Genomic DNA, 141,207 nt, shown 5'->3' with positions numbered 1-141,207 from the left:
GCGGAGGCCCCCGCTACCGGAGCGAAGGCCGTCGCCGGGGCGCCGATGGCCCCCGCAGGTGCTGACATTGCCGGGGTACCGGCGAGCACCCCGGGGCCGGTTCCCGCCGCGGAGTTGGCGGCCACCGGCAAGACAGGGGCCGCCGCCGAGGCAATCGCGGCCCCTATTGCCGCGGATGCCGTCGTGGTACCAACGGGCGCCCCAGGAGCGGCGGCCGCCGCCAGGTTGGGGTGCCGCTGCCGGGGTGGACGTCGCTGTTGAGGAAGTGGCTGCGGCCGCCGCGAACGCCCTCGACCTTCTAAAGATCAGGGGCGCGCTGTCGCTGCTTTCCTCGTCGTCGTCCTCCACGGCGACGACTTCCGGGGACGCAGCCACCTGGCCCGCCTCGTCGGCCAGCGACCGGAGGAAGGGCCAGCTGGGCTCGGACCCGCCCTCGCTCTCCTCGAGCACCTGCTTCCCGCAGGGTGCTTGTGGGGGAGCGTGCGGGACGCGGGTGGGGGTGTCGTCCATCAGCCCCACTCGTTGCAGGGCGAGAAGGCGCCGACGATGTCGCTGAGCGCCTTGACGCCGGCATGGAGAGCGGAGACCCCCGGCGGGAACTCTATCGACTGGAAGACCTCGCCGGAGATCCCCTTCACCCACGTCTTGAGGGACTCCAAGTCCATGCCGTCCGCCTGGAGTCGTGTCCTGTCCCCGGAGCCCGTGTACATCCACCCGGGGTACCACCGCTGCGCGACGTGTGGCCCCCTCCCTCAGGTTCCCGGGAAGGTCTCATCCCGGGGAGCGCCGACGAGCTTCCCGGCAAGCTACCGGCCCGAAAGGGGCTAGCGGGGCTTCCGGGAATATTCCCGCTTAGGCACCTCCCGGGAAGCTGCTTCTCGGGAGGAGGTTCCCGGGTGCGCTGGGCCCGGGTGCTTCGCGGGCCGACTTGCGGGGACTGGGGGTTCCCGGACGCGTGCCCCCGCCTCGGGTCGTGGGGCCCACTGGAGAGCGCCGCGCGGGCGCGTGACGGGCGCGGAACGCGCGGTCCCACCGACGCAAGGAGTAAGGCGCGCGGCTCAGTAAACGAGCCGACCGACGGGTAGTTACCCGTCCGATCCAGGGAACAGTGGTTGTCCAATCCTACCCTAGGGTCCTAGGCCCCTAGCAGCGGAGGTGGCACCCATGCATGCCACCAGCTCACCAGGGAGAGTTGCATGCCTCCCCGTTGGACACTTGTAGTACATGCACCTTGGCACATGTGGCTTCCCCTTGTGTATAAAAGGAGGACCCATGCCAACGGTCTAGGGGGTTAGAGGGTTGACGGGTCAGACAGTTCGGAGGTTAGTCAGTTGGCCAGTTAGTTGGTTTGGACGAAGCTCACTCGATAGATGCTTACTGGCTCCAGTAGGCAGCCAACGGTGAGCGGTGAGGAGCGCCTAGCCATTGAGAGAAAGCTCGGGAGCTTGCCCGGCAACCTGTAAACCTTTGATCCGTAATCAATATCAGTTCAGACAGGCAGGACGTAGGGGTTTACGCCTCCGGGTGGCCCGAACCTGGGGAAAAAACGTGCCTGCATCTGTTCTTGGGCTAGCGCGTACCCCGAGCTCTTCGTCTCGCCGGCCCTGTAGGGCCTCATCGCCCGTGCCGGCGCTCACCGGGTCTCTGCCCCAGACGCCCCTACCGAACCTAAAAGGGGGACGTGGCCGCACGCCCCCGGTGTCGGAGCACCGAGCGACGACAGATATCAAAGAAATGAGAAAAACAGAAAAAGAAAAGGTCTAAAAGAAAAAAACAAGAAAGGCTAAACCGGACCGGCCCGGCCATTTTGGGCCGAACCAGCCCCGTCCGACCGCGCGCGACCGGCCGCCCGCGCGCACCTGCACCTGCTGACAGGTGGGGCCCACCTGTCAGGGGCATCTTCCCCAGAAGGAAAGCGGCCGCGCCGCCGCCGCGATTTCTGGCCGCCGTCCCCGCGCGCCCGCTGCCGCAATCTCCTCCTCCGGCCTTTCTTTTTCACACCCGAGCACGTCTTTATAATCCCCGCGACCCCCTCTCCTTTTCCCCCCTGTTTGCCCTCGCTCGCACGCCGCCGGGCCACCGGAATCCCTCGCCGGAGCCGCCCCGCACCGCCGCGTCTTCTTCGACCTAGGCGACGACCCGCGCCGCCCGAGCCCACGCCGACCGCGCCCCCGTCTCCGCCGTGCCGCACCGCACCGTTCCCGGCCACCCCCGCGTCGCCCGCCCCGCCGGAGCACCCACGCCCCACCGCCCGTGCCCGCGCCGCCGTCTCCTCCAACTCCAGCAGCCCGCGCCGCCCGGTAAAAAAAAACCCTAGCCCCTCGTCCGTCCAATCGTTGATCAACGCTGTAGATTAGATCATCCTTATTCACTTAAACCGAACCGGCACCAACGAATAGGAACGCGCCACGTGGCATCTATTTTCATAAAATAAAAATCTAATTTTAATCCCCCGGATTAATTAAAAGACCCTTTTGCAGATAGGCCCCTGTAACTTCAAATGATCATAACTTTAAATCTGTTTGGCCAAATTTAATGATCCACACATTTTTGGAATCCTTAGGAAGTGTGCACTGTCCAAATTCAAATTTGAATATTTGAATCACATTCAAATTACAGATTAGGGTTTTATACCATTTAAATAATAACTAATTATTTAGAAGTCCTATTTGAATGAAACCAGTGCCCAAAATTTTGTTTTAATGTCCACTGTCCAATGGGACAGAGAAATAAATATTTTGAATTAATCTATTTGGCTGATGCCAATAAAACCTCATTTAGGATTTAAACCCTAGCCATTGCAATTTATTTAAAAACCGTAATTGCATGTGCTTAATTATCAATGCCTTGGACCAGTAGATCACCCAAATAAAACCAACCCACTCATGTCACATGTTTTGCATCGCATCATGGCATACATATTCTTTTGTCATGTTTGTATTGTGTGTTTCTGTGTGTGTATATGTTTGTTGTTTGTAGAGTATTCTCGGAGAGCGAACTTTGCGATTGTGACGAGCGAACTTTGTCAACATGTCCACTTGAGGTGGGTGGTGCTGCTGGTTGTTGTTGGGGTTCTGCTGGTTGTTGTTGTTGGCCAATTGTTGGGTGATCATCTGGAAGAATTGGGTCTGGGCGGCCAATAACTGTTGCATGGTGGCAGCATTCCCTTCTGCATTGGCATTGTTATCCTCGGCGTTGTTGGCGGGGTTCCGGCGTCTCGGAGGCATCTGTTTAGGGTAGTATAGATGAGGAAACAGATAGAATAGAGCTAAGGATAACTAAACCCCCAAACAAGATATTACTCAAGCATATATCAATCATACACTCATCAATCATGAAAGGTTTTGGAAATCATAGCAAAACACACTTGTTTATGGTGGGGCATTGCCCATAAGGAAAAGAGTACGAAGAAAAAGCAATCGACCTACATTGCCTTACACATAGATTGTATGGTCAATGACTAACTCGCAAAGCTGATAACGATAAAAACTAATATAAGCTGGTAGGCATCAATAGATCTAAGGGAGTGTGGCTGTCGGTGTGGTCCCGTTCGCCTTCATCTTGGAGCGGGTGTTTGTAGCAGGGGTGTCCATCTCGTGGACCTCCTGGGGCTCCTCCTCCTCAGTCAGCTCCTCCTCCTGAGCCTCCATCTCCTGATCCTGTGGTGGAGGTGGGACCTGGTCTGGCGCCGGTGCTGCTGCGGCTGCTGCTGCGATGAACGCCTGGAACTGCTCGCAGTAGTAGCGAGCCTGGTCCCTCTCGTACTGCAGCTGCTCGATGGCGTCTCCCATATTGAGGACAGTGTTCTCCAACACGGCCTTGTCCTCCAGCCACTGGGTCTTCTCTCCCATCAGGTTACCAACCTGCTCCTCGGCGAGGTCGGCCCTGGTCATCTCGTGCTCGAGACAAGACTCCAAGTCCACGGTGTTTATCTCCAAGTTCTCGAAGTGGGTCGTCACTGGGGTCGCATTCTGAACCTGTAAGGAAAGTCTCACTCATTCAAATTTCCTAATAAAATGAATGGTTTGAACTCGGTAGGAGCATTAAGGAAAGTCTCACTCATTATCTCCAAGTTCTCGACATCGGAGCTGTAAGGAAAGTCTCACTCATTCAAATTTCCTAATAAAATGAATGGTTTGAACTCGGTAGGAGCATTCATGTTTCTACTCAATGTGCCTAGGTTAATAGGAGCATGGGTGTTTCTACCCCGTGTCCAATAGAATTCAAAACTATTTGTCTAAAAATGATAGGATTTGAATAATGATGCTTTTATGCAAAATAGCCAAACCCCACTTAGCCAAACTATGCATGTACTTGGTAGGTCCTTTATAACTCTAGTGAGCTTGCCAATACATTCAAATGTATTGATCCCGTAGTGGCTGCAATTAACAATGCAGGTGGATCCGACGATGAGTGAGGTTCGTCGTTTTGTCATGGGTCATGTGCTTACATTCCAACATGCTCTCACCTTGGAGTAGTGTGGCCCTTATGTTCTACCCTTTTCCGCTGCAGTATTTTGAAATATTGTTTTATGATGTTGAAACACTATTTGTTTTATGCTGGCCCCAGAGGTCATGTGAGGTTGTAAGTACTATTAAATTCTGGATGATGCGATGTAATAAAGTAATTTGACCTTTGCTTCTGTATATTTCATCTTGAAACTGTGTGTGCTAGTGAGTCGATCCAGGGACTAGCACAGTAAGCACAGAGATCAAACCCTAGTAAAGGGGAGGATCGCTTCAGATTTCTTGTGGGTAAAGTGTACCACCTCTCGAGAGTGTCAAACTAAGTACTTAGCCGTGTCCCCGGTTACGGACAATTATGAGCAACTAGATATTGGGGCTGTAAGGAAGGTCTCACTCATTCCAATTTTCCTAATAAAATGAATGGATTGAACTGGGTAGGAGCATTGATGTTTCTACTCAATGTGCCTAGGTTAATAGGAGCATGGGTGTTTCTACCTCGTGTCCAAGAGAATTTAAAACTATTTGTTTAAAAATGATAGGATTGAACTATGATGCTTTTATGCAAACAGCCAAACCCCACATAGCCAAATTATGCATGTACTTGGTAGGTCCCTTTATAACTCTGGTGAACTTGCCAATACATTCAAATGTATTGACCACGTAGTGGCTGCAATTAACAATGCAGGTGGATCCGACGATGAGTGAGGTTCGTCGTTATGTTGTGGGTCATGTGCTTACATTCCAACATGCTCTCACCTTGGAGTAGTGTGGCCCTTATGTTCTACCCTTTCCTCTGCAGTATTTTGAAACATTGTTTTATGATGTTGAAACAGTATTTGTTTTATGCTGGCCCAAGAGGTCATGCGAAGTTGTAAGTACTATTTAAATTATGGATGATGCGATGTAATAAAGTACTTTTGACTTTTGTTTCTGTATATTTCATCATGAAACTGTGTGTGGTAGTGAGTCGATCCAGGGACTAGCACGGTAAGCACACAGATCGAACCCTAGTAAGGGGGAGGATCGCTTCATTCCTCTTCTCGCCAGTGATAATCAGTGACTCGGCCAAAGCAGATCCCCCTGCTGCGCATTGCATCGAACGCTTGTAGTTGCCAGTAATGGTTATGGTACCATTTGGTCCCGGCATCTTCATCTTCAGATAGCCAATGTGAGTGGTTGCCATGAATTTGGCGAATGCCGGTCTGCCGAGCAGCGCATGGTACAGACTGTTGAGGTCCACCACCTCGAACACCAAGTTCTCGGTTCGACAGTTCTCCCTGGTGTCGAATAAGACATCAACTCAGATCTTGCCTACCGGGGCACAAGACACTCCCGGCACAATACCATGAAAGGTAGTCCGGCTAGGCTCAAGCATGTTATCAGTAATGCCGAGCTTGAGCATCGTATCTCGGTACATGATGTTTATGCTGCTCTCATTATCAATGAGAACCTGAGTAAACTTGACATTGATTGTTAGGTTCGTTGCATAGGAAACAAAAATTTCCTACGAGAAGTGCGGAAGAAACCCAAGAATATATATACTAAATGTATGTAACGAGAGGGATCATGAACACCATACCCTCGTAGACCGCTAAGCGTTACGATCACGAGATCGTTGTTGGTGTAGTGGAACTTTCAATGAGATCAATCTCAGTGCCGAACGGACAGCACCTCCTTGGTATCCACACGTTCAGCTTCACGTTGTCTCCTCCTTCCTCGATCCAGCAAGCGAGAGGGAGAGGTAGACGAGATCCCGGCAGCACGACGGCGTGGTGACTATGGTGAATATTCTCACGGGCAGGGCTACGCCGTGCGTGTGAGAAGAGGAGGAGAGGAGGGCTCAGGGGAGAGAGATCCAACTGAAAGCTTTTGGGGTGTCTCTCTCCCTTGACCCCCCTTCTATTTATATAGGGGTAGAGGAGGCGTGGCCGGCCAGGACTATCCCGTGGCCAGGACTCTCCGGCGGCCAGGACTCTCATGCGGCCAGGACTCTCCCGCGGCCAGGACTCTCCTCCTGGCCGCATGGGCCTTGTGGGCTAGCCCCTCGGCCCATTAAGGCCAGGGTGCTCCCTCACAGGCCCATTTAGCCCAGGGATAGATGGGCCTCAAGGTGGAACCCTCCGGATCCCTCCGAAACATTCTAGAAGCTTCCCGGTCAAAACCGGGAAATATTCCAAACTTTCCAGAACCCTGAAAACAACTTTCCATATATAAATCTTTATCTCCGGAACATTCCGGAGCTCCTCGTTGCGTCTAGGATCCCATCCAAGACTCCAAATCATAATTCGATATCATCATCATTTATCTCATCTAACCCAAGCAACATGAAACGTTAAGTGTGTGACCCTACGGGTTCGAGAACATGTGGACATGATCAAATATCAATAACCAATAGCGGGACCTGGATGTCCATAATAGTTCCCACATATTTCACGAAGATCTCATCGGTTGAACCACTATGTCGAGGATTCAATTAATCCAGTATCCAATTCTCTTTGTCTCGCGATATATTACTTGCCCGAGATTTGATCGTCGGTATCGCCATACCTAGTTTAATCTCGTTACCGGCAAGTTCTCTTTACTCGTTCCGTAATATAATAACCCCGCAACTAAACACATTAGTCGCATGCTTGCAAGCTCATTAGGATGTTATATTACCGAGAGGGCCCAGAGATATCTTTCCGTCACAAGGAGTGACAAATCCCAGTCTTGATCCATACAACCCAACAAGCACCTTCTGGGATACCTGAAAAACACCTTTATGATCACCCAGTTACGAGATGACGGTTGATGCCCACAAAGTATTCTTCCGGTACTAGGGAGTGGCATGATCTCATGGTCTAAAGAAATAATACTTGACATAATAAAACATAAGCAACTTAAACTTAAGTGACACGATCAAAAGCTATGTTTAGGTTTGGGTCTGTCCATCACATCATTCTCCTAATGATATGATCTCGTTATTAAATGACAACACATGTCTATGGTTAGGAAACCTTAACCATCTTTAATCAACAAGCTAATCTAGTAGAGGCGTATTAGGGACACGGTATTTGTTTATTTATCCACACATGTATTTGAGTTTCCAATCAATACAATTATAGCATGGGCAATAAACATTTATCAAGAACAATGAAATATGATAATAACAAATTTATTATTGCCTCTAGGGCATATTTCCAACAGTCTCCCACTTGCACTAGAGTCAATAATCTAGTTTACATTGTAATAAATCTAACACCCATGGAGTCTTGGTGTTGATCATGTTTTGCTCGTGGAAGAGGTTTAGTCAACGGGTCTGCGACATTCAGATCCGTATGTACTTTGCAAATCTTTATGTCACCATCCTTGACATATTCACGAATAGTGTGAAACCGGCGTTTAATATGCTTGGAATTCTTGTGAGACCTCGGCTCCTTGGCGTTGGCTATGGCACCAGTGTTGTCACAATAGATGTCCATGGGATCCAACGCACTCGGAACCACACCAAGGTCAGATATGAACTCCTTCATCCAAACTCCTTCCTGTGCCGCTTCTGAAGCAGCCACATATTCCGCTTCAGTTGTTGATGCTGCCACAACGCTCTGCTTGGAACTCCTCCAGCTAACTGCACCACCATTCAAAATAAATACGTATCCGGATTGAGACTTAGAGTCATCCGGATCAGTGTCAAAACTAGCATCGACGTAACCCTTTACGACGAGCTGTTCGTCACCTCCATAAACGAGAAACATTTCTTTAGTCCTTTTTAGGTACTTAAGGATATTCTTAACTGCTGTCCAGTGTTCCACTCCTGGATCACTTTGGTACCTGCTAGTCAAACTAACAGCATGACACACGTCTGGTCTAGTACACAGCATGGCATACATAATAGAGCCTATGGCTGAGGCATAGGGGATACTATTCATCTTTTCTCTATCTTCTGCCGAAGCTGGACACTGAGTCTTACTCAATATCTTACCTTGCAACATGGGCAAGAACCCTTTCTTTGCTTGATCCATTTTGAACCTTTTCAAAACTTTGTCAAGGTATGTACTTTGTGTAAGTCCTATCAGGCGTCTTGATCTATCTCTATAAATCTTGATGCCTAATATGTAAGCTGCTTCACCAAGGTCTTTCATTGAAAAACTTTTATTCAAATAGTCTTTAACACTTTTAAGAAGTTCTATATCATTCCCAATCAGCAATATGTCATCCACATACAGTATTAGAAATGCTACAGAGCTCCCACTCACTTTCTTGTAAATACAAGCTTCTCCGTGAGTTTGGACAAATCCAAACCCTTTGATCACCTTATCAAAACGGAGATTCCAACTCCGAGATGCTTGCTTCAGCCCATAAATGGAACGCTGAAGTTTGCATACCTTATTAGCATCCTTAGGATTGACAAAACCTTTGGGCTGAACCATGTATAACTCTTCCTCAATGTGACCATTAAGGAACGCGGTTTTGACATCCATCTGCCAGATTTCGTAATCGAAAAATGCAGCAATTGCTAACATAATCCGAACAGACTTTAGCATCGCTACGGGTGAGAAAGTCTCATCGTAGTCAACTCCTTGAATTTGTCGAAAACCTTTTGCGACAAGTCGAGCTTTATAGACGGTAACATTTCCATCAGCATCTGTTTTCTTCTTGAAAATCCATTTGTTCTCAACGGCCTTTCGGTCATTCGGTAAGTCTACCAAAGTCCATACTTGGTTTTCATACATGGATCCCATTTCGGATTTCATGGCTTCTAACCATTTTTCGGAGTCTGGGCTCATCATCGCTTCCTCATAATTCGCAGGTTCATTGTTGTCCAACAACATGACATTCATGACACGAACATTGTACCACTCAGGAGTATTACGTGTTCTTGTCGACTTGCGAAGTTCAGTAGTTGTCTCATTCAAAACTTCATGATCATTATCATTAGCTTCCTCTCTAGCTGATGCAGGATGCACGGGAACAGTTTCTGGTGCTGCGATACACTCAAATTCGAGAGAAGGTTCAATAACCTCATCGAGCTCTACCTTCCTCCCACTCACTTCTTTCGAGAGAAACTCCTTCTCTAGAAAAGACCCGTTCTTAGCGACAAACACTTTTCCTTCGGATCTGTGATAGAAGGTGTACCCAATTGTTTCTTTAGGGTATCCTATGAAGACGCATTTTTCCGACTTGGGTTCAAGCTTATCAGGTTGTAGCCTTTTTACATAAGCTTCGCATCCCCAAACTTTAAGAAAGGACAGCTTAGGTTTCTTGCCAAACCATAATTCATACGGTGTCGTTTCAACGGATTTAGATGGTGCCCTATTTAAAGTGAATGCGGCTGTCTCTAATGCATAACCCCAAAACGACAGTGGCAAATCAGTAAGAGACATCATAGACCGTACCATATCCAATAAAGTACGATTACGACGTTCGGACACACCATTGCGTTGTGGTGTTCCAGGCGGCGTAAGTTGTGAAACAATTCCACATTGTCTTAAATGCGTGCCAAACTCGTAACTCAAATATTCACCTCCACGATCCGATCGTAGAAATTTAATTTTCTTGTTACGATGATTCTCCACTTCATTCTGAAATTCCTTGAATTTTTCAAATGTCTCAGACTTGTTTTTCATTAAGTAAATATACCCATATCTACTCAAGTCATCTGTGAAGGTTAGGAAGTAACGATATCCACCGCACGTTGTAACACTCATTGGTCCGCACACATCAGTATGTATGATCTCCAACAAGTCACTGGCCCGTTCCATTATGCCTGAAAACGGGGTTCTAGTCATCTTACCCATGAGGCATGGTTCACATGTATCAAATGATTCAAAATCAAGTGATTCAAGTAGTCCATCAGAATGGAGTTTCTTCATACGTTTTATACCAATATGACCTAGACGGCAGTGCCACAAATATGTTGAACTATCATTATCCACTTTGCACCTTTTGGCATTAACATTATGAATATGTGTGTCACTACTATCGAGACTTAATAGAAATAAACCATTCACAAGTGGTGCATGACCATAAAAGATATTACTCATATAAATCGAACAACCATTATTCTCTGATTTAAATGAATAACCGTCTTGCATTAAACAAGATCTTGATATAATGTTCATGCTCAACGCAGGCACCAAATAACAATTACTAAGGTTTAAAACTAATCCCGAAGATAAATGTAGAGGGAGCGTGCCGACGGCGATCACATCAACTTTTGATCCATTCCCGACGCGCATAGTCACCTCATCTCTTGCTAGTCTTCGTTTATTCTGTAGCTCCTGTTTCGAGTTACAAATGTGAGCAACTGAACCAGTATCAAATACCCAGGTGCTACTACGAGTACTAGTAAGGTACACATCAATAACATGTATATCAAATATACCTTTGACGTTGCCAGCCTTCTTATCTGCCAAGTACTTGGGGCAGTTACGCTTCCAGTGGCCAGTCCCCTTGCAGTAGAAGCACTCAGTATCCGGCTTAGATCCAGATTTGGGCTTCTTCGCGGGAGTGGCAACAGTTTTGCCACCCTTCTTGAAATTTCCCTTCTTACCCTTTGCCTTCTTGAAACTGGTGGTCTTATTGACCATCAACACTTGATGCTCCTTTTTGATTTCCACCTCCGCGGTTTTTAACATCGCGAGGAGCTGAGGAAGTGTCCTATCCATCCCTTGCATATTGTAGTTCACCACAAAACTTTTATAGCTAGGTGGTAGTGACTGAAGAACCCGGTCAATGCCTAATTCATTAGGAATCTCAATTCCCAGTTGTCTCAGGCGGTCGGCGTACCCAGACATTCTGAGCACGTGCTCGCTAACGGAGCTGTTCTCCTCCATCTTGCAGTTAAAGAACCTTTCGGAGGCATCATACCTCTCCGCACGGGCTTGGGTCTGAAATAAAGTATTCAGTTCCCCAATCATAGCATATGCCGAGTGGTGCTCAAAACGCTTTTGGAGCTCAGGTTCCATACCAAGCAAGAGGCCGCACCTAACTACATTGTGGTCCTCAGATTGAGTCAGCCAAACGTTCCTAACGTCAGCAGACTCAGTTGCTGCGGGTTCTGCACCAAGCGCTGCATCAAAAACATAAGCCTTTTTGGCAGCTTCGAGGATAATCCTCACATTCCGGAACCAGTCCGTAAAGTTACTTCCATTGGACTTTAGTTTATCTTTCTCTAGGAGAGTATTCATATTGAACGTAGTACGAGCCATTGATCTACAGCATATTTGCAAAGGCAATTAGACTAAGTTCATGATAATAAGTTCAAGCTAATCAAATTACTAATGAACTCCCACTAAAAACAACATCCCTCGGGTTGTTTAGTGACACATGATCCAAATCCACTACACCAAGTCCGATCATCACGTGAGATGGAGTAGCTTCAATGGTAAACATCAGCATGTTGATCACATCATTCATATGACTCATGTTTAACCTTTTGGTTCCTTGTGTCCCGAGGCCATGTCTGTACATGCTAGGCTCGTCAAGTTAACCAAAGTATTCCTGCATGTGTAAAACTGGCTTACACCCGTTGTATGCGAACGTAGAGTTTATAACACCCGATCATCACGTGGTGCTTCAAAACGACGAACTTTTGCAACGGTGCATACTAAGGGAGAACACATTATTATCTTGATATTAACAATGAGGGATCATCTTATAATGCTACCGTCAACTAAGCAAAATAAGATGCATAAAAGGGATAAACATCACATGCATAAATAATGTGACATGATATGGTCTTCTCTTCGTGTGCCTTTGATCTCCATCTCCAAAGCATGGGCACGATCTCCATCATCACCAGCATGGCGCCTAGGTCCTCGGGCGTCATGTATAGTTGCCTCCACCAACTATTGCTACTACGACTATTGCTACTACTAGCGATAAAGTAAAGCAATTACATGGCGATTAAATCATTGATACGAAGGTCATACAATAATTAATGAGACAACCATACGGCTCCTGCCGGGTGCCAAACTCATCGACATGCAAGTCGTGAAATATTACAAAACATGATCATCTCATACATCAAATATATTATATCATATCTTGGGGCATACCACATCACATGCCCCTGCAAAAACAAGTTAGACGCTTCTACTTTGTTGTTACATGTTTTACGTGGCTTTAGGGGCTGCACTAAAAGAACCGTTCTTACTTACGCAAAAGCCACAACGGTGATACACAAATTGCTTATTAACCATATAGGCCTCCCATTGCAAATCAGATTTCAACTATAGTGGGAGAGACAGACACCCGCCAGCCGCCTTATGCAATACAATGTGCATGTTAATTGCGGAACCGGTCTCTTGTGCGAAGACAAGTAAGGTTGGTCCGAGCCGCTTCATCCCACTATCCCGCAAAATCCGATAGTGCACAAAGGAGGTAGCAATATGAACATCAACGCCCACAACTAAATTGTGTTCTACTCGTACAAAACATCTACGCATAGATCTAGCTCTGATACCACTGTTAGGTTCGTTGCATAGGAAACAAAAATTTCCTCCGAGAAGTGCGGAAGAAAACCCAAGAATATATATACTAGATGTATGTAACGAGAGGGATCATGAACACCATACCCTCGTAGACCGCTAAGCGTTACGATCACGAGATCGTTGTTGGTGTAGTGGAACTTTCAATGAGATCAATCTCAGTGCCGAACGGACAGCACCTCCTTGGTATCCACACGTTCAGCTTCACGTTGTCTCCTCCTTCCTCGATCCAGCAAGCGAGAGGGAGAGGTAGACGAGATCCCGGCAGCACGACGGCGTGGTGACTATGGCGAATATTCTCACGGGCAGGGCTACACCGTGCGTGTGAGAAGAGGAGGAGAGGAGGGCTCAGGGGAGAGAGATCCAACTGAAAGCTTTTGGGGTGTCTCTCTCCCTTGCCCCCCCTTCTATTTATATAGGGGTAGAGGAGGCGTGGCCGGCCAGGACTATCCCGTGGCCAGGACTCTCCGGCGGCCAGGACTCTCATGCGGCCAGGACTCTCCTCCTGGCCGCATGGGCCTTGTGGGCTAGCCCCTCGGCCCATTAAGGCCAGGGTGCTCCCTCACAGGCCCATTTAGCCCAGGGATAGATGGGCCTCAAGGTGGAACCCTTCGGATCCCTCCGGAACCTTCTAGAAGCTTTCCGGTCAAAACCGGGAAATATTCCAAACTTTCCAAAACCCTGAAAACAACTTTCCATATATAAATCTTTATCTCCGGAACATTCCGGAGCTCCTCGTTGCGTCTAGGATCCCATCCAAGACTCCGAATCATAATTCGATATCATCATCATTTATCTCATCTAACCCAAGCAACATGAAATGTTAAGTGTGTGACCCTACGGGTTCAAGAACATGTGGACATGATCAAATATCAATAACCAATAGCGGGACCTGGATGTCCATAATAGTTCCCACATATTCCACGAAGATCTCATCGGTTGAACCACTATGTCGAGGATTCAATTAATCCAGTATCCAATTCTCTTTGTCTCGCGATATATTACTTGCCCGAGATTTGATCGTCGGTATCGCCATACCTAGTTTAATCTCGTTACCGGCAAGTTCTCTTTACTCGTTCCGTAATATAATAACCCCGCAACTAAACACATTAGTCGCATGCTTGCAAGCTCATTAGGATGTTATATTACCGAGAGGGCCCAGAGATATCTCTCCGTCACAAGGAGTGACAAATCCCAGTCTTGATCCATACAACCCAACAAGCACCTTCTGGGATACCTGAAAAACACCTTTATGATCACCCAGTTACGAGATGACGGTTGATGCCCACAAAGTATTCTTCCGGTACTAGGGAGTGGCATGATCTCATGGTCTAAAGAAATAATACTTGACATAATAAAACATAAGCAACTTAAACTTAAGTGACACGATCAAAAGCTATGTTTAGGTTTGGGTCTGTCCATCACATCATTCTCCTAATGATATGATCTCGTTATTAAATGACAACACATGTCTATGGTTAGGAAACCTTAACCATCTTTAATCAACGAGCTAATCCAGTAGAGGCGTATTAGGGACACGGTATTTGTTTATTTATCCACACATGTATTTGAGTTTCCAATCAATACAATTATAGCATGGGCAATAAACATTTATCAAGAACAATGAAATATGATAATAACAAATTTATTATTGCCTCTAGGGCATATTTCCAACATTGATGTCAGGCCCAATGAGCGTCGGGTCGACCACCAGAGCATAACCACCAGGATTCGACATGACCTTAGGATGATCTGCCCGGTTCCAACAGAGCTCATGTTCTGACCAGTACATGAATTTCGGTACTGCCGGCATAACAACGTTGACTTCCATCTCACGCCTGTGCTGGCTCTGCTTGTCGTTCGGCTCCGTGATAAAGATCATGTAGCGCTGGTGATGCTCCTTGTACTCGTTTCTTCCGGCATATTCCGGGATGCCTTGGTCTTCCACCTGATTGACAGCATTGTTCGCCGGAGGGGGTCCCTGAATCTGTGCATTGGCGCCTGTGAGCGGCGGAGGAGGAGGCAGCCGACTTGCCTCACCCTTCTCGGCCCGCTGCATCCAGCTGCATTGTCGGGTTGTATGATTCGCCGGTTTGCTAGGATTGGTCATGTAGAAACGACAAGGCTGATCCAGCATCATCTCGAACGTATACTTCTTCTTATCTTGTCAGGGCTTCTTCTGCTCTCCTTTCTTGGCCCACTGCTGATTTCCAGTCTTCTGACACTGGCCAGGACCGGCATCAGGTTGATCTTGAATAGCCGCGACATGGACTGGCCCATACCGGTAATCCGGCCTGTCGTCCCTTCTCTTGTTCCGATGATCTTGATGATCATTCCTCCGGAATGCCCTGGCAGGGTTGTATGTCGGCTGCTCTCTTTGCGGCTCTGTGGGCATCAGCGATGGCTGAGTCGGATCACCCAATGCATACATGTCGGCAATCTTGATCATCTCGGACAAAGTGGCTGGCATTTCCCTCTGCAGCTTCTGCCACAACATGCTGCCATGCCGGCACCCTTGGGCAAACCATGCTATTGTGTGTGACTCCACTATCCCTTCACAGGAGTTGCGGAGGTTGTTCCATCTTGTGAGGTAATCTCGGTCGGTCTCATTGTCCCTTTGCTTGCACATGGACAGCTGCTAAGGGCGTTTAGGCCTCTTGTAGGTGCTGGTGAAATTGCTGAGAAAAACTTCTTCAAAGTCTATCCAGCAATTGATGCTGCCTTCCGGCAGATTGTTCAGCCAGATCCTGGCTGGCCCTACCAGCATCTTGGGTACATAACGTACAACCCATCTGCGATTGCCGCCTGCCACATGCACTGCAGTGACATAGTCTTCCAACCAATCTTCCGGCTTTGTGCTGCCGTCATACGTTCTCGTAGCCCTGGGTAGCTGGAAACCCTGGGTTGGTGTCTCTCTCATGATCCGGTGAACGAAACAACACAGTCCCGGAGGGCCTTGCTCTTCCAGAAGTTCCGACAGATAGATTCTGTCGAGCCGATGTCGGGCATCTAGCGGCAACACTTGCCTGTTTTCCACTCGGGCTCCAAGTGGGCCGACATTGTCACATTCTCGCCTGAGATAACCTTCATCTCCCATGGCCGAGTATCCCTCATCGTAATGGTCTTGCCTGCGATCTTCACCTTGATACAGGGGGTTCTGCCCGGCACCCTGCTGACCTGCAGCAGTATTGGGCGCCGGACCCCAAGGTTGGCGTCCATGACCAGCCAAATGACGCTCTTGTGGGTCTCGGCGATTGTTGCCAAGACGCAGACCACTTTGGCCGTCATCGACTCTCCTAACCATTTGCTTCTCAGCCAATGCCGGATCATGACGCTCTAGCCGCTTGTCTCAGCCTGAATTGACACTCTTGTCTCATCTGCCACCAGGTGAAAAAGCTTGCTTGTCGGCCCGGCCGTCAGCGCCCACGGCCGAGTGAATGATCTGGGATGCACCGGGCTTGCCGTGCAACCTCATGTACGCCTAGTGTTGCTCGTTAGCCGTGCGGAGCAACTCCTTCACACGCAACTACTGCAGTCGGAGCGCCTCTCCCGTGAGATTCGGCAACTCTTCTGCTGCAGCCTCGGCTGCCCTGAGGTTCTTAACAGGGGTGATATATTTCGGCTTTAGTGCCGATGCAAAACTTGCCGACATAGCGGGTATTGCCCTGCCATCCCTAGCTATCTCGGCGTTCAGGTTTCTGCCACGATTATGCACTTCTCCAACTCGGCTGGGGTTAAGCACTGCAGTGGAATTGAGGCCATGAGCTTTGTTATATTCACGGAGCGAAATCTCGAGCTCTTGCCGAGCGCGAGCCACGTCGACAGCTTCCTGCAACAGTTTCTGGCGTTCCAACTCCAGCTCAGTCTACAGCTTGGCCGAGTTGGCGTTTGGTGCTACCGGCAAGGTTAGCCTTTCGATGGTGGCCTGGAGCTGAGTCGGCTTTGCCGGCACAGTGGACGTGCCGGCTTGAGCAGCGATGTTCTCCGGCTTCTCAATTGGAAACTTCGTCGTTTTGCCAGATTTGCTTAGGAGTGCGGCGCTCTCTGCCGCGCCCTTGCCAGCGGCGCCGCCATGAGCGGTCACCATGATTTCCACATGGTCGGCGGGGTAGTTGACATGCCAGCCGCGGACCGTGCAGACAGCTGGAGGATCTTCGGCTACCACAACCTGCTCGGGATACCTGCAAGGATTGTCAGTGGCGACATAGTCCTCATGCATGCCGAAGTTGATGAAACGGCCTGTGCAGGGAAGCGGCGCGTTGTTGAAGCAACCTGTGTTGTTGTTGACGAAGCCTAGAGAGCCGAATCTCTGGACCAAACCAAAGACGACCCGCTCTCCGATGACGAGGAAGCTTCCCGTCCGGATGAAAACTCCAGCCAGCACCGCTGCTGGCCCCACGGTGGGCGCCAACTGTCGTGGTGGTGTCACGGCAGATGCCATGGGATGGCCTAAGATGGGGCCGATGGACGAAGGAGGAACCGGAGGAGGGAGGACGGGATTTGAACCACGCACAGTATAAGAACACGCAGTGTTTAACCAGTTTCGGAGCCCTCTAGACGAGGTAAAGCTCATACTCCTGCTTTGTTGTATTACCCGAGATACAAAGGGCTACAATGGTGCTCCTTGATCTGTTTTTTGAGGAGGAAGAAGAAGAAAGAAAAGCTCTAGATGGCTACGTGAAGGAACCCCTCACACAGGAGGAGTGGTGCTTCTATTTATAGGCCGCTGGTGTCACGCTGACATGTTGTTAGCTTAATCTTGATCTTTGTATCAGCATGTTTAGTTTTTTGTTCATGCATGTAGTTAGGTGTTCAGCGAGCATCGTGCGATGCATGCGAGCTGAGTCCGGCGAAGTTTTCAGCTAGAAGAACGTGAAGGTGAGATGCCCAGAGGTGTTGTGCGATGCAACACGGAGGCGAGATGCCGTCGAGCCGTGGGATGCGGTCAGGCGCGTGAAGCTGCTGAACAAGTAGTCACTGGTGCTGCGGTAGGCCGAGCGACTTGGCCGGATAAGTAGCTAGTCGTTGCATGCTACTAGTACTTAGTTATGCCTTGCCGAGTGATTTGGTCAGGTTAGCTAACTAGTTTTACATGCATGCATTAGAATTAGTGATGGACCTAGTTAGCCGGTGAGTGGGTACGCAGGAGACGTGGGCAGGTTGTTGCCTACATGCATGCTACTAGGTGGCTATTTAAGGCGTGTAATCGAGATGAAAAAAGAGAAGAAAAGAACTGGCTGCGTGAGGCAGCTGGTGGCAAAAAAAAGAAAACTACTTGTCTCTTGTGTTCTTTTGTGCATACTACTTGTGAGCTGTGAGAGGCAACCCAAGGTAGAAGAAGGGAGCTCACAAGTGCTGTTCCAACAATTGGACCAAAAGCAAACCGTACCTACCATCGGGCCCGCTGGGTACGCCCCATGGTCCCCTCCAGATTGTCCAGGAGGGGACAATGAAGTTTTGTGCTTTTCGTACTGCCAGGCGGCGCACACTGTAGCCACGTCCCAGCCTTCGTCATCAGTCCTTCTACGGCGCGTCATTGTGCAGTCGCTTGGCACAGTGACGTGAGCAATGACTGCTTTTCCATCATAAAGGGAGCGCTGCTTTACTTTGCACCATGTGCCCAGGATAAGACCGTTGGCGCATCCCGGCCTTAGCCGACATCAGGTAGCTCATGTTTATCCTGCAATCATATAAGAAAAGATAGATATGCCGGCATAATTTTGTTATGCTGGCCTGTTATTAAGTGGGCTCAAAGATGCCGGCGTCTTTGCTTACACCGGCTTTGCTCTTGTTATCCCGACTAATATATGTCGTCATGACCCTACGTGGAGTCATCCCTCGACAATATGTTATCTTGACTGGTTGTGTTTAGCTCGATCAAGGGTAGAACTTGTGGATTGATTGATCCCGTGACGTGCCTCCACTTGCCAGGAGATCTATTACCATGTCGTCACACCAGCTCGGCCAGCTAAACACTAGTCGAGGCTGCGCGGCCACCTTGTATTGGTCAAAAGCCCCGAACTTGGTTTCTGGAGTAGTCATGCCTAAATTGAGACGAGCGGAGCTGCACAAGCAAAATGGCCACGCGCACGGAACAACCCGGTGATCGTCCACTCTCGCAACATGGGTTTCTGTTTTTCAATTCTTGCGTTCTAGAGTGATCTGGCAGTGTACCTAGCATTATCAAACGTGAAAACCACACCGGAAGGTCCCGGGCCTAATAATATGAGCGCTTAGCCGTTCTCTGCCACTGTTCTTGACTTCTTGTTTCAAGCTAGTCTTCTTTAGCAGACGTGCTGCAGCTTCTTGTGGTTCCTCCGGATCGCCCGGCCACCTTGTAGTTCCAGCGTTGCTGCACATAAACTGAGAGCGCGAGCACTGCTGCGACGAGCGGTTCCACCACGCAAGCAACATCAGAGTAGAATTCCATGACATCGTCTTGAGGCACGTCAAGGACACGCGGGTACATGTTGGCCGCGGAAGGCCGGAGGATTAGGAAGCCATAGACATGCAGCAGAAGCCACATGACCGTGACCCCCGCGTAGTACCCCTCCCTCAGAGGCTTGCAATTGACGCGCCACATGGCATTGCCAATATGACCTGCGGCAGCAGGAACCATTCCTCACGCCGACGCACCGCTCCACAACGGCAGCGGCGCCCCACGCGCGTGAGGGTGGGGTATACGGTTCCGCCCGGGCTTCGTAGTAAATGGTCTGCGGGTCCGCCGTGGTCGTCGACATGCCGGGGGTGTCCAGACAGTGCACGGCGAGGACAAACAGGAGAACGCCCAAGTGCGCACACAAGAGCGGCACCCAGTCGCACGGGACGCGCCCCGGCTCCAGCGGCGGTGACTGTGCCCGCGCCCGCCGCGCCTTCCGCGCGATGCGCAGCGTGATGAGGAGCGTGGCGAGGGCGAGAGCTCTAACACAACCGTCCACAATGTCCCAGCTATGCTGCAGACCGTGGATGTCCGTTCGGTAGCCGTCGTACGTCGGCCGCCAACGCCAAGCTGCAGCAGCAGCTGGCATCATCATCTTCTTGGCGTCAGCCGTGACCAGCGCCACGCCGTGTCCGAGCGCCTGGGCGCCGAGCATGGCGAGAGAGATGTACGGCACGACATCAGGGTCGGACTTCATGTGCCGCAGCTGGCTGAGGGCAGCGACGATGTTGGTCGACAGCATGGCGATGAAGAGGGCCCCTCCATGTTGTCGTGCTCCACGAATGCGCTTGAGCTCGACATGTTGAAGTGTAAAGTGGATTGCGTAGCTTTTTCCATCAGATCGGTTTTTTGGTTGCGTTGGCTATCGCAAGAAGCTTGACATGGTATCACAGCCAAAGGTCTCCGGTTCAAGCCCTGTTACCCCCTCCATCCCTGATTGGCCTCTTGAGTCACTATACCTCTGAGTTTATACGTGCTGGAGGGTGTTGAAATGTATAAGTGGCTGCCTCGCCCTTTACATCAGATCAGTCTTTTGGTTGCGTTGGCTAGTTGACGAGAGACAGTAGAGAAAACCAAAATAAAATAAAAGTAAAAGTCAGCTCTCTTAAGATCAACAAGTTGCAAGATACATCAACGGTCTCAATGACACTATTAAGGATCGTTTGATGATGCAACAGGTTTGGTCCATTGACCAAGCACAAGCTCTAGCCTTAAAGGCCGAGAGGTTGGTGAAGACAAGAAAGGCAAGTAAGCCTCCATATTCACATACGGAAGGCCCGTCTTGGAGTCACTCCATAGAGTGGAAGAGAAGAACACCCAACCAAAGGCAAAGAAACCTGCCCCGAAGCAAGCTGGAGGTAAGAGTAGGGCAAAGCCTGTGGTAAAATGCTATAAATGTGGGGGAGAGAGACATGTATCTAGCAACTGCCCATTGAGGAAATTCGTCAACACAAGAATTCATGATTACGAAGATGATAAGGAATATGAATCTGAAGATGTTGAAGGGGAAGATGTTTGTGAAGAAGAGGGTGAAAAGTTGGTATGCGTGATTCAGCGTATGCTCAACGCCACAGGCCGACAACACACAACGGAAGAAGAAAATATTTGAGAGCAAATGCACGGTGAATGGCAAGGTATGCAAATTAGTGATTGATAGTTGCAGTTGTGAGAATCTTATCTCACAGAATTTGGTGAACCATTTAAAGCTTGAGACACATGATCATCCAAATCCCTACAATATCGGATGGATCAAAAAAGGGGTGAATATGAGGGTCACCAAACAATGCAACCTGCCACTCTCTTTGGGAAAGTACTACCGCTCAAATGTGTTATGTGATGTTGTCATTATAAATGCCAGCCATGTTCTTCTTGGGAGACCTTGGCAGTTTGATGTGGATACTACACACAGAGAGAAGGAAAATTCTTACTCTTTCACTTGGAATAAGAGAAAGATCATCATCCTACCAAACCAATCAAATGGTAATACCTCTAAGGAGGAGGGGAAAAATATGTTAACCATTTTCCACACCTCTAATGAGTTTATGGAAGACTTGAAGGAGGCAAATATGTGTGCTGCACTTATTGTTAAAGGCGAAGAGCAACCATCAGTTGAGATTTCAGCAAAGGTACATGGCCTACTAGCTGAATTTCAAGGCATACTTGGATAACCACAAGGCCAACCACCATTGAGAGGAATTCAACATCGAATTGACTTAATTCGAGGAGCATGTGTACGGATAGTAGAGCGATCAACAAAATTACCATATGGTATAGATTTCCTATTCCCCGTTTGGATGATATGTTAGATCAACTTAGTGGTGCAAGAGTGTTCACAAAGCTAGACTTAAAGAGTGGATATCATCAAATTCGCATTAGATCCGGGGATGAATGGAAAACAGCTTTCAAGACAAAGGAAGGGTTGTTTGAGTGGTTGGTCATGCCATTTGGACTCTCAAATGCACCAAGTACCTTTATGCACTTGATGAACCAGGTACTTCGACCCTTCTGATCCCACTTTGTTGTGGTTTATTTTGATGACATCCTCATATACAGTAAGGATGAAGATGAACACTTGGATCATATTCGTAAAGAACTCGTAAAGATTATAGATTTGTATTTGAGGGTGCTATGGGCACTTCAGGAAAACGAACTCTATGTCAACTTGAAGAAATGTGTCTTCCTTCAAACACGACTTCTTTTCTTGGGGTTTGTCATAACAAGTGAGGGCATTCATGTTGATGACTCTAAAGTTGAAGCAATCAGAGAATGGCCAACTCCCAAGACTATCTCAAGAGGTAAGAAGTTTTCATGGTCTTGCAACTTTCTATAGGCGGTTTGTGAAAAATTTCAGTACCATCATGGCACCGATCACTGAATGCCTAAAGAAAGGAATGTTTCAGTGGAATGAATCTGCTGAAGCTAGTTTCAAAGAGATAAAAGCAAAGCTCTCACAAGCTCCTGTCTTGGCACTACCTGATTTACTAAGACTTTTGAGTTAGAGTGCGATGCAAGTGGAGTAGGCGTTGGGGCAGTTCTATCTCAAGAACGAAAACCCATTGCTTTCTTTAGTAAGAAGCTAAGCGAGGCAAGACAGAAGTGGAGTACCTATCAGCAAGAATTGTTGTAACATCCCAAACTTTCAAACCTTTACATGTGCATTGCATCCATGAGCATCATGCCACAACTGCATGTTTGAATTCAAATTTGAATCACAAAAGGCTTTAAAAGATTTTGTTTACACCTATTTGAGTTTTGGATCTTCAAACCATTAAAGTTTATATATATAAAAGGGGTTTATTGCACATATGAGCTACCCCATAATTTTTGGATAATTATTTGGAGTTGAAAACGTATTTTATTTTAAATAGATATATGGCCCTAAAGGCATTTATAGGGAAAATGTATTTTTACATATTTTATTTTGAGGGAAAACTACTCCCAAAAGTTGAATCATTGTGGAATATGATTTTAGAAATTTTCTGGGATTTATTTGGACCAATTTGGAGTTCAAACTCAAAAGATATCAAAGAAATGAGAAAAACAGAAAAAGAAAAGGTCAAAAAAAAAAGAAGGGTAAACCGGACCGGCCCGGCCACTTTGGGCCAAACCGGCCCAGTCCGACCGCACGCGCGCCGGCCCAGCCAGCCCGGCGCCCCACGCGCGCGCCCGCACCCGCTGACAGGTGGGGCCCACCTTTCAGGGGCTTCTTCCCCGGAAGGAAAGCGGCCGCGCCGCCGCCGCGATTCCCGGCCGCCGTCCCCGCGCGCTAGCCGCCGCAATCTCCTCCTCCGGCCTTCCATTTTCATGCCCGAGCACGCCTTTATAACCCCCGCGACCCCCTCTCCTTTTCCCCCCCATTTTCCCTCGCTCGCACGCCGCCAGGCCGCCGGAATCCCTCGCCAGAGCCGCACCCGCGCCGCCGCGTCTTCTTCGACCTAGGCGACGACCCGCGCCCCCGTCTCCGCCATGCCGCGCCGCGCCTCCCCGTCGCGCCCACGTCGCCGGAGCACCCCGCGCCGCCACGCCCGTGCCCGCGCCGCCGTCTCCTCCGTCTCCGGTGACCGCCGCCGCCGCCCGGTAAGAAACCCTAGCCCCTCGTCCGTCCGATCTAGATCGATGGCTAGGATTAGATCACTTATAAAACGAACCGGTACGCACTGTGGAGCGTCCGATCTTTATAAGTTAGATCTAACGGCTCGGATTTATTTATAAACCGAACCGGTACCGTCCAATAATAATGCGCCACGCGGCACTCGGTTCTATAAAATAGAAATGTAATTTTAATCCCCCGGAATTAATAAAAGGCACTTTTGCAGATAGGCCCCTGTAACTTCAAATGATCATAACTTTAAATCTGTTTGGCCAAATTTAGTGATCCACACCTTTTTGGAGTCCTTAGGAAGTGTAGAATCATTTGGCACTGTCTAATTTCAAATTTGAATATTTGAATCAAATTCAAATTACAGATTAGGGTTTTATGCCATTTAAATCATAACTAATTATTTAGAAGTCCTTTTTGAATGAAACCAGTGCCCAAAATTTTATTTTAATGTCCTCTGTCCAATGGAGCAGAGAAATAAATATTTTGAATTAAGTTGTTTTGCAGATGCAAATAAAACCTCATTTTAGGATTTAAACCCTAGCTTTTGCTTTTGCTTAAAAACCCTAATTACATGTGTTTAATTCTCAAGGCATTGGATCAGCAGATCACCCAAATAAAATAAACCAAACTCATGTCACATGTTTTGCATTGCATCATGACATACATATTCTTTTGCTTGTATGGTGTGTTTATGTATGTGTATGTTTGCCTGATTGTATAGTTTTCTCGGAGAGCGAACTGTGTGACTGTGAAGAGTGTCTGAATACCAACTACTATCAAGGCAAGTTCACTTTGACCATCATCCCATTATTTTATTATGCACTAGTTTTCATTAGTTGCATTGTTAGGATTAATATTGTATCTATGCTAGCTATGATCTGTCCTAGGAGTATAGGATCCCCTTTGCCATTTCCTCACCACCAATTACCATCGTAGTAGTGATACGCTATGCTATGATAATATACGAGGGCAGTATTATTACAATGTGATACTATTGAATTACAAATATAGTTTTCCTAGTGTATGGCAAAACAAGTAATTCAATGAACCGTCCTGGGTGGGCTGCTTTGAGGAAGTGGAGATGTATGCGCCGTCAGGTCCATTTCTATGGGTCCATTTCTATGAGTCGTCTCGCCATTTCTATGGGAGCGCCTGCGTTGCAACCGAGGAATGCCACCCGGGGTAACCAGAGGCTGGACTAGTTTCCTGTTTAGTAGCTTCCAGTACAACCACATGGTATTATGGGCTCTGCCAGGATGGATGTAAGAAATATGAACCCGAATCCGAGGTGACATCGGTATGTAGCAGTGTAGGTGGGGGCGCGTCCCTCAGGTGGTCTGGGGGATTATGTTCTGAAAATTCCTGTAGTCGATGCCGTTGCTACTCTACCCTGAGGACAGCAAGGGATTAACACGTCGATTTCTTGTGGGTAAAGTGTACCACCTCTCGAGAGTGTCAAACTAAGTACTTAGCCGTGTCCCCGGTTACGGACAATTATGAGCAACTAGATATGGGAGCTGTAAGGAAGGTCTCACTCATTCAAATTTCCTAATAAAATGAATGGATTGAACTGGGTAGGAGCATTGATGTTTTTACTCAATGTGCCTAGGTTAATAGGAGCATGGGTGTTTCTACCCCGTGTCCAATAGAATTAAAACTATTTGTCTAAAAATGGTAGGATTTGAATAATGATACTTTTATGCAAAATGGCCAAACCCCACTTCCTCAAAGCAGCCCACCCAGGACGGTTCATTGAATTACTTGTTTTGCCATACACTAGGAAAACCATATTGTAATTCAATGGTATCACATTGTAATAATACCACCCTCGTATATTATCATAGCATAGCATTTTACTACTACGATGGCAATTGGTGGTGAGGACATATCAAAATCGATATCAAAATCAAAAAGAGGCAAGGGTATCTTATACTACTAGGAGAGATCATAGCTAGCATAGTTACAATAATAATCCTAACAATGCAACTAATAAAATCTAGTGCATAATAAAATAATGGGATGATGGTCAAAGTGAACTTGCCTGATTAGTGTCTTTGTATTCTTCTTCTTTTCGATACTCATAATTACCGCACTCCGTATAATCTATCGCGAAGAACGAAAAGCAATAATAAATAACCATTCAACAACTCCTAACTGATGTGTGGGAAACTGCTGAAGGTACTGTTTTGCAACGAAGATGCACTAGTGTGGATGAACTTGTAAAGGTTTTAAAAGAAATCTAGGATTTATATTTGGATTTAATCTTGACATGACAGAAAGAATCATCTAATTTGGAGTAATGGCTCAAAAGATATAGGCTCCGGAAGACACCTAACTGATGTGACAGTGTTAACAGACACGACTTTTGATTGAAGATGCACTTAAGTAGATGAATCCTAACTTGTGCAACAAGCACACTAATGTGTAGAACATGATCTAATTAATGATCTACAGAAGGTTTGGAACCAAAAGGATCAATGGAACAACCTACATGAATTTCGAAAGGTGGCTAATCCAGAAGCAGCATACTGTGAATAGTCAATTCCAACGAAGATGCCGTACTGAAGATCATGGAGACGGGGTATACAATCTGGTCTGGTCTAGAGAGGTGGACGTGCTCTAACTAAAACAGAAAGATTTGGACAAAAATGATACACAGATCAAAAGATATGAGCTTCTAAACATTGCTAATCAAAACTGTTGTGGCCGAAAAGTTGCTCACCGGAAAAGACACGGAGTTCGCCGGAGTTGAAGGAGGACGGTGATGATGTCGACGTAGGGTTCGATGGGTCCATGGAAGACGTCGAGGCGGACATCGTGACGCGGCTTGCGCGGTCGAGGGCGTCTCCGGACGGCGACGGGCGGAGCTCCGGGCGCGGCTTTGGCATGGGGTCGGGGACGGCACGGCCAACGATGGAGATGGATCGCATAACCTTGTCACGGAGGTAGGAGATGGTCACGTGAGTGCACCGGTGAAAGGAATCGAAGAACGGAGGTTCGGGGCCATCTCACCGTGAACAATGGCGACGGTGACCGGCGGAGAAAGACGTCGACGTACCCGGCTGTACAGAGGTTTTGGGGCCAGCAAAGGCTCAAAGTGACGCGCGTGGAATCCTTTTATAGTGGCCGAGGAGGGAGATCGGGTGTGAGATGTCTATGGCCGGCATTCGGGGCGTCTCTTTTGGAAACTGCGATTATGAGAGGAAACTTCAAATTGGTTGCCTGAATGGGTTCCCGGGATGGTGAGGATTGATGGGGTGGTTTCGTTTCGGAGAGAGACGCGCGGGAAGGAAAGAAATCGAAGAAAACATGGAAGGAGGGGATTCCTTACGTGCAGAGGAGGAGGAACCAGCACGAGCTGGTGCTCGTGGCTGGGGCGCTCGGCCAGGTGAGTTGGGCCGGCCCAGTTGGGTCGGTCCATTCTCTCTCTTTTTTCCTTTTCTTTTTTTCCATTTCTGTTTTTATTAATAACTTTTGATTCCTAACTCCAAATAAGTCCAAATAAACTCCAGTAAATTTGTAAATTCAAATCCTCCAAAGTGTGAACTTTTGGGACTTGAATCCTTTCAAAATAAAATAAGTAAAAATATTTTTGCTTATATAAATGTCATTAGGGCTTTATAAGTAATACATAAAATAGGTTTTGAAATCTATTATGAAATCTTTGTTTCATAAATTAGTTTAAACTCCAACAAAATATTGGGTTGGCATACTTTGCACTAAAACCCTTTCTTACTTAAATACCCCATTGGGTTGAACTCCAAATAAAATCTCATAATAATTATATGGTTCAATAAATTCCCAAATAGCTTTATAACACCAAATCACTCATTTTGAAATCATAGCAAATGTTTCCAACCATATATATAATTTGGGAAGTCACGTTATCCCATCTCAACGACGGAATAAATGTTGGAATAACATTTGCACACGAGGATGTCAAGTTATCCTCTTCTCGAATATTTGATAGTTTTCTCTTGGAAACAAAATGAACACGACAAAGCAAATATCGAGAAAAACATAGGCGAATCATTAAATATGTTTTCCAACCATATACTTGGGAAAGTCATATTATTCCCTTTCTTTAACATTTAAATAAATGTCAGAAATTATTTCTAATTGATTCAAATATTCCAACGATGCTCTCAAATGGTCATGGCATCCAAATTGGAAACTTAGTGTGCTTATAAATCCTTCAAAAAGAAAATAGGACTTACTAAGATGCGAATAATAGTCCGGATGGAAACATAATATGCAAATGGTTCCAACTGAAATACTTTGAACTTATATAAATCTCCCAACCATGTTGTATAATTTGGATAGTCATATTAATCCACTCTTTTGTTGAATATTCAAACATGGTGTGGAATAAGTCCTAAAAATTTCAAATCCTTCAGAAATTCACAACCAAAATATTTCCAAAGGCAATATTTTTATTTAAAATAATTATTTTATTTAACATTCCAGAATTGGAAAATTCTGGGATGTTACATTAGGTGATGGCTATTTGGTACAAGATGGTTATCTCTTCAAGAATGATCGTTTGTGCATCCTAAGAAGTTCTCTACGTGACAAGTTAATTAGAGAAATCCATTCAAGTGATCTCAGTGGTCATGTTTGACGTGACAAAACTATCGCTAACTTGGAGACTCGATACTTTTGGCCACAATTAAAAAGAGATGCAGCCAAGTTTGTTCAGCGGTGCCCCGTATGCTAAACCTTCAAGGGTCAAGTCCAGCACACAGGGTTATACATGCTCTTGCCTATCCCTGATGCCCTGTAGGAGGATATCTCTATGGACTTTGTCTTGGGTTTACCAAGAACAAGACACGGGAACGATGCAATATTTGTGGTTGTGGACAGGTTCTCTCAAATGGCCCTTTTCATTCCGTGTCGCAAGACAACAGATGCTCATCATGTGGCAAATCTATTCTTTCGAGAAGTGGTCAGGCTACATGGAGTTCCAAGGTCCATCGTCTCAGACCGTGATAGCAAGTTTCTTGCTGCCTTTTGGCTAACTTTGTGGAAGCAATTCAACACCGAGTTAAAATTTTCTAGTACAGCTCATCCACAAACAGATGATCAGACGGAAGTGGTGAAAAAGTTTTTGGGTAATCTGATCCGTTGCATTTGTGGAGATAGGAAGGGACAATGGGATTTGGCTTTATCACTTGCTGAATTCGCATATAACAACTCCAAGCATAGATCAACGGGAAGGAGTCCTTTTTTCTATTGTCTACACTAAAATTCCAACACATGTGGTGGATCTGGTGAAGCTACCAACGAAGGGGAACTCAAAATCAGCATTGTCCTTTGCTGATAACTACACTGAATTACTTGAAGAAATACAAAGTGTCTTAGAGGCACAAAATCAGAAGTACAAACAATTGGCTGATTGCAAACAAAGGCTGAAATCATTCCAAGTTGGTGATAAGGTCATGGTATACCTCCGAAAAGAAAGGCTGCCTTTAGGCATCAAAGGGAAGCTCAGGCAACGGAAATATGGACATTTCTCTATCCTAAGGAAGATAAATGATAATGCCTACGTGATAGATCTTCCACCTGAGATGGGAATATCTAACACATTCAATGTAGCAGACTTGGCCCTCTATCATCCGTAACAAGCACTCTACGAGGATAACTCGAGGTCGAGTTCCAAACAACCAGGGGAGGATGACGAGGGACAGTAGAGAAAACCAAAATAAAATAAAAGTAGAAGTCAGATCTCTCAAGACTTCTATACACTTCTACTATATTCTAAGTAACTTGTCTTTTAGTCATAAGTGTTGTGGTAGTTTATACAGTGTTTTACTATAAGTTGTAACTAGGATATTTTCCTGGTTTTGAGTAGTGTTCCCTAGAAGTTTCTAGTTATAAGTAGAGCTAAGTAGTGCAGACTCATGAGGCCTATAAATAGAGGTTCACACCTCTATCTTCGGGCAGACTATGTACCACTGCCTATTAATAAAGAACACTTTATGTTCTTTGTCTTAGATCTTGAATTAGATATTGTGTGTTAAGAGTTTGGATTAAACTCTTGGCAGTTCCCCGTTCCTAGAGCGATATCTAGCACAGCACGTTGAAGTGGTTGCTTCAACGTTTGATGTCAGGGAGACAGAAGACGGGCAGCGACTGGAGCTCGGTCACGTTGAAGTGCAGCGGGTCGTCATCAGCGGGCCTTGTGCTTGACATGTGGAACTTAGCCGCCGCGGGGCTGAACAGCCACCGCATCTCCGTTGGCGGGTATTCCACTTTGACCTCGATGGAGCAGTCCATCATCCCGCTTTCGAGATCTCTCATCTTGGAAATGACTCGCCACGGGTCCTCCACATCTCAGCAGCCGATCAGGTGCATCTTCCCGTCCTCCGGGTTATACACGCCCTCCAACGAAATCAGTACCGGACCAGGACCAGAGAACTCTTCGGATGCCGTTAACGCGGCTGACATGTTGAGTATTTCCATATCATTGTTTGCTACTACTGGCGTGCTTGTCGCCGGTTTGCTGGATTGGAACATTCCAACGAGCGGCCTGATCGAGATTATCTGCTGCTGAAATGATTTCCCCATGAACCGTTCAGGCACGAACTGCAGTTTGGGCACGAGGAGGAATTGAGGCCGAGGTCTTCGGAGAGGTCGGAGAGGCTCATCATTTCATCGTCGCCGGTGCCGCTGACGTGTTCCTTATTAGGATAGCTCAATAGCAACGACTTGGCCTTGGCGACCAAATTGCTGGATGTTTTGCTCCTTCGGAGGAGCTCCATGGCCTGCTCGACCTTGGTGTAGCTGTACACCATGCGCAGCCACTCCTCGGAGTGGCAGCGGCCAACCTTATTCCACGACTGCCTGGGATGCAATGCTCGTTGGAATGACAACGGGAAGTTGCCGCCATCCAGGGAGGTTATCTGCCCCACGATGATGCTGCGACGGGTTAGAGAGAACATGGTTGGGACGTGCAGGGACACGCGGTGCTGGCAGCAAGCCTTGCAGGTGCCGGTGCCAAGACAGCCCGTCATGCAAAGCTGCCCCGTTGACGCCCTCCACACGCCCTCGGCCGACAGAGTCATCCCGCTCAGCCCGGTCCGCCTCACCGCCGTCTCCAGGCCCTCCCACGGCGGCACGGCACGGAAGACCGCCGACACGAGCGCGGCACCCTTGCCGTCCAGTCCGGTCGTCTGCTCGCACCGGAGGCCCTGCATCATGAGCACAAAATCCTTGAGAAACGCCCTGTCCAGGGAGGACATGACGTTGTCCCCGGCCGTGAACGGTCCTAACTGCCCGCAGAAGAACTCATCCGTTGAGTCGCATTCCCAGTTTGGGACGACACTGAGCGCAGTATTTTCATTGTCGCGAAGGATGTCGCAGATAGGGACGTCTTCAGACACATCGTCCAAGGAGGAACGAGTGCCGCACCCGACAGTGGCCGCGAGCTCTTCTTCCTCTTCTTCTGGCCGGAATTGGTAGCTCCCGGAGAAATGGTCCAGTTGTGAAGCCAGCCAGACAGTGTCGAAATACACGTTGTCCGACTTATCGGCACGCGTGCTCATCATCTTGCCACGCACCGCTCGGCTTGTCAACGTTTGCTCCTTCGGGTACCGCAGCACGAGCAGCATGTTGTTGCAGTCGTCAATGACCGGCGGCGGCTGGAAGCTGTCGCTGACGACATTCTTTTCCGCGTCGTCGCACGGGCAGGTGATATTGCCCCCGCGCATAGGGAAAGCTTTCCCGACCATGCACAGAACCCTCTCGCCGCCGCCGCCATAGCCGCCGTTGGCAGTCTTCGTGTACAGGCCTTCCAGCGGTATATCGAGCCTGGCAACACCCAGCGGGGCATGCCGGTGCTGTGGATCCGACGCAGGCGAGCAGCAGCAGATGCTCCTGACGGTCAGGCTGAGGACCCCGCTGGCGTCGAGGGCGAGCCGATGCCGATGCGCCGTGCCAACGTGGGTGAGCGTGAAGGTTGCAAGGCGGCTGGTGTCTTGAAGAACACGAGTAGAGGCACAGCCGTCACTGCCAGCAGTCCCAGGAAATATCAACAATGGTGCATGGCCGGCTTCCTGGTACCAGTCGCCATTGGAAAATGGAAGCTCATGTGCCAGAACGTCGGCGTTAGCTGTTTTTTTTTAGAGTAACAGGAGGCGCCACGCGCCCCCGGTTCCATGCACTGAAACCAGAGTTGTTCACAGTTTTACAGCATCAAGTCTTTAACAAGAAAGGTCGTTAAGGACCATCACAATAACAGAAAAACAGGAACTAAAACTGCAAACAGACTAGAGCAGCTTCAGGTTGAAAAGGACTCCACAACTTTCTGGACTTTGGAACGTAGGCGTGTAGCGGCCAGCGGGTCTCCAGCTAGCTTCAGGTTCACCGGAACAGGGGAGATCGACAGCCTGGAACAGCAGCCTGCCAGGACGTCGGAGGGATCAGGTGTTCCAAGAGCTAGTCTTGGGGTTGTTCCAGCCGGTGTGGAGACGCCAAAAGAGCCGAAGCTTGAGAGCAAAAGTGGTCCACCTGCTCCAACATTCGCTCTTTGAACAGCAGCTTCCAGTTTTTGACTGATTTCAAGATCAGCCACCAAAGATGCTTAACATCAGACCAAACATGATGATTAAAGATCATGTTATTACGAATTTTCCATAAACTCTACATGACAGCAGCGCATATGGAGTTTATAGTGGCTAGTTTCTTTCCAGCCACCCAACAGCTTGAGATGGATAGCAAATCACTGCCAAGTTGTTTACCTAGAAAACTAGAGATAGTTCCCCAGATTTTCCTAGCAACAACACAATCAAATAACAAGTGGTGGACTGTTTCTGATTCAGTACAGAACACACAGTCCTCAGGTTTGATTATGTTTCTTTTCTTCAGGTTATCTCTAGTCATAATTTTATTTTGTGAGACCAGCCATAAGAAAACTTGTACCCTAGGGGGGGCCACAACCGACCAAACAGCAGGGATGAAGGTTGGGACAATCCCCCTAAAGTTGATAATATGATAAAGGGAGCTAGTGGAATATATCCCAGAGGAATTATATTTCCAGATAAAAGAATCAGGTTCATCTAAATAGGTTACATTCTGGGCAATTTGTTCCAATTCATACCATCTTTCCATTAGGGAGTCAGAAAAGTTCCTTCTAAAGGTGAGTTTCAGTTCAGATCCATCCCAGATAGAAGCTAGAGTGGCACATTGTTCATTGCACAAAATGTAAATCTCCCAAAATAGTACAGAAAGATGGGAGATGCCAAACCAAGTATCTTCCCAAAATATGATACTAGTACCATTACCAACAGACCATCTATAACCAAAATGGATAGTTTGGACTGCCCACATGACACCTTTCCAAAATCTAGAGACACCCACCACTTTACTAGTGAAGATGCTGGGTTTGTTGGTGGCATATTTGGAGTCCACAATTGTTCTCCAAATTTTATTTTTATCTAGGTTATATCTTTTTAACCAAGAGCCTAGTAAGCATAGATTTACATCTTGGAGACAAGGGATTCCAAGTCCCCCAAACTCTTTTTTCATGGAGACAAGATGCCAATTAGCTAAATGGATTTTCCTATTTCCATCAGAAGAGTTCCACAAACAGTGAGCCATATGGCTGTTAATTAGCTCAAGGGCCCATTTTGGGAATTTGAAGAAGGAAAGGAGATTAACAGGTATACTAGCAAGGCAGGTTTTAATTAGAAGGAGTTTTCCACTATAAGATAGGAGTTTTCCCCTCCATCCAGCAATTCTTTTGAGGATCTTATCCACTAAAGGTTGGATGTCCTCCCTCTTAAGCTTCTCATAATGCAAAGGGATGCCAAGGTACTTTATTGGGAATTTTCCAACAGTACAACCAAAGATGTTAGTAAAAGGATCCGTCTCAGTAGGATCCATGTTAATTGGGATAAGTTCACTTTTATTGTAGTTAATCCTCATCCCAGATACTTGTTCAAAACATGTTAAAATCCATTTCAAGTTAACAGCAAGAGAAGGATTATTAGCCACAAAGATTTCTTCCTGAGGAAGAGAGGGATCCGTCAGCTGTTAGGGCGGTGGCTGAGCTGAGGAAGTACTGGCACTGCCGCGTCAAGTCTTCCTGAGGGATGCCTGGATGGAACGGATGGGCAGGGGACGCCGTGACGCCCAGACATAGCAGCAAGAACACACAGAGAATCTGCTGCGTGTTGTCGCTCTGATCCATTGATTGGCGGCTTGGCGCTCTGATCAGCACTACACCTGAAAAATGATACGGCACGACACGAGTAAAAATCAAATGCGCATATGCACAGCAAATAAATGGAGAGAGATCATACTGCAATAAGGTCTGGTTAACATTAAAATGCGCGCAGATCACTCTTCCCGTCGCCTTGATAGCGGAAGAAGAAAGCCAGCAGACCAGAGCGTGTTTGAGTGTTTTGACTTTTCGGGAGGGGAAGTGACCAATGGCTACTGCCGAAGATGGAGGTGTCGGAAACCTGGAGTTGAAAATGCACTTTTGTGACCGGAAGCCCAGTCGCCGGCATGTGCTTGCGCTGCTAGAATCATGGTTATAATCGATCCCGACTGCTATCTCACGATCCAATAAAACGCAAATAATAAGGGCTAGATCGAGATAAGGAGCGCTTTTAAAAACTCATTTCTGTGTAATTTGGGATAATAGATACTGCTTATACTAACAGAAGACAAATTATATCACAACATACTCTGATGGAACATACAGACAACGGACACTAGTAAAATAACATAGATCACAAAGCCAACGTTTTTCTTGCTTATTGATAAAGAGCCGTGGCACAAATAACATGGCAGAGAGCATAAACAGGTTTCTTCCGGCTTATATACTTGAAGTAGCTCAAGTGTTTGTCTTGGTGACTTGAACAGGTTCTGATGGATAACTGTTCCATACTTGGCCTGTTGGGTCCGATCCGTCACAAGTGTCTCAGATTTGTAGTACAACTTCGCTAAAAAATAAGTTTGTAGTACAACTTTGTATTAACTTTTTACCAAATCTTCTTCAAAAAAAAGTTTACTAAATCCGAAACAATTATTATGGATCGGAGTAAGTAAGTCAAATTTGTAAGTGTAATAAGGGAACACTTGATAATACTCATTTTACACGGATGTGCTGTCCATCTCCAAAGTGTGAGGTTAAAAGAACTGACATTCCTAATCCGTCAAAAAAGATATCTGCTGAGATAGCCAAGAATCTTGTTGGGGTTGCCTTGCATCTCTAAGGTTGTGTGGTTAAGAATCCAGTTAGGAATAGTAGTATGTCCGCTCTCTGGCAAACTGTGCACAAGATATCTGCTGAGAAAACCAAGAATCTTGTTGGGGTTGCTTTGCATCTCTAAGGTTGTGTGGTTAAGAATCCGGTTAGGAATAGTAATAGGTCCGCTCTCCGGCAAAATGTGCATGTAACTAACTAAAATGAGTAATAGGATTTATTTATTTTGAAAAGGAGGAAAAACCTCGGGCTCTGCATCGATCGATGCACAGGCATAAATGAGTAATAAGATATACTACTCATTTTAGGATGTGTACCTCCTCCAGAGAATGGTCCTCGGACTGGGCGGTGGCGGCATTGGCACTGACAGCATCATGCTCCTACTTGGGGGAACCGTTTCGGGGAACGCTAGATCTGCGGGCGAGGGGGTCTTCGTCGGAGGGTGACTGTTGGACGCATGATGGTCGGTGATTCTGGCTTCCATCGTCGTTGCTAGGCTGACAAGATGCATTGTCCTGAAAATGGTGGTGGCAGTTTCTGTAGTGTGAGCAGACGGCGCACGGTATGGAATTGCTAGAACCGTTGTGCTCATGTGTGGCCTCCAGATTTTGATGTTGGGGGGTGGTGTGCGGTCAGGACATTCGGTCCTGACAATGGCCACCCCTTTCATCTGGCTTGTAGGCATATATTTGTGGTTTTGGGTTTGTATTGATGTATTTATCTTGTCAGACTTGCCAATAATAAAATATGGTTGGGTGCATCATGTTGATGCAGAGGCCGGGGGATTTCAACCCCCTTTTCGAAAATAAAACTGCGTACACGGCTCTCCAGGAGAGTAGACCTCCGGAACCTTGACCTTTGACATCCGGCCCAGAGGACGAACGATAACATTTTTGGGAGCATTTGCGCGTGATTCCTCGCTTCGCGTCGTCGGTTTTTTTATCATCAATGGTCGACAACCAAATCTGTTTTATTTTCATGTTGGGGATTACTGGAATTAGACTTGTTAGACAGCTTTGTGTTACTGTTTATCATGTCTTATTTGCATGATACAGTCGGTTTAGTTTTCAAAACTATGATTTTCAGGATCAAATATTTACTGAGAATAGCTAATTATTCGACAATTCAGCAACCTTGTATGTGTAGGCAATTTTCAGTTAATTACTCAATATGCAATTTTCAGTTAATTACTCAATATGCAATTTTCAGTTAATTACTCGATATGCTGCATGCTTCAAACCACTTATGTTCAATGGTCCACTTTAATAGGTGGCGGACTAAACTGTATAATTGGCTCACGTCTATGGGCCAAACAGTACAACCGCAATCTTTATACCATGATATATGTACTAATCAATTGCTTGATGCCTTGATACATAGACTCGCTATGTTAGATCACTTCTGTTTTGTATCCACACTCTCTGATATGTGATTGTATGACTTATGTTTTATGACATTGCAATAAATTAAAATGGATATGCGCATTGATTGATGAAGAGGCCAGGGTCCTTCTCTTTTTCCAAAAAGAAAAAGGTTTGTGTTGTGGTCGTCGATGCGATCATTAGCATGTTGGAAAATAATCTATTTGATATTTATCTGCACCTTCGTAATACCAAAGAAACGTGGGATGCGCTAGAAGCGAAGTTCGACGCTTCTGGTTCCGCATGCAACGCCTCCACCTAATGTGCTACCCTACTGTCGAGTCTGGTTCCGCATGCAACGCCTCCACCTGATGTGCTACCCTACTGTCGAGTCTTGAAGACTTGCCGTCGACATAGAGTCTGGGAGAGCATTTGCTGTCGAGTCGGTGAGACTTGTCGCAGATGCCTAAACTACTCCCTTTGTATCTTTGGCGCTTTTGAACTTCGCTGAAGCGGTTGCAACACCATAGTTGGCCGTCGAATCAGGACCCGACATGCATGAAGACCTTTCTTTTGTTAGATTGACATAAACACTAACATCATGCTTTCGTTGTAAAATACCATTTTATTATATGTCTGGCATTCATCTTATTAGTTAGTTGTTATGTGGTAAAACAGTTTTAAAAAAATAATATTATCAACTAAACATTAGACAGCCGAATTTAGAGGCATTACAAACTTTTCGTACTTTTGTAACAAACAATAAGCTACATTTTCAAAAACTGAAAAGAATGAATCAAGATTCTTCTCAGACTTCCTGGGTCAGCAGCTTGCCAAAAAATTGAGTAGAAGCTACTATCTTCTAGAGAAACTGCGTCCGAAAAGAAAAGGGTATAAATGTGCATGCGGAGTTACAGTGATTAACATGGTTTAATTTATACCCGGAGTACAAGTACTCACACGTTACTCTTACTTACGACGCTGCGTGTTCATCTTAAGGAAGTCGGCTTCTTTAGTATCTTTGCATAGCGTTTCTCAGTTCCACCGTTTGTTCAAATATACAGTACTAATTTTCTATTTTCATGACTGTTTAAGCTAACCACTACTATAAAGTTTTCAACTTTAAACTGAGACAGAGTTCTTGATATTGTTTTGCTCGGCCCTATGCTCCGGTAAAACCAGCATGGTTTCCTTTCTGTCTCTTTAGCTTTCTTTCATAACATGCTTCCCACAAGAAAAAATTGGCATAGAAAAACAAACGGATCTGGTTAAAAATTGAAACTAGAAACCGGAGAAAACAAAAACAAAAAAAACTATCTGTTGACAGTGGGATTTGAACCCACGCCCTTTCGGACCAGAGCCTTAATCTGGCGCCTTAGACCAACTCGGCCATATCAACTTGTATGCTTCTTCTGAGTCCATAAATTACTTAACTCTTCATCAGTTGATCACACATATATCATGCGTTCGTTCATACTTTAGTCACCCGTATCGTGCGTGTGCGTGCGCGGAAACGCAACACCAGCACACACCAAAATTGCAAGTCCGGCGACATACGCCACGCTCTCCTGCTCTGCTATATAAACCACCCCAACCACAGTCGATTTCTCAGCAGCTCCACCACTACACGTCCGAGCTAGCTAGCCAGGCCGCAAAGAGCCGCCGGCACCAGGCAGCATGGCAAGCACCAGCAGGTCCTTCTTCCTCCTCGCCCTCGTGGCCCTGTCCGGCGTCGCCGACCTGGCCGCCGCCGTGCGGCCGCCTATCGACACGGCAGAAATCCACGGGCCGGGGAAGAACCTCCCAGTGACATACACTGGCGTCGACGACCACGCCGTCGAAGCGGCGGAAGAACAGATCTCCGCGGCGGTGAAGCGCGCGGCGGCATCCGCGTCCGCGGCCCAGCTGGACGGGCTGTTCAACTGCATGATCGGGTGCATCACGACGGTGATGAACTGCGCGTTCGGGTGCATGGCCAAGGGCCCCGACCTGCCGCTCTGCGTCATCAGCTGCAACCAGAAGAGCATCGTCTGCATGATCCGCTGCGCCATGACGCCCTCGCCTCCCGGGCCCAAGCCGCCAGCACCCAAGCCGTCGCCACCCAAGCCGCCCCCGCCGGCTTACGCCGCACACGGCACCGAGACCTCCACCTAGAAGACACCGCCGATCGATGACGATTCTTAATTCCACGTATTCAGATATACAACCAGTTATCGACCATGCGGTCATGCATGATACTACCAGCAGGCAGCAGTATAAGATAAGAATGAACTAAAAAGAAGACACGCCTTATATATCATGGAGGTATCCAGATATATATTTGTAGCCAAAACTATAAGTTATAACTTCATTAATTCCCATTTCTCATCTAGATTTATGCCAGCTGAAAAGAAATTGTATGTCATATGGTTTATGACTCATAGTGAGTGTACTTATAATGTTTGAGCAATATATGTACATTGGCCTGAGACTATAAAATGTAATGCTAGCTCCTTCCTTATATGTATTAAATCCATGGTCTCAAGGTGTGTTAGAACATATATTCCGTGCTAACATCTACTCTTTTATCTAGAGTAAATTATACCGTCAATGGTTTTGTTACAAATGTCACGTTAAGCTGGATTTTCAAGACAATTCATCACACTGCGCTGGATTTCACACAGAGATTTGATCGGGCTCAAACTGTTAGTTAATATTTGTGCGTCCGACTCTGATCGCTTCAATGCTCCTTGAGTGTCTAATCAGGCTGAGGCATCCAGAAATTAATGTGTTACTTGGTTGACTTAGAAACAACTATTTCCCGGATGGAAAAGAACTAGCTAGCAAATCCAGGAAATAAGCAATGAGGTTGGCGGACAATCGTTTAAAAGACAAAGGAGCGAATAGATCATAGTCCCGATCGATAGATTTTTCTGTCTTTTCGTTTTTAACATAAGCCAAGATCTTATCAAATCAACAGGGGCTTGCAATCAGCACTGAAAGGATGCAACACGAAGGCTGAGCCAGGAGGAGATCTCCTCCCGGCAGTCCGGCTTGAACTCGAGCTAATGTATGAGCAACCCTAGTCTGATGATCTGATCTCACGTAGAGTGGACAATTGTGATGATCTGGTCACCCTTCGCAGAGCAATATTATACAAAGTTTTCGATAATTGATATTGTTCCTGCAACTACTAGGTCCATAGTATTCGTCCTAATATGCCAGCCTCGGAATGGCCTCCCGGGTTTGAGGCAAACGTCACCACCGGTTACCTCCAGGATTTCTTGTATGTCTGAACTTCAGAAGATAAAGCAGTTTACGTGCACTGTGCAGTACTGAAACGTAACTTAGAAAAAATAAAAGCCTAGCGAAGAGCCAGAATTGCATCTGTGTCTTCTCTTTGCTGCAGTCACTTGCCACAGTATAGATTATAGTATGGATATGACAACCTGGGATTCAGTACCACAAGTCACGGAAATTGCTAGCCAGTAAGACTAACTTCGATTCACAACATGACAAGAGAACTCATTTCATTTCTTTAATTCTTTTCTTTATACTCCACAATTTACAAAGTTACAAATCCGTTCCATAGAATCAGCATTAATTTGAGATCTGTGACGTCAAACTATGGATCTTGGAACATGTAAGACAAAAAAAATATTTATAAGATTCTCAACTCCAAGTCTTGCAAGGAAGCTTCATGTTACCAAGGCTTCAGGTCTCCAACAGGTCCAGCTGTCCAGTTGACATGCTTCTCACCCGGCTGTAAATATACACTCTCTGGGTGTGGGAGCTTGCGAGCAAGGCCGTTTAGAATCTGATGAAATGCATCTCTAGGTTGCGCTGGCTGTGGGAACAACATGGCCTTCTTCATTGATGGGTTGGCAAGCAATCTTTGCTTCCTTAGGATATCATCGATTGGAATGGACGTGAGGATTGAATCTAGCTTAGGAACATCCTCCTCATCAACAAAAACACCGATTTCGTCCCAAGGGATTGCATCAGCAAAAGGCAGCACAATATCATCAGCTATGATGACTGGAATGCAGCCGAAAACCACAGCCTCCACCAACCTAGGGCTCCATGGTGCCCATCCCAACGGACACAAACAGAAGACTGAACGTTGCATATCTTCATAATAGGTGGCAGGGTGTTCTGTGGAGATGTCAAAGAGAGGATTGTTCTTGAAATTCTCCCACAATGAAGCTCGCGCACCTCTATATAACATACTCAAAACAGTTAGTAATAGGATCAAGTATCATGAGAAACATACATGTCATTTCTGTGACTAGTCTTACCTTGCATAATATCCACCCTCAGGGTCATTCCCATTGTCATAGAACAGACCCCTGAAGTAAACAAAGATTGAACGGGGAGTATCAGGCGGAATTAAGTGAGCCTGCATTTTCTGTGGTGGTGCATATGGTGGTATCGTGATAGAGCCATCTTTCAAGCAGACATGGTTCTTCTGTCCAAATGTTTGGACCAATGTAGCATGGCGGAGCAACGGAAGAATTCCACGCGCAATAGCATTCTCTTCCTGTAAAGATAAATGAACATTCCACATACAACTTCAGTAAATGGCTGCTTGGCAGGATGTGTCCTGAGTCACCTATCTGTGTTGAAAGTTCCACTGTTTGTGGAACTAAGACTGTGACCAACTGTAGCGGTGACAAGGATATGGAAGGTACGAAGACAGGTAATTCAATACGTATATCCTTACCTGATAGTGAAAGCATGCTGCGAAATCATGTGGAACGACAAAGAAGTGGTCTCCTCCGTCAGTTCTGTTCCAGAAAGGCCACTTGTTTGAAATAAACTGGATTGCGCTTCTCATCATCCTTGGAGACTTAAATGGTAACGGAAGTCCAGCACGAGTTAGATCACAAGTAGTGTAAACAGGAGTGTAGAACCAATCGGCCTCTTCAGGGTTAACCGTCCGCACTGCACTAGAGAACAAGAAACGGTGCATGAATATCTCGGCAGCAAACATGTGACTCAGGCATCGGGGATCCTTGGTGACAATCATCTTGTTGTACTTGCTTGGCAAGTCATAGACGAAAACCTTCAACTTCCCAACAGGATTGTCTTCTAGCACATCACCAGCACTTCCTGCAGATCAATGATCTTGGTTGAGTAGACGCACAGAATAATCTCCAAATTAAGCTGACAAACAGATATAAATATTAAGGTGGGAATAGAACTACTTCCTCAAGATTTCACTGCATATATCAACGAAATTCAAGTTCAGGGAGGTCCATTTTCATTTAAGCATTTATTGGCAAACATAATTGACTAAAACTAAATTTATGGCCACTGCTTAATCTCAACTCATGATGCATCATTTATGGAAGGATATAATCGTCGGGGCTTTTTTTTGGCACATATCAAATTTATGGTCCAACTGCCTATCCTACAACTGCTCAATTAATTGGACACACAGTCGAATAGGCACCAAGCACAATTAATTTGCATACCTCAGTGTCACGAGTCACTGACTCATGGTAGCTGCATAGACGTTGTCAATGATATCGCTCTACAATTTCCATTGCAGGTCGTGCAGGAAGATGTGGAAAGCTAAACTACCAGCCGTATGCCACTTATAGAAAAAGGAAAAGAAGTAGAGTATCCTGATGGCAATTCCCTATTTTAAGAAAAGTAGTTTGTGATGTCTGCAATCACCTGTGAACCTGTGTAATTAGGAGACAGTACAAGGTTTGAAGCAACTGTCACCGGAGCCCATTCCTTACAAGATCGTGAAAAAGAACAACGCAGTTTTCAGAAGAACATGTGAAGTTAACTATCAGGTAGCAGATCTCCCAATAATTGTGACTATGAAATAACAACCCCACATACTGAAGAATGCTAACTGAAGGTTGAAACATTACAAGAGGAAAAATCCAACTGAAGAACTGAATGCTAGCGGAAATTCCACAACTTAACACCAGATCACCTGATCATATCGAGCCCCTAGGGTTCGAGATATCGGGCCCCTAACCTAGCAACAGCATTCCAACTTGAACAAAAAGTAGAGAAGAAAAAAAGGTAATTTTTCTCATACTCATAACAGAACAATCAGAAATCAGCACCAGGGTCAGAGCAAGGGGAGGTCACCTGATATGCGCTCAGTGTTTCGCTGAGCGTCCCTCCCGTCCACCTCGGCGGCGGCGGCCGCCGGTGGTAACAAGAGAGGGTAGAAACAGGTGGCCACAAGGAGGGTCGCCATAGGGAGCCACCCGTGCCTTGCGCCCGCCATGGGCGCCACCTTGCCCAGCTGGGGAGCACCAGAGCAGGGCAAGAGAACCCGGGGAAGCTTCTGGAAGACGCGAGAGTTTAATCAGGGGGGAGAAGACTGCTGGGAAGCAGGAAGAGGAGAGGGAAAAGCCGGAGGCGGAGAGTGGGTTTTGTTGCTTGCGAGAACAAAATTCCCAAATTCAAGAGAGGGAAGGGAATGGGTCAAGGACTCAAGGCGAGGGTGGGTGAGGAGAAACGCGTCTGACCACGACAAATGGACAATCGAGACTGAGCCCTAACTAGAAGACAAATTCCACTGCTCGTTGCAAACTCACAAAATCGGTGACCAAACTTAGACACCAAAGTTGTACTACCTCTTTATATTTATCTCAAGTGGCTTTTTAGTACATATATCTGGACGTATTTAAATATATAGACATGTTCATATTTAAATAAATTGGAGTCATATAATATGAAACGGAGAGAGTACTTAGTACTAGTAATCAACGACATGTATTATAGGTCGAAAAGAGAATTATTTATCTGGCTTGTTACAATAGGATACGTAATTTGTATTTTAAATTAAAGTTGTGGTTGTATATCAGTTGTCTGATTTTTCTTTTTAAGATTTAAATCTCAATTGACGCATCACAGACATTGGATCAAGATCTGAGCGTTATCTTAACTTCATCTTCTTCCACGTGTTGTCGCTTGATCAAGATCTAACAGACAAACACATCGACTTATCTCTAACTAAAATCAGGTGTCTTTTAAATACCAAATATGTTAAATTAATCATATTGAATCTTTTAATATAAGAAAGTCATGATCTTTATTTATGCAAAAATGTAGAATTACTGATAAACAAGGATTTTAAAAATTATCAGGTTAGGGCGTGTGACGCGTGTCCCACCCAAACACTTGGCTATTCAGTATTCATATTTTATCCATTTCGGGTATATGTCCTCTTAGGCTACAAAGCCTACAAGAGTTATGATGACCCATAAGAAAGGAGAGTTAAATAATGGGTGTGGCGAGGGAGAGTTATGATGACCCATAAGAAAGGAGAGGTAAATAATGGGTGTGGGGAGGGGGGACACGCTCGCAGTGAAGGAAAAGGACATAAAATCAGCCGTCGATGAAGCAGTGAGCTAGAGCAATTCAGTCAGCAAACTCCATGCTCGCTTAGAGCAACTCTAGTAGTTGCCGAATACGACTGATCCGAACTGCGTTTTTAGTTTTGGGCCAAAAACAGGCTAGACCAGATACTGAATACGGCCCGAGAACTCAAAACCTAATTCAGGTCACCTAATCGGCTCATTTTTGTGCCCTATATGTAGCGTTCGATGGGGGCAGTTCGGATCCAACTCCGAACTTCCCTCCGCCGCAATCCCCGCCGCCTCCGCCGCCACCCACTCCATTTTCGGCAAGCCGCGCATCGAAAATGCGACCTCCGATCTCCTTCGCCGCACGTCGAGCCGGCTTGGCCACCATTCCCCGTGGCCACGGAAACCCTAGTCCGCGCGCCGCTATTGACGAGGAAGAAGCCCGGTGGCACCGGGCAGAGGGTGCCCGCAAAGCGGGGAGCCCGCAAGCAGCAAAAGTGGGCCGGCCTTAGCCCCCGCACGGCCGAGCTCCATCGCCGCTACATCGCCTCCGGGGAGGGTAGCTCGACCAGCGTCCAACGGATGCAACGAGGGAGGAGTGGCTGCGTTTGGCTCTGCCATCCTCTTCTTCCTCATCGGAGTCTTCGGTGGAGGTAGTCGGTGGCGCGGCGGAGGGGGCAGAGGAGGAGGGGTTCGACCCCGAGGACGGCGACGGCGAGGCGGAGGACACGGGGTTCGACCCCGAGGAGATCGAGCGTGCGAAGGAGGCGTCGAAGCTCTCCATCGCGGAAGACGACGTGCCAGCTCTCCACGGAGGCGAGGATGTTGGCGGAGGCCATCAACCGCTCCTCGGCCGCTTCGTCGTCTCCAGTGAGGGCCGGCCCCCCGGTCATCGTCCTCTCGGACGATGACGAGTAAGCAAGATTTTGGCGAGGGGACCGGAAGCCGGCGGGGTCGGCGAGAAGCATTTTGTTTTTGGGTGGTTGCTCTTCTATATTAGCTAACTTTAATTTATAGTGAATGTGGAACTAGTATATCTAGTAGAACTCCATATCTAGACGAATGACAAACTGCAATGATGGAATGCGAAGAACCATCCCCCTATTTATGAATTTCGCGCGAAGTTTTGAATTTCTCTTTTGTTCGGTTTTGATTTTTAGTATCCGTTCTGTCGGAAGCCAGCCGGTAACGAATTATATAATCTAGTTGATCCGAACTTGGCTAGTTCAGATTAGCCAGGTTCGGGATCTGCTAGAGTTTCTCTTACGAGAAACCTCTGTGGGTAGTTCTTTGTTAAGCCTTGCGTATGGCGTTAGCAAAGTGTTCCTTCCGGATAGAACTGCGTGGGAAAATGATAATAAAGCACCCTATGCAAATTTGACTTATCAACTCCTGAAGGAGTATACCCAAATATACGGTGAGTACTCAGTACGAATATTACACCAGTGTGCACACGAATCGGTCGCCTTGTCGCCCTCACCAGCCCCCAAAGATCCTTAAAAAAATACATGCTCTCTCTTTTTCAGAAAGGTTGGCGTATTGTTTTCATTAAGACAAGACTTTAACCAAAATACTTTATTAATATGTATTCGTTAAGACATGAATTTTGTATCAGTAGATTTGTCTCCATATGTTCTAGCTGATAATTGTCGTCCCATATCATATAAATTAATACTAGTGAAGTTATTATCATTGGTCAAATCTTGTCTTGACGGAACCAAATACGTCGATCTTTGTGAAAAGGAGGAAGTAAATCATAATATCAAAATATTTAAATAATCTATTAAATAACTTTTAATATGGTTTCTAGTTTCATATGTGATATCCAGATAAATATTCAATATGTGGTTGTTGTATCAGCTCACTCTGTTCTCCATATTGGCAAAGAAAAATCTGCAAAACTCTCAGTCCAAAAGGGGAACGATTTCTCGTCCTGACAGAACGCCACGTCAACAGGTGTCCATTGGTTTTGCGCTTTCTCAAAAGTGCGGCTGGGTCGTCCGGCCTGCCCGTCAGTCACCTGTGTTCGGTTGGGCCCCTGGCACGTGGTTTACCCGCTTTTTGGTAGCCGGGGGAACCCTGGGTCCTTCCGATCTCCTTCTGATCTTTCCGTGTTCTTTATGTTCCCCTTTACACTTGTCATGTTATTTTCTGGTCGGTCTTGCGTGCTCGTCTTTGCTTGTTTGCGTTTACCATCTCCTGTCTCGGTCGTTCCTCCGGTCTATATAAAGGGTGGTTTGCACTGTTGGCTGTCGTGAGGTTCTGCATTTCCGTGGCGGTGGTTCCTGCGTTGCTGGTTGTCCTGTTGCAGGGTTCTCCTCGGTGACTATTCGGTTGGCCTGTTGTGGCTCGTGTTGCTGCCACGTCGTAGCTGGTTTGTCTCTCCCGCCATGTTTCTTTGTTTTATTGTTATATTTTTGTTGGTCGGGGCTTGTCGCCTGTGGATGTTCTTGTTTTTCGTCCGGTTGTAGTTCGCCGTGGTGGTTGGCTTGGTGAAGTCAGGTGGTTATCTTGTGCGTCGGTGTATATGTTTGTCTCGTGCGTGATTTCGTTCCTTTAGGCCCGGTGCAGGTGTTGTGTCGTGAGGGGTGTCTCTGGTTTCGTCGAGTTGTTATTCATAACCAACACTATCCTCAATTATGATTATTTAGTCTTATACTCCCAAAAAATTATGATTATTTAGTCTTATACTCCCTCCGATCCATAATTGTGATTGATAGATGGCTTACGGGGTTGGGCAACTCACTCAAATCGCTTATTGGGGTTAGTACATGCTTTGTTATTCGATTTAGAATTGCAGGAATGGTCTAGTTTTTAACAAGAAGAAAACTTTCAATCTGTTTTGCAGATTATTCTTCAGGCCATGCACCAGATCCGTACTTAGTCTCTATTGCGTCAGATGGATGCGCATGAATCTTTGGAGTTTGGGACGTTTGGGTTTAACTGCTTGGAAAAGCTCACACAAAAATTCTTCAACCCGTTTGGGTGGTGCGCCAACAATAGGATTGGAGATGTGTGACGTGTTTTCTAACTTGTTGTTTTGTTGAGTTGTAATAACCGTGATTTGGATTCTTGCAAGGTTATGTGAATTGATGGATGCGTAGCCCGGAGACATATCTCTTTTTCGAAGAAAAAATTTAGACATAAGATCATACTCCCTGTGATACATAAAAAGTGTCGCATACTTAGTACAAAATTTGTACTAATTTAGTACAGAATGGACGACCATTTTTTATGAATTGGAGATAGTATATGTCCAATGGATCTCTATAAACAAAGACTTCTCTTAAAATAGACGTCCCATCTCATTCTCGATCTAAGTGACATATAAAGCGGCTCAAATCTCTGTCAATCACCTCATTCTCGATCTAAGTGACATATAAAGCGGCTCAAATCTCTGTCAATCACCAACCTTCCTTGAGCAAGACTCTTTGTCTATTCGCCATATTTTCTGGGCTGAATATGAAGAACGTTGAAATTTGGCATCGGTGGATCCATCCAGTGGTAGACATAGGTGGCGAGAATGCCTTTTCTTTCTGGGAAACGTTGTCAAAACCGCAGGGTGCATTCCGGAAGCCGACCACACTACGTACGCCACATGTACATCACTATGAAATGACGGGTCGGTCTGATTTCAACATGTGCTTTCAAGTACGGTTGGAGCTATGGTAGTATGGTGTCGCAGGGCAACGTGGCGGCAGCGATGTCTCGCGAATGGCAGTTTTGATGTCCTGTGTTCTCTAACAAGAAGCAAGTTTTCCCTTCTTAAAAGCAGCTTGTCATCATAAACAGAGTTGCACCCGCAGATCAACACTGTAATTTGTCATCGTCCATGCGCACGCTGGGAAACTTCTCGGGAGGTCGATCATCCCAATATTACTTTTTACAAAACACGCTTAACCGAGAGGTTCTATCGAGACGAGCTTTCGGTAAAAAAAAAAGATGTAGTGTATTAGTAAATGTAGTTTATCAACTTTATGAAATTTGGGCTAGGATGTCACAATTAATTAATTGTCCTTGACACCTTGGTTGGATGGATGTTTGGCGTAGGTCAGGTGGACTTAGTGTGGCTACCTTGGTGAGTGTTTCATTGGTGGCCATCTACAACGAATCTGGAGTGTCGTGGCGACACCACCACCTTTGAGAAACCTCGATGATGATCTTCTCCTCTGCGTTTGTGCAGAGGCCAAGCGGTGGTGCCATGAATGTTGTCATATTCCATGACGACACTACGGGGGTTTGTAATAGTTTTTACATGGTTTTTCATTATAGTTGTTCAATGATATTCTTAATTAATTGACCGAAGCCCTTAGTTCAACAAATAAACAAATGCATAACAGTTGGTACAAGAAAAGGAAAAATTCAGCGTGAGATAGATGTGTCTCATGGCACATAGCAAAGAGACATGTTTTCAGTGGTCTTGTGTACCTAACTTATGTAATTGGAATATTGTGGAGATGAACCCCGCGCGTTATTGGTAATATCTCTCTCCTCCCACTCCCTCTCTCTATCCAAGCGACGCAAGTGGTGACCCTTACCACATCACACCGCCGCCATGAAGAAGAGGAGATCGGAACGAACATGGGGCTGCATCGAATCGTCCTCCTCGATGACGTCGTGGCAAGGTTGAGAGAGGTAGCACTAGTGGCGGACCGGATCTTGGACTAGTGAAGAAGAGTTCGACAGCGTAGGTGGCAAAAGAAGATGATAGGAGGAAGAGGTGGAGGGGTAGGGGTAGGCCGACATGGCATTAGTAGGGCGTTCTAGGAGAGAGAAGAAGACATGGTATCATGGTTGGTGAGGAGCATGGAAGGGGGAGATAGCAGAGAGCATCACGGTTGGTAGAGAGCATGAGAGGAGGAAGATGGGTGAGCATCGCGAAGGCCATGATAATCGAAACGCACACATAGCCAATCGTGGGTCCTAGACCGTACCAAGGCGACATCACTAGCGGCACCAACAAAGCAAGCTGAAGGAGGCGGGGACACCATGGGACAAAGAGGCATCATGGCAGAGAAGAAACCAGCATAGTCAAAAGAGGGGGAGAATGAAGGTGCACTCGCTGGCATCGTTTGAGGCGGTGTGTACAAGGAGAATTCCAAACGCAGTGGCCCCCCCGCGGTGAGGCGGTGTGTACAAGAAGAATTCCGAACGCAGTGGCGCATGAGGGGTGAAAACGGGATGAATCCCTATTCCCTCAAGCCGTGCGCGCGCGAGAGAGATACATCAGCCAAAAACGATTTTGACTGTGGTTGACCACATGTCTGCAGTCAAGGACCAAATTTACCTGATATCAGTAATTGAGAGTAATGCTCTTCCGCACGAGAACAATAGTCATGGACGACCATGGGGCAACATGATGTGCCTGTTTTGCACTGTGCACCTTCAAAGATGGCGCCCCTGGAAAGATAATCTAGCAATGCACCATGCAATGCCAAAGACACCAAGGCAAGGGCACTCAACCATGTGATCGACTGATCGTAACGAGTGTGGTAACTGGCTCAGTTTACGACGGAATCAACTATCTCCAGTTTGTCATGATCTCAGATGATTCGTCTTTGAAATACAACAGCGTGCAAAGTACCACTTCAGATCAACATGTGAGAGATGAAAAACCGTTTTGTGTAGGTGCCACACCAAATGAACCTTGTATAGATGGTAAAAGGTACACTTCCCAAGTCTACAAAAGCCTATGAAGTACAGCCACAACAGTTTAACAGGAGCACGTTTTCGTTGATAAACTAGCATAAACAACACATCGTAAAAAGTGCATCAAGTTCATCTTACATCCAAACAGACAAATAATAGTAAATCACAGACTGAGGTAAAGAGATATAAAACAATCACATATAAGCTTCACTTTGCCAGCTAAGATATTACAATTTCATCATCCCTACCGAGCTCAGGAAACAGAAACAGACAGCCAGACTCGGAAATTAATTGACAGTACCAAAGTAGCAGCAGATTATTCTTTACTATCGGGTGCTAGGAAGAGCACTGCACTCAGATAGAATAGTCCGTAAAAAATATACCGAAGCACCAAAAAGGTAAATTGTCAAACCGACTCAAAATATCAGCACAGCACCATAGGATTAATCCTGTGGTCACTACTCTTAGCCGATAAGCATTTTGTTTTCCTCCAAGAAACTGTAGGTTGGGACCTCCAGGTTGTAAGGTGCTGGGCCCTTCCTGATTCTACCTGAGATGTCATAGTGTGAGCCATGGCACGGGCAGAACCAGCCGCCAAAGTCTCCAGAGTTGGGGAGGGGAATGCAGCCCAAGTGAGTGCAGACACCAATGACAACAAGCCATTCAGGGTTCTTGACACGCACTGCATCCTCCTGTGGATCACGGAGGGATGCAACATCAACACTATTGGCCAGCTTAACATCAGCCTCTGTCCTGCGCCTGATGAAAACTGGCTTGCCCCGCCACTTCACAGTCACAGTGGTCCCAGGCTCAATACTTGACAGGTCAACCTCAAGGGAAGCGAGGGCAAGCACGTCCTTACTTGCTGACATACTCAAGACGAACTTTAAGACGAGCAAACGCAACAAGGAGGCATAGACAAATCTCCCACCACTCAACACGAAGTAGGCAAAGGCACGCTTGCTGGGATCGCCAGGTGGGTACCTCTCGTGGTTATACTCGTCGTAGACAATTTTTGCACTGGGATTCTTCAGAGCTGCTGTAGTTGCTGGGAGCTCAGCCAAGCCTACGTCCTGGTTCCTTGGAACAAGTGTTTCAGCTGAAAAACCTGCACAAGAAAACAAACAGATTAGATAAAATATTGAAATACCAATAGAACAGGATGAGAATAGCAGAAGCATTGTATGTCTTCATGTAACGTGTTGTTATGTTAGAAAGAGCACAGACAAGACCGGACTAAACAGCACAAAAGCTATACTCCTCCTTTCTCAATACATGGCATATTCGGTTTTGTTAAGACAAGACTTTGAACAAGAATTACTTCATGAATATGTAATTTATATGATAGGAAAACACAATTATCAGCCATGGTTTTCATGTCGCCGAGTCGAGCTCGAGGAGTGGAGTCAACATGTCGCCCGCTATGGCGATAACTGGGCGTTGGGCGTAATAATAATAAATACTGTACTCCATCCGTCCCATATTAAGTGTCTCAAATTTGCCAAATATGGATGTATCTATGCCTAAAAAACGTCTAGATACATGTAATATTTCGACACTTAATTTGGGACGGAGGAAGTATAATTTAACAGGATATATAGATTTATACCTCATATGCAGCAAATTAGGGGATCTAATAACAAATAACAACTATCATTAGCATAAGCTCACAAGTCTACAAGTTGCTCAAAATAACAATTTAACCCACATAGTTTCAACACAACTTAGGAGATATAGCACTCAGGACAACAAATTAACCAAGTCTCCATTCCCAATAACTAGTTTCAAACAGCCAAGGCCAAGCACTCAATCAAATAACCTAGGCGATTCAATTGCTTGGTTAGCAACAAAACCACAGGCCAATAAAAGGATCAACTGTTGCTTGATTAGCAACACAGCCCCAGGAGAAGCAAGAAGAGGGGAGAGCATAACAGAGCCAGCACAGGGCATAAGACACAGCAGCAAACAGGGCAAGCAGGAGCATAGCACCGGCACAGGCTCACAGCAAGCAGCGCAAAAGGGCTTGAGGTGTCAGGCAGAAGGGGCGGCGCGTGAGGGGGAGCACAGGGCGGCACGAGAGGGAGAAGGGGAGGGATGCGGAGAAAGAAGCAGAGGAAGGAGGCTTATCGGAGGCGGAGCAGAGGAAGCTTCATGGCAGTGGCAGTGCACCTTCGCCTCCCTATCTCTCCCTCTCCCGCCAGATTCTCTTCTGTCATGATCAATTCCCTCTACCTCCCGCCCCATTCTCTTCTGCAGTGGTCAATTCCCTCTCCCTCTCCCTCTCACCCACCCGATTCTCTTCTCCAGTAGTCGATTTCATCAGTCTCCCGCCTGATTTCGTTTACCCCTGTGCCAATTTCCCCCAATTCCACCCGATTCACCACAAGACTCATGCCAATCCATCCTGGGCGAGCGACCCCCAGCATGCCTGGACGCCATAGCGTCGTTTAGGCGAGGTTTAGGCGACGACATGGAAACCATGTTATCAGCAAGAACTTTTGAAGATGAATCGTGATAAAATTTCATGTCATAGGAACCACATATAAACAAAATAATTATTGGTCAAAGCCTGTCTTAACGAAACCTAATACACCATGTATTGAGAAAAGGAGGGAGTACATGCCCACCTACCACACAATAAAAGTTGCACTTCAGAATTATCAGAACAGATTACTGAAAGATACGCTTCCATTATATTTCGATGGTTAATCCAACATATTCTAGTGGCAAGTTTTCACCATATGTGGTTACCATGCATTTGCTTTTGTTCTCATCAATCTGTGGCATGACAAACAGAAAACCGAAATTTTATACCTTCTATCCATGTTATATTAGCACAAGTAGTACATCCAAACACAACTGCAGTTTGCCAGAACTGAACAGCAATGCACAAAGTAGAATAAATAATATTACTTATAGCCACAGCACAAGCAAATATGACACCACATATTATCAGTTGTGAAATATCTCCCTAATTGTTAATTGCATACAGTACAAAGGTAATGACAGAAGTTATTCTGAACTCCATACTACAAAAAAAAGTTATAATAAATTGTACTCCCTCCGTTCCATAATTCTTGTCGAAATATTACATGTATCTAGACGCTTTTTAGGAATAGGTACATCCATTTTGGGGCAAATTTGAGACAAGAATTGTGGAACGGAAGGAGTAACATTTAAGGAGCTTGCAGCATATTCAATTATTCAGGCAATAAGAATTAAGCCATTTGCTGTATGTAGAAAACTAAGATAGATAGCATCATTAGCGACATAACTAACGAAGTTTTAGGCCCTATTCGGTTGCAGGATTCCCTGCAGCTGCAGGGATCGAGAGGGATTAGGGGGAAAGTGAACTAAAATTGCAGCAATCCCTGTCAATACCGGTGGGGATGGGCATAACCGAACTAGCCCTTATTGGGTATGTAAGGATAGCATCCTCAGGAAAAAAAACTTGTTAAAATTATCAATTTCATTACATAAACTAAGATATCTAAGATGGAGTCCAAATATTGACAATTCCTAAGCAAAATAAACAGGATTCCGGTGGTTTGAGAAATACCCCTCCGATCCTAAATTCTTGTCGTGGTTTTAGTTCAAATTTGTACTAAAACCACGACAATAATTTAGGATCGGAGGGAGTACATGCTAGTTAACATTGGAAGGGCAAAAATCAACAAACAAAAAACAGAGACCTGGCCCTATCTTTCTAGTGAGGAACTATTAAGGGAAAAAAATGTCCAGGACCATTACAACGATATGATGCATGTGGCCATAGAAAAATTAAAGGACAAAGCAGTGTCCTATTAAAACATTCTAAAAGACTCTGGTGGCAGCATTAGTTACATGAGCAGATAGACAGTATCAACTGGCAATGACAAGTTGCTTCATTTGGAGTAATTTTGCACTGCCAAACAACAACTACCAGGAGCATTTGCTGAACCGTCCACATAAGCATTCAGGAAGGTCCACATAATTTTATATCGGAAGTCAAATTGGAGATATTAGGAAAAATTATGGCACAAAAATACCTGTATTAAACCAATTAGAAAGAGTCAGGCATAGTCCATCATAGCTAACCACCAGTCATAAAAAAGAACAGATGGAACTTCTAAGGACACCAACAAGAGACCACAACAATCTAGCGCCAGGAGCATCTAAACAAGGAACTTATAAGGTACAAAACTAACAACACATCGCAGATGGGAGGAGTAACACTAGGAGATCGACGAGCACCTGTAGCATCTAAATAGTCCTTCTAACATCGCAGATCAGAGATCAGGCCGCAAAATGAAACGGCTGCATGGAGCTCTGGCCGGAACCCTAGGAGAAGGAGCGGGATCCCCACGACCCGAATCTACCTACGAGGCCGCAGATCGGAGGGGTAAATGGATGGAGAGAGAGCGGGGAACCGGAAAGCATACCTCTGGCGGCGGCGTAGAAGGGGGAGTCGATGGCGAAGCGCGGCTTCTGGTCGCGAGAGTCGTCGCCTGGGAGGCCGCCAGCGAGGGGGCTCCTGCCGGCGGAGGCGGCCGCGGCGGGGCGCCATGCAAGGTGGGAGGAGATGCGTCGACCTGCGACCCTGAGCATGGTGACGGTGAGCGTAGCCGCGTCGCCTCGCTCTTCTCCTCTCCGGCTCTCCGGGGGATCGGGTGGTCGGGTCTGGTGGGCGAGATCGATTCGAGCCAAGAGACGAGAAGAGGAGAAAGAGGGAGAGGAAGCGTAGAGGCTATCGCTGACGAGAATAGGGGGAGGAGGATAGACAAAAGCAAGTGGCGTAGGGAATTTGGCCTAGTGTTCTTGCTGGGCTTTAGCTTCGTTGGCCCAGTACTGCTCGGTGACATTCAATTTTCAATTTCCTTTCTCCGCACACATTCCATTACCTTACAAAAACTGACATGCTTTCTTTCGGGAAAACACGGGATGACTAGGGAAAAAACAAAATATTTGCCAAGCTTTGGGCATGGAGGAGAAAGATACCTGCAGATCTGACAACTCCTAGATAGGGATGACACCTACCGCAACAGCACGCCCATGAGCACGCCAAAAGTCTATTGTAGTATTATTTTTTTACTTTTTTGAGAATCTCAAAAGTCTAATTTAAGTATAGGCATGTATGAAACAAAATATGTTAGAATTTGGTGCGCCTGATCAGACCAAGCGAAAGTTTTAATAAATTCTAAAAATCTCAAAGGTTCATTCATGAAGTGGGATGAGGAAAGTGGAAATGTGAATAATCCCACCTTACTAGTTTAGAATAAGTGACACCAACATACAAGAGATGTTGCTTCTCATCCAATAAGCAAGTGATCAAATGAAATCCCCACGCGCGCTCCTACTCCTCGCCGCGTTTCGTGGATCGAGGCCGAGCGGGGCCGGACTTTTTATATTTTTGTCACGCGCGAGGTATTTTTGGAAACTGTTACGGACGCGTGCGGATTTTGTAGAGTCGGTTCATGTTTCATAAACCGAACCGACCTACACCTGCGTGACTATATATAGCCGCCCCATCCCTCCGATCGGTACGCAACACAACCGAGTTAGGGTTTCGCCTGTCTCTCGCTTTTGCGCCGTCGTCGTAGTCTACTCCATCCCGAGCGTCGACGTGCACCAGCGATCGGGAGAGCAGGTCTCCGGAACTTTTCGCCTTTGCGATCTTGTACGGGAGAGGGCGAATAAGGTTTTTGAGAAGCGCTCCTCGCGACTACTTGCTTCCCGGCAACCACGGGTCGTCTACCTCCTCGAACCGGCGGGTGCGCGACGCGTCGCCGTCTTCTTCGTCAACAACTTCATCAAGCGAATGCAATAGCAACGGCTTCCTCTCCACCGCAACAGTACGTACATCGTGTTTCGATCTACTGTTTACTTATGATCAGCGAGATTATACTATTGTTGATTGTGCTGTTGAATACCTCTAGTATATTCGAGATGCATGTGCTAGTTGGTACCGTCGTCATGATCTATACTATGGAATTAATCATTAATTTTTTATTCTCGAAATTGTTTAATTTTCCAACAATCCAAAAACCTTATTGTAGGCAATTTCCTGATTTAACTATGGGTTTAGCCGATGCATTGAAGCCGGATAAATTTTTCGGGATGTACTTCAAGAGATGGCAATTAAAGTCCATGCTCTGATTGCAGACTCTGAAAGTATTCTGGGTGACAGACGCCAAACCTGAGGGAGATTTATCTGAGGAAGCTCAGAAAAATTTTCAGGATGCCAATGTTGCCTTTAAAGGATGCATTATGAGTGTACTTTCTAACCGTCTTTGTGATGTGTATATGCACATAAAAGACGGGAAGGAGCTGTGGGATGCACGGGATGCTAAATTCGGTGCAACCGATGCAGGTACTGAATTGTATACCATGGAATCGCTGAACGACTACAAGATGATGGATAACCGTTCTGTAGTTGAACAGGCGCATGAGATACAGATCATTGTGAGAGAGCTCAAACTTCTCAACTATGAATTGCCCGACAAGTACGTGGCTGGGTGCATTATTGCAAAGTACCTCCTGCATGCAGAAGCTTTGCCACATCTCTGAAACACAAGAGACAGGAGATATCAGTTGAACAACTGATAGCGTCCCTTGATGTTGAAGAGAAAGTTCGGGCTAAGGACACCACTGAGAAGGCTGCTGATTTTCCATCTAACGCCAATATGGTACAGAGGAACTTTCGCGGCAACGGAAAGAACAAAGGAAGATCGTGCGGCTAAGGAACATGATGCATGTACCCTCCATGAACAAGAATCTCGTTAGCGGTTCCCTTTTATGCAGAGATGGTTTTAAGGTAGTTTTAGAGTCTAATAAAGTAGTTGTGTCCAAACATGGATAATTTATTGGTAAACGCTATGAGTGCGGAGGCTTGTTCCGTTTTTCCTTTTCTGATTTTAGTGACATGTCAATGAACCACATTTGTGGCAGTGCTAATGATGATGCATGTGTTTGGAACTCTCATTTATGTCATATTAATTTTGATTTAATGTCTCGGCTATCCACTATGAGTTTAATTCCTACTTTCACCATTGCCAAAGGTTCTAAGTGCCATAGTCGTGTGCAATTAAAGCAACCTCGAAAACCCCACACGGCGGCCGAGGAGAGAAATCTGGCACCTCTAGAACTCATACATTCTGATCTTTATGAGATAAATGGTGTGTTGACAAAAGGTGGAAAGAGATATTTCATGACGTTAATTAATGATGCTACTAGATTCTGCTATGTTTATTTGTTGCGAACTAAAGATGAGGCTTTAGACTACTTTAAAATATATAATGCTGAAGTTGAAAATCAAATTGGAGAGAAAGATCAAACGTTTTAAGTCGGACCGTGGTGACGAGTATTTCTCCAATGTATTTGATGAGTTTTGTGCGAAACATGGTAATATTCATGAGAGGACGCCTTCCTATCCTCCCCAATCAAACGGGGTCGCCGAGAAGAAAAACCGCACGTTGACTGACTTGGTGAATTCCATGTTAGCCACTGCCGGTTTATCTAAGGCATGGTGGGGGGAGGCGCTACTGACTTCATGTCATGTACTGAATAAAATTCCAAACAAAAATAAAGCAAAGACTCCCTATGAGGAGTGGATTGGAAAAAAGCCATCACTTTCATAAACCGAACCGACCTACACCTGCGTGACTATATATGTAGCCGTCCCGTTCCTCCGATTGGTACACAACACAACCGAGCTAGGGTTTCGCCTGTCTCTCGCTTTTGCGCCGTCGTCGTAGTCTACTCCATCCCGAGCGCCGGCGTGCACCAGCGATCGGGAGAGCAGGTCTCCAGAACCTTTCGCCTTTGCGATCCTGTACGGGAGAGGGCGAATAAGGTTTTTGGGAAGCGCTCCGCGCGACTGCTCGCTTCCCGGCAACCACGGGTCGTCTACCTCCTCGAACCGGCGGGAGCGCGACGCGCCGCCGTCTTCTTCGTCAACAACTTCGTCAAGCGAACGCAATAGTAACGGCATCTTCTCCACCGCAACGGTACGTACATCGTGTTTCGATCTACTGTTTAGTTATGATCTACGAGATTATACTATTGTTGATTGTGCTGTTGAATACCTCTAATATATTCGAGATGCATGTGTTAGTTGATACTGTTGTCATGATCTATATTATGAAATTAATCATTAATTTGTTATTCTCGAAATTGCTTAGTTTTCCAACAAAATACACATATGCCACAAGTCTTCATTCTTTGTAGCAAAACACCTAGAGAAATGTCATAACATATGGAGCATAAAACCCATTGTTCATGAAAACAACAAAACAATTTTTTGCATCAGAAGAACGAAGAAAACAATCTCTCAAGTGTTTTGAGGACCAATGTTCCAACAATGTTGCAAATGTTCGAGGAAAATTGTACATACGGATACGTCGTCAGACGAGATTTGGCTGTTAGAATATCGAACAATAGGAAGGTGACGGATGAGGTGTACAAAATACACGACCTACGCCTAGCATCTTTACACTTAAACGATCATCACTTGATTGCAACCCAATGTACTATCTCCGTCCAACAAAAAATGTCTCAAGTTTGTCAAAATTTGGATGTATCTAGACATGACTTGGTGTATAGATGCATTCAAATTTAGTCAAAGTTAAAACATTTTTTGTTGGACGGAGGGAGTAGTACATTTATGTATCATGATCTTTTGATTGGTCTCGTGAATACTTTGGAAATGATTATTTCTTAAATAAGTATTTTCAGAATTATAGTATAAATTAGAAAACACGATCAATAACTCATACATGTAATTGCAAGGATGTACCATTTTGCTATTCTAGCAACTTCAACAAGGTCACATGATTATACCGACCTTGCAAAAAGGAACTACCCCGTACGTGTTTTGAAATATTAAAAAGTAAATTTTCTGTTTAAAAAATATATGGATGTGTCTTACTTCACTGTAGCATAACCTGCCAACCACTTTGGAGCCAAACAAATACATCTCCATCTCTGGAACAATTGTTTGTGTACATTAATTTGCTATGCTAAACTCTCTTCCATATTTTCATGCAAATTGATACGTGTTTTACTCAAATTGTATTGCATACCAAATAAGCATATATACGACCGTTTCTTAAATATAAGATGTCAAAAAAAGAAGTCAAGTTTAACCAAGTTTATAGAAAACTGTATTGATCTTTACAATATCAAGAAGTATACAACGAAACATATGTAATAAAACTAATTTAGAGTTATAACCATTAATAGATTTTTCTATAACCCTTGGTCAAATAGAGAATATACTATATTTAGGAATGAAGGGATTACCATTTCATTTTTTCTTGATTTTTCCTAAACTTGCAAAAAAAGTCTCAACTACATTTTTTCTCTTTTTTCTCAAAGTCTTATCAACTTTCATGGGTAAAAAAAATATCACTTCCACGGTAAAACTCATTGACGTTTGACTGAAATACATTACAACAGCTTGTAATGGTATTCTGCAATATATTCACAGCAACATCGTTATACACTTGCCAGCTGCCAACGGAAGTTTCATCCGATGTTGGTATTCATGGTTTATCGTTAATACTAGAAAAAATAGCTATGGAAAACCCCAGCCAAATACCAGAACACACATGAGAAAACGTTTGTCGAGTAAGAAAGGGTAATACAGCCATACAGGGCACAAGCCCTAATAACACATCACTACTTTTGGAATGGATTTGGAATGGAGGGAGTATATTACAGGGAGGCCGAAACTGATATGAACACGTTTAACTACAAAATCACAGCCTGAGAGCTGATAACCAGAATGAAGCACAATGAAATTAACATGGAATTACATCTGAAAAGCATGTTTGAGCCTTTACACCGATCATACACAATTCAAACAGGCCTTCGGAAACAACAACCTTCAAGCTGCAGCCTATTGCAGTTCTTGCCCGGATACAACCGCCCTGCACCACATGGTGGATTGGACAAGCAACAACACCAGCATGAAAAAAGCCATTGATATTTTTGAACCAGGCTATGATCTACAGGAGATCAATCTCTTTTTTCCTAACAAATCCAGTGCATCTTGCTTTTTTCACATCCACGGCATAAAATTTGCACGATGATGCGGCTAAATTGCCAAAATCATAGTAACAAAGAACACTAGAAGGCTATCTTCTAAAACTTACCAACAGATGTCATCATATATTAACTAATTGCTTGAGTTTCTCTTGTTCTCATGTAAGTCATGAACTGTCCTGGTATCTCAGCAAGAAGCGACTGAACTATGGATATCCCAGCGCCTACAAACACAAATGGATGGAATAACACATTGCTTAATTTTCCAAGTGAAGGCCAAGAAAGCAAGATCATATGTACAAGGAAACAGCAAGCAACCAAAAAAATATACAGGTAGCAAGATAAGCGAAAAGAGTTGTTTTTGTCTTCTAATGTGGCAAAAAGAATTCCATAGATACAGTTCTACTCAACACATACCATGCACATCCTTCATTGGGGCGAACTGTATCACATCCCTTGATGCAACTCTCCCAGTTGAGCTTTCCAGTCTCTCCCCTTTATTTGGATCCAAAAACTGTACACCGAAACTCTAAGATCAAACTAGGCTCATACAAATTTGTATCATGCTAAGGAATCAGAAATGACAGTATCATTGCTAGTCAGACTGGCAACAATAGCTAGATAAAAACTAGAACTAAAGATGAGAACTAAATGAAGACGGGGAGCAGCAGCTCCAAACCGAACGCCGTTAGATGGAAAAGCAAACAACTTGGGTGTGTGCAAAGATGTTGGTATCAAAGCCAACTATGTCAGGCTATGGTTAGTGCCAAGCACATCAGCCGTGTGCCAGCTGTCCCCAACTTTTCCATGGAAAATCCTGTTTCTATCTCTTAAGATCGAACAATCTCTACAACGCCACGGTCCCACGGAGATAGATGCCATACTCACATTACGAGGGAGACAACATTGGAGGGGGGGGGGGTCAGGATTTCGCATGCTCAATACAGAGTGAATGGTGTTCACTCAAAAAAAAAAGAAATAGATCATCTAACAAAAAAAAAACTGATCTGAGCATGGCGAGGTCCGGCCAAGATCCACAGCAGGCAAGCGTGGGGATGCTGGCGTTGTGGGCCACTCGCAGAGCTCGCCTAATGGTGGAGGGTGCGGCTTGCTCTCAACACGGCATTAGCGCGGTACTCGCTGTCTTCGTCAGGCATGGAGCGGCGTTGTTGTTGATCGTCGGCAGTACAGGGGCAAGAAGAAGGGCTGAGGAAGGCTGCTCCTGACGCACAGCAGCAAACATGTCGGTGATACACATCACCATATTGGTCTAACAGAATCTTGTATGTGTATTAGCATTAGCTGTCGAAATGACCGTGCATAGCTTTTTTTTGGCACATATCTCGAGGTGGGATCTGACAGCAGATCGGAATGGAACCATGGCTCATTGGTTCCCCCAAAGTTATCCAAAAGTCAATGGCTTTGTTCTGTTGTCCTAAGCCCTAAGGCAGTATACTAAAACCACGACAAGTATTTAGAAACGGAGGGAGTAATTTGGAATGAAGGTAGTGCATAGTACTAGTTAAGCATTTCAAATTTATCTCAAGAAGGAAAAGTACAAATGAGTCTACATGAATAAAACCGTGAAAACTTATGCAGTCCTATTACCTCCATTTCTTTGAAGTCAGCCCCACCAACTCCAACGACAACGATTGACAAAGGAAAATCAGATGCCTTTATGATCGCATCAATAGTCTCCTGAAAATCAGTCACCACACCATCCTGGACAAAGGATTGACAGCTAAGGAAAACATGGTGCAATCTTTAAAGATGGATCTGGAATTATACATACCGTGACTATTAACAGAATAAAGTACTTCTGTTGATTGCTGATAAGTGACTGGCTTGCTATTGCTGTAGCGGTGCTAATTAACGGGCCAAAGAGTGTAGGACCAGCCAATGATACATTCCGTAGCGCACTGATGTAAGCTGACATAATTCCTTGTATTCCCTCCACCTGAGGACATTTATATGGGTAGAATATGAATAAACTGAAGTCAGTAGTTCTAACAAGCTAGCATAACGACTTATGTTTTGCCCATGCATAAAAGAGATAGAAGGAGTTCATACCACTAGAGAAAAGAATCAAAACTGGAACTGGTGCAAACTTGATGTGAGGTGGATAATTATGAACCAGCCACATTGTGGATGGCCTTAAGAAGCTACCCCAAAACAAGAGGAAAATTTGGTACTCCCTCCCTTTCAGATTGTAAGGCCTATCTCCTAATTCATAATAAAACTAAGAAGTGCCTAGTTAAGGTACTAGACTAATAATTAATAAACCATATATGCACACATGCCCTCTTCAACAATTGGTTGATTTCACATTGGGAACCAAAGTTTGCTTGCTCCCAGCACAAATGGGCTTACACATACTAACAAATTGAGATTTTTGAGACGGGCCTTACAAACTGAAAGGGAGGGAGTACAAGATCATTTATTTCGCAAGAATCAAATAAGTAACTTAAAAATAAATAAAATGGAAGAGGAATCAGATTTCCAGATAGCTTTCCAGACTTGGCAGTCAGAAATTTTTCTGTAGCAGCCAGTACTCTTAAATGTTAAAAGAATGTAGACTACCTCGGGCTGATAAGCGCTGCCATTTAAGTTGAAACAGTGAGAAACAGGACCGTCAATAGGTCTAGCTCCGTAGCCCCAAGAGGGGAAACGCTTAGCTGGGTCATAGTACTGTAGTATATCTCCAAATTCCAGTATTACCTACCATAAAAACAGCAATAAAACTTCAATCAATGTCTGCTCAGAGTTTATGAGAGCACAAAACTAACAAATATCAGCTGCTCACTCTCTGATATGCATTTGGCCGTCCATTGGGGTCAATATAATGCAAGGAATCTGGAAGTCGCGGATTTCCATTTGAAGCTATAAAGCACAAAATGTAGATAGTGATAAGTTAGGAAACATGATGTTACAAGCTACAGAAATAGAAATCGTGAAAGGCCAGCTTGCACTAGTACATCCGTGCACACCTGTGTAGTCTATGGCTACCATCAAGTTCAATTGACACCCAGCAGAAATATAATCTAGAAAAGTATGTCTATTGTTCTCAAAATATTTCTCCACATATACCTGACTCTTCAATACCTGCATATCGTGATAAAACTCAGTTAATAGGTATAACAGTTGTAGAGGTTCTACAGAAATAAATATTACCTCCTTACTATGACAATCATGTGCGGTGTTGGCAGGAACAAAGAAATTTTCACCATTCTGACTATGGTACATGTTTTCCAATTCGGCGACTGATTTTACTATCTTGCTGTTGAATTACAAAGGGTATCTAATCAGAAAAGAAATTGGAATTTAAGAATTAATGGCCCAGGCTCTAAGACACCATTGAACATACTTCTAACTAAGCAACGACCAAAATGGCAACAAACTGGGCAAAACAGCATAAAATTTACAGAATGAGATAATTACCCAACTAGATCGTGTTTGCCATTGCTACTGAAGTTGAAGCACTCTATAACGAGGGGGTTCTCCTGAAACATAATACAGCCATGGGAAAAGAAACACACAGTGATTAGATGCATACAAACTTTGGCCATTAGCCAATAAAAATAGTGAATTCATTGTTTTTCATTTTGGAAGAACCGCCTTTCTCTTGGAGAGTCAGCTAGTGGTTTGAATAAGCAAACACATAATGAAAGGCCATGAATAAGTTCTGACTTATGATAATAGAAAGTTCTGATTGCAGCATGAACAGAAGAACACAAGAAAGTAGGAAGAGGAAAGATCTCATGCCTTACTTCCAATCTGTTGGAGGTTCAAAATCACTGGCTTCCACTTAGGATTGAGATCATTCTTCCTTACTTCTGTCTTGCAAATTGGAACAGGCATTCCGTTCTCTGATATTCTAGATATTAGCAAGAAAGGATCCTGTAACAACCATGCTTAGAGAAGTGAAAAACTAGTTTAGACTGCCAGACCCAGCAGTCCACATGTGCAAGAGACAGATAGGCATGGCCAAACTGCAAGTGCAACAACATGAACAAGTGCTCCCTCCGTCCGGTATTAAGTGTCGCAACTTTGCCTAGATACGCATGTACCCTACATGCGTATCTAGGCAAAGTTGCGACACTTAATACCGGACGGAAGGAGTATACTAAACAAAAACATAAGCTTACACTTTTTGAAAGAAGATCCTTGATTTCGAGATCTGAACAGCGGAATACCATCTCCATTAATGCTTTTGAACCCGCACTTTCATCGGCCTGAACAGTTAACTCACCAAATTTACTAGGATTTGGTAAGTTGTGCTCAGAAACACCAAGCTTTATGTTCAACAGTCTGTTTTGTTTGGTGACAACCTACAAAATCAGCCCTGATCTCAAGAAACAAAATATGCATCTACGATATCAATATGTATCTTCAAACTCACTGAACATTACGTTCGTGATGAACCTAGAATAATATCTAGCAGAGCTGGAGCTACGGACAAGTCCAAAGTTGAAAATCCTGATGACAACGTAAACTTGGTCACCGAGTTTTATCAACTGCGGCATGGAGCCATAGTCTCATAGATCACAATGAAGTTTGCCTTCACAGCTTTATGCTAACTTTCAGTCATTAAAAAATAACACCAGACTCACACTACTAAATTGTATATGCAGCCACACATGATAATTTGAAAAGTTGGAACTAATTAGCGCATGTATTGTTTTTTTTGTCTTTTCCTCCCTTCACCCTTTATGCTATTAAGTTATACTGCACAGTTCCACCTATTCATGGCTGCTTCGACACAAAGTATATTTTGTGCACTGAAGTAGGTATTATACAAGGAAAGAATCAATTGCCAAGAAAATATCAACTCTTTTAGTCAAAGCAAACATACATCGGACAAAAGACAGATGGCTTCTCCAAGAAACTGTTGTTCTTCCAGCTTAAGCATCTGCATTTCAGAGCAGATTAACATAAAATTTTAGCAATGACAGAAGAGTGTACCCACTACATCATATTTGCTAGTGGTATTTTTTACAAAACTAATGTGTGGACTCCAATATAGTTTATTAACATCAGCAATAATAAATGGCAGAAAAAGGAATAAAGTGAAGGTACAAATAAACGCATGAACTGGAAATTATCAGAACAAAGTAAGGATATATTTATTTATACCTAGAAGAATCCCCATTTTCAGATATTTTGAGGTTCTAGAAAATTTCTGTAATCAATTGATTAAAAGATGCAGACCAACTATATCTTTATCTCTACTTTTTTTTATAATTTGGAGTTGGTGATGGTGGTGTCACACCTCCATTTGCCCAATTAGCCCCCTCCCCCAGTCAACTCCTCACTCTTTTCTTCTTTCACAACTAGCATGTAAATTGCATTAACCTACTGTTATGCCACAACTAACTAATGGCGGAATGCTTACTTGTTAACCTCATTCTTCATGTTAATGTGTAACAGATGGGCATGCATGCAATATATTCTCTTCTTTTTCGTGTTAACTGCTTTAATTTAGCCAATCAATTTTCTCTTAGTTACCAGCATATACATGATTTGTTAGTTGTCTGCAACATTGCATGTACATGTAGTCAAGACAGTCATGTATTCATCTCACGTGCTACATCATCTCAGCCATTAAGGAACATGCTGGTGTAACAGGTACCCTTGTCGAAGGGCGCCAATGTTTACTCTCCTTTAATCACGGGGGTAGCAGCAGATGCCACAAACTGAGGTCGCCACTACTTCTTTGGTGAGGACCCTTCCTTCTGACAATGGCACCACCCTCTGGGCACACCATTAAGACCCTCTCCCTTGGCAGGTAATCGTGGATTTTCAAAAGTAGAAGGCAAGCATGATCCTTGCATAGGTGAGGACTACCATACAGTGTAGGCAAGGACAGATCAGCAGGTACTACAGTCATGGTCTATCGTGAGAGAGCAGCCAATCACAAAATGCTAGCACATCATTTTTGACACATATGTTCGCAAAATAGATAACTCTTTGGTAAGTGCCTCTACATACTTTTAATGTTCCTTGGTGCATGGGCCACATAGCTAGTTTTTTTTATAGTTTACACCATTACATATAAAAAGTAGTTTAACTTACTGCTACATAATAATCCAAGCTAAAACAGTAGTTCAAAAAAGTATAGCGGTCATGAAACTTGGGACTTCCCCATTTAAGTGATTTATCTTTAGCACAGAATTAATTGGTAAAGAAGATTGAGAAGGAAAAAGAAAACAATAATCAGGTATTATTACCTTTTCACTGACATCATGAAATTGTGGATCAATGTCATAAATCTGAAACCTGTGAGGAAATATATCTGTTATAAGCCAAACATGGTTAAGAGGTAACATCCACTGTTCAGAATGTTACTACGAGATACAAATAGGTGAGGGGAATTGAGTAAACTACAACAGAATCTTACACCAATTGCTGAAGAACTTCAAACTGGTATTGCAAATTGATCTTTGCATTCCAAGATGGGTTCAATGAATTTAGAATTACTTCAGTACGCCCAATCTCTTCAAGTGCTCCATCATTCTTTTTAGAATACACAACTACCATGGGATTGCTCTGGAAAAGAGAGGGGGATTGAGAAAAAATGGGAGGCAAGGTTGGATGACACAGCATGACAGAAAGATTAGACATTGTTTCCTGGATTTGTTTTGAAGTCAACACGTACTTCATGAAAAGATTAGATATTCAGAGGAATTGCACTGAAGCCTGGAGAAGTGAGTCAATGATAGGTACTAGACAGGGAAATGCTATTCAGGGCATGGGTACATATGAACCCGGGTTTTTTAAACTTTGCAAAAAATCACATTTTAAAGTTTTGAAAAATGTGAACAATTTCAGCAAATCAACAAATAGAAACTTGCCCTTGTGAATTCCCGTAAAAAGAAGTGACCATTTGCAACCTGTTTGAACGTCACAAAATGTATTTGTGCACAATATACGTAATTGGTAACATAGCCTTCTGTACAGTAACTCATTTTCGATTTTTGCACACCTCACAAATAATCATATTTCTTAACAAAATTTACAAGCACAAGTATCTACTCAAACGTATATGTGATATTTTTTTCATAATTTTTTTAACTTAAAGATGTTTTTTTACTTAAGTTTCAACAAAGGGTTGATAAGTAATGTACCAATGTTCCGATAATTCGCTTCATACTATATACTAGACAGGGCATCCAAAACAAGTTGTGGTCAGCCTAGCTCGTTTCGTAACCTTTCTGGTTCACTACTTAAGTCAACTCAAAGTTATAACTAATTGAATTGAATTCAGATATGTAAATATTATTTTTACAAAAACATCTACATTTCTGGACATTGTAGAAACCGTACAAACGAACCATTGCATGCAACTGTTCATATTCATGTTCAAGTATGTGCCTACTAACAAAGTAGAAACATCCAAACAAGTCAACATGAAAGGTGGTCAGAGCAGAGTGACTTGCATATACCATGTACTCCCTCCGATCCATAGTGTCGCCGTACTAACTTAGTACAAAATGGGCGACACTTTTTATGGATCGGAGGGAGTACTACATATTACATTATAAATTACTCATGTTATTTATCCATAGTCAAAAGTATGTTCTTAATAATGTTCTGAGCCTGCATTCGCAAGAGTCTAAGTACAGTGCTAACGCCAGGTGTGCCAGCTGCGGGGGATTAGGTATTTGTGTACATATAAGTTGGGAGAAGAGAACACTGGGAGATAGTATGATGTTTGCTTGCATTAAAGTTAGATATATGCCATCCATATATAATAGATGCTTAGGCCCTTAACCTTTCCTAATACATTGGAATTATCAGACATTCCATTGTTTGATTGTTAAGACTTGTAGATACATAGCCATGTAATATCCCCATTGTATAAGGGGTTTTCTGCAAATTTGCCACACCTGTACGTGTATATAATACTGGACTTTGGTCTCCTGGAAATACAAGTTGCTATTTTCGGGTTTTCCTAACATTCATAACACAATCAGGCTCCGTAATACAGTCCAAATCTTCCTCTTCTTCCCTGACCAACTCATATAACTGTTCTTTTATGTCCTGGATCCTGCTGCTGTCACTGCCATGATACAATGGAGCACGTCCACAACAAATAAACATCGATAAAAATACTTTTATTAACATTAAGTTACGACCGAGGCACCATGCCTCTTTATCTAGATGTATAAGAACTGATGAAACACACATCATGAGAAATATAATGATCGTCTATGGCAAGAAGCACCACAACTGCCACTAGGTCTCTTTCCAAGGTACAATTTAATTGCAATGGTTAAATTACAATACCAAACATTCGCAGTGGCACATATGAAAATTTTCCACTTAGTAACCAACCAGAGACGACATACACGTGTTACTAGTGAATCATATCAAGTTTTCAGCATGTGATTGCCATAGCAACAAATGTAAATGCCAGTTAAGATAGTTTTCAGACAGGGTAAAACCACAACTGCAAGAAGGGAAAAAGAGGAGCATACCTTGGAGAAATATTCTTGATCGCCCAAATTTGATGCAGCGAGAGATAACTGTTTCAACATGTTACATAGAGCCAAACTTAAAAATACGACACAACTAAACAGGTCCGATCAATTCAATAGGTAAACAGTTGGACTTCTGCGGTTACAATTGACAGATTTAAGCAATAAACTTAACCAACACATAAAACTAAACATACATCTCCACAGTGCTCGGATGAAGCAAAAACACATTGCAGTTTGCAAACAACCTTGGGATTTAATACCAAATATCATTGCATGACTAAAACAAAAATATCTATTGCTTAGCCGCACAACTAAAAGAATCCCAATCCAGAGCGCAAGAACAATGTAGCAAACGGTTATCACTGGCAACACTCGTGTGAAGCAATAACAACATCCAATATAGTTTTTAAATTGGTAAAGCCATAAATAGGGCATCAGAAAATTTCATGGTGCAGGTACAATTATGTATTTTATCATAATGACCCTTTACACTGGGTGCTCAATTACAAGTGCGAAGAAGTTAATTGCTGCGCAGTGTAAGTGCAGATTATTCGTAAATCATAATCATCTTATACACTAGGTGCTCAATAACAAGTGGGAAGATCAGCATATTTAAGAGACTAGGTGTTGCGTTTAACTAAGAGAAACGAGATCAAGTCCATAACACATTGAGACATGATCAGTCTGGCCCCGGGTCACCAAAACAATTTATATGATATTCCAACCACAGGATTTTTGGTCTCACAAGTATCGATTTGAGTTGCATAAAATCAAATGGTATTATGGTAACAGCTCAACACAAAGCAAGTCCCCGAAGTTCACATGTTTTTGAATAACGCAAATGTGTTGTACTTGTAAACATACAGACGAATACGGTGCTATTAGAACCACCGTATGATTGTCAGGGCCAAGATGCTCAAGTAAAACATCCATGCTAACAAACAAATATAACACACCAGTGTCCAATACAGAAGCACAAGCTGCTCAATTGCAAGAACACAGCGCCCATAGCCCCAGCTATCAGAATCATCGGTTCAGAAAAGAACTAGAGACAACGCGATCAAATTATGTAGCTCCTAATCAACATAACGTACTATGGCGGAATCTCTGATAGGAGTACATGGTTTTCCCCAAGGGCTGCTTGGAGATTGCATGAAGAACCATGGTAACATCTCAATTCACAGAAATACCCCCACCTAAGAAACAATGCTAATACACCCACCCAAGACAGGCCCGAATTCCGATCACGCGAACCATAAACCACCACAGACCCTCATCCCCAAGCACGAGCACCGAGGTACCAAACCACGCGCGCGCAATGCCACGACCCCACAACCCACCGTACGAGGTAGAACCGCGGAGCTGTAGCAGTGCCTAGGGCTCCATACCTCGATCTGCGTGGACGCGCCGGCGCCGCGGGAGCGGAGGAAGCGGTCGGCCGCGGCGGAGGCAGCCTCGACGGCGGAGGCGGCGGGGCCGACGGAGTGGCGGCCGGCACCGTGACCAATCTCGTCGGAGCAGCAGTTCCCCATGGCGCCCGCCTACTCCCCGCGTTAGCCGGTGCGGCGAGATCTATCCGCCAATCGATCTCCGAATGGAGGGAGAGGAGCGCAGTAAACTGGTAATGGGATTGGAGGGAGCAGGAGCAGCAACTGCAGCAAGTGGAGTCGTGGAGACGACACGGTGACTTGGACCCAGCAAGGAACAAGGGGGCGGCGAATGGTGCGGAATTTACGGCTTTGTCCCTGTTCCGCCGCGTGTTGGGGCCGGGTGGTGGACGGCACACGGCAGAGTAGGAGGTCAAGTTTGACTTTGACTGACGTGCGGCCTTTTCAGGGCTGCTAGAGCTCGGTATCTCAGTCCGAATTTTCGTGACGATGAGTGATTCATTTATCATGGAAGTCTTTTAGCCTTTTTTTAGATTATTATGATTAGTCGACCAATTTACTTTTCTTAGCATGCTCATTTGTCACATCAGCAGATAGCTACTAGTATACCTCTTGAAGTTAACTACTTCTTTCAATCCGTATTAATTGTCTTAAATTTGTTTAAATATGAATGTATCTATGTCTAAAAAACATTTAGATACATGTAATATTTCGACGATTAATATGGATCGGAGGGGGTAAGAGAGAGATGGTTCTTTGGTGGTAAAAAAAATTTGCGCGTATTGGTGGTTAAATTTCATACAGAAGAGCTTGTGCGAGATTGATATGTTCTTACTCCGTATTAGATTTGTTTTGTCTATAACACTAAGCCCGGCCCATACAAATTGGTTGGAAATCACTTTCCTAATTTAACAAAATGAGCGCACGCAAGGATTACTACGTTTAATAAAGCAATACAACTAACATAATCTGATGGCCATTTCGAGACGATAAATAGGGGTTGCAAAGTGGACCAAATGGGGCTCGGATAGATGAAAATGTTGACATTTTTGTTACAAGCATCAAGGATGGATCCAAGGGGAGGCGCTGGGGGCTCTGTCCCCCTAAGAAATTGCATTTTAGTTAATTGTTACTAATCAGCTCATCAAACATCACTTTAAAATAGGTGAAGTCTCTAATTTCGCCCCCCTATCCTAAGTCGCCCCCTCATGTCAAATTTCTGACTCCGTCCCTGACAAGCATGTACCCTTAGCAAGAGACCGGCTCAATTTAAGGCCTTTGGGTCCACTTTTCTTGTGCGTGTGATTGCATAGCGGGCAGCCGTCATCAACGGTCTTGTTCATGCACATGTTCACTGGAGAAACGAGATTGACGGAAATTATGTTAAATACCTTACTATCGATGGTACATCGTTCACGGGCGAAAGAATAACTGTGTTACATGATATGAAAGATGTGAAACCGGTAATTTGGTCCCAAACAGGGTAGAATCCCGCACTAAAATCTAATAAAAATATAGGGCCGCGCGAGAAGCAAGCCACTTCGTCCAAACCATAAAGATTCAAAGAACAAAACCATCCCTAGCCTCTTTTCTACTCTCTCCGTTTTTAATAAATAATGTACTCCCTCCGATCGGTATTATTTGTCTCAAATTCGCCCAAATACAGATGTATCTATGTGTAAAAAACGTGTAGATATATGCAATATTTCGACAAGTAATTTCGGTCGGAGGGAGCAAGATGTTCTAGATTTGCCTGAGTCAAACTTATTTTTCAAACAACAAAATCAAAGAAGTCAACATTTACACCTCTAAACTAGTGTTATCAAAGTTGTCATGATATATATCTTCGTAGTTTACTTATTTGATATTGTAGGTATTAGTGTATTTTTATACGAATTTAACAAATTTAGAAGTTGGATTTAGAATAAATCTAGAACATTTTATATTTAGAAATGAAAATAATAAATGCGTTATAAATAACTGCCAACCTTTTCTCCTAATGGATAACCACACGTCACACCCTTCAAGAACATTTCTTCTCCACGCCCTCGCATTAGCGGAACTGCCAAACAAGTCCTTGCCGCTCAATCCGCCAAGTTTTCCCGCCGCTGCAATGGAATCCGGTCCAGGGAAAGAAGACCGGGACGCCCGCATCAAAATACCGGCCCATTGGCACAGGCCCGGGCAACGCGACTACTCAAACGCCCACGCCTCCACTGGGGCGCAGAGCGCTGTGCCAGCCGATGGCTCCCCGCCGCCGCCGCGACCTGCTTCGCTCGTCGGTCCTCCCAAAGAGCGGGTCCATGAGCAGGCTGGAGGCGGAAGCCGCGGCACAAAGGGATCGAGCTCCGCGGCGGCGGGTGTCCACCAAAGGAACAAGAAGGTCGGCGGCGGCATTCCTTCTCCGGCACTTTACCCTCCAAGCTCCGTGCGCAGGAGCCCCTCCAACCCGTTGGCTGACGACGATGCGGCCTATGGACCCGGAGCCGGGTTGTCAAGCCCGGCGGTGGGCAGCGACAAGGGGAAGGGGGTAGCGTGGAGGCATCCGATTGTGACGGAGACGATGACGGCACCGCAGGAGGTGAGGCCGCCGCCCGACCCGTTCGACTGCAAACTGGTGTTCGAAGAGTTGTTTCAAGAGCAAGCGAAGATCAATCGGGTGAGTAGGCGATGGGCCGAGCAGGAGGAGACGCAGAAGCAGGTGATGGCGCGAATGTTGCGTTTGCGATGACGACACGCATTGTGTTTTTTTTGGAGTCTTTGGAGTGTGTTCTTGATCATTTCTTGGTTTCTCTTGAATAGGTGAAACCGACAGACGTCAAGGAGACGCTCTTCAGAAAGTTAAAAAACTATTTCACCCGCAAGAAAGAGGTATAACCTGAATCTTGTCTTTCTCGTGCCAACCTTTTTGTTTGGGGTGTGGAATTGTTTCCTCGAAGTTCGCTGAAATCAAGGGGATGATTTAGGTAACAGAGGTGGAGTCAGTGGGCGAATGTTAGGGCCATTTGACTCTGTGTTACGCCTGGATTAAATATTTCCTGATTATTACTCGGAGACAAGTGAGGATCTGTTGTGAATTGTGATTGCTCGAAATTGCTCAAGAGTTAGGTGTTCAAGCTTGTGCTGATGATTCTTTTATTTAGTGTGATAGCATTTTTTGTTGCAGTGTAAAGTGTGGGGAGATATGAGAATCATGTCTTTACTCTTGACCAGTGGTTGCTGTTATATTTTGGCAAGATATCTTGAAGCTCAATGCATCAGTTTTCAGTTTAAATGAATGGTGTTATAGGGGAAGTTAATGTGAATGCTTAACTGGCTGCACTTTATCTAAGCCGTTGGCAACTTATATCCAAAATCATTACCTGAAAGGCGGAGGTTAGATTGGACTTTGGAAGCCTCAAAACTCAATTATAATTGGCAAGAGCAGAGAGGATTTTGATTCCCCAATTTTCTCGATCTTATTAGTCCTTTCACCTTGCTAGTATGAAATGTGCGATCTTGATACTAATTCTTTGGAGTAGGAGAAACCAGGACAATTCATTGTGAGAACCCAGCCTAAAAGAGGGAAATTGTTCTGGAGTCAGGTCAAGAAGGTACAGCCTGAATCTTGACCGTTTTGCGCTTGTGAGTCTTGGCTGGTATGAGCATTCTTGTACCTACCTATCTTTGTATGTTGAATGTGGAATTGGGATTGTGGTTATGTTGATTTCTTTTGGTTCATGTTAATTCTTGGACCAGTTAGTGTAATCAAGGCAAAAGAATATCCTGTTGTGATATTTTCCATCGCAATCTGGTGTTGTATTTTGAAACAAAAGAATATCCTGTTATGATTTATAATTTATAGTCTGTAAAATGCGGGGGAATCTTTGGGTCATGTCCTGATTACTTCGATATTTTGGTAACAGAGCCTCAAGTAAAATGCATGCTTTTAATATAAAAGAATGTTGTTATAGGAAAACTTAATCTTGATGCTTATTTGGGCTAGCATAACTGGACATAATTTCAATAAATCATAGGGCATTTAATTGCAAAATCGCTGATCACTTCCTCTCGCGTTTCCATTTGGATGTTTGGTATCTGGAACTCACTCAGAAGCCTCAGAATATGATTCATGTAAGTAGTTGGTAGGAATAATGAAGTTTTGGATGCCCATGTTTTGTGGTTTTGCTCATTCTTTGTTTATAAATTCCATAAGTTTCACATTGCCTTGTTTCTTATTTTTGAAATGTGTGTTCTTCACTTCAATTCTGTACAACTGTAAGTCTGGCAAGATATCTGAATTTTAACCCATTCTCTCCGTCAAATAGATTTTTGATAGAGGAGGAAGGCAATCATATGAGGAACATGTGTGTTACCAGGTTTGATCCCACTTTTCCTTTTAAAATGTTCAAAATTGAAGTGCATGAAATATCAGGATCAGCTCCTCGATGACATGATACTGTGGTTCATGGTTCCCTGTACGATTAAATGATCAGAGGGAATGAATATGTTCTCTGATATGGATACTAAATTGTATCATAACTCTTGATTGTGATAGATCCTAAATCATCCTTTTACAGTTGTTGAGTTTATCAGACGTTATAGATTTTCTTCTTTTCTTACTGAACAATGACCAATCAATATCAATTAAGGGATTATACATGTTAGTGGTTTCGAACATTTTACTAGAACATGGAAACCTGAAATTCTATTCAGTATAATTTGAATTCCCTTATTTGTGTGTGCGGTGCAGACAATTCCCATCAGGGAGGTCTGGAATTATTATCCTCGTCTCCATCATAGGGCCATGGGGCTTACCCCTTGCAGGCCGAGTCATATGGCCGTGGACCAAGCAGTAGTTCCTTTTAACGTGACGAGCCTTGATGCATATTCAGAATTTAGGCGGGTGCTTGGAGATGGGGAGTGTTTCTACAGGAGCTTCATATTTTCGTACCTTGTAATCGTCCTCCTCTCTGTTCCTTAGCTTAGGACTCATGTTCCATGATCTAACTATCTTTGTTTATGCCAATGTACAACAGGAGCAAGTTCTTGATTGGCAAGACATAAATGAGGAAGACCGTCTTCTTGCTGTTGTTAATAGAGTGGCTACACAACATGCAAATCTTGGATGGACCTCTGAGTTTACCAGGAGCCAAAAAGTAAGCTTTTGCCTTCTCCATTTTGTATTTCTGAGATAAGCATGCTTGTAAGGGATGATTCTCTTCAGTTTACAAGTATCTTCCGGCTGGATCTGGCATCTCACTATTTTTGTCTTGTCATTTACAGGAGATGCACAATTCTTTAACAGTAGTGGCATACTGTCACAGTTTTATACGCTGTGACATTCAAATTTGTAAACTTAACAACCCGTTAGCAACAGCAGTGTACCTTAAGGGAAATTTCCTTGCAAAGAAACACCACGGACGACACAATATATCAGAGAAGAACAAAATTGTATGCTTATTTAAACACTAAAATACGGTGTACTTGCTGCTTCTTTTGGTAGCCATCTCATTGTTTTGCTATCAAATATTTACTTCCTTAACTAATATGTTAATATGATTAATGACTGATGCTTCTCAATATCCTTAGCTATGTTTGTTCATATCTTGTTATCGATTATCAATATCCTGCATTATGGTAACCTATGGAACATAATGATTATCGAATGTGTTTTATTGAGTGGCTGATGCTTTCAGGCATTTCAGAACCTGATAAAGAAAGTAATACGATGGAAGACACAAGACACACAAGGCAGCTTTGCAACAACTGGCAGGTTTTTTATTCGCTTGGTTTTCTGCAATTCCATCATAACTCCATCTCACTGACATAACATGTGCCTTTTTTACTTTTTAGCTGCCGTAAATAGAAACTTCTCAAGTTCTTCAACACCTATGATACAACGGAAGACAGTGAGAAACACACCCTTGAACTTATCTTTCTTCCAGTTCATCCTAAATCATTGTTTGTGACACATTTTGTTGGTTAGTTTTTGTTTTCCTCAGATTACTGGCAGCTATCTGGATATGCTCGCACAGTGAGGAGTATGAGCCGCTTATACCTGGGGTCAGAGGAAATTACGATTTGAAAAATGTCGGTATCAGCATCACTTCCCTTGTATTACCTCGTGCTGAATTTCCAATGCATATACATGATGTTCGTTTTAACTGACAAGTTGCTCTACAAACAGTGGTGCACTCAGAACCTTGTATTATCTCGTCAGTTTACGGACCATGTTCAGATGAGAGCCTTGGCCAGCGCGCTTGAGATACCCCTCAAAGTGGAGCAACTCAGGGGTGTACCTGCTCAAGATATCTACACTGCTCCTGGAGTTTCTCGTGTGAGTGTGACCTTGCTGTATACGGCCATTCACTACGACATCATCTATCCACGACCTCCTGATGGTCAGCACAGTCCCCGGTGACAAAATCCTGCTGACAAGGGTTCGACTGCTGCCTATAAATATCAGCATTTTCGAGATTGGTGGTACAGAATTAGATATACTCTTCGGATGCACAAACTGCTGGTGGCCTGGTGCCATTGCACTGATCAATGGCTGCTCCCTTGTCTGAAGAGTGTGATAGGGAAGAACAAGTCGTGTTGTTTGAATTGTAGGGCTGTGTGCAATGATTCTTTTGTGATCACATTCATCTGTGCTAACATTCTGCAATTATGGCAAAAATTTATTTCCTCTACAAGTGTCATTAGCAATCCAATGTTGAAAAAACATTCACTTACAAACAGTTGATCCCGCAGCATCCTGATAGTGTCCTTGGTGGCATGATCATATCGATTTTTAATAGGTCCATTGATTTGTTCTCCACTTCTTCGGTCACTCCTGCTCCTTCCCACTGTTTATTTTACTGTGTTGTACTTTTTCTGTGGCAGCAAATACATAAATTAGAAGCCCTGTTTGCATCATTTGAGTTGTATTTTACCATTGTTGGAATTTTGTTCATGAGTTCTCAAAGGTTCTCCAAATTTTTATAGAAAAGCACATGATACGTATCTTGAAAAGTTCCTTCTCAGATTGTTGAAAGTCCGTTCTTCAAAATTGTATGGGGGTTGGCATCATGACTTCTGGACGTTCATTTGAAGTTTCTGAAAGTTGATATTGTGATTCAGAAAAAAAATTTGCATTACCATGAAATTTAATTCCTTCTTTTTGGAAAGTTCAAACTTAGTTTTTTGAAAGTTCTCTTCGTTTCTAAATATAACAAGTCTTAATTTTGTTCTAAGTCAAAAAATTCAAGTGTATAAAAAAGTGAAAGGAGAGAACATCTTTGTGTGGCTCTCACAAACTCGCCCAATATATCCGTAGAGAGTTGTGTAGTGATGTGTTGCATGGATTTGTTCCTCCCTGCGTGGAGGTGGATATTCATGCGTGATTGTAACCAGATTTTAATCGAGTCTTAATACATAACTATCCTTAAAAAAATGGAAAATACTTTTGGTCAAAATCAACCGCCAATTAGTCGTACCCAAAAGATGAGTCCCTGACCTGTTAATAAAGGTCGTTTGATTCCTAATATCAGAAGATACTGACACCTCAGTCCACACAAGACATGGTGGTGGCCTTCACAATTAGTTCAAAATCAATTGTGATACAGATTAAAATAAATCTCTTTTATGTGTTTAGCCATGAATCCTACATTACTCGACAACGACCAAGTCAACAAAACCCTCGGCTTAATTTTCCAGCCAAAGTCCTTTCTAGGTGCAAAATGGCAGCTGTATGCAATGTTTACCAAATAAGAATTAACACAATACCACTAGTCAAAACCAAACCAAGAGTTCTAAAATAGCATCAGATAAACCAGACTTGCCAAAATACAACTACCGTTAAGGTTTTTGATGCTAGATTGCCACTGCCGTTAGTTGTCAAAGGATCAACATTAATTAAAGTTGTCAGTTTTTCTCGGGATGCCAAAACTACCCTCATCTAAACCTATACGTCACGAGGCCGTCTCTTTCCACTTCCGTCCGCTTCTCCCGACCAAGCATGGCGACGGACCAGCCGGCACGGCGATGGCTCGTCGCAGCAGCTGCCTTCACTCCCCTCCGAATCCCTCCCACGCCTGACCTCTCCGGCTCTTCCTTCATTCCTCGCGCGGCCCTTCGTCGCCGCCGAGTCCGTCGCGGCCAGGCCCGACACGGGCTCTCTCCGCCGCTCACGAGTGACGCGGCCATCGCGGCCTAGCCCGACCTGGGGCTCCCTTCGCCGCCCACGAGCCCGTCGCGGCCATGCCCGACGCGGGGCACCGGTCTGCTCCATCCTCTCCCCTGCTCGCGAGCTCCCTGCCCGCCCCGCTCGCCCTCTCCGCTTCTGCTCTGTCGTCACTCCGTTGATCCGCTCCTTGGCTCTGAAATTCTACTGAAAATTGCTGCTGATTGCTCTCTGCTGCTGAATAGCTATCAGATTTTTTTTCCTATCGGCTGCTGAATCTGTCAAATGCCGCTTGGCAGTGGATCTTTTTGCTGAAATCTTGTTTAGAAGATGTTTTTTTGACGAACCTAGCAGTTGTGCTGCCTTTTCAAATAGAAGGAGAACAAGAAACAAATTCACCCAGTACAAACTACAGAGATTGAGAAAAAGCTCCAGGGAAAAATATCAACTTGACCAGCAAGTTGACAACACAAACACTCAGACTACCACTCTATAGAAGATGTTGAACTGATTGGAAATGAGAGAGTTGCGTTCAGATTCAGAGGGGTAAGGGCATGCATATCTTCTTGTGTGGGTGTTAGTCTCAGTTAGTGCCGGATGGTATTTTGGCATAAAAAACCAAAACTACAATGATATTGTGGCAAGTTCAGTTTTTCGAGTGCTATTTTGGAACTCTCGGTTTTGACTAATGGTATTATGGTTATTCATACATTTCATTTTCTGCAATTCCAGTAAAGTGTTGCGGCCGAATGCTTCCACCTCTCTTACTTAGCATGCCTCATTTTCAGCTACCGTAAGCAGAAATTTCTCAAGTTCTTCAGCAAGAATGGAAGACAGTGAGAAAACCACCTTCAATTTATCTTTCCCTCGCTTCATCCTAATTCATGTTTCTGACACATTCTGATGGTCAGTTTTGACACCATCTATTCACGGGCAACCATTATGACATCATCTACCGGCGTCCGTATCAGAGTTAAAGCCAATGGATCCCCATGAATGCAGACAGCAGATTTTGCTAGGTTAATGTTGAGTTGGGCTCTGCTGCCTACGGATGTAAACGTTGCAGAGTTAGGTGGTAGAGAATTAGGCATACACTGATGAAGCAGGTAGGTCTGTATACTTGTACAAACCCATTACTCGGTGGCCTGGTGCCAATGGATTGATCAATAGTTGCCCCCTTGTCTGAAAAGTGCGACAATGTCGAGTGCTATCGTTGTTTGAAATGCTGTCTGATTCTCTAGTGATCATATTCATGTGTGCTGAACTTTTGTTGACACTTTACGCAGAGTGCAGGTGCCAATTGATTGGTTGATCAGTTGGCATACAAGGAGTCAAGGATGAAAACATTCGATGTTTAGTTTCTGTGATTGGACATTTCTGATAAAAATTATACCGTCTATTACTCAATGATATCGTTTCACTTACACGAGCAGATTTTTTTTTTGCAGAAATCAATGTCTAGAAGAAGAAAAATAAATGAAACAAGGGTATCATCCATCCATCAGCTTAGCACATGCACGCGCAGGCCTCCTTGATCGATCAGCGGATTGGCTTGAGGCAACTCAAGCAGTGCGTCGATGTGCTTGCCCTCGTTCATGGCGACGAACAACTTGTCCACCTCCTCGCCGGGCGACCGCCGGTCAAGTACGCCGTCCTTGCCCCTTGGCGACCACCGAGGTCTCCACGTCACGCTCTTGACGTTCTCCTCCAGGTGCCGCAGGTCGATGGCGACCAGGAACGACGAGGACATAAGCTTCAGTATGTCGATGGCCTCGGCGGGTCTTCCTCGCCGAGAGGAGGCCGAGGGAGTTCACGTCCTGGTTGTGCTGCTCCGCGCTCTGGACATGGTAGGTGACCGGGTTCCCCAGGAACTACTGGAGCTCCGAGAAGTAGGACGCCATGGCGATCTCGGCGCCCTTGAAGCCGTAGTCCAGGCTCGGGTTGCGCCCGCCGGAGGGGTTGGACGGCAGGCCGTTGCTGTAGCAGTCGTTCACCACCTCCGAGAACTGCGCGAACATGAGCTAATTGCCGATCGCCGCGACGCCGAGCCTCGTGTTGTCCATGGACACGCCGATGGGGCTTGTGCCCTGGAAGTTGCCGCCGTGGACCGCCTTGCCGCGGGAAACGTCGTTGATCGCGCGCTCGATGGACTTTGTGGCGGCGCGGATCCGATGACCTCGATCTGCCGGCCGAGCCAGAGCCGGACAGCCGTGATGATGCCCCGATGTAGGAGAGAGGGACGAGATCGCCGGACGCCGTGATGATGCCCCGGAGGCCGGAGCGGCAGGCAGAGAGTCACGTTAGCGTTGAGCAGCGCAGCGATCGTCTCCAAGTGGATGCCGGACAGCCGGAGTAGCCCTGGTCCCCTGGCGCAGCGTGTTGACCGCCCGCGTCGTGGACACGGGAAGCACGTGGCCGTCTCTGCCGGTGCCGAATGCTCCGGCGTTGAGGAACCGGATGAGCTCGTATGCCAGCATTTATGGATTGATGCATTTAGATAGCAGAGCAGATCACGTCCGTCTGTACATTTTTTTCATATTAATATATTTGCAGTAGTCATTTTGCCTTACTGTCTTCCCTAAAAAAAAGCACGTTGACATACCGTGGTGATCAGGGCATAAACAGAGCACACAAACTTATACTATATGGAGGGTGAAGATGTACATATGAACTTAGCAAAGACGGTGAGAAGTTACAAGACCAGCAGGATTGGGGCACAAGTGCCCTGTCCGGTGACAAAATCGAACTTCTCCGCACACAACTTAAGAGGAGCCCTCAACTCAAAATGGAACACAGAAGACACCAGAAGAGGTTACAAAAGAAATTGCAGACCAGGCTTCCGCTCCACACATCACCACTAAAAACTGATGTAAATGTCTCCTTTGCTCTCTCCCCTCAGCACGGTTACTGCTGTACAACTTGGGGTTAATAGATTCTTACAGTGACCAAAATCTGGAAGCTCGCCCTGCGCCTCTTTCTTTACCTTTCTGAGCCTTCAGTTAATATGCATACTGGTAGGTACAAAGGAAACTGGAACCACCCTCTCTCTGTGTGTCTCCATGCTTCCCATCAGGGACAAAATTTTGCAGCAATCTAGCAAAAATCTTTGGTGGCCCGCATCATCAAAGTTAATAAATACAGATCAGGGGGCATACCAAAGAAACCAAAACGAAAAAGGGAAAAGGGAACTGGGAACTGGAAATGGGGTTGCAGAAGTTATAGTCTTGGGTCTTATGGTTAGCGATCAAGTGCGAAGCAATTGGATTACTCGGTGTCCTTGGTGGGGCCTGAAGTGTCAGCTCCGTTGGAAGAAGTGTCACAACTGGCCAAGGTTGATGAGATTTCTTGGTGGTTTTCTTCGCCAGAGGAAGTCCGAGCTCTCCCTGACCTGGCTCGGATGTTTGCACCCATAGGGAATGGTTCCTGGAAGACATGACAAGAAGATAAAATGTTAATCCTGTTTAGAAGCATTGCTATTTGCTAGCAACATCTTAGAATGACAAGTAACCTTTTTGGGAAAAGGATACAAGTTCTAGAACTTATGCGTAGCAATGTCTTGCCTTTCTCCTTTGAGCAGGACTAATGTGTGTGTTTAACTACCATAAAGCTTAAAGAAAAGAAAAGTTTGCTGTGGACCGGGGCAACTAAATCCATCAAAATGACATAAAAGGTAAAGTAAATTAAAGAAGGCAGACCTGATCCCCTGCATTAGGGCCATTTGAATGGAAGAGGATGGGGCGGCAGCGCTTGTCCTCATTCATCAAACTGGAGTTCTGGAAATGAGCAATCAGAGCTAGTTTCCCTTGAATTCTGGCATAAGCAAGTGATGCTACCTTCTCACTGTTAAATTTTTCCCACTTTTTACCATTGAAAGTCTGCAAATGGAACAGAAGCATCAAGGTATGTTGCTGATATTTCACATTTGATATGAACTGATGTTAAAGTTAATATGCATGTAGAACCATAAGATAAAATTAATCATTATTGCCTTGATGTGACAATCATTTCACAATCTGATATTATCACCCACTGTCTCACCTGATAAAACGGAACGATGTGCTGAGGATTGGTCATATTGATAAAAGCATAGCCAACATTGCATTTATTCTGGAAAAGTGAAAAGTAGTCATACAGTTAGGATAGACTCCAGGAATATTAGGCATTTTTTGCAGAAAAATAAAATAAACTTAGATCACCTTGAAGTCAATAGGCAGGTAAATAAAATCATAAGTTCCTTTATGATTTTCATCAATAGCAGTTAAAAGCATCTTTGAGGTGTACCTGGAATCCCAAGGCAAGCAGAAAGTAAAAAAAAAGACAATAAAAGAACATAAAAAGGGATTTCATAAACAAACGGTAGCTATAAATCAGTAGGTTTTGTAGACATACTTGTTTGGGATATTCTTTATCATCAGTGTAGTCCGAGAGTCTTCACCACGCAGAATACAGTCAACATCAAGCTCATATTGCCTTTTATTATCGGACTGATTAGCACTTGTGTCATTTCTTCGGTTCCTCATCCGCTCACCAGGTGAATCAAACAATGGATGTGGTACCATAGGGTTCCTTCCATGGAACATACCCCTCTGCTGAGGAGAAGGTGCGCCTATCTGTGCAGGAGACACAGCTGGATCCATACAACTTCCTCCATTTGGGGAAAATATGTTATTAAGCTCCACTGAGTGAAGCTGAGGACTACCAGGAAACCCTATGCTCCCAACACTACCAGGATGGAAACTTTGTGCTTCTGTCAAATCTCCTGCATACCCATGCCGCCTATCCCAAACTGACGGATTGATTGCTGGTGCAGATCCAACATGGTGATGATGCATGGGAGGGGCATTCTCAAGCATGTGTGCTGGTGCTCTTGGTAATCCATGCATTTGTGCAGGCGGTCGAGATGGAACATTATTTACAAATGATGCCGGGTTTGGGTTTGGCCACAGCACAGGAGAATTGGGGTGATGATGGAAGTTATTTGAATTGTTCCACATTAAATGTTGACCACGGAGAGGGAGGCTTCCACTTCTTGAAAACCCAGGAGCTGTAAATGAAATAATGCCAGAAAAGCAATTATAAATTAAATAACAGATATTACTTGGTCTAGATTCAGAATGCTTCATACTTGCAATCTTTTTCACAATTCTAATAAACCTAACAGTATTGCTATCTTTATCAAATCATATCTGTACTCATTAGCTGGAACTAAGAGAGATGAATGATATGGACTGGACAAGAACAGAATTAACAAACAAGGCAGATTATGATATCCAAATTTACCTCCTTCAGCACGATCAAATGGATGTCCATTGTGGTTACCAGAGCCCACTTTATGGAGGTGCCTGCTGTCCACCGCTTCAGCTACTCTTGAATTACTATCAACGCCAATTGGTGTCATGGTGTTGTAAGGGCTACCATTAGTTAATCCACCCATGCCTTGGAAACCATAATTCATGTGCCCATTCATCCGACCAAGTGAGTGGCTAAGCTCACCAAGGGTAGCCTTATTTACACCAGATGTAATTCCAACGGGAGAGGATAAACTTTGTGGTATGGTAGAGGATAGGCCTGGAAATGATGCATCCCTGAATGAGCTCATTGATGTCTGAATTCCAGAAAGCATACCCATACTCCCATTTTCAAAGCCAGTGGAGGTGAGTGTTGCCAAATTAGATGAACCTTGCAAAATGTCATTCAGGTTAGGAAATGCAACTGCTAGAAAAACATTTGTTGAATAAAAAATAAATAACGTACCAAAAGAAGCCATTGAAGGGCTACTTGTGCTTGGACTCCCCAGTTTGTATACACCAAACTCTTCCTGCCCTAATTCTGGAGACAGATGCTGCATCAAGCTGTCGTACAAAGAAACAAAACCATTTTCAAAGCTATCGTACGATCAATATATTCATTTCTCATGGTTAAAGATTCAAACATAAAAAAGAATTAGGATATATGTTAGATCGGTGCACCAGTGAGAAGTGCTGATTTGGAAACAGGAGAGCCCTACTGAAAAAGAGAACTGCTATTTTACCAACATGTTCAACTTCCAGGCTATTGCATTCAACTAAGTTATTCTTGCTTCCACACCTCAACCTGGAATAAACATGAAGGTCGAGTAACTCACCGTCTAGTACCACCCAGATGGCTGCTCTCCAATTTGATTTTCTTGCCTGCGATATCATTCCGATTTAAAGCACGTAATGCACTTTCGGCTCCTCTGATATCATAAAATTCAATTATTTTGTGATGACCCTTTTGTGTAGTATCACGAATCTGCAGTTAAAAACTTCACCATGTTATAGTCCTAGTTACAGCAGTAGTTAGCTAATGTAAGACCATACCTCCTTGATTTCACCATAGCCACCAAATATCCGACGAAGATCGTCATTTGTTACAGATGGATCAACATTAAACACAACAAGAGTTCCCTGGTTAACGTCCTTCTCCGAAGGATTGTCCTATGGAAAAAGGGTCAATTAGCATGCAAAACTTGTGCTCTACTTTTGCACATATGCTTGAGGCCTATAACTTAAGAAATAAAAAACCAGTTTAAACTAAAAAGAAAACTGCTAGCATCATGTTTATTAATAAGGTATTAAATCGTTTCCTGCGGCTTTGCAGTAAGGTCCCAGCTACAGCTATCAGCCTATTGCTAGCTATCGTGAAAGGAATTTACAACAGTGCTTCCTGTAAAAGAACAATTATTAAATACACCGTAATAGAAGTCCCATTCAAATAAGTTAGATAACTATAGTAACTTATTCTACTAATCCATGTCCTTAGAACAATAAGTGAACTCCAAAACTAGCCAAAGTAGCACTAAAAATTTACGAAATGCCCAAAATAGCAGAAGGCCATAATTAGCTCAGATTTTAAATGGCGGTTAGCGTGGCTTAGCAGCCAGGTCGATGAAAATCAATTGAGAATTATCATTAGCTATCATGGAAGCTATAGTTATAGCAATTTAAAAGATAAGTCTTACAAATAATTATAGCGTAAAGAAAATATTAAATAAATGTTGAAAAAAATAACTATTACACAGTTTTCTTTATCACGTAAAGTACTTAATTAGTGACTAAGAAATATGGATGCTGGAGTATATAAAAAGTGAAAGATGAAGTTCCTTGATATGTTTTATCCAAATTTAATCTTATAATTTCTGTATTTTGGACTTCTCATGAATTGTATTTCAAAATTACCATACTATTTTGAGATAAATTTGCTTCTGCGTAGTGGGAGCTATCGCTAGCTACAAGCTCATGGCAAACAGCGGAGCTATTTAGAGCTATAGCTCTAGTTGCTTCATAGTGAAACATCAGTCTGTTGCTTAACGTTTCAGGTCCAAAAAAGCTATGGCGGAGCTATAGCACAGCCAAGCTAACTACTTAAAACCATGTTTACTAAAATCGTAGATATCAAAGGCACAATTGATGTAATCTAAAATCAAGCCAAGAAAACAGAAGAAAGCATTTGGGTTGGAGTGACGACCAGCGAAGTGATGGTTACCTTGGGAATGGAGTAATGTATGTCAAGTTTTCTACGTCTGAGAGGCTTGTTTTGAAGTGCCCTCATAGCATTTCGTGCAGACCTTATGTCATAGTAAGATATCATCACAAAACCTCGATGTTTGCATGCAGTGTAAAGGGTGCGGATATCTCCATAATGCTGCGAGGAAAGAGTAAATGGATTTCAGCAATCAAATCTGATGTACCAGAATGATGAGTTGAACAGGAAGATGGAAAAGGTAACATACCTCAAATATGAGCTTCAATTCAGAGTCCTCAACATTGCTATTAATGTTCCGAACAAAAAGGGTTCTGGAAGGGTGTTCCCCATGTGGATGTTCACCATTCAATGCACCATTCAAAAAACCAAATCCGTCGTTAGCTCCACCGGTAAGTTCTTGCAACTTTTTACTTTCATCAGTTTCGAGTTCCATCCCGCCTCCAGTGTAGAATATATCATCATCAACATCCTCCCCATTGTTAGTATGGGCTGCGTACCCAACTTCATCGAGAACACCTGATAACAGTTCGTCGTCATCAGGAAGCAGATTTCCAATAATTTGGGCCTCAATTTCCTCAGTCAACTCAAACGGCTCATCATCGACATGGTTTAGATCAACCTTTTGAATTGGCTTTCCGACAAGAGCATTATTGGTTGTTAATCTCACTGCAAGGTGACAGATAAAACCATATGATCAGCAATTAATAGAAATAATATGCTGCAAATGGAGTAGTGACTGAACCAGAGTGTTTACTGTTTCATCTTTGTACAAGAACATACAAGGGTAACAGATAGACCACGGTACCAAACTAAGTGAATTAATTTTTAGGTCCCAGGATAGAAGCAAGATTCTTGCCAAAACAAGCAGAAGTCATTCACTTTCTAACCCCCATATTCACTTGTATGCTCCCTTCTAATTATATACCTAATTATATACCATTTCTCTTTGTGCAAGAGAATCATTAAATATAGCATGTCAGGAAGTGATGAAAATGAAGATAAATAGATTGACATATTTATTACTCCCTCGACAAGTATATGAAAGGCCTATCTCTAAAAAATCACTGTTTTTGCCATTTTTGCTTTGGTACTAGTGTTTTGCTTTGATATCGATGTTTCATCTTGTTACCAGTGTTCTTCAACATTAAATCTACATTTATTCTATCTTTTTACTGTGCCTTGGTTATACCATTTTTCAAGAGAGGCCGTAAACGCAAACGGAGGGAGTGTTCGTATAGGAGTAAAGATAGAAGTGAAGATAAAGAACTCAGCACAATTACTATAGAGTGGATATTTCTTAAGGTCATGATTCATTGCGCGGTCGAACCAAGAATTCTAATGAAGTAAATGGAAAATGATAAAAATAATGGCTCACGTTTCTTGTCAAAAATGTCAGAAAGCGAGCTCGAGAAAAGCCCATTCTCGTTGTAGACCTCATTTGTAGTAGTCCTTCTCTCATCACGAAATAGTAAAGGTGTCGCCTTTAAGGATGAAGCAGATTGGGAACTAGGATTTTGCTGAGGTCTCCAAGGAGATGGTGGCAGGTTTGCATGCCTCTCTTGACCGAACGGCTTGTGCTCGAGACTGTATGCAGTTTTCTGATCCTTCGGATCATATTGTTGAATAAGCTCTAGTCGACCTGCTATCTTGGTCCCAATTGGTTGAGGCTTTTCCAGTGGAGACGATGCAACCGACTTGCTTCCTGGTAACAATAAGAAGCAACTAGATTTGAAAAGAGATCATGTCATCAAAAACCAGATAATGCATCAATCATCATCGCAAGGAAAAGCGGTACACTAGCACCAACAAGTAGAAAGAACTTGCAGCAATCAACTGCCTAAGACAGGATAATCTGTAAATTCCTTTGTCTAGAAAACTTTGCAAATAGACTCCTTGACCTCAAAAAGCATAAACTGTTGACCTCACTATAGAGGAAAATGTACTTTAACCTACAAGGAAAAGCCTCAATCCTCAGGTTTGATAGCATGCACAAAAATGGGACTCCTTCAGTGCCCCAACAAAGTGAAACATTTTATGGCTACAAGACATCCTAATTCTAATACAAAAAAAATGACAAACAAAACCTAATTCAACATGAACAAAATCGAACCCAGTGCTCACCCATGTTATGGGGTATGGATTCCGGCTTCCAAAATCCAATTTGCCTCTGCAAATTTAGATGACCATTATGAGAAAAATTAATTCATTCCCGACCATGAACCGTACCAACAATAAACTTGTTGAAGCAAGAACTTGAGCAACAGCTTCAAAGTGTGTGGGGGTTACCTCTGTGGGGAGGAGAAGCTCATCGCTGAAGGAGGAAGCTGTCACGATGGGATTCCTGTACTGGGACAATTGGTGCCTCTGATCCATGACCTGAGATGGCATCCTGCAGAAGCCAAAACATAGAACATGTTAGGTACAAGACCTGCCAACACCTCTGGTAGCTCAATTTGGTCGGATCAAAGTAAAATTGTTTTTTTCCCGAAATCATGCACTTCTTGGAGACCAAAGATGCACAATCAGCGTAATATCGTGCGCGGAAATTCGAACTACCCCAAGAGGAAGCAAAAAAAAATGTGGAATTTAGTGCTTGCTTGTAAGCTTCCAAGGTCAAACGTTCCGAATCAGAACCACCAGATTTGACAAATCGGTGAGGGAATCTGACGAACTTCTATGCAAAAATGTTTAGTTTCCCAACAAAACAGCATACGAGATGTGGAATTCAATGCGTCTCGGGCTCTACAGCTCCAAAACAAGCAAGTATCTTGTGATCAAAGAAACAATGAAAATAAATCGAAAAATCCGCACAGCCCAAACCAAATTACCCCCAAAATTCAAGCTCGGATCACACCAAGCAACTAAATCTCCCACAATTCAGTCTTCTCTGAGCAAAACCAAACACAAAATAGCACAAAACAAGCAAGGCCTCACCAGATCGGCGCCCGCAGCCACCTCAACCTCTTCAGAGCCAAAAACTCCGCACGAATTTGCAAGTTGCAGTGACAGGCGGGACAGATGCTCCCATGAGTCGCGACCGCCCCTCGGAGCTCGAAGACGGCGGATCACGCCGCCCAAACAAAGCCCCCGCAGCCCAATGTGACGGCGGCGACAGGGACCCCCCTCACGCGGCGAGAGGGAGGAGGAGAAAAATGGAGAAAGCTACAACAGCTACCTAACCCTAGAGGAATGCAACAGCAGCAGCAGCAACGACGACCCAGCTCTGTCCGCTGCCCTGCATTCCCAGAGGTGCCCCCGCCTCCTCCCGCTCCGCGTCCGAGAGGGCTCGCCGGAGTTCGCCGGAAACGGGCTCCGGCGAGAGTTCCCGGCGAGCTGGTGGTGGGGTGGTGAGACGAAGACGCAGGGGACAGGAACTACCTAACCAAATGGGGTCGCGGGGCCGGAGGCCGATTTTTATATCGGACCCCGCGGTGACGCCCGGTGACCGCAAGCGCGGAGCACGGGACCGCAATACCGGGACGTCGCACTCCTAACCGCCCTTTATCTCTGACATCTGGCTCCCACTAAAAAATGTTCCCACCTGTCAGTGACTACGGGAGATGAGAGTTCCAGATGTCAGTGGCATGGAAGGGTTGGTCATCAATCGGTCGTGGTGTAGCCTGAAATTTGGGTGGTGGGAGTCGAGAGAGGCGATGCTTTTGAGCGGGATGAATAAGTAGTTGGTTAGGACAAGAAATTGCTTCGACCGAAGAAAAAGATGGATCTTCTATAGTTGGATTAGATTACATTACATTACAGTATAGTACTCCGTACTACCAGTATTAGTTTTTGTTAGTTTTAACTGCTTGCCTTTCTTGAAAAAATTTAATAGTATCGGCCTTTCTAGATGCAAGTGTTTCTTGATTCTTGTTTCTTCCGTTTGATACTGTATTATTCCTCTATTTTCAACATCCTGACTGACCGTAGAGCAATTTTCTAGTTCAATATTGAAATGCATTACGGGAAAATCCATATGTTGTTAGTATTTATTTTTCATTCACAAAAGGCAACTGATTGTGATTGATTTCATTTTTATTGGAGCTGAAATCAACAGCATTCAAGCACTCTATCTTCTCTCATGTGCTAAAGGACCATGCTAGAGTAATAAACCACTTTGCATGCTATACATCTGCATAACGTACTGTCTCCTAAAACCATGATCCCCTTAGCCATTTCGATTAAATGTACCCACCATATGCTTATTTTGAGGAGTAGGTTTACTTATGGTTATGACTAAATTTAGGAGGCCTAATAATAGTAACACAAAACAAAAAACGAGATAAAGTCCTCAGCTCACAAAAAAAATTCTTGGCGCGCAAGTTCAATTAGGGAAAAAAATGATATACTCCATCTGATCCCATACCTTGCATAAACATGCGGCAATTAAATCGGATCGCAAAAGGCAGAATATTTTACGGATCTATAACATGTTACTATCTTTTACTAAGCAATATTGTCATGCGGTGTTTTACATTCATACGTAGGAATTTTATTTTTTACCATATAGGAAAATTGTTACTTAATATAAAAAAAAAAAAGTAAAGTCTACTTTAAACCTTGTACTTGTAGAGTTGACCTCTGTAAAGCTAACGTTCGAAATAGACTTTATTCTTTATTAAAGAAAATTCATAAATGCATCTACTAGTACTATTTTTTTCATCAATGGAACTTAAGCATCAAATAAAAACATGGACATACACATATCATCAATGATCATATATTTGGGTGCCCGTTTTCCTACGGCGCAGCTGCAAGCCACAGCATATACGGCAAAACAATATTCATCCTGGCCCTGACCAGCCTGTTTACCGCGCTCCAGTTCGAACCACCAAGTGGCAAAAACCGTCTCAGTTGGGAGAGTTTACTTTTGGTCCCGCGTGAGCAAGACGACTCCCCGTCATGTGGGCCCCGCGTCTCCCCGAGGATAAGCCTCCCCTCACCTTTGTATTGTACCGCTCGCGTTGCCCCATGCGGCGGGCCCGGCGCCCCAGAGTCGGCCGGGGCCCCACAGCGGAGCCTCTCTCTCCCAAGGCAGCAGGAAAGCAACCGCCAGCGGTAAAGGAGCCAGGAGAGCGCCAGGGGGAGTCGGCCAGCCACGGGGTTTGTACGACCGAAGATTCGGAAGGAATCGAACGGCCACGGTAAATCCGTGCGTCGTCATCCTTTACCAGGTGCCGCGGCGTGTATCCTGCTCCGCGTGAAACTCCTCCCGGGTTGTCCTCGGCTCCTCCTCGGTCCTCGCGCTGGGAGGTTATCATCTTTTTTCGGAGGAAGACAGGGAAATGGATGCCGTCAGGTCTACAGACTTGCTAGCTGGTGTACAGCGTACGCAAGTCTCTACCACTAGTCCACTACCGCTGGCTATGTTGATGGGCAGCCATCAGTCGCGTTTAAGTTTGGACAAACGGCACAGTGACTCACGCGGCCGCATATCCTCTGTTATTCCGTGCGTGTGGAGGCGATTCTCTGTAACAGTAAAGTAGTACCGTACTCTGTTCATATTGGTCGTTGAAATATTATATGTATCTAGACGTTTTTTATTCACAGATACATTCATATTTAGACAAATTTAAGACAATTAATATTGATCGGAGGGAGTAGTACTCCAATTTGCACTTCAATCAAATCACGCATGGTAAAATACTCCCTTCTGATTCTAAATTCTTGACTCAAATTTGCCCAATATAAATGTATTTATACTTAAAAAACGTCTAGATACATGTAATATTTCGACAATAATTTAAGATCAGAGAGAGTATGAAACAGTAATTTAAAAAATAAATCAAGAGAAAAATAATCGATGAACCTCGTCCGATGACAGTACCGTTAAAAGGGGCGTAATAAAATGCAGAGCAGAAGTAACTCTTGTTTTTGTTTGAGAATCCTCAAAGTTTGTGCTCACAGCCAATCAAGAATAAAATACCTGAAGTACAATTCAAGAATAGAAAAACAACACTTTTTCTAAGAAACAAACTCTCGACGCATGTTGAAGGCGATTGTAGAAGAAATATGGAAATCCAAGTTAAATCAACTTGTTGAATATATGTAAGTTAGTCCTTCCGATTCTAAATTCTTGTCGTTGTTTTAGTGCAAATTTGAACTAAAATAACGACAACAATTTAGGATGGGAGAGCGTATATTGTGCTGATTCTACTAGTTCTCAACCTTGACTGTTTAGGAGTAGACACCCCACTGATAACAGATGTCCATTGTCCGGCTCCATGGCATCGCGGGCTGTGGGAAAGAGGGATGCCATGGACACGGTAGATTTTTGTAATCGAATGTTGTAACTCATGCACGTTTTAGCCTTTTAGGTAATACTGTATTTGGTTCCCGAGCAGATACGATGAATGAAATGGTTCTATTTCTGTCGAGTTGGAATGGAATGGTTTTACTTTTTTAAATTGTAGGAAGGAAACACTTGAACCACTATTTCACTTGGAATCAAATTCCTTCTTTTTTCAAAAATGAGATGTTAATCATATTGAGAGAACATTTCCTTTCGAGGAATCATATGGTTATGTTCTATGTTATAGGAATAAAACACATGAATCATCTCAACTTTTGAAACCACTCCAGTACGTTTTGCTTCATGGCCTCAACCAAACAACGTCTCTTCTCAGAAAACAAAGTACAAACGCACACGCTCACAAACATGCACGTCGGCAAACGTCTCGTAGTTGGCGGGTGCGTCACTTTCACTAAAAAAAACAACGAGGTAAATGCGACGGCCCATGCTAATCCTAGGACTTAAACCTGCGTCAGCTGGTTCCGTTCGCTCATGCTCTTGCATTTTACATGAATGAACCACTTACGAAAATCTACCACATTACCACAAAACATCCTTTCATAGAGGACACCTAGTAATTCTTATTCTAGGTTCACCCTTGGCGACAATTACTATTTTTTTTTGCGAGAAACAGTTACTGTTGCGAAGGTTTAATGAAGTTTGATCGTTTACACGGTACTCTAGTTGGAAAAAAAAATCAATGTTGTTCTTGTTGATCGTCGGCGAGAGCTAAGTTGGTGCAGTGACGACGAGTTCATCTGCGCCTTTGACCATCATTTTTAATTAGGCACGATAACTTGACTGTAATTTTATTATTCTTTAGGTTTTTTTTACAGCAATTCTTTGGGGTTGTTTATGTTTGTGGTTAGCCCATTGTCTGGCTGTACTCTATTTTTACGTAATTAAACCACATTCGTTAAAAGAACCTGAATCTGGACTAGCTTGGGCCTAGGTGGAATATGGCTTTCGATGGGTCTGCCTTGCCTGAAAGTTCGACAAGTCTAAATCATGCTAATTAAAATGCACCAAGAAAGCATATGCTCCTATCAATTAGACCAAACAACTCTCATCTTCCATGATGTTAAACCAACAACAGCACAGAATAAGTTCATGTATGACAGTCGCTATCATATATGCTGAACTGCACTACATCGCACTCGTGTTCTCCGCCGAATGGACCATCTTAGAAGCCATCGACCAGTTAATATTCTCTTGCATTCTTTCATCTGTTTTTGTTTCGAAAAGCCTGCAACCTTTTCAAGTTTCAGAAAAAAAAACTTGCTTAGCATGAGCTTGGTGCTCTGGCGAGAGCGTATCATGTAATGCTGGGCCAGAGGAGACCAGACAGCAGCAATCAGCAACAGGGTAATCGGGGCCTCATCATCATGACATTTTCTGTGCTGGAAGTGCAATTCCAAGTGCAAGCCCTGCTGCAACAGAAATAAGTACACAATATAAAAATAATGCAAAGAGGACCTATGTACAGGTAAAACAGGAATATGGGCTTGCAGTTGCATCAGCCTGGCTGTGTCAGGTTGCATAATTTCCTTGCCTCCCCCATGGGGCAGCCTTGCTTCATTTATTATTATTTTTGCTAGAAGAAAAGGCATCTGGCACCACATATCTCCCAGTCTCTCCCTGTCCTGAAAGCATCTATGAATTTTAAATCTAGCAATATCTGCATCTCTATCTCTCCCCCTTTTGTCCATCACTGTGCATGGATGTGCTGAGCCCCCACATGATAATGGACCTATCAGAATAAAGATCAAAGCTGGTGCTATCCATAGCTTTCTTTCCTGGTGTCACACGCACTGTCACTTGCATCGATTATTTTTCTCCCTATCCGTCACATTATTGCCATCCATCCATCCGTCCCACCTAGTTGGACCATCGGATGGATTAATTAACAGCTGTGGGTGCAGAACAGAAGGAAATATAGATTAACAGGACGAAACATACCAGGTAGATTAATTTGACTAATTGCCCTTTCACTATGTGACGGTACTAGGTTGTTAATTATTAGTTAATAACAGAATAGTTAGTGCACATTGACTTTTTTGAAATGTACCCATTTTGCACTAGCATTTCCGAGCACATGCACATCAGGTGAGCAAAGATTAAAGAAGAAAACAGAACAACATTCTCGTTGTTTGTCTATCGTGTTGTAGTCGAAGGGGGATCGAATAAAAGGGCCCCCTCTCAGTCGCCGCTCGTCAGCCGTTTGATTTTTTTTATAGCAGCCATACCATTGTGACATGTGACGTTACTTGTAATTATTTACAATTTTATTACTACGTGATGACTGGCTAACCGAGTGAAATTCCTGATGACATGCGGACTGAAGCAATTATGCAACAGAGGAGGACAGTGTTAATTGTTTTGGGCCAGATGACGAGAGCTGTGTGCTGAGTTTCAAGACTCGTGGTTATAGGTTGACTTTAGAGGATTAAAGTGGAAACCAGTGCAAGATTCCAGGGCCTATTTTGGTTGTTTGGAATGGCTACAATCTTGTGTCAAAAGCATGGCCAGCCGCAAACTTTGATGTCAAGAGTCAATGTTGCCCAACTAATCGGGCACAACTGAACTTTTCTAGGCCAGGCCAGATATAGTTGAGGAGCCCCCTATTTCACAATAGAAGACACACAAATATACACTTGCTCAACACTCTAAAATTTTAATCAGAAATGTGTAGAAAATATATGGTCTGGATATTTACGAAGTCGACTTACACAAAGTTGGAACTTTTTACATTTAAGATGAAGTACTATTGCTGTGTTTTCAATTCTCATATAGTCATATGACTCAATAAGCCATGACACATAATTCTCACTTTTTCATGTTTTACCTTTTTGAAATCCTGCGAAGTTTACGGGCACTGAACTTCTGTTTTTGCTATTATGAACAGGCAGCATTCGCGTGAAAGCCAAATGCTTTTTGCATGACCTCTTTATCTCTTCCGGGAAGCGTCTGAAGCAGGTTCACCAGGTTGTGGAAGCGTAGGAACAGAAGTTTTTTGGTTTGCTTGTATTCACCCGTGGGCGTGGCTTCAAAAGGACTCAACCTCCACCAGGATTTGGATCGACCTGCCTGCAAGTTTAGCATTTCGTGCGGAGCAATCCAATGCAAGCGGGCTTTAGGATATTGCACGCGTTGCCGTAGTTGGAAGTGCACGTACCAACGCACCCCATCCATGTCCATGTGTGGTCCAAACGACCAGCAAAGCACCACTCTCATTCGACTCATCTCCAAATCTAGAGATCCTATTCAGTACTGCTCATTTTCCCTTTAACATCTTCAGATAGCAGTGTCTCTTTTTTCACAGCAGGAATGAAACACACAGGCACCATAGAAATCTGTATGGTATGCAATTGCAAAAAGAAGGATAGAAAAACGTAAAAGAAAACTGCACATGGAACGGAAAGCAAAAGTGCCTCAAGGACGTTAAAATTCCTAGGAAATCTGAAGGCGCAGAAAAACAATACATAGAAATTGGGTAGCACGATCGAAATGGCATTTGCACGGAAAAAATCGCAAGTACTGGAGTCCTAAAAGGACCTTAAAATCCTATAAATCCAAAAGACCTTGATGGTCACCGTGCGAGTTCATCTTAACTCTGTCATAACCAGATTCCTCCACCAGACTACAAGCTTGGTGCTGCAGGATGTCTTGTTGCACGATGTTCTAAACCCACCCACCGGAGGAAATAAATATAGACGCACACAGTTGTTGAAGCGGATAAGCAATAGCTAAATATAGCACTACTATACACATTGTCCTGGTCAATTCTTTCAGCAACTAATTCACATCAATTGTTAATAATATTGCAAACAGATCATGTGTTGCGCTGATGCAACACCTTATTCCGCAGGAATTGATCCTCTGCCATTATTAAGGATAACCGTGAATGTGCATCCTGTCCAATAGAAGAAAAATCAAAGGATGAAATCAAACACAAAATGAGGATATGTTTACTTATTCTTAATAAAGCTAGACAAACAAGAAATCAGATTCGGCTTTCGGTGCTCCAAATTCACTTGTTAGCAAAGCAACATATTACTGATAATGGTGGAACAATCCATTTATGATCCCAACCACTCAATCTTCCCAATCAGGGAGAATGAAAATCAGCGGGGATCTTGGCTGTGGCACTGACCAAATGACAAACCAACCTCATCTGGCTTTTCTATAAGGCACCATTATCTCGCACATCTATCCTCTCACCTACTAACGCTAATCTTGCCTTAAATACATGTCCAACTGTCTAATGCAAGATAGACACTTGGTTCTCTCTTCTTTTTTCCATAAAGTGGGGCCTCTCTGGGGGAAGCCAGAACAAAGAATCTCTTGTAATTGGTGGCTGGAGGTTGAAGCCTGAAAGCAAGAAAGCTCCATAGCCCACTTGCCAATGGTTTCAGGACAGGGATGACTCGACTAGCTGTCGTTGTTTAACTCAATGTGAGAGCATCTACAAAATCCAATCTCACTTGTTACTAAGGGTATGGCACATCAGCATATAGTTAATGTGGATAAGAAAATACGAGCAGAGGTGGTGAGGTACTTGCTAACAAATAATCAGATAGTGGATAACAAAAAGCAATAAATAACCAAATACATTGTTGGAGACTAACTTGCTATAAAAACTCATTTTGTAGGGACACCAACTCCACCTCACATTCTTACGCATGACATCAGTTAATATTTCTGTTCTTACTAACAAACTGAAGTAACTAACGAGTAAAGAGGCTGATAAATCGGTTAAAAAAAGACCGGTTGATAAGGCCTATTGGTATTTAAGGTACTAACTGGGTAAATTTTATTCTATTTAAAGTAAAGGTGTCTGTTTGTGCACGAATGTTTTATTCGATGGCTCAAGTTGGTGGTCAGTAATTATGTGAGCCATAGTGTGTGTTACCCCTGTTAGAGTAACTTCAGGTCTAGTTGTTGCTAAGTGGTATAGTATTAGTGAGTGCAAGGTGGTGACCAGTGTTGAAGAGAAGTCACAGTTATGAAGGAAAAATCATGCATTTAGATATAACACATGGATTAATGAAAACAAGCCATCAAGGACACATATTTTATTACAGAAGAAACCCAAAAAGCAAGAGAAAGAGGGCCATTCCAAATTTACACATGCATAATCTTATCTTGTGCAGAGTTTGAACAATGTAATGCATCAGAAATCCATTTTCACAGAAAGGTCCGGCGGAGCCACTTTGCAGAAAGAGCTTTGTGATTTAGACAATTCTAAATAGGCATTTTATTTTACAATACAAAAAGCAAAGGTTTCCTAGACCAAGTCAAAATGTTCTTAGATCTACAAAAAATAAAAATTGAAAGGTACGGCGCCGCATAGAGCAACACGGAATCGTTTGACATTTCCTTCTTTGTGTGAGCTCTTAGTTGTTACACAGTATAGAATAGCTTGGTATTTATAGCATAAGGGCATGCAAAAAAATACATGATGGTCTTTGCGCTACTCACAAACCTCTAACTTGCCTGACCGAACATTTAATGAGTGCACTGTCCCCTGTGGCACACTCGGGAAAGTTTTTTACCCCGGAGGGTTACTGGCACTCGGGAGCTTCACATATTCGGGTAGTGGATGTTTCTAATGCTTAAATAAAGAGAGAATAGCCATATCATAGAAGCATTGATGCAAGACTAATCTTTTCTAATGCAAGCACATCATTGATTCCAAGCGCGTGGTCATGGACTCTTGCTATGGCCCTGATGCATGCCATTGGAGCTTTTGATGCTGCCGCACTCATGCTAACTCATTTACTGTTCACACATACAAATTCTTTTATCGAATCTTTGGTACCACTTTAGCTAGGTTAGAGCAACGGCAGATAACATGCATGTTATTTCCAGCAAAAGAAAAGACATATTGTTGAGAGTGGTGGAAACCCCTACCTTATCACCTATTTGGATGCCAAGGGGCAAAGATGGTTCTAGATGGCCTAGTGCGGAAGGGAAGGAGGAAATGAACAAGGGCAAAATGGAAAATATACTTTGGAAAACAGGAATGACAAACATTTGTGAGCAAAGGAACTACTTGAAAGTGAAAAGTAAGCAAGAACGAACAGAGTATTAATTAGAGGTAGCTATGAGCATAAACACCGGTAATTACTCGAGCATCAACGCTGGTACAAACTTAGCATTTTTTATTTCTTCCAAATGGCTTTTGCGTGCATGGATGTCTTCGTGTGCATGCGCGTGCTAAGCACCTCCTGAATCATCTGTATTGTGCTAAGAAGAAGGAAGAAATCAAGGAGCATTTTCATCCTACATGCTTTCAGACTAAAATAAACCCATTCAGTATGTATTCTAGTTAAAAATGTGTCTTGCTTGATTTCCGAGTTAATATTTCTCCATGCTTGAGCAAGTTACAAGTTCAATGGAATACTGTGTTCAGTTATTTCCAATTAAGTGTTGCTGAATGCTGATACATCACAGGATGCTAATATGCTAATAACTATACTGCATGGTTGATCTAACCTCTATAAAGCATCACAACATAACCTTGTTGAAACTAAGCAGTAGTTACACTCCTCTGTTTCCATGATTAACTGGCAGAATTTTTTTTTATGAAAAGGAGGAAGAACGCCCTGCCTCTGCAAAATTTTAACTGGAGGATAGTACTCCCTCCGTCTCATATTAACTAACTTTCTATTACATGGATCTAGACGCTTTCTATACATAGATACATCCATATTTGGACAAATTTGAGTCACTTAATATGAGACGGAGGGAGTAGTACTTTAACTTCACAAAATCATTAATGTCAGGACTCAGGAAGTTGAAAGAATTACAAATGCTAGCAAGCATAGGCTCTATAGTCTGTACTGAAAATGAACTGATGAAGTGTAACCTTGCTACATTCAGCATTTCTGAAAACAACATGCTCTATATTCAGTTTTAAAATGTCAAATTTCAGAAAAAATATTAGCAGATATAGCCTCCTAGTTAAAAAATGCTAGCTGGTATTCTTCCCTGTTCCTTGTCTTTCCATGATAGGAAGTTCTGTAAAGAATACATCACATTATCAGACTAAAAGGATCAATCATGCCAGTGTAAAATGGTTGTTTGATTGCTTGATCACGCGTGACGCGAGCTATCATTCATCCTAGCGATTTGAAGTTGTGAGCACCACACATACATGCTTGTAGACATCAACCTCTTAGAACCACTGTCGTACATTCACAACCCTGATTGTGATTGCTTCAGTCAAAAGGACCTTACCTGTTCGAACTGAGGAGGCACCGTCGGAGGAGGAGCTGGGGTGCTTGGCAACGGGCCATCTCGATGACGCGACGCCCGTGGGCAATTGCAGCGCATAAGCACGGCTCACGGACTCAACAGCACTGGCGAACATGGAGGCATCAGAAAAAGGGAAATCCACGATGGGGCTGCGGCCATGGCGACGGCTCCGCGTCGCAGCCTCCCAGGCATGGAGGAGGAGCGCGAAGCGGATACTGAGCCCTGATCTTGGCAAATCGGAGGGAAACCTGAAGTAACCGGCGAGGCGGTAACGGATTCAGTGGCGTCAGCCCACTGGGGACCCCCAAGACGGGCGTTCCCGGCGGCGAGTGACCATACACTCATACAGAGTGACCTGGGAGAGAAGAGAGAAGAGGGGGCACCCGTCTGGTCTAGAATTTGGGCCGGCCCAACAGTGGCCGTCCTAGTGGGCCGGTTTTATTAGTTTTACAAACTAAAGCAGATTTCCCTAAAAAAACTAAACGTAAATTTTTAAAAATAGAGTTATAAAAATATATTAGTAGTATCTTTAAAATTAGAACTCATGTTGATATGTTCCGGTAAAAAAGGTTAACCTTGTTTTGTGTCATGTCTTATGTTACGTGATTATCCATCCCAATTTTATCATAGTTGTCATGTATTTTGTCTTGGTGCTACCTAGTTATCCTACATTGTTTCCTTGTCACGTAGTCATCTTGCTTTACTTTTGTGTCTCATAGTTATATTACTCCCTCCCTCCATTCCATAATTCTTGTCTCAAAATTTGTTAAAAATGGATATATCTATTTCTAAAATGCGTTTAGATACATGTAATATTTCGACAAGAATTATGAAAGGGAGGTAGTACCTTACATCTCACGAGCTGTCATGCCTTGTCTTTTCCCGTAAGGTAGGACATCTATGAGTAATATATAGCGCAATATAGTAAGGATAATAAAAACTATAAAACACACCAATATATGATCTAGTTTTGAAGAATCCAGCTGTAAATTCTGCTTTTAGTTTAGGCATTTAGTTCAAAATTTATACGGAGTAGCAGCATAAAGTATACGTCTATACAAAAAACTCCATCTTGAGAGGCTCTTCCTCATGGTGACGCCACATGTCATATAAGAACGCACAGTCACTTGTACTTACAAGTGTCCTAACTTCAAATTTTAAGTCCTGACTAGTAGTAATTAACATCATGTACGATTGACCGACTAATTAGCGAACCGGACACTTTATCCCACCTTCTTTCGTTGTTAAAGATCTCCGTCTTTTTCTAATGCGAATACTTAAATACTCATGTAAAAGAGTCCATCAGTACAATTACCAAAGTGGAGATAAATTACTAAAAAGTGCCACCAATTATTAAGTGTTTTCTTAGCATGATGCACAGTTTCATTTATTTTAATCGTAGTAACTCACGGTGTTTAGCTAGTCTTTTTTTTTTGCAGGCAAGTGTTTAGCTAGTCATCACCGAAAGATTCGTGTCGTAGCGCAATGACTTCCGTGACAGCACATAATTCGGCTTCACAAGCTTTAGTGCAACGAGGCAGGGACCTACCTAGCTAGTTGACGAATTCGGAAGAAGAAAGAAAAAGATGTCGAACAGTAAGTAGCCAAGCAGTCCTACGGCCTACGGGAGAGCAAAGAGTTTGGAATTTCGGCAAAGCCAAGCCTGATCTGGTGGGAATAAAATCGACCGAGTTTCCACGCACACTTTGGTCCCAAAGTACACACGCCTTTTCGCCCCTGTGGGTGGCCCTAATCCACCACCCACTACCCACCGGCTAATCATTCCTTAAATCAAAGTGCACACAGTATTTGTTTACGTCCCAAATCCTGAGGCGGGCAGGGAGCCAGCCAGCCAGCCAATCAACCGGGCGGCATTGGCACTTACTCCTGCTGTGAGGTGACACGTTCGTAGGTTCGGGCCCGCCCTTGTCCGAGAAAATTTTCTCCTATGGCGCCCGCCCGTCCCGTTGGTACGCGCGCGTGCGGGCAGAATGACGCAGGCAGAGAGGTGTAGTTGTTGGGAAGGCCACAACGGCGAGGGCCTCTCCGACGACGGGGTCAATCCACCACCACCACTACTAGCGGAGTGGTAGGAGCGATGACGGATGACAGAAAGCGAAAACAATGGAGCAGCAGCCGCGGCCGATGACATGGGTGTTCCCCTTCATTAGCGGCGCACAAGCGCGTCACGCATGCGCGTGCAGCGTGCTCACCGCGCCGTTATTGCTTTCCGGTTGGGCGGATTCAGATTTTCAAATACGGAGTAGACTCTGACCGGAGGCAGCAGCTCCCGTGGGCGCTGGCCCGCTGGCTTGGATTCAGTGGCGGTCATTCCATTTCCACTGGGTTTCAGAACTTCGGATCAAGGATTCAACGGCGCGCAGATCACCTGACGGGGAATTTTGCATCAACTGCTCCTGGCTGTGCAACGATGTCTCGTCTCTGTTGACTCTTTTTTCTATATCTGACCACGTCCTCTTTACCTGACCAAGGTTTGCCCTCAGTTGCTTGAAACACTGAGAATACACCTGCAATCAAATTGAAATGGTGTTTCTAGTCTGCTATGACCCTCTCTTTTTTTTGCGAGAAGATCAATGTCATATATTAAATCAACCAACAAAGTTATAAATGTTGGTAGAATTTGTATAAACTTGATCAAATTTTAAAATATTTGACTTAAGATAAATTAAAAACATCTTGTATTTGAAAATGAAGTGAGTAACCAACAAGTGATAATCCTAGCAAGACTTGCATAGACAGAGAGCTATCCCCTCAATTCTGTTCTCTCCAAATGCCCCTTGTCACAGCTTCACAAGTCACAACTCACACCCACCATCAGCATTTGTGTCAGCTAGCACCCTCCCCACACAAGGCCGGCCCCAGCAACTCTCTGTGTGCCTAGCAAGAGGGCAATGTGACCAGAGGCGCCAAGCCACAAATTTTCCTGTTGGTTTTGGTCCACTCTATTAGAACTGCGTGCATATAAACCACTATGTTAAAAAAAAGCAGGAAATACTGACCCAACATTTTTCGCTTGGAAGTGCGAACAGCTGATCGTATCGTCGTTAACTCCGGAGATAAAATTCTCCTCTATGACACACCACTTAGGCAAGAAATCCTTTATATATACTTAGATTTATTGTAATTTTACAAGACAATGCCCAAAGAGGATAAAGTCAGTGTGAAGACTCGAGACGTCACTGCTAGATTCCTCGTACTAGGAAGGTTTTGTGTCTGGTTACCGTCGGGTAATTGCATTTCTTGACCTTAAAAATGCATCTACTAGGAAAAAAAATCATGTTTTTTTTTGTTCATTTAAGTTTTGAACTTAAGCAACGAATGAACCTGTGACTCTCAAATTAGGATAGATATCTTCGCCCAATACTGCAATTATATATGCAGAAATACATCTGTGCGGTAGATAATCATATTAATCAAATTTTGATTAAAAAAACTCATCCGATATATTGCCAAGATTTTTCAGTAGTCAAAACCTTGACTAGCACCACTGCGACCCGCGTCGAAGATCCACATGAAGCACTAGAAAGTAGAAACCATGAACGAATTAAGCTCTGTAAAAAAACAATTTCATAAAGACCCCAACATGGCCATCTCCACTTAGGATTAACCACACCTATATTTTTCTCCACTCAGTAAACATATTCTCTAGAAATAATAATGCATACGCATCATAATAGTATAACAAATATCTTTGTCAATTTTTGTGCATAAATAGAAATATGAGAATGTTGCATTCTGCTGCGAAAATGAGAACAAATGACATACTATTAACTCTTCATTTTTTTCTTCTTACATGACAGACATAACAGATATGACCATATCGTTGCACCGAGTTCTACAAGAATACTACTCCCTCCGTTTCAAAATACTTGTCGTGATTTTAGTGCAAATTAGGAACGGAGGGAGTACTCTTTTATAGCACACTGTTCATATGTGATCTTTTTAGCTTTTATAGTGAGGGAAACACACCTGGAATATAGGGTGCGGTGAACCGAGGCAGAGAAATTCTCATTTAACAAGGATCCGTTCGTCATCACTAATCTGAACAAACATCGCGCCTACCCTTTCCGCCTATCTAAACACAGCAATCCTAGGAAGGATAAAAAAGTCAAATAAGCAAGAGGTTGATCAGTCAATCTTCCACACAGGATAGGATTGCAATTGGCAAAGCACCCAACAAGCGAGGCACCTATCATGAGACCCGGATCGACCGACCTATGCTCAGCTATCCCCTCAATTTTCTTTTCACGAAAAGGCCCCATCAGCATTTGTTGTTTCAGCTACTACTAGCTAGCGCCCTCCCCACACACGGCACAGGCACTGAGGCACCAGCAATTTTCTGTGTTCCTGGCGAAAGGGCCGGGGAATCCGAGCAGAGGTCATGGTCTCGTGGACATATATCTAAGCATCCATCCGTCCACCCATATGAGTGTCGTGTGATTAGGCTCTTGTGGTGGCTGAAAGGGCAAAAAGACCTTTGGTCACACGGAAAAAAGCAGAAGTTGACACTGAAAGTTACGCTGCGGGATCTGGGAACCAATGGAAGGAGTCTGTTCGCTCGGGTCGGGACTCGGGTCACACCTCCCGTGGGGACCTGTCCCTATGGGCAAATCCTTATGGGATCATGCCCCATATTTCCCAATAGCCTTTTTCGACGTTCGCATTTAGTTCTCTCTTTTTCTGAATTAGCTGCCGTACTGGCAGCAAATCTACCAATGGAATGGAAGTATCTCCTTATAGGGACAGGGAAAAAAAAGATGGGAAACGGATGAGAGCTTATTTGTCTAGCAGTGGACTTAATTACTGTATCTGAAAGAGGTGACTGTTCTTTTTTATAAACCGTTCATTCATTCAGAAGAAAAACAAAACACCATGGCGAATAAAGCAAACATTTGTTTTCAGTACTCTTTTATGCTGACGGAATGTGTTTTTTTTATCTTCATCCAATTCAATAATTCATGGAAGAATTGAACTGTTTTTTGCGAAGTCACGGGGGGATACATATCTTTGGATGTAGAGATCAGAAGAGTATGCATGCTCTTTCGTTTTAAGAAACATGATCTGAAATGTGTTCTTAAAGCTAAGATGTCCTGAAATGTGTTTTTAAAGCTACAATCATATGATACTGGGCCTAACAAAAACACGTCTTTCTAGCAGTGATATATACAGGTGGTGTAGTTGTTTACAACCATGCTGACGGGAACTTGGCAGTAGTTGAGGTCAACTCAAATCCATATAGTAGGATGGAAATGGACCTCATCAAATTTAAAGGGCCAGGTCAGGGACAGCTAAACCAATACTGAACTCCTAATTATACTCAATATATATAATTCCATAGGTGAGGTCCAGCCTGCTTATAGCAGGTATCCTTAGCATCACACAGGGTACGTAGACCATACAACCAGTTTAAGTAAAACCTCGTCACGGGGTAGTTACATTTTTCAATGAGATAAATGTCTTACAACAACTCCATTTTCGATTTTTCAAATAGTAACAGTTATAAGAATAATTCTGGAATCAATGCATCATATGTTCCATGGCTGTATCTGTTAAGCAAGTAAGACTAATGCTGACCAAAAGTTAACCCACTAACCAAGTACGATTAATGCTAACCATAAGTTAACCCCATTTTGAATCAATGGCATAATAATATATCATTTGCCCTTCTACCATTCCATCTGCGTTAGACACATGTAATACGCAACACAGGGTTAGACAACCCTAGTCCTGTCAATTCTTATCAGTGTTTTTAACTCATTCTCGTGGAGTGTGATCTGATAATCATAAGGAACCCCGCAAAGTACAGAAGAAAAGAAAGTAAATTATCCCAACCAAGAGAGTTGGACAGAGACGCCAGGGAACCCCGCCGGGTATTGCTGTGCTCTAATCGGAGGTCCTAATCACGCAATAAATTAATCGACCTCCTTAAGGCACCACCACTCCTTATACATGCCCACCATTGTTATCGGAAGTTTTTTTTTGCCTGGCAGAATCCCTTGAAAACACCTTTTGCTTGTTACATCATGGAGATGGAGATAGGATATATGCGTCATGGGCATTTGGTATTTAGCACCGATTCATTTCTTAAGCCCCAACCAACTACCCTCCTCTAGGCCCATCATTTTCTTCTTCTTTGAGCTACTAGCTAGCTAGCTCATCAAATCTATGGATTTAGATAGAGTACATTCATGAAAGTGGCTGAAACTTCAAGTCTAGTTATTAATATCATCCTTTGATAATCTAACTACGGCTTAAGTTCATGGGAAAGACAAAGTTGCACCTGAGCACACCACACCTCATATCTCCACCACTTGTACGCATCTTGAGATTCGTGCACATCTCAGACATCTCTCCTGCCCACATGTTCTGTACATATGAGGCATCCTCTCTCTCATCCCACCACATCTCCTCTTCACACATCTCTCTGGAACCCCACATCTCCTCTCTCATCCCCACATCATATATATGGCCGCCATGTGCTATAGCCGCCGCCGGCGCATCTTACTCGCGCCATCCTGCCATGCGAAAACTCAGGGGCGGAGCACCCTCGAAGCGTCGAGCGACATTGACGTGCGCAGGGGCGGACCCAGTTGGGTTTTCGGGTGGGGCACGCCCCACCCAATAAGTTTTGAAATCCTTCTTTTACCAATAGAAATTATCAGGAAAAATTAGAAAAAATAGAACTGTTGTGTATTTGCCCCACCCAATATTAAAAATGTAGTGTTTGCTCCACCCAATATTCAAAATCTGGGTCCGCCACTGGACGTGTGGAGAGAGAATGGTAGAGACATCAAAGATGTGGGGTCAAGAGAAAGAGTGGTGGGACCCACAAAGCAAGTGGACGAACTGCTGACATCTCGATGCTCCAGTCGTGGGGATACAGGATGTGATGCGGTCGGGTGCAGCAAATCCTCTCTCTAAGTTCATACCGGCATATTTTCCTAGCTTATATCAGTAGAACTCTAGATAAATCTTTTTTCTAGTTCTCCTACCTTTTTTAGACAACGTCTTGTTCTCCTATGTGCATTGAAAATTTTGTGTGTCCTTTTGGCCTCTGCATCTTCGTACGTACAAAACCATACTTTACTAAATAACAAGACCTGGTTAGGGCCCCATTTGAATCAACAATCTAATGAAACTCTCACATAAAAAAAATGATGATAGAAGTTTAGAATGAAAGACATGGTAGAGAACAATTAGATTTCGTCTAGCAGAACAGAGGCAAGAACTATTACATTTTCCCTATAAGCCCATGTTATTTTTATGTGCCTTAGTATAATTTTTAATTTCCTTTTGTGAAAAAAATCTCTCTAACATGTAAGTGGAACACATTTGATTAAAGCGAAATTAGCTCAATAAGCTTAATAAACTCAACAAATTAACTCAAGAAAGCTCAAATTGTGTAACTCATCGAGAGTGAGCTCATTTGGACCGTCCGAATATTTTCATTTTTATACTTAGTGACATTTATTTTTCTTATAGACATTATCGTTTGACATCTTTTGTCTGCATTTTCCTTTTCTTCTTTGAGAAAACGTAAAACTCTGCAGTTGAATGAGTTGATTAAAAATATAATCAACTACTAGTCCAAATTAGGGACTACAACCAAAACAAACGTGGCAAATCAAAATATGATCTTTATTTCCGTTATTAAATCTGAAACTATTCCAAAAATAGTAAATGAATAATCCTATGAATCCGGATTTTTCAAATCTTAGATGGGTGTGTATTTAGCGAGCTTGTGAAGTTTTAGCTTACATTTTACCAAAGTTTAATAGTTTTTGAAACATTTCACAAGAATCTGAAAAAAGAAAATAATAACAAACGCCTAATTATATGATCCAGAAAATGTTAATCTTTGGATAAATACTTTAAAACTCGACCTGCAAAGGGGTAAGCCACCCCCTAGGCATTTGCATTGAGAAGAAGACCTTCTCACGCAGGTCGAGAAACACCCAAAACCCTGCTCCACACCGTACACAGCGGCACTGAAGCCCGTGCGGGACCAGGCGGGCCTTAAGTCTGTGCTTAAGGCATGGGACAGACGAGAGAATTTTTTAACTCCAACCTGAAATTTGCTCCCACAAGGAGTCGAACTCAGGACCTGAGGAGTGCTACTAGAGTTGTTCCCTGAACCATTACGCCAAGGGCTCGTTCACTTGGGTAAATGCTTCGAGAACTATGAGTTTCTGAAACTGCCAAGTCTTAATGGCAACTCCAGCGGGGCGACCCAAACGGGCCGGACGCGTCCGTTCGGGCCGAAACGAACCAAACGCGCCTACAGCGGGGCGACTCATTTTCCGCCCGCGTCCAGATTTCGGTCCGTGGAGATGCATTTCGACCCCAAATCTGGGCCGGGTTTGCATCTCCACGGACCGAGAAACGGACGCAGACCCAGTCAACCCTTTTCGCATTCCCGGGGCCAACTGCCAGCGACCCAACAACCCACCTCTCGATCCTTTTTAATGGGACCGAGTCGACCGCATGTCCCCACCCCACCACACACACACCACTCCACCCCTAAAACCTAGGTTCTCGCAGGCAACATGGATCTGCCGGCGTCTCCACCGTCCGCGTTCTCGACGAACGTGTGCGCTGGCGGTTGTGGAGGTAACCATCCCGGCTTGGGGAGCTTTGCCAGCCGGCTATGGAGGAGGTGGGCGTCGCACAAGGCTTGCCTCGAGGCACGCTCCGCGTGCCCAAGATGGAGCACGAGGAAAAAGAGGCGGCGCCGAAAGTGGAGGAGATGGAAATCGAGGCTCCTCTTGTAGCGTCGCCGCACACCTGGATCCGACTTTCGGGTTCTCGGGTCCGACACGGAAGGGGAGCAACGCCTCATCTTCTTCGCGTGCAAGGCCTCCTTGGAGCACAGCACCAAGGACGACGCCCGCCGAAAGGCATTGGACGACGAGGAGCTCGCACGGGGGTTTGTAGCGGACCAGAAGTTTGAGCTCAACCGGCGGGCGTGGCTTGCGGACAAGGGGTTGGCACCGCTCCTCCGGTACTCCGCCGCCTAGCCCCCGAAGGTGCTCCCCGCGTCGAGGAGGACTATCAGTACTAATTGTACTCCTCTTTCCACGAACACCAGGAAGCCTTGTTTCCACGAACACCAGGGCCCTGGTGGACGAGGACGATCAGTAGCAAAATTGTATCTAGTTTATCATGTTTATCAATGAAATGTTGCAAGTTTCAATCTGTTTGTGTCAAAATTGTATCTAGTTCATCATGTTTATCCCCAATTTTGTGTCTCCCCGTTGGGCGCACTGTCTGACCCAAACGGACAAACTCCGGACTCGGGGCGTCTGTCCGTCTCAGTCCGTGCTGCTGGAGTTGCCCTAAGTCTAGGCATTTGATTCACCTTGTCCGTTAGATCTGGAACGGACGGAGGAGATGGTGGGTATATTACGTGTCAGAAGTTCGATCTGAACAATACATGTAGCTCCGTGTGGACTGTTCAATATACACTGTCCGGTTGTTCTTGCCGACCCAACCTAACTGTTCAGAGAAGAAGTGAGCCGGTCCGCCGACGTAAAGCTCAGCAGGTCCAACCCGAGGCGTCTGGAATTTTGAAAATAGTTTATCAGGGCAATTGACATGTTTGAGAAGAGCGCTCCCCGTAATTAAGCGCCCTCCTAATCTCCTCCTTAAGTCACAACCCTTTCGCCCACTGTCTTCCCCACACGTCCGCGGTTCGCCCGGCCCTGGATCCCTCCCCCTTCCCTTCCCTTCCCTTGCCTCCCTCCCCACGCTACCGTCGTTACCTCTCCGTTACACCACCCGTCTCACGCCGTCACGTCAACTTCCGCCCCACAAAAGCACCGCGCGTTCCCCACTCCGCCCCCGGCCGCATGTCCAACGCCGGCGACCCCGCCGGCGCCGCGGCAGCGGCGGCGGCCACCCCGTCCGGCCGCGCCCCGAGGCTGCCGCGGTGGACGCGGCAGGAGATACTGGTGCTCATCGAGGGCAAGCGCATGGTGGAGGTCCGCGGGGGCGGGCGAGGCGGGAGGGGCCGCGTGGCGGCGGCTGCGGCTGCGGCGGCCGGGGAGGCGGCGGCGGCGCTGGAGCCCAAGTGGGCTGCGGTCGCCGAGTACTGCCGGCGTCACGGCGTCGAGAGGGGCCCCGTGCAGTGCCGCAAGCGGTGGAGCAACCTCGCCGGGGACTACAAGAAGATCAAGGAGTGGGAGCGGGCGGCCGCCGCCGCGCGGGAGCCCTCGTTCTGGGCCATGCGGAACGACGCGAGGCGGGAGCGCCGGCTCCCCGGGTTCTTCGACCGCGAGGTGTACGACATACTCGAAGGCCGGGGCCGGGGGATCGTCGCCGGGACCTCAGGCGGTAATGCCGCGGGGGAGGAAGAGACGGCGGTGCGCGTGGACGAGGAAGAAGAGGAGGAGGAGGAAGAGAAAGGTAAGGAGAAGGAGGTGGGGGTAGCAGAGGAACCCGTGTTTGACAGTGGCCGCGCGGCCGGGGACGACACGCTGTTCTCGGAGGACGAAGAGGGGGAGCTGGAGGAGACGCCGGCGACGACGCAGGCATCCCCGCCGGCGGTTGTCGCCTTGCCGATATCCGGTGAGCTGCCCTTTGATTCTTAATTGGTGTTAAAATTACGAGTCCTCTTGTCGCGAAATTGGGCTCTTCTTCCTTGATTGTGAATTCGGGTATCAGAGGTTTTGCTGCTTCTGGGTGTTTTTCTTCTCTTCCAAAACAGAGCTTTCCGTTGACCGATTTGTGCTTGCCTGTTCATTGGAGGTAAAAAACGCGGGAAGCTTTTTACTACTGTAGTTCATATCCGTGGTAAATTTGAGTTATTGATTCTTACTGCTCGTAAAAACGCGAGCTAGTTTCTTCCGGGTTCCATGCTAAATAGCTTAACTGAAGTAATTGGCACTGCACTGCTACCTCGTTAATTTTGAGATCGATGCACCGTGTCCTCTTTGCGTTATACTAGTAATTCGAATCGTCGTAAGTCTCAAGTGTAATGCACTAGGAGTTTGTGGAGAAACTGAAGTTTTGAGGCTTGAGTAATCTGCCTGATTCTTCTACTCGGTTCATCGATTAATTCGTGTTGTTTTTCCGTCTCAGAGAAGTCGGAAGCATCAAGGCAACAGAGCACTGAGCAAGGTAAATTCACTTGTATAGTTGTATTCATTTTGGCAGGCAGTAGCTGCAAGCATCAATCTTTCAGTCGTCTAATTTCACATTGTCAATCACCGCAACTTTCAGCAATAGTGCAGCAAAGAGTCAGATGCTACTAGCATGCATAATGCTGCCCACGCCTAGTACTACATGCTACTGTACATGGCTAATGGTAGCTTAATCATCGTATATGTAGTCATGGCTCAGCTTAAGAGAAGTACTACTCCACCTCCGACGTGGCACTAGCAATGCTTGACGCTGGTCAACCTATGCTATTCAAACCGAGTTAGCCTTTAAATCTAGTCGAATGTGAAATTATGAAGCTAAAATCTGGTTCAATCAGTCACAAGGTCGGAAATGTGGTTCAACTTGGATATCTTTGTCCATAACCATTGTTCCAACGAACTCACGTTGAAACTTGAAACCAAAACTGGAGTCTGATCATCATCGGCTACAATGGCAAGCTGACGTGCCACAACAAACCGAATTGATTGGGTGGTTAGCATGTCTATCGACCTTTCCTGTATTGGCAGTCCTGGATCAGGACACGGTTATCTGTTCCTTTCCGCATGACGTCTACAATTTCTACCTCGAGTTAGCACTGATGAACTCGATTCGCAGCTGGTATTTTTCTTTCTCTTTTGCTTCTCGTGAGCGAATGCCGCATTCTGAATGCGGATTGCGTACCAATACGAGCTTCATAAAAAAAAAACTTGTATAAGATGAATGGCCTACTTGGTGATCACCACCGCATTCCGGTGATTGGTGATCTACAAATGTTAAAAAGGCACGAACGACAGCCGTATAATGAACAGCTGCGTCTTTGTACAGCAGGCACATCATCAAAAGACAAGCAACCAAGGCAGCAAGGCCAAGGCGCTGAAAGAGGAGCATCACCGACGCAACAGCAGCAGCAGCAGCAGAGCGGGCAGAAGAGGCAGCGGACAGGGGACGGCGACAGCGAGGCCGGAGAAGAAGGCACGGCAGGATTGCAGGGCAAGCTACTGGAGATCCTCGACCGGAACAACCGGATGGTGGCGGCGCAGCTGGAGGCGCAGAATGTGAACTGGGAGCGCGACCGGGAGCAGAGGAGAGACCAGGCTGACAGCCTCGCCGTCGTGCTCGGCAGGCTCGCCGACGCCCTCGGCAGGATCGCCGATAAGCTCTAGCTAGCAGCGGCTGCATATGCCGCCAGCTACTTGGACAGAAAATATGGATGTACAGATTGGTATAGGAGGAGGATCACTGGCATTTGATTCTTTTTTTTCCCTACTGGTTCTATATATATAGGGACCTGAATTGAGGTTTGGGGATTGTTATATATATAGGGTGACGAGGTTATATATATATATATCATTCAGATGATCTAAAATGCTGTTAATATTGAGTTTCTTGTGAATGTTGCTTCTTGTTAGAACATGCAGTAAGACTACTTCCTGCGCGAGCTGAGCCTGAGCTAACCAGTTGACAACTACGACGCCTGCAGATAGACAGAGAGAGTGGGAGGGAAGGAGGGAAGGACAGAGAAGGCCTTCTGGATCGCGAGAGTTTCAAAACATAAGATTGAAATGACATGGTTTCTTATCCTAGAAGAAATCAAAATATAGGAAGTGGCAGACATAGCTCCCTATATGCTCCATGTGAGTATTGCAAGAACTTGAAGAGAGAAAAGATGGATGCAAGACAAACGAACATTCTCAGGTCTAACATCTTGCCGGAGATCCTATGGAATTGTTGTGCAGGAATGCAATCCATCAGATTTTTTGGGATCTTGTTATTTCATCCAAATGCAATTCCTATGAATTAAAATCATCTAAATTCCATCAAAATCCTTCGATCGATTGAAAGATTATTTGACAAGTTTGCCTAGAAATACTGACGGTTAAGCTCATCAGGGATCAAACCAACAGGTCAGTAGCGGACCTAGAAAACAAAATTAGGTGTGGCACAACCAACAGGTAGGTACTGTTCAAAATTGGAAAATTCATAAACAGATACACATATGTACTATGGAGAAATATATAATTTTAGGTGTGGCACTAGCCATAGTTTGCCATATTGGTTTATCCGCCACTGCCCTAGGTTTGACGTTTTATCTGTCTCATTTTAGACACATCGTCGTTATAGTGGTAGGTGACATACCATTCGATAGCGAGGTGCCAGTAGCGATTTTGTCAAATTTAAGACTCCGCGACTTCAGTCTGTGTTGTGTGAATGAGTGCGCGCCGTATGATAATGGTGTGTGTCTACAATGTTAATCGGTGTTTTTAAAGAAACACACCAATAAATTGTTGTGTTTTGTCCGAGAATAGATTGGTCACGATGTCAAATCTGGCTGCGATGCTTAGCAGGTTAGCCCACTTGTCTCTTCTACTCTGAATAGGGAGCGCTTTAGTTTTTACAGTAAAATTGCATCTCGTTTCCCTAAGATGGATGCTTCTGCCTTTGCCAAATTTCTCCATGGTTTTAAGTACATTGAGTACGACTTGTTCATGCTGTGCAGAATAACTGGGATATTTCGGCAGCTATCATACGCGTAAAGTCATCATATTTTGGCAAGCTTTCAAAATTATCCAAAATCTGGTTCGTACTGATATCCACTTCTTATGCAATATAAAGAAAAGTTCAATACCAAATTTATTTTTTAAGGTGTGCTTGGGTACATACCCTTAAAAGGTTATACAGACCTTAGAGTAACAATAAGGTCTAGTGTTGCATTGGCAGGGGAGCAGCGTGTGGGAGGTGCCTACTGCCTAGCCGGAAGCTACCAGCCTGGCTGTGTCACGATTTTCTAGGACATAAAAAGTCCTATACTGCCTTTTGTTATCAAACAGGTAACCTTTAATTTTCACCCGTTGAAAAATTTACTCCCTCCGTCTCATATTAAGTGACGAAATATTACATGTATCTAGACTGTTTTTGAATATAGATACATCCATATTTAGACAAATTTGAGTTACTTAATATGCGACGAAAGCAGTAGTTATCGAGGAGGCATATCGAAACACATCTCTTCATTTTATTTTGCAAGTAGTTAGCCTTTTAGTGGAACATGTGTCTAGCAGGAAGTAGTATGCACTGCTGCTAAACTCTTGACATCCACTACACCATTATTCTTCCCTTTCTTTAATAAATGTTTTCACTAAAAAGAGGTAACATCTCTTCTGTCTTCTATGCAATCAGTCCGTTTTTTAAAATATAAGATGTTCTAACTTGTCTAAGTTACATTTCTTATAATTTGAGCAAGTTTATAGAAAATCTACCAACATGTACAACTCTAAATTAGTTTCATTAAATCCGTCATGATATTTATCTTCATAATATACTTATTCAGCAATGTAGATGTTGGTAGATTTTTGTCTAAAAGTTTGGTCAAGTTTGAGTGTTTGACTTAGGACGAAATTAGAAATATTATATTTGGGACAGAGATAGTACATTGGAACTAATTTTTGGACAAAATTTGACCTCTGATGGACTCGAGCTATGGAGCTCCAGAAGCTCACCTCTAGCTAACAATGCATTAATGGATGATGAATCTATACATCATCTAATGTCTGAATGTGTGGTATCTAGATTATTTGGAACAAGCTTGAATCTGTCACTGGATTTCAAATCTGTAGCTTCTTTGATGTTGCACAGCATTGGTTGAATGTTGTTACTACTGCTATCCTGTGAGGGTTGTGGAAATGTAGAAACGATATGATTTTGAGGCCTAATTCAATACAACCCTTCTCCCAAACTCATAAGGGTAGGATGGTCTTTTCATTTTTTTTTCTTCTACTTCCTTTTGCTCTCCTGTTGGCCTAATCTTTTTCTTTCTCCTACAACCTAAAGTATTATTTTAACAATCCCACCGGTGAGATTGTACGAAATTCTGTCTACTATGACGATGTGAAATTTTGTCTCGATCTGACGGTGAAATCTCTGGCCAACTCCAAAACAGCAAGTGTTGTTGGATTCCTCACGGCCATGCGTCACAACACGAATGTCTAATTTGTTCGCATGTTTCCTGTTGATTCAGTCATTATTTAGACGATCCCTTCGGTGAGATTGTGCGGAATTTTGTCTACTACTCTCTCCATTTCAAAACACAACTCATATATATTTTTCTCATTTGTTCCACAACACATCTCATTTTTCTCTTGGTACCCGCACCCGGCCAATAACTACTCACATACATTTACTATTGATTCAATATGAGTGGTTAGGCACTAAAAACGAGAGCTGCCTTGGTCCAAGTGCACAAATATATATGAGTTGTGTTTTGGAACGGAGGGAGTACCACAGTATAAAATTTCGTCGCAATTCAACGGTGAAATCTCCAGAAAACTTCAAAACACCGAGTGTTGTTTGAATTTCTAACTACCCTGCGAGATAGCACAAACGTCCAAATTGTTTGCATGTTCCTGCTGCCTCAATAAAGATTTCGCCGATCCCTTCGGTGAGAGTGTGCGGAATTTTGTCTACCACTACAATGTGAAATTTCGTCGCGATCCAATGGTGGAATCTCCGGAAAATTGCAAAACACCGAGCGCTGTTTGGATTTCTCACAGCCGTGCGGTACAGCACAAACGTCCGACTTGTTCGCATGTTTTCCGCTGGCTTAAGAAGTATTTTGCTGATCCCTTCGATGTGATTGTGCGGAATTGTGTCTACTACAAGCTCGTGACATTTCGTTGCGATCCAACGGTGGAATCTCCGACAAAATCAAAAACACCTTGTGTTGTTTGGAGCCAGGTGAAAAGAAGAGAAAAAAAATATTACTAATGTCCATAATGACTTTTTTTAATGAAAGGGTACGGAGTGATCTGGACAGTCCTTGTGTTTTCGTTGGAGAAGAGGAGGTTGTATTAAATCAGAAGTCTATGATTTTTAACCATGGTTTCTTTTTTTTTTGAGCAAAAACATTCATTATCTGGATATACCGAACAGAACATCATCCATCAGACAGGCGTCCCGGACATGTCCCGGGATCGCGCCAACTAAGAAGCCAGTAGAATCAGAGTATCTTGCGAACAGAGCTAGGTGATGGGCTAAATAGTCACCAGAACGATGGATCTTACATAAATTAACACTCTCAAAGCTGACAGTAAGGGAATGGATTTCTCGCAAGATGAAGCAAGACGAAGATCTGTCGGCTGTCGCCCTCTGAAGAGAAGAGATCAAATCCTGGCATTCGCTTTCGATCAGGATTTTGGGGTTGTCCAGCCCAGCCACACCTTTGACTCCCTCCAGGCAAGCCATTGCCTCAGCTTCCATTGCACTGGCGCAGGTAGGTCTACGACCCCAGGCCGACGAGAACACCTGGCCATCACTGGAGCGTAGGACTGCACCCCACCATGCCTCGCCAGAATGAGGAAGAAAACCTGCATTAATGTTCAGTTTTACCCAGCCCCTGTCAGGTGGTTTCCAGGCGGTCAGATTGTGGTTCTCGTTGCATCTCCTCTCGTTTGCAGAGCGCCCTGGGATAGTACCATCCGCATTGCTGTGCCTGGGCGTCCTGTTCTTCGGACTCTTGTCCCCAAAGCAGCTGACGATGTTGTCCACGGTGCCATTCAAGTTTTCCATGGCCTTGGAGTAGCTGAGGATGAAGTGGGCAGAAGCCTCGACACTCGCCGTGCCTGTGCTGAAGATAGAGTCGTTTCTCAAATGCCAGGCGCGCCACCAAATAAACATAAGACGTTCTCTTGTTAATTTGTCAAGTGAGTCAAGTAAAATAAGGGCCCAGTCCCTTCCACTGTAGCTCAACTCACGCTCCGTCGGGAGGTGCCAATGTTGGCGCATACGATGGCGGAGGGCACGAGCCTTGGTGCAAGACATGACGGCATGGAAATTGCTTTCGTCCTCTCGGCCACAGATAGCACAAGTAGGTAGAGAACGTTTGATTCTTTGACTCCGGAGTTGTTGTACTGCCAAAGTGTTAGTCGCCAGTTTCCACGTGAAAACTCTGACTTTGGGAGGCACATTGGTATTCCAGATAATTTTCCACAGATCTCGGTTGCCATTAGGTGCAGAGCTAGAGCTACCTTCAGAGTCTGGGAGTTTCTCATTAAGGGCTAATTTGTATGCACTCCGGACTGAGAAAACGCCATTTTTCTCTGGGAACCAAGCAACCAAGTCACTATCATGATGATGAGGCAAGTGGATCTGAAGTACCGTCTCAGCGTCATGTGGGTATAGAACATCACGGACCACCTAGGCATTCCATTCGCTCATGTCTTGATTGATCAGATCGGAGACACGTCTGATTCTTGTTCTTCTCGCCTTACCGGAAACTTTCAGATTCCCTCGGGGCAGCCAATTGTCACGCCAAATGTCCACTGAATTACCATTGCTGATGCGCCAGATAACTCCTTTTTTCAGCAGTTCTAAGCTATGTTTGATACCCGCCCACACAGGCGAGGCAGATTGGATAAAAGCAGTGTCCAGTAGGTTGCCATTGGGGTAATACTTGGATTTCATGAGGCGGGCACACAGGCTTTCCGGGATGGTCAAAAGGCGCCAAGCCTGCTTGGCGAGGAGAGCTTGATTAAAGAGATAGAGGTCACCAAAACCAATCCCTCCTGTCTTAGGTCTTATCATTTTCTCACAGGACATCCAATGAATTTTGCGTTTATTTTGTTCATCTCCCCACCAAAAATCCCTGGTCAGGTGTTCCAACTCTTCGCATAATCCTTGAGAGAACTTGAAAACGCTCATCAAGTAACCATGGTTTCTGGTGGATTGGCTTCCGCTTCTGCCTAGGATTCTGAAAACTCACATTTGCTGGAAATTGCAAGAACTGAAAGCTCCATTCATGCTTCCCCCGGTGCCCTGATCTGGAGCAAGTCTGAGGAACAGCGGCTCGAGGTTGCGCTGGATATCAAATCAACTCATTTATCCTCTCTGGAAGAGCCTGGGGAGATGAAAGGAAGCACAGGTGCAGTCGGTGGTGGTACCAGCGCTATACTGGTTGGGTGAAGTGTAGTAGGTTTGAGAAAGCTTGGTGATGTTTTTGATACAGTAGTTCCTGTGATCAGGGGGGAGCCGAAGAAACCAAGCATTGGGTTCATGCTATTACAATCATGAGGTTCATATGTAGTATGGGGTCTTTATTCTATTGAACTTGACATTATTTATTGGGTTCATTTGAACCCAATCACTGCAGTTCCGCCACTGCGTGTGATGTTTGGCTCTGTAATCTTTCATATGAACTTGTAATCAGAATCTGGATTTGGACCAGGTGCGCGGTTGGTTTCTTTTTCATTAAAATGGAACCGGGGAGGAATCCCTGTTTATCTAAAAATATGGATTGACTTTTTTTATATAGTTATTTTAAGCAAATGGATCGAGAGCGAGGAGGATGGGGAGCGTTGTCAAGGATTTGAGAGGGAGAGGGGAGGGGAGGGGATCGTGAGTTGGTGTGATTAAACAAAGGGAACATCAATCGATCAGCTGATCAGCAATGCCGGGCAATAGACAGGAGATTAATCCAAAGAAAATTGGTCTATTCCACTTGAATAGGTTAACCAAATAGACCAGAGAGTATTTGCGTCCTATTTTGTTGTTGTTGAATTTAAACATTTGCTGAGAAATATAAAAAGGGAGTGGCTACGTAGCAGTCGAGTTTCTCAGTCGACGTACGCAAGCCAGTCTTCCCTTGATAGATCGATCGATCACCCGATCCCCTGTAGATCCACCTCCCCATTCAGTCTAGTTGCTCATGGGCTTTTCTTTTATGTGGCCTGATTTGTTTATGGGCCTTATGAGAATACTATTTTGTATCAAATATTTGGTTTTGGTCTATAAAATACAAAAATTAACATCAGTTTCATTAGTAATACTTAACATGAATCTACAAGTTTAAAGATTTAACATCTAATTTTATGTGCAATTTAAAAACTGCACGTGAAATTTTAAAAATTGCACCGAAATTTTATGTGCAATTTAAAAATTACACCTGAAATTTATGTGTACAATTTTAGTCGTCCGAAGGTGCAATATCCAATTGCACATTTCGAAATCCAAATTTGCACATGAAAAACATGTGCAATTTTAGCCGCCCGAAGGTGCAATATCCAATTGCACATTTCAAAATTCAAATTTGCGCACAAAATTTCACATGCAATTTCAGTCGTCCGATGGTGCAATATCCAATTCACATTTCAAAATCCAAATTTGCACACAAAATTTCACGTGCAACTTTAGCCGTCCGAAAGTGCAATATCCAATTGTACATTTAAATTCCAATTTTTATAAAAAAAACACGCGCAATATACAATTGCACATTTCAAAAAAGATAAATATACTCCCTCCAGCACATATTAAGTGACTTTCTATTACATGTATTTAGATACTTTTTAGGCGTAGATACATTCATATTTGGATAAATTTGAGTCACTTAATATGAGACGGAGGAGTACAAATTATCTTATACTGCTATTTTACGTTAGTGCACGTATATAAACTTGAAAACAAGGGAGAATCAATAGAAATAAAAACTACAAACAGAAAAGGAAACAAATTATAATTAGAAACCGAAAGTAAAAAAAACAGAAAAATGCACATATATAAACTTGAAAACAAAAGAGAATCAATAGAAATAAAAACTACAAACAGAAAACGAAACAAATTATAATTAAACAGAAAACGAAAGTAAAAATAAGAAACAGAAAAATAAGCCGCCCAGGATTCGAACCCGTGCCCCACTCTACATGTGGTATTCCCACGGACCACCAGACCAAGTAACCATTTCTCGCAAGATTCAGTTATTAACCTATTTATTGTCTGCTATATTTCGCGTCTTGGCTGAGAAAGACAATTTCTCAGGCGACTGTGCCCTAGAACATCCGATAAAACAATTCAAAAAAGACTTACTTTCAAACTAGCTACTCCATCCGTCCAACAAAAGATGTCTCGACTTTGACTAAATTTGAATGCATCTATACACTAAGTCATTTATAGATACATCCAAATTTTGACAAAGTTAAAACATCTTTTGTTGGACGGAGGAAGTCTAAGAGTTGGAACAAATGACCGAATACATTTAAAAGACGACAAATGATCTAAGTTGGAGGAAAGTAGGAGTAAAGACCATTTTCATGACACAGGAGTAAATACCATGACATATTGAATCGTATATGAGGTTAAAACATATGAATAATCAGTAGAAATTGTTTGGTTGCGCTACACAAAAAATGAAAAAAATGTACTCCCTAAGTTCTTCCCCAGCTCATGTATTTTTCCCGTTTGTTCCACAAACAAGGCTTGTTGCTCCATTTTCACCTGGTGTGACCAAAATGTCCACGATTTGTTCACTGTCCAGGATTTGAATCGGTATTAGTTACTCACTCCGTTCCACAATTCTTATGGAACGGAGGGAGTACTTCCTTGCGAGCCTTCACGTGTTATCGAGTACGTCGTTTGGGCTTCCCTGCATGCAACGCTGGTCGGGTGGACTACGTTAACGTATTTGCATGCAGCACTTGTTCCAACGGGCAGCATACCCTGGATGTTTAATTAGGGACAAACCAGATACACAATCAGAGGCGGAGCCCAGATTTGAATATGGGGGGGGGGGGGCAAAAAAGACAAGCAGATATAAAGTCTCAATATAAAGAGTCTATATCGATATAAAGCATAGCAACAAATGTCTGCCAGAACGAAAGAAAACTAAATTTCTATGAGTTTAAATTTAACTCCACGACTACCAAAAGTTCATCGAACAAGTCAATGATCTCATCGGAGGTGACTTTTGTACCTATTTTCTTTCCAATATAGACGATTATGTAGTGTTGAAGAAAGCCATCTTCCAGTTTATTTAGAAGATGCGTGTTGATCAGTAATCGGAAGATTTGAAGATGAATTGATGATTAGCTAATCATCTAAAGAATTAGAAAAACGAGCAAGTTACCTAACTGTACGTGAGGGAGCTGCAGCCCGGAGATGGCGAGGCGAATTGAGAGGAACAGAGAAGAGAGAAGAGGAAGAAGATCGAAAACGTGGTGACGGGAGGAAGGAAGTGGAACCGGCCGCGATTCCGTGCTGCCGACCGGCCGAGACTTCCAAGAAATCAGGTGCCGTGGGCTTTTTCACAGCTAGTGGGCTCATTTTTACTCTTGGGCCTTCTTCTGGATACTTAGAATTAGTCTAGATAATTAATTAATTCCGGCCATTAGCACCTTAACTTGTACTTCCTTCGTTCCCAACTAACTGGCAGAAATGGATTGCGTTGATTTCGAAAAGGTACATGTTTTTTTTTTCAAAAGTTCTGATAGAATGTGGACTGCAGGTCGATTTCGGACGAAATAGTGAGGGTTTTGTTTGCGAAATTTCTGGTGCCAATTAATTAGGAACATAGGAAGTAAATTGCATCATTAGTACTACTAGCATATACACTGGCATATAAGCTGGACATCTGTTGGGTAGGGGTGGGGGTGGGGTTGGGAGCGACAGGAGGCTCTTCCTTAGGGCTCAGTCGGCTCATTTGGTTTGTAAGATTTTCGTGGAAAATCCAAAGGATCCATAATTACGTAAGAAACTTCACCGTAGATGCATTTGATTTGGAGGAAAGTGTTAAAATGATTCCTTAGAATACTTTTTTTAGAGTAATAAGGGCTCAGCCCCTGATTTAATTAATGAAATCATAGCGGTTCATGGTGTAGTTTGAAACTATAGGTCCAAAGCATAAATGCAACAAGGAATTTAAACTTGGCTGGGCATTACAGGTACTCCAGCATATAACACGAATAACAAAGACTTTGGCAGGAACAAGCGGAGTAGCGATCTTCCTGAAGCCCGCAAAATACAGCGTAGGTCAGGTTGGCCCAAAAATTGATCGAGTAACAAACAGAGAACAACATATTAGTAGGTTCCGTAAGTTATTCTAGATAAGCAAGATGCATTTCTACATTTCCACATGCTCCAGTACAGAGCTGCAACGCCAAAGGCAACTAACCTGCGTTGCCGCCCTTTGAAATGCATCAACCTCGCCCTTTGAAATGCATCAACCAAACTGAAAGTAAATCATCAACCGAACTGGGAACATTGTTGATCCCAAGGAACACCATAAGATACTCCAGCACACTTTAGCGTAGAGCATTCAAATAAAAGATGGTTTATACTCCCCTGCGCTCCACAAAACTCACAGTTTGTGGGACCTGTCCTCCCCCTTTTATGTAAATTGTCTCTAGTTAAGATGCTATCCTTCCATATTAACCACAAAAAAAACTATTGGAGGAATACTATTCCTTTCCTATGTTTTTTAAGGAAAATGAGCATTTTGTCCTACCTTTTTTTTCCATAGGAATGAAGCAAATACCATTCTTTACGACCGCAAGCACCACCCTACCACAATTCTATGTTTTGTATTATTTTAAACTGAATGAGCCATTGGCATGTGAGAAATTTTTATGCGCCTTTTTGAGGCATCAGGGAAGTAGTACATAGTGATTACGTAGTACTCCCTCCGTTCCATAATTCTTGTCTCAAATTTGCAAATGATGTATATATTATTAAAAAGTGTTTAGATACATGTAATATTTCGATAAAAATTATGAAACGGAGGGAATACTCTATATATCCTAATTGTCATAGACAAAAAAAAGCTTTCAAGGGGTTTAATCTCGTGTTAGAATTTTTATGAAGTTAGGATGTCCACAAACTTTTGGAGGATCCATTTCTTTGAAAAAAAAAGTTCTATATCTAGAAATCTTTTAAACCTCGATCAAAGAAGCCAACCCGGTTTATGAATGCCCCGTCCGAAAAATCTACCAATGCTGTCATATGTCCACGTGTCGGACGCAGGTGAGTCCTCCTGCCATCCGTGTGCCGTCCACCTACCGGTGAGCTGACCGCCCATACACCGTATAAAGCCCGCACCTCATTCCCCACCCCGGCGTTATCGCCGTCACCCCTCGCCGCCGACCAAACGCACCCCACGAGCTCCCGCGCGGGTTCATGTCCATCTCCCCTACCGAATCCAGCAGAGGATCCCACCCGCTCACGCCGCGCACCTCGAACCCTAGCCCCAACCCCCGCCATGGCATCACCTCTCACCGCGGCCGCCGCTCCTCCCCTCGGGCCTCCGTCTCGCCGGCCTCCGCCGCGGCGCTCGGTGCCGGCGGGAGCGGCAACATCTCCGGTGAGTTTATTGAGAGCTTGTTCTCTTGTTCGTTCCCTTGTATGCGATTGAGCGATCGGATTGTGGCGGATGTTGCGGGTAGATCTGGATTGGTTGGCTTAGCTGGGGGATTGTTGCTGCTTTTGGGCTGGGTTTCGGTTCTACTTTCTGCAGGACTGAACTCCATGCTTCGGGTGATATGTTTGCTGCTTATATTTCATAGATTGAGAGTTAGCCTCCAGTTCTAGGGTTAGCGGCTTAGCGCAAAGACTTGGGGATTGTGTTAACCTGAGCATTTGGTTTGTTAGCATGGAGCCACCTTTCCATGCTTCGATGCTTTCCGCCAACTAGTGGTTTAACATGATAGTTCTGTCGTAGGAGAGGATATGCAAGCATGTAGCCCATATGGATTTCGGGTAGCTTTGGATCATGCCATTTTTTTGTGAAGAAGTTCGCCTGTTTATACGACCAGCTGTAAGCAATGAATCTATGTTAAAGAAGAAGATATTACTAGTACGTTCATCTGCTTGACAGTCTTCCTGCCTTAACACAAAATGCTTCATCTAGGCGAAATCATATTTTGAGATCCCTTATTATGTACGTAAGGAAGCAACTATGCTTATTGGGTTTATTTGGGCGTAAAGGGTTAGTTCAGCACAATCAATTTGGAATCATTCTTCATTATCTTGCCGTTTTTGAAAGGAATTACCTCAATTGGTGGCTTCTGGCAGTTCAATTGGGAAAGCTAGTTTACATGTAGAGCAGCTTCTGTGACTTAGTTGATGGTAATTCTATGGTAGAGAAGTGGTGTGGATTATCCAGTCATTTGGTTAGGGAATCTGATAGGTAATATTTTCTAATCCAAAAAATAGTTTCTTTTCCACAATTCAATTTTTAATACGATAAAAAATATGCACACGACATGGTGTATATTTTCCCATTTTAGTTTAATGTTTTTTAGCCATTTGTATCCATGCTCCAATTTGAACATGATAGATCGTCCTGTATATCTTATATTGCAAGGGCCTAGTGCATTGTATTGATTATATATACTTAGTGTTATCTATTAGCTAGTATGGTGTTTCAGTCTACCAGAATTGAGCAGAGTGGCGGAGACTTAATGCATATGTTTGATGTTTATCCAATACAAATATTGAATTTGACAAAAAAATATGTAGTGAATATGGTTTGACTGATACTGTTCTTTCCCTTTATTAGGTTCAGTTAGTGCTGTAAGAAAACATTTTGGAAACTTTTATACTAGCTTATTGGACAGTTGGTTTCATATGGACATTATACTACGTAGGGTAAATAGTAGAAAAGAAGATTTCATGATGAAGTCAGGAAGATATTATTCTATTCAGCTTGATCTTCTACATTGTCAATCAAGGTGTTCTATGCATGCTGTGTTTCATATGGACATTATACTACATAGTGTAAATAGTATAGCCGAATATTTCATGATAAGCCAGGAAGATATTATTCTATTCAGCTTGATCTTCTACATTGTCAATCAAGGTGTTCTATGCATGCTGTTTTGTTCCCTGAAAAGTCAAGTTATTTTGTTGATTGTTTTACTTCTGGTCAGATCAACTATTGGCATTGGCAATGCATTGTACCAGCATGTTAATTCATAAGTATCTGCTTCAGTCACATAAGTTGGCTACATGGCCTAGGTCCTATTCTTTCATGGTATTAGGCTGCCTAATCTCAAAAACTTTCATTTCCAGTATAATTTTAACAATGTAGCTCATATTTTGCAGACTCAGTTGTTCCAGCTATCGGAGAATCTGTTGATGCTTCCCAACAGGTAAAGTGTTTGCAGAATATCTAATACTTAATTCAAATTCCTTTGTTTTTTCAGTTTGTCCACGAACAGTTTTGTTTTCTGCTCTTGCCTTATCCATGAAAATGAAATAACTCGCAGGTAGTTGGATTTAGAATATCCAGAGAAGAGAATGATCCATGTACCCAAGAGGTTGGCAATGTTTCTGAATTCCAGTCTTCTGGACAAGCGAGTTCGGGTCTCCCAGTGCACGATGTTAGCTCAGATCAGGCAGATGCTCGGAGACTCGGAATGGTGGGGTCTCTGCAGAATGACCATAGTTCTAATGGACTTCAGGGTAATGGAGCTCTGATGGCCGCGAGAAAGAATCAGGCTGTGAATGCCAACCATCTGCTAAATTTCCAGTATGATCCTATTTCTCGACCACAGCCTCGGGGCCCTAGAATATATCCAGCGAAAAGGCAAAGGAAGATCAAACCTTACAACAAGGACTTGTTCCTCCAAGCAAATTTTAAGTTTGTTGTTTTGGATACAGGAAATTATCAGATTGAATCAATGGATCCTGATAAGATGCTCCAGTGGGAAGATATTATCTGTGTAAGATACTGTAGCCCTTCTGAGGTGCGATGTCCTATTTGCTTGGAAAGCCCATTGTGCCCCCAGATTACGTCGTGTGGACATATATTTTGCTTTCCATGCATTTTACGTTATTTACAAATAGGTAAAGAGGATTACAGAGGCGAGTGCTGGAAGAAGTGTCCACTGTGTTTCATGATGGTATCAACAAAGGAGTTGTACACCATCTATATTACTCAACTTCAGCATTTCCATGTTGGCGACAAGGCGACTTTCACGCTTCTGAGGCGGCCAAAAAATAGGCTCACTCCTTTTATTAGAAACCCATCTACTGATTTTTCTTCTGTAGATAAAGATCCTGGTGATATTTTCTCTAAGTTCATTTTGACATCAGATGTGGAGCTCTCTGTTAGGGAAGCAAAATCAGATCTCAGTAGTTGGCTGCACAGGGCCGACTTAGGCCTTGTTGATGACTTGGAGAGACTTCCTTATGTTTCAGCTGCTTTGGAGCAGCTGGAAGAAAGGATGAAATACTGGACTGAGTACAGAAACTACACTAGCAGCCCCCCTCTAAAAGATAGCTTCTCTCCCGTGCCTAGTAGCAAATGGAAGAACTCTGATAATCTGAAGACTTCGCGCCCCAACAGTGGACAGAGACTGTCCCCTGTTTCAGATGGAGATATTATCACTGGTGTTTCAGAGCTCTCTATTTCACCCCAATCAAATAAAACTGCCATTAAGGGAATGCAAACCAAAATGGAAGAGAACAATGCTACCATGATTTATTCAAGTGAACAAGACTCATACACATTTTACCAGGTTGGTGTCATGCTGATGATCTCCCAGTGATCGTGGTTTGGTGTTTTCCTATTTTTTATGTTTTAAATTTTGTTGCAGGTGTCTGATGGTCAGCACCTAATTCTTCATCCACTTAACATGAAATGCCTTTTAAACCATTTTGGAACTCCTGACATGCTTCCACCAAGGTAACAAATTATTTGTTTATTCCGTGAAGTATGGAGTCCCAGTTACTCTTGCTGTCATCATTTTATTGTTTTGCAATTACCATGGTGTGTAGATTGTACCCAATGAAGAACATTGAGATACTCCCTCTGATCCATATTAATTGTCTCAAATTTGTTCAAATATGGATGTATCTATGCCTAAAAAGCATCTAGATACATGTAATATTTTGACAATTAATATGGATCGGAGGGAGTATTAGATTTTGTACTAAACAGAGGATAGTTCATTTTGTTTGATCTGGCAACCAGTGCTACCAGTATTGGGTTGCTAGTGCTGGAGACAGGTAGCAGTTTGTTTCCCATGGTTGGCTCCCTTTTTCTCGTAGTATTGGGAAGAAGCTTGTCAGGGCACCTATGTGGCAGCATGTGTATGGAAGTTTAGCTCACTTTGTAAAAATACTATTTGAGCCGACAAGGTTCTTGCAAAATTTTGACAACAGATCTGGTAGCACATAAAAAATAAATACAACCCAGGTACCACAAAAATTACAACTTGAGATAAACAAAACTGAAACTTGCTCACAAATGTTGCCAAATAGTTCTACGATAAGCTTCGGATCTGTTACATGCATACTTACAAGTTGACCTGAGTTGCCACAAGCCCACAACACCGGATGTCAAAATAGGCAACTCTCTCTCTCTCTCTCTCTCAACCCAGTATATATAAAACAGTGTTCACTTTTTCTTCTGGCAAATAATCATGTCTGGAGTGTGTGGCAGCAAAGCCACCAAAGAAGAGTGCATGTACTGTCTAGCAGATGCCACAGAAAAAGAGTGTGTGTAGCCAATTTTCCCTCAAGGATAACTAATCTACTAATATCTAGAGGATCCACAGGAAGCATTGCCTACCAAATTTCGTACTCAACCTAGATTTGAAGCTTCAATTGTGGGACTTGTTGATATCCTGAGCATTTGGGTAACCTGTGTGCTCAGAATGAGAAACCAATGCTGGCATTATGAATTTCTCTGGTATATAGGCTTTGCTAGACTGGAAAGCTAAGTGTGATTTTCCTTCACAGCTAATGCCGTGCATGATAAATACTTTTTGAACATGGGGGGCCATTGGGCCAAATGACTTGAGCAATACTTGATATCTGAACTGTTTTATCTTTGTATCTATACAATACCAGATTCATGTCGGACAGTTTACTAATCAGCTTACTTGCACACAGAATAACTGGAAAAATCTTGGAATTGGAGACGATAACACAGTCTGAGGCTACCAGAAAACGCTATCGTTTCTTAAGTCACTTCTCGTTAACAACAACATTCCAGGTAAACCGGTGCGCATATGTAATTATGTAATTTTCTTTTGATCTGTTTCTCAAGTTCTATAATATAAACTATGCAGTTCTGCGAAATTGACCTGAGTGAGGAGCTACCTTGTATCTCACTGGGTCCATTCATGGATGAAATGAAGAAGCGTGAGAAACAGAGAAAGCGCACTGCCGAGAAGGTCTGAACTATTTCTTAGTGTTTGCTATGTTATTTTGTTAAAAAGGTCAACACCATCATGTGCATCGGTTGTTATTTGTACAATCCAACTTGGGAAGAATGTGTTTCTACAAATGGGTTTAGTGATCTTTTAAGGAGTCACCTGGCTAGCATTGTTGGATTATTTTAGGTCTGGGCTTCTGTTGCTTACAATTTTAGCAATGATCTGTCTGTGCCAGCTCACCTGGTTTAGCATTCTCTTTCGCCTACAGTTAGTAAGTATTCCCTCCGTCCCATATTAAGTGACTCAAATTTGTCCAAATATGGATGTATCTATGCCTAAAAAACGTCTAGATACTTGTAATAGAAAGTCACTTAATTTGGGACGGAGGGAGTAGATAACTTCAGATTGATTGGAAATATCTATATTTAACTCTAAAAGTTTCTCTAGAACAGTACTTACCGCTTTGTTGCACAATGCACAATACTGACCTTGTTGGTAGCTAGTCATTCTGGAAAGTTTGTTGCTGAAGCAACCAGAATGTATCCAACAGTAACATGCGATGCTTGCTGAATGAGGGCTATTCAGTTTTGTGGTTTGCTTACCTTATATATATAACCTTATATATATATATATGTATATATATATGTATATATATATGTATATATATATGTATATATATATGTATATATAAATGTATATATATGTATATATATATGTATATATATGTATATATATGTATATATATGTATATATATCTGTATATATATGTGTATATATATGTGTATATATGTGTATATATATGTATATATATATGTACACCCAATTTGTTTGGTGCATACATGTCTTTTTGCATCGTCAAGGGATGTTATGGTTTGTCTAGTTAGCCATTATGGTGTGAAAATTTGTTTTGGGACCTTTGCAACTGCATAGAAAATAAAGAACTTGCTGTAATGGCATATAAATATCAGGTGGTATCTTTACAATGGCATGCACACACAAAAAACGATCTCCTTATTGTTTATGTCTCAACTTCCAAAGCTTGAATCCCATCCTCAAAATCCTGGGCCTGCTACTGCTTTGATTTAAAGTATTATTTAATTCTATTGAGATAAGATGGAGTTAAAATTTAGATGTCTCGGGCGTGAAAATACATGCTTCTCTGGTGTTTTCTAGGAAGAAAGCGACAGGGCGAGGGCCGAAGTAGCTGCTGCTGTGCAGCTATCTGCTATGCGTTTTGAACATGCAAACTTCTCCCACAGTCACAACGATGTTATGTTCTCTCTGGATGACTTTGAAGGTAAATCTATAACTCACTCGTGAATACGCCCAATGTTATGTTCATAATACTGTCCACGGTTTACTTTTATTGGGTCACCAGTTTCTTCCTATTACTAACTGTTATTCTGATCTTACAAAAAAATAAAATCAGCTTTGCAGTCCCACTTTTGGTAATATGCATACCTAATTCTTTACGGATGCTTTAGTTTGCTTGTCACACACTCACACTTTGATATCTTCTTTATTGTAGCTCTGGGGAACATTGCTGGACCATCAACGAGTCCTCCGGCCAGTGAACGAAAGCTTTTCTCTGATGTTACACGCCTTGGTTTTGCTTCTGCGCAAGACTCGCCTCCTCTAGGAGTTGACAGTGGGCCTGGGGACACGGCTGGCAAACATGAAAGCTCAAGAGACCAAGGTTGCACGCCGCACCATATCCAGTTTTCTGCGTACACCAAAACTCTATGTCGTCGTCTAGTAAAATCCTCACGTCACCGTATTGTTTGTTTGTGCAGCGCCGGCAGCCACTTCTTCCTTGTCTTTTGCCAGCATTCTGGCTTCCACCAGGGCTGCCGCGGGCAACAGCGTGGAGATGCATAGACCAAATGGAGCCGGAAAGAAGGGTAAGAAGCCCAGCAAGGTACTCTTGTCTACCGGCGGTGGCCGCCGATACTAGAGGAATAAAATATGCGGGACACATTTGGGTGGGTGTTTCCGTTGTTGTTCAAGTCAAATGTGTATAGTGCATAAGCTGAATTACTGTTCTGTAACATTCAAGTAGGAGATATGTTTTTCTTTTCTCTCAAGTTCCTAAACACGTGTCGCGGGGGTGACAGAGAACCGTGTAATCCCGCAAGTTCTGGTGACAGGTTGATAACACACTGTTCGCCGGATGGGAAATGGATTGTACTTGTACATTAGTACTCCGTACTGCAATAACAAGAGAAAAACAACTGTTAGGTTGGAACCCTTTCGTGTGTCATGGCAGATTCTCTTGCTTGGCTCGCAAGAAGCACCCAGCTCGTAAGCCGCTTTCTCTCCCCCCTTCGTGCCAAGTTCATTCATGCATCTGATGGCCAATCGTTCGCCACGAGACGGAAAGGCAAGAGGAATACGCTACGCATGCACGGCAGCCCGCACTTGCGGCCTCACAAGCCACACGTATTACTGCGGTAGTAGGTTGCTGCCATGTGCCATGATCTATGTGTGACGGCTCAAGTCGTGGTAATCGGAAACACTTCACGTACGACAAAGTTACCATGTTTTTTTTCTCCATCTTATCTCCTCACGCAGTAAGCACGAGCTTCCAACCCAGCCATCCGAGCCCATGTGTAATGCCCGTCCGATATGCATCCGTCCGTTGCCGCAGATAATTGTTCGCATTGCTCCGGAACACATCTGTCTTCCGCCTCCATATATAAAACTTGACCGATTTTCTTCTGTGTCGAGAAGTTCGCGAATGGTCTCCAAATTATTTTAGTATACTCCCTGCACGTCACTTATTTTGAAACGGAGGGAGTATTTTTTATCCTCTAACTATTGAAACCAGATACCAATGATCACTCGCCTCATCCAAAGCGGTTTTAGTGTCATCATATCGTGATTTTGGCCCAAGAGTTGTCATGTTAGCCTGTCAAATTGAAATCACTTTTCATTTTATCCCACGAGTCAATTTGTTTATGCAAAAATAAAAAACTAAAGCCAATGTGGTATTTTGAGGCCAAAAACGTGAAATATCAGCGCTAATACCATTTCGAATGTGAGGAGGGACCATTTTTGTCCGGTTTCAACAATTGAGGGACAAAAAGTATATGAAAAAAAGTTGAGGCACCATTTGCGTATTTTTCGACGAGTTGAGAGACGAAAAATATGCTTTTCTCTTTCTTCTAACCATAATTTTCCATCCAAATCCCTGCAACCACATTAGGGCCTCCTTTGATTCAAAAGATTTCCATAGGAATTTTGAAGGCTTGAAATCCGTAGGAATTTTTCTAACGTCGGTCGTTTGATTCGTAGGATTAAATCCTATATGAATTTTTCCTAAGGATTCATTTGTACTACATTTCATAGAAAAATTTACATCCACTCCAACCTCTTGGAAGAAATCTTTTGGTCCAATCAAACAAACTTTGATGCAAACAAAATCCTATAGGGATCAAGTGGACATGACATTGCAATTCTACATTTTTCCTATTCCTTCATTTTTCCAATCCTACGAATCAAAGAGGCCCTAGAATTCAATCTCAGTTACAAGAAATTTCTATTTACAAAAGAGATAAGTAATATGTGAAATGCAAGAGAATTCGATCTTTATTCTACATGGCGGAAGGTACGCCTGTTTCCAATATTGTTTATATACTTAGCCGTTTTGTAGCACTGGACTTGTGCTTCACTATTCCAGTTGACTAGCTACGGAGATAGGACCGGCCGACAGCACTGGACATCGTAACAACGTCGTACGGCATTTGTCGTACGTATAGCAGCGCCGTGTGGTAATTCCATGTCCTACGGTTAACTCGACCGGCCGAGATTTTTGCCGATTGGTGTATGTAAGACGCGTGATAATGAAAGGAACTACCTGCATCAAAGGTAGTCACTGTCTTTGCAGGTTATCTATAGAATAAATAATTCATGTGACTCAACACAACATGCCACGTATCGGGTGCAAACCTTTATTTAGTATAGACTCATAAGTATGAGACACTGTATCTAAAACTTGCGGTACAGATTTAACCTACAGATAAAGAATGGGCTAAGCACATAGGTTAGATCTGAAGGTCCGCATGCATAGTTTGATGGTCCGCATGAATAGTTTGCACCGAACAGAGGTTTACACTAGATACGTCGTTGATACAACATGTCTCAAGTTGACTATATAGAGTTAATGTTAAATGTGATGATTTAGAAGTTAAAATAAAGTTGACTCTTAATTTTTTTTATTCAAAACCTTACTTTTATTTGATAGTTAGTTACATTCTCTGGCCTCTACATCAAAATAGAAGAATAAAGAGGTGCTCACATCACATTTTTGTAGATGTCTCCATGTGAATAATCTTGCTAGATATAGAAAATTGCTAATTTAACTCCTTCTACGTTCGGTTACCACACCGAGAAACCCAACTCACTCGTGATACGCTTAGAGAATATCCTGCAATAGCCCCTAAAAGAGGCCTCCTAAAACACCAAATAGGAGCGGGGCCCAATAATATGGTCCCCAAAAGTGGGGTCCTCTATTTCACATGCCCCATCTCATTTTCTCTAATATTTCTTACAACACCACATACTATATAAATGGATTTTTTAATGCATAGAATCCAACATTCAAATCCACATTTTCAAACAACACAACTCAGATTTTTCAAACATATACATGTACCACGACATCACAAATAATCAAGCAAAACATAACAAATAGTTTCACAATGACAAGATTGAAAGATCGGTATGGTCGGTGAGAGGGGGGGGGGGTTTTGAATAGGCGACTAACAAATTTTAATTTTTTCTTTTATTCTCTTAAAGATACAAAGCACTTAAACCTAAGGCTCACTAGATTTTCTAAAGTGAATGCAACCCTAGAATGAAGTGCAATAGCCGAAGCAACAATAGATAGAAAGAATGTAAAGGGAAATGATACCACACGCGGAGACAAAGATTTCACATGAGTTCCACCTATTGGGGTCGGTGTACGTCTTCATTTGGAAGAGTGTTGTACCACAAAGATAGAGGCACCACAAAGGCTCACTCTATTCTCCAACTCACCACACCGCAAAGGTGGGATGAGCTCTCACAACATCACAAAGGTGAGGTGAGTTCCACTAGTGGCTTCCTTGGTGGCAAAGTCCAAACCATTACAAACTTGACTAGGGCTAGCTCCACAACTCAATTGGAGACTCCCAATCCAATCCCCGAGCTCCTCACACCAAGGGAGAGCTCAAGGCAACCGCTTCCATCTAGGGCTCCCAAATGCCCAAGAGAAATGAAATCCACAAACGAAACAAGGGGAATCAACTTTTGGCTTTGTGAAACCCTAGATCAAGATCTTCTCCTCCAATCCTCAAAGAATTAAGAGTTGGGAGTGGCTAGGGAGGGAGATCTTGGAAATTTAAGCTTTTTGTGTTCTTGGGGTGAGAGGTGGTGTTCTTGGCTGCTTGCTCGGTCTATCAGCTCGTTGGGGATGAAGGGGTATATAAATGGGGTCCCCAAAAATCGAGCCGTTAGACACAGATCGGGATAGGCAGGAACTTCCAGGGAACAGCCGGAACTTCCGGCTAACCGGAAGTTCCGCATTTTCCTCTGGGGCTAACAGAGAGCACCCGGAGGTTCGGGTGGAAGTTCACCTGGAACTTCCGCCACCTGGGAACCTGGAAAGCCAGAACAGAGAATTTGAAGTTGGTTTCTTTTCTCACCTTTTTGGGTAGGCTTTTTAGTGGGTGCAATTTTGTGTAGATGTTACGTGAAATTGATTCACCCGTTACCTTCCCTTGTGGATTCCCTCTTACTAGCACGGATGTCCTACGACTCAAATCAACTGAAAAAGCCGCTAACACCACTACGCTTCTTTCTTTTTCGAGGTTCCACAAATCCTCTTGTGCCAAGTTTTTTATAAACACTCAAATGCTTAGCACACAATTAGATAACAAAACACGTTGTCATCATCACCAAAACCACTTAGGGGAGAAATGCCCTTTCAAAGATGCAAATAAGCAAACTACTGCACACCATGCCATGTCCACAAGTGCTCGACAAGATCATCTCTCATCTGATCATGAGTTTGCCTACTACGAATGTGCATGTGTATTGCCAAGAAGTCATCAAGTGGATCACGTCATAGTTCTCATCTGACAACATTTCGGTATGCTCTTAATCATACTAAAAATTCTTCATCTCGTTCATCATCTGTGATCCTGTTGTGTAGGATAACATGAGATGTCATGATGTACCACATGGTCTCCTTGTACTGGCATCTTGCAGGACACCTCATCATTGCAAACCGAGATTTGAGCACACCTTCTTGGCAGCTTCTTGCATAGTTGCAAAAATGCTCCTTCTTATTCCCTTATGGATTGCTAATGGTATTAATAAAAGTAGACCAATAAGGATATAGTGTGTCATAATCAAGGTGTATGTATTTGTTCCCATTCACCGTGTACTCCACCTCCGAAGCTATCCCTAAAGTGAGTCCCCGAAAAAGTGGTGATCTGCGCAGAACATTAATGTCAATGATAGAACCTGTCAGCCTAAAGAAAGAATTCCCTACCCAAAAATATTGAGACGCAGCGGCTTCAAGAATCATGGTCGGACCATCCACATGTGCTGAGTATTGCCCTTCTTAAGCAGTTGGGAAGTTCTTCTATCTCTAATGCACACAATCAATATAACCAAGCATGTCGGGGAGCCCTCTTGCATGATATATATCTTCATAATATACTTGATATAGTAGATATTAGTTTTTTTTAATATAAGCTTGGTCAAACTATAACAGATTTGATTTAGGACAAAGATAAAACATCTTATATTTAGAAACTGAGGTACTATTTACTATTGATAGTATAAATTGTACCCGCTCTACATTTGTGAGGGTCGATAATGCATTTCGGTATTAACGAGGGTAGTATCTCGATGTTTTTTCTCTCTCTTGCAAGGCCTTGTTTGGTAGAAAAGTATTCAAAGGATCTGAATATTATTCTATCCAAATCTAGAAACACTAAAAACCCCGAATTAACCATTTTTAGGCCTAGATAATTAGATTACAAGAGATAATCCAAAGATATACTCATAAAACACCTAATTATTGTGTCAATGAAAAACACTCCACAATACTAGTGTTTTGATGTGGACGAGGATTAAAAGTAGGCGAAAACCACTTTTATGGTGCGAACTCTATAAAAAGCACGTTTATAGGTTCCAAAAAATTCATATAAAAATACCATGTATTGGAGTTGTGGTGTTCTACAAACTTGCAAAATTTCAAGTCAAAAACTCAAATGCATTTGGAAGGTATTAAAAAGAGCAATATACAAATTAGTAGTGCCAAACCGTAAAATCACCATTGAGGCTGAATTTGTTTTTTCGCTGCTATTAAATGCGATTGAATTTGAATTTGAAATTTTGCACATACATTAAACATCACTTCTCTGGCATATGTAATTTTTTCCTTCAAAATATGGTTTTCACGAAATTTTCACCGGATACGCCCCCTTAAGGGTATCGAGTATATACCCAACCTCTAGCTAAAAAATACACTCCAACCAAACAAAACAAAACAGTAAAAAGGATGAAAAAACACTGAGGCTATGTTTGGTAGCTCTGTTTTTTCATTTACAAAATGAGAAAAAAAGAGTGAATGGAAAAAATGACTGCCGTAGGTGACGTAATGCAGCCGACTCTTCTTATCTCTTCTTCTCCTCCCCCTTCTGTACATATAAACTCCATATCCCTTCTTCCTGAATCCTCCTCCCCGACCCGAGTCCCCTCCCCTCTCCTAGGGTGACGTAACGTAGCATCAACCGCCTTCCTCAACCGCCGCCGCCGCCTCCGCGTCTATCGCCGCCGACGGGCTTCCCTCGACGCCGGGCGCCGGATCCAATTCGCCTTCCGGGTGCCACCGCCCCGTCCATATTTGGTACGCCGCCGTGCCCGACCTCTCACTCTCTACCTCCTCCTGTTCTCCCCTTTTCGTCCCTCGTCGAGCGGCGGCTGCCCGGTCCGTGTAGCTGTGTCTAGTCAGGTGGCAGTGGGAGCGCGAGCCAGAGAGAGAAGGGAAGGTGAAGGTGAAGGGAGAACATACTTTGGCGGAAGGGAGCTTTACGTTGGAGTCGTTGGGAGCTGGGAAACCCTCAGCTGCCGGCCCAGTTTGGGGGATCCCGGAAGGGAGGCTGAATTTGGGGAGTCGATGGGGAAGCTGCTCGACCCGTTTTTCTCTTTTTGTTTTTGCTCACAACCCTTAGATATGACTATGGGGCATCGGATAGGGCAGCTGCTGCTTATTCTTGGCTATTAGGGTTTGCGAATGCCACTCTCGGTGGATTGGAAGTGCCTAGTTATCTGTTGTGCTTATATCAAACTAAGCTGAACTGATATCCATGGAGAAACTCTCATGCTGACTTGTTTGTATGCAACTCTACTGCCGCTTCAATATGGGCTTAGTTGTGTGCGATTTAGATGGATATGGAACTTTCTCGTCTTACAGGGCGATGTTTACTTGCTCTTATCCCATAAAGGTCTATCTTAGCTCTATTCATGACCATTTCGGCATATTGTGATACTCACCATAATCAGTAATACATTTTCAGGTCTTGGTAAAAGGGTTGCCTGGGGCTTTATTTAGATATACCGACATGGAGGGGGCTCTGGTTCAGTCAGCAATTGTCCCTACAATATATAACAGCGGTGCTCAGGTCCGTGCGCGTGCAAGGGCGACATTGGTGAGGGCAGCATCAGTGTGCAGTATGCGGACGCAGACCATGACCCTAGGAGGTTTTCAAGGACTGCGGAGGGCAAACTTTTTGGACACAAGATCTGTTGTTAGACGTGACTTTGGCTCTATTGTGGCAAGTCAGCTTGCACGGCCGAGAGGAAAGGGGTCTCGAATGGTTGTACGTGCCATGTTTGAGCGCTTTACAGAGAAAGCAATCAAGGTGATTATGCTCGCCCAAGAGGAGGCGAGACGGCTAGGCCACAATTTTGTTGGGACAGAGCAAATCCTGCTTGGCCTTATTGGTGAGGGTACAGGCATTGCAGCCAAGGTTCTTAAGTCAATGGGCATCAATCTTAAGGATGCTCGTGTAGAAGTTGAGAAGATCATTGGCCGAGGCAGTGGGTTTGTGGCTGTTGAGATCCCATTCACACCCCGTGCAAAACGTGTATTGGAACTGTCACTTGAAGAAGCTCGTCAGCTTGGTATTGACCTTTTATTACCCATCAACTTTAGCTCATTTCATTTGCCATGCTTTATGTGGACAATGCAATTTAGCTATATTTACAATGTCCATTTCTTGTATTACTATCACCATCGACAATATTTTCTATTGGTTCATCTATTAATGTACTCTGACTTAGCTATGTGATCTACTTTCCTATATGTCATATCCAAGTTGCTGCATTAGCTTGTATATGACCACAGGATGTGAAACTTTTAACAACCAGCAATAGGCATCCATTTCCTGTGTTATGTCCTAGTTATCCATGAGAATGTCATGTGATAGCTTCTAACCATGGTTCTTCATTGTTCAGGGCATAATTACATAGGATCTGAACACTTGCTCCTGGGCCTGCTTCGCGAAGGTGAAGGTGTGGCTGCCCGAGTGCTAGAAAGTCTCGGTGCTGATCCAAACAACATTCGCACACAGGCAATCCTCTGAGCTCTGCCTTTCAGTTGAAATGTTTCAAATTGCACTAAGTTGAACATGATATATAACTTACTGTCCAGGTCATAAGGATGGTTGGTGAAAGCACGGAAGCTGTTGGTGCTGGTGTTGGTGGTGGAAGCAGTGGTCAAAAAATGCCTACGCTTGAGGAATACGGTACTAATTTGACTAAGTTAGCTGAAGAGGTAATTTTTTCGTCATTGCCACACTTGGTTTTCTGCATAATATTGGATGTGAATCTGTTCATTATTTTTGCAGGGTAAACTAGATCCAGTTGTTGGCAGGCAGGATCAAATTGAGCGTGTCACCCAAATATTAGGTAGGCGAACAAAAAATAACCCTTGCCTAATCGGAGAGCCTGGTGTTGGCAAGACAGCTATTGCAGAGGGGCTTGCACAGCGTATTACCAATGGGGATGTTCCAGAAACAATTGAAGGGAAAAAGGTTTGTGATAACTATTTAGTTCTGTACTTCTTTTTTTCTGGTCATTGCATAAGATTGTCCTGCGTTGGACTTAAATTATCGCGCAAAATCATTTCGCTCCGGTAAGATCAATATTTAGTGGATGGAACAATATATCTTGGTGTTGCCTCAAGAAATTGATTTGTTGTATTTCGACTACTTAGGTTATTACACTTGACATGGGCCTGCTTGTTGCTGGTACCAAATATCGTGGAGAGTTTGAAGAAAGGCTTAAGAAGCTTATGGAGGAAATTAAGCAAAGTGACGATATTATCCTCTTCATTGATGAAGTGCACACTTTGATTGGTGCTGGTGCAGCTGAGGGTGCAATTGATGCAGCCAACATCCTGAAACCTGCTCTTGCAAGAGGTGAACTGCAGGTAAGAAAAGAAAAATGTTGCCAACCTTTTTGTCTATCTTGATCCTTTCTTTTGGCTCTGGTATATTAGACTTTGTAAATCACTTTGTTCAGTAGGCGACTTGAAGTTTCTATGCAACTTTTTCCAAGTTGACTGGCAACAGTGCTAAATATAATAGGCTAATAGCTTCATACATATGTTTACCTTTACCATATAATTGACGTTTACCTTTCTACAGTGTATTGGTGCCACAACTCTGGATGAGTACAGAAAGCATATTGAGAAAGATCCAGCACTGGAGAGAAGATTTCAGCCGGTCAAGGTGCCAGAACCAACTGTTGATGAAACCATACAAATCTTGAGAGGTCTTCGTGAGAGATATGAGCTTCACCATAAGCTGCGATATACAGATGATGCTCTTATTGCTGCTGCAAAGTTGTCCTATCAATATATCAGGTTTGCAATACTAACTTGATTTGAAATTGTCCATGCTCTGTTGAACTGTCATAATTCTCAACCTGCTTTTGCAAATTTAATTCTACGTCATTTTTTCACCAATAATCATATGTTAATTGTGATTTTTGCAAATTGTAAAGCCGGACTTGTTTTAAAAGGTCATTATATCATAAAGCTACTGGAGGTTTCAAGAAGTTCAGAGAATAGAAGTCAGTAGAACGAAATTGGTTATGTTATACGCAAGTATAGTTTTATTTCAGTAACCTCCTAAGTAAATATCCACCTCCTCAATGAATTTGTTAATTGTTCTGCCATATCTTAGTTGCTTGATGCGTGAGATCAGCTGCTTGAATTAAAAACACTACTCCCTCTGATGCGAATTAATTTTCGCAGATTTTTTTTCAAAATGAGTGAACTACACACTGAAACCCGTCTAGATACATGCGTATCTAGACCAAATTTGAACAAATTAATTTGGATCGGAGGGAGTAGTATCAGTAGAAAGCGACAAACTATTTTGACTTCTTAGACACTGTATGTTTGGTCGGTGACAATATTTTCCCTGCCATGGTTGCCAAAATTTTGGCAGCGCGGCGTATGAAAAGATGCCCTCCCACCTCGCATTACTTTCACAACTTCTGCCAAAGAATTTCTAGCCAATTATATTTGGCTAGCTAATGGTTGTCAAAATTTGGTAAGGCAGTTTGGCATGAACCAAGCATACCCTGCATACTTACATTTTTGTGAGGTGCCATCTCCATGTCACTATTACTGCCTAGTTATTATCCCCCGTGCAGAGAAGAAACAAAAAGCAATGTTAGCGAGCACAGGATATGGAGGCTGATGTTAATCTTGGTTCAGCCCAGTGATTGCGATGAAATCTGTAGTTCGACTTATACATACATATCGGTCTTTGTGTTTCACTCCAGGTCAAAAATAAAGATAACAATGGACAAGTAGCTTTACGTTGTAATTTCTAAAATTCCAAATTTTTATTTAGTTAGTAAAGTTCTATTGTTGACATACAGTGATCGTTTCCTGCCTGACAAAGCTATCGACCTGATTGACGAGGCTGGATCACGTGTCAGGCTTAGGCATGCTCAGGTAAAACACACGGCTTATTATTACCCAGTTGACATAACTGAAGCTTCCCTCTCTAACTATGAAAATTTGTTGCAGCTCCCTGACGAAGCAAAAGAATTGGACAAAGAACTTCGCCAGGTTACTAAGGATAAAAACGAGGCAGTACGTGGCCAAGATTTTGAGAAGGTACCTGTGTTGCAAATATGCTCTTAGTTAATGTGCTATCTCGCAAAATGGATGCTTTCGTGACAATGTTTGATACTCCCTCCTTTTCACAAAGGTTGGCGTATTTTGTTTAGCATTTGACCAAAAATTACTCTATCAATATGTAAGTTATATGATACGAAACCAAAAGAACTTTTAAAGACGAATCCATCGATATAAATTTCATGTATGAAAAAACACATTTCAATAGAGTTTTCATCGGTGAAAGCCTTGTCCTAACGAAACAAAATACGCCAACCTTTGTGAAATGGAGGGAGTACTACTCTGTCCCAAATAGATGACACTTACAAAGTGTGCATTCAACTAAAAACCTATTTAGTGGTATCATTAAATTTGATCAAAAAGTAATTTCATGATATAATTGTTTATAATAATCCGTAGTAAAGATATTCACATCATACAAAAAGTAGATGTCAGAGTTGCATATTGGGGACCATACAAAATAAATAATGTCACTTATTTTGGAACAATGTATTATTTTTACGTGCACGGGAATTTCGACAATAGTCTGTCTTTTTCCAACTTTGAAGAATCATCACTCACCAGTATTTTCTTTTGATCTGTTCCTGCCATCTATTGTTTTGACAGGCTGGGGAACTAAGAGACAAAGAAATGGAACTAAAGGCACAGATTACAGCCATCATCGACAAAAGCAAGGAAATGGTTAAGGCAGAGACAGAGTCTGGTGAAGTTGGTCCTTTGGTCACAGAGGCAGATATTCAGCACATTGTGTCCTCATGGACTGGAATACCTGTCGAGAAGGTCTCCTCTGATGAATCTGACCGTCTCCTGAAGATGGAGGAAACACTGCATCAACGTATTATCGGCCAGGATGAGGCTGTCAAAGCTATTAGCCGTGCAATCCGCCGAGCCCGTGTTGGCCTGAAGAATCCAAATAGGCCTATTGCAAGTTTCATATTCTCTGGACCAACCGGTGTTGGTAAATCAGAACTGGCTAAAGCTTTGGCATCATACTACTTTGGCTCTGAGGAAGCCATGATCAGACTTGATATGAGTGAGTTCATGGAGAGACATACTGTCTCCAAACTAATTGGGTCACCACCTGGATATGTTGGCTATACCGAGGGTGGTCAATTAACTGAAGCAGTTCGTCGTCGCCCTTACACGGTAGTTCTTTTTGATGAAATTGAGAAGGCACACCCAGATGTCTTCAACATGATGCTTCAAATACTGGAAGATGGGAGATTGACTGATAGCAAGGGGCGTACAGTTGATTTCAAGAATACGTTATTGATCATGACATCAAATGTTGGAAGTAGTGTCATTGAGAAGGGAGGCCGCAAGATTGGGTTCGATCTTGACTACGACGAGAAGGACACCAGCTACAACAGGATCAAGAGCCTGGTGACTGAGGAGCTGAAGCAGTACTTCCGGCCTGAGTTCCTGAATAGATTGGATGAGATGATTGTTTTCCGCCAGCTGACAAAGCTGGAGGTGAAGGAAATTGCAGACATTATGCTGAAAGAAGTGTTTGATAGGCTGAAGGTAAAAGAAATCGACCTCCAAGTGACGGAGAGGTTCAGAGATAGGGTGGTGGACGAGGGCTACAACCCTAGCTATGGTGCCAGGCCACTGCGTCGTGCTATCATGAGGCTTTTGGAAGACAGTTTGGCAGAGAAGATGCTAGCAGGTGAGGTCAAGGAAGGTGATTCTGCTATCGTCGATGTTGATTCAGAAGGCAAAGTTATAGTTCTCAACAGCGGCAGCGGTGTTCCAGAACCAATGGCGCCTGTTTTGAGCACCTAATCATGATTCTGGACTACCAGTTACTCTATTTCGTTCGGTGGTGTTGTTATCCTCGATCTTTTTCAGCACCAGCAGTGGAAATTTCAGGAAGACCAATGAATATAACTTCCACATAGCCTACAGAGACACCACGCCTAGATGTTTAGTTTATTTGCTTTAGAAAGAATCGTGGAAGCTTGGGTTTTGAGACAGCACGCCTTTTGACGGCACTGTAATGTTTGTAACGTGCTTGGCGGCTTGGCGCCCACCTGCTCCCTCACTTGTGGAAATTAGTAGAAAAATCTTCAATAACGATGGAGACATTGCCGCTGGCAACTTCACCACTTACAAAATCGGCGGCATATACCGTCCAATTGTTTAGTACTAAAAGATTATAAAGAAAAATTCACATGTGCTAATTGGTATTCCAATAGAGAACCTAAAATTTTAGATTAGAAGCATATCATGGGAAATCTGATTGTTTAGATCCATTAGTCAGGCCTTAAACGCAGCAACGAGGAGACACCACGCAGGAACGCTGATTTCATCATCCAAGCCGCGGTGGCACTGCTGTCTCAAGATTTCAGTCCGTTGCTTCGAAAGAAGCTCGATATCTAGAGATCACTAAGATATTCTCAAATAGTTGGCTTGGTTATGTATTTGGCTAGCAAAACTAGGCGTTAAATCTCATTTGTTGTTAATCGGGTTGAGACTTGTCACAATTCCGGGAGATGATCGGCTTGCACAACGAGGCCTTACATCTCACTTGTTAAGCAAGTTGAGCCGTTTGTCTCGATTCCGGGAGATGATCGCTGGTGTGCATTTGGAAGAATTATTGGCTATCTAAAAGAAACTGTGAGCCATGTCATTCACTGTACCATGTATCGAAAGATAATCAGATGTTTTATTGTGATTCAATTGGATTTTCTATGAACAAATTGCCACGAGCGGGTATGCGTTTATTCATAGTGGTGACATTGTTTCATGAAAGTCTTGCCAGTAGATCATCTTAACGAGGTCAACAACAGAAGCAGAACTCACA

General features: G+C 43.8%; 10 protein-coding genes, 4 long non-coding RNA genes and 1 other non-coding gene across 22 annotated transcripts; 7 read left to right on the top strand and 8 right to left on the bottom strand.

Moving 5' to 3' along the window:
• Window positions 1-30,017: 30,017 nt before the first annotated feature.
• Window positions 30,018-31,549, bottom strand: LOC104584270. The gene is made up of 2 exons (XM_024461459.1): window positions 31,540-31,549; window positions 30,018-31,453 (listed from the first exon to the last, which is right to left on the bottom strand). The coding sequence occupies exons 1-2, from the start codon at window positions 31,547-31,549 to the stop codon at window positions 30,018-30,020; spliced, it is 1,446 nt and encodes a 481-aa protein (XP_024317227.1).
• Window positions 31,550-37,369: 5,820 nt separating this feature from the next.
• On the bottom strand, window positions 37,370-37,450 carry TRNAL-AAG. Its single transcript has one exon. It is a non-coding gene; the product is annotated as a tRNA-Leu (tRNA).
• Window positions 37,451-37,665: 215 nt separating this feature from the next.
• Window positions 37,666-38,562, top strand: LOC100834326. Its single transcript, XM_003572519.3, has one exon. The coding sequence runs from the start codon at window positions 37,729-37,731 to the stop codon at window positions 38,203-38,205; it is 477 nt and encodes a 158-aa protein (XP_003572567.1). The 5' UTR covers window positions 37,666-37,728; the 3' UTR covers window positions 38,206-38,562.
• Window positions 38,563-39,534: 972 nt separating this feature from the next.
• LOC100835653 (probable glucuronosyltransferase Os02g0520750) lies at window positions 39,535-42,531 on the bottom strand. Its single transcript, XM_003574992.3, has 4 exons — window positions 42,145-42,531; window positions 40,754-41,142; window positions 40,329-40,570; window positions 39,535-40,247 (listed from the first exon to the last, which is right to left on the bottom strand). Exons 1-4 carry the CDS (start codon window positions 42,284-42,286, stop codon window positions 39,734-39,736), a joined length of 1,287 nt encoding a protein of 428 aa, XP_003575040.1. The 5' UTR covers window positions 42,287-42,531; the 3' UTR covers window positions 39,535-39,733.
• Window positions 42,532-45,588: 3,057 nt separating this feature from the next.
• On the top strand, window positions 45,589-46,598 carry LOC100835441. The gene is made up of 2 exons (XR_001406818.2): window positions 45,589-45,744; window positions 46,219-46,598. It is a non-coding gene; the product is annotated as an uncharacterized LOC100835441 (long non-coding RNA).
• Window positions 46,599-49,103: 2,505 nt separating this feature from the next.
• Window positions 49,104-53,768, bottom strand: LOC100835132 (cytochrome b-c1 complex subunit Rieske, mitochondrial). The gene is made up of 2 exons (XM_003574991.4): window positions 53,441-53,768; window positions 49,104-50,127 (listed from the first exon to the last, which is right to left on the bottom strand). Exons 1-2 carry the CDS (start codon window positions 53,604-53,606, stop codon window positions 49,484-49,486), a joined length of 810 nt encoding a protein of 269 aa, XP_003575039.1. The 5' UTR covers window positions 53,607-53,768; the 3' UTR covers window positions 49,104-49,483.
• LOC112271770 lies at window positions 52,839-53,434 on the bottom strand. The gene is made up of 2 exons (XR_002965160.1): window positions 53,253-53,434; window positions 52,839-53,173 (listed from the first exon to the last, which is right to left on the bottom strand). It is a non-coding gene; the product is annotated as an uncharacterized LOC112271770 (long non-coding RNA).
• Window positions 53,769-58,607: 4,839 nt separating the features above from the next.
• LOC100834824 (protein BONZAI 1) lies at window positions 58,608-69,223 on the bottom strand. The gene is made up of 17 exons (XM_010237172.2): window positions 68,911-69,223; window positions 67,520-67,567; window positions 65,440-65,588; window positions 65,270-65,318; window positions 63,895-63,951; window positions 63,188-63,370; window positions 62,805-62,939; window positions 62,481-62,542; window positions 62,214-62,319; window positions 62,030-62,144; window positions 61,846-61,922; window positions 61,623-61,760; window positions 60,835-60,999; window positions 60,651-60,764; window positions 59,460-59,556; window positions 59,153-59,266; window positions 58,608-58,927 (listed from the first exon to the last, which is right to left on the bottom strand). Exons 1-16 carry the CDS (start codon window positions 69,052-69,054, stop codon window positions 59,172-59,174), a joined length of 1,734 nt encoding a protein of 577 aa, XP_010235474.1. The 5' UTR covers window positions 69,055-69,223; the 3' UTR covers window positions 58,608-58,927; window positions 59,153-59,171.
• Window positions 69,224-71,012: 1,789 nt separating this feature from the next.
• Window positions 71,013-75,632, top strand: LOC100834021. Of its 5 annotated transcripts, none has more exons than XM_024461862.1 (10): window positions 71,013-71,611; window positions 71,713-71,781; window positions 72,432-72,503; window positions 73,218-73,268; window positions 73,643-73,846; window positions 73,929-74,048; window positions 74,589-74,661; window positions 74,746-74,801; window positions 74,895-74,982; window positions 75,080-75,632. In XM_024461862.1, exons 1-9 carry the CDS (start codon window positions 71,024-71,026, stop codon window positions 74,928-74,930), a joined length of 1,269 nt encoding a protein of 422 aa, XP_024317630.1. In that variant the 5' UTR covers window positions 71,013-71,023; the 3' UTR covers window positions 74,931-74,982; window positions 75,080-75,632. The 5 variants fall into 5 exon arrangements, with proteins under 5 accessions (XP_024317630.1, XP_024317628.1, XP_024317632.1 ...); XM_024461860.1 differs by having other exon boundaries at window positions 74,879-74,982; XM_024461864.1 differs by having other exon boundaries at window positions 74,589-74,665.
• Window positions 75,633-76,850: 1,218 nt separating this feature from the next.
• On the top strand, window positions 76,851-79,625 carry LOC112271781. The gene is made up of 2 exons (XR_002965185.1): window positions 76,851-78,700; window positions 78,768-79,625. It is a non-coding gene; the product is annotated as an uncharacterized LOC112271781 (long non-coding RNA).
• A 40-nt stretch (window positions 79,626-79,665) lies between these two features.
• Window positions 79,666-87,958, bottom strand: LOC100834524 (protein MEI2-like 4). Its single transcript, XM_003574989.4, has 15 exons — window positions 87,497-87,958; window positions 86,849-86,951; window positions 86,684-86,729; window positions 85,938-86,264; window positions 84,810-85,228; window positions 84,563-84,721; window positions 83,398-83,514; window positions 83,181-83,329; window positions 82,811-82,908; window positions 82,337-82,735; window positions 81,446-82,100; window positions 81,253-81,337; window positions 81,095-81,163; window positions 80,752-80,931; window positions 79,666-80,479 (listed from the first exon to the last, which is right to left on the bottom strand). The coding sequence occupies exons 2-15, from the start codon at window positions 86,948-86,950 to the stop codon at window positions 80,321-80,323; spliced, it is 2,964 nt and encodes a 987-aa protein (XP_003575037.1). The 5' UTR covers window position 86,951; window positions 87,497-87,958; the 3' UTR covers window positions 79,666-80,320.
• Window positions 87,959-94,268: 6,310 nt separating this feature from the next.
• Window positions 94,269-98,489, bottom strand: LOC104583770. Its single transcript, XR_731747.3, has 2 exons — window positions 98,094-98,489; window positions 94,269-94,764 (listed from the first exon to the last, which is right to left on the bottom strand). It is a non-coding gene; the product is annotated as an uncharacterized LOC104583770 (long non-coding RNA).
• A 9,259-nt stretch (window positions 98,490-107,748) lies between these two features.
• Window positions 107,749-110,664, top strand: LOC100833407 (trihelix transcription factor ASR3). Of its 4 annotated transcripts, none has more exons than XM_003572518.4 (3): window positions 107,760-108,698; window positions 109,212-109,250; window positions 110,100-110,664. In XM_003572518.4, exons 1-3 carry the CDS (start codon window positions 107,981-107,983, stop codon window positions 110,432-110,434), a joined length of 1,092 nt encoding a protein of 363 aa, XP_003572566.1. In that variant the 5' UTR covers window positions 107,760-107,980; the 3' UTR covers window positions 110,435-110,664. The 4 variants fall into 4 exon arrangements, with proteins under 4 accessions (XP_024317952.1, XP_010235471.1, XP_003572566.1 ...); XM_010237168.3 differs by having other exon boundaries at window positions 107,766-108,698; window positions 110,097-110,664; XM_024462184.1 differs by lacking the exon at window positions 109,212-109,250 and having other exon boundaries at window positions 107,749-108,698.
• Window positions 110,665-121,122: 10,458 nt separating this feature from the next.
• On the top strand, window positions 121,123-128,437 carry LOC100834224 (RING finger protein 10). The gene is made up of 9 exons (XM_003574988.4): window positions 121,123-121,386; window positions 123,129-123,175; window positions 123,293-124,546; window positions 124,625-124,713; window positions 125,925-126,027; window positions 126,104-126,208; window positions 127,364-127,487; window positions 127,719-127,886; window positions 127,984-128,437. The coding sequence occupies exons 1-9, from the start codon at window positions 121,203-121,205 to the stop codon at window positions 128,142-128,144; spliced, it is 2,235 nt and encodes a 744-aa protein (XP_003575036.1). The 5' UTR covers window positions 121,123-121,202; the 3' UTR covers window positions 128,145-128,437.
• Window positions 128,438-133,899: 5,462 nt separating this feature from the next.
• On the top strand, window positions 133,900-140,513 carry LOC100833912 (chaperone protein ClpC1, chloroplastic). The gene is made up of 10 exons (XM_003574987.4): window positions 133,900-134,090; window positions 134,761-135,367; window positions 135,701-135,816; window positions 135,897-136,019; window positions 136,093-136,278; window positions 136,461-136,676; window positions 136,894-137,111; window positions 138,140-138,215; window positions 138,291-138,380; window positions 139,008-140,513. Exons 2-10 carry the CDS (start codon window positions 134,806-134,808, stop codon window positions 140,184-140,186), a joined length of 2,766 nt encoding a protein of 921 aa, XP_003575035.1. The 5' UTR covers window positions 133,900-134,090; window positions 134,761-134,805; the 3' UTR covers window positions 140,187-140,513.
• The last annotated feature ends 694 nt before the right edge of the window (window positions 140,514-141,207 follow it).

Source organism: Brachypodium distachyon, chromosome 3 (assembly GCF_000005505.3).
Source record: "Brachypodium distachyon strain Bd21 chromosome 3, Brachypodium_distachyon_v3.0, whole genome shotgun sequence".
Taxonomy (NCBI): Eukaryota; Viridiplantae; Streptophyta; class Magnoliopsida; order Poales; family Poaceae; genus Brachypodium; species Brachypodium distachyon.
This window is presented reverse-complemented; position numbering and strand designations above follow the sequence as displayed.

Coding starts and splice junctions, on each gene's coding strand:
- LOC100834326 (XM_003572519.3), top strand. CDS start 37,729: ATGGCAAGCACCAGCAGGTCCTTCTTCCTCCTCGCCCTCGTGGCCCTG.
- LOC100834524 (XM_003574989.4), bottom strand. CDS start 86,950: ATGCCATCTCAGGTCATGGATCAGAGGCACCAATTGTCCCAGTACAGG. Junction 86,265..86,683: donor ATCCATACCCCATAACATGG/GTGAGCACTGGG, acceptor TATTGTTACCAG/GAAGCAAGTCGGTTGCATCG. Junction 84,722..84,809: donor AATTGAAGCTCATATTTGAG/GTATGTTACCTT, acceptor CTTTCCTCGCAG/CATTATGGAGATATCCGCAC.
- LOC100835132 (XM_003574991.4), bottom strand. CDS start 53,606: ATGCTCAGGGTCGCAGGTCGACGCATCTCCTCCCACCTTGCATGGCGC. Junction 50,128..53,440: donor CTTCTACGCCGCCGCCAGAG/GTATGCTTTCCG, acceptor TTTCTTGTGCAG/GTTTTTCAGCTGAAACACTT.
- LOC100834021 (XM_024461860.1), top strand. CDS start 71,024: ATGGAATCCGGTCCAGGGAAAGAAGACCGGGACGCCCGCATCAAAATA. Junction 71,782..72,431: donor ATTTCACCCGCAAGAAAGAG/GTATAACCTGAA, acceptor TCTTTGGAGTAG/GAGAAACCAGGACAATTCAT. Junction 74,802..74,878: donor CTATGATACAACGGAAGACA/GTGAGAAACACA, acceptor TTTGTTGGTTAG/TTTTTGTTTTCCTCAGATTA.
- LOC100833407 (XM_010237168.3), top strand. CDS start 107,981: ATGTCCAACGCCGGCGACCCCGCCGGCGCCGCGGCAGCGGCGGCGGCC. Junction 108,699..109,211: donor TGTCGCCTTGCCGATATCCG/GTGAGCTGCCCT, acceptor TTTCCGTCTCAG/AGAAGTCGGAAGCATCAAGG. Junction 109,251..110,096: donor GCAACAGAGCACTGAGCAAG/GTAAATTCACTT, acceptor GTCTTTGTACAG/CAGGCACATCATCAAAAGAC.
- LOC100833912 (XM_003574987.4), top strand. CDS start 134,806: ATGGAGGGGGCTCTGGTTCAGTCAGCAATTGTCCCTACAATATATAAC. Junction 136,020..136,092: donor TGACTAAGTTAGCTGAAGAG/GTAATTTTTTCG, acceptor TTATTTTTGCAG/GGTAAACTAGATCCAGTTGT. Junction 137,112..138,139: donor TTGTCCTATCAATATATCAG/GTTTGCAATACT, acceptor GTTGACATACAG/TGATCGTTTCCTGCCTGACA.
- LOC100834824 (XM_010237172.2), bottom strand. CDS start 69,054: ATGGGGAACTGCTGCTCCGACGAGATTGGTCACGGTGCCGGCCGCCAC. Junction 62,320..62,480: donor GGCAAACACGATCTAGTTGG/GTAATTATCTCA, acceptor GTAATTCAACAG/CAAGATAGTAAAATCAGTCG. Junction 59,557..60,650: donor CTGACTTCAAAGAAATGGAG/GTAATAGGACTG, acceptor TTCGGTGTACAG/TTTTTGGATCCAAATAAAGG.
- LOC100834224 (XM_003574988.4), top strand. CDS start 121,203: ATGTCCATCTCCCCTACCGAATCCAGCAGAGGATCCCACCCGCTCACG. Junction 123,176..123,292: donor CTGTTGATGCTTCCCAACAG/GTAAAGTGTTTG, acceptor AATAACTCGCAG/GTAGTTGGATTTAGAATATC. Junction 127,887..127,983: donor TGAAAGCTCAAGAGACCAAG/GTTGCACGCCGC, acceptor TTGTTTGTGCAG/CGCCGGCAGCCACTTCTTCC.
- LOC100835653 (XM_003574992.3), bottom strand. CDS start 42,286: ATGGCGGGCGCAAGGCACGGGTGGCTCCCTATGGCGACCCTCCTTGTG. Junction 41,143..42,144: donor AAACACTGAGCGCATATCAG/GTGACCTCCCCT, acceptor ATTGATCTGCAG/GAAGTGCTGGTGATGTGCTA. Junction 40,248..40,328: donor GAGGGTGGATATTATGCAAG/GTAAGACTAGTC, acceptor TATGTTATATAG/AGGTGCGCGAGCTTCATTGT.